Genomic DNA, 144,179 nt, shown 5'->3' with positions numbered 1-144,179 from the left:
TGACCTGGCAACTTGAATGGAATAAAGACAGATTATGTTCATTTCAGTGTGAGAAAGGTAAGTGATAATCTTATTAAAAGCAATTCCAAATCTGTTTATGTTGGAGAGACCAGCAGGGATAACACTTCGTTGTCTGTTCACTTTCTCTTTCATCTGGAATCTTTCACATTTTTCTAAATAAATTATCTGTCTTTGTTCCTCTCGTCCTGCATCGTTAAATCCCTCTTCCACATTTATCTTCTCATCTTCCACTCACACTCCTCTCTACTCTAAGTAAGTGTGTGCGTGTGTGTGTGCGTGTGCGTGTGGCTTATCAGTGTTTTTAATCTCAACCTTTCTCTCACCACCATCAAATAGTCTTATGGGAGTCTCTTTGCATCAGTGACACACAATCTGCAATCAATTCGAACAGCAGACCCCCCCCCCCTCAACACACACACACTTACGGGCCGTCTCCACGGCAGCGTTAAAAAAATCTTGGAGGTGGGCGTATCTGAAGCTTGGGGATTTTTTTGCGATCAACCAATCACATGAATCTCCCGCCCGCGACATACGAAGCCAAAAAGCCCGAAGTAAACTGGATATAAACTCCCAAAACAGGCGAAAACATACCACTGTCTCTGCCACCTCCCTCCATGCCTGGCTCCTCCGGTTTATATCCCGGTAGGTCTGGTCATAAAGCACCGGGTGATTGATTCGCTACCGCTAATTTCTCCTCCATTTTTTGGAATATGAGGAAATGATCTGCGGTATGTCTCTCCCAGCATACACGCCGTTTGATTGGCTAGAGCTTGAACTGTCAGATTTGCGTACACGGGATTTGATTGGCTGACGCTTCCTCCTCAGCTTCAAAAGTTGAACATTGTTCAACTTTGGATCTTGAAAATCCTGAGAATCTCCGCTCGCCTGCCCACAATGCATTTCGGCGAAAGCGAAAAAAAGTGACGTCACCCCATTCAAAGTGAATGGGCAGAAGCGTTTCAAGATTTTTTAACGCTGCCGTGGAGACGGCCCGTTACACACACAATTGCAGTCACAGACAAAGATAAACAGTTGTAGTCTCTTATCACACACACTTTATCTTTATGTACTTTGATGTTTTTTTTACAAATAGTTCACACCTTTGGAAGTATATTTTACTACTTTTCATAATGCAAAATGTTTTCCTGTTTACACATGTTAGAAACAATAAAAACCACAAGTGTCCAATACACTGTACACATGTGTAGTGAACCTATGATTGGACATGTTCTGTTAATGTAAATAGATTTAAAAAAAAAAAAAAATGATGCATGTTCTTATAGATATGTAAAAAGTAAAGGCTCTTTTTGCAAAAGTTCTAATGTGTTGCAGAAACAGAACAATGTTTCTCACAGTGCATAATGCATTTTTCTATTTATTTAATGTCTACAAATGTTAAGTAACTTCTTGTGTGTTGATGTGAGCCTTTTCTATTTTCACCTTTATGTTTCGCCTCCTGCAGAGGAGTCGGGTAGATGAGAGTCAGCTTCAATCATGAGCCTGTAATTTGTTTCAGCATGTCTCCTCCTGAACCTGTGGGAAATATTGTTTAATCTCTCGACTCTAACAGGGCTCCCTCTGGGACGCTGATGCTTCAACATGTAATATAATTACTGGCTTCCCTGCAACAAGTCAGAGCAGCGCCGTGTCATCAATTACTCCGAATCCAACACGTCATCAGTCCGTCCTGACACTGCTTGGATTACACCAGAGACCGACTGCACAAACGGTACAGACGTTACAGAACAATTAACACAGAGCATGTGCAGAGAGTCTTCCTTCATCCCCCCCTCTGTCACGGCTGGTCAAGGCACAGACGAATGAATGGAGCGGAAAAATAACAGATTCAGCTTTTAGCACATTCCACAAGTATTAGACCCTATTTATTTAAAAAAAAAGGGCCATTCAAGTGAAAGTATTATGGGGTTGATTTACTTTTAAAAACTATATACGCTGATCTTCAGACGTCCCTTTCCCAATGTAAGTCAATAGGAAAAAGCCTGTTATTGCACAAATTACGTCACAGACTAGAACTGAAGTATAGTACCGCCGTTTGGTCATGGAAATGTGCTTCAATGCCTGGCACTCTTCCTGGGAGCTTGGGTATGACTGGCACACTCATGCACCTTATGTGGCATTGCCCATTTGTAAAATACAGAATATTTGGTATTACATAGTAATGTGTGTATGTTGCAAATGTATTATCTTTTCAATTTACACACGGCAGCTATTGCACGTCTGTCCGTCCTGGGAGAGGGATCCCTCCTCTGTTGCTCTCCCTGAGGTTTCTCCCATTTTTCCCTTTAAACTGTGGGGTTTTTCATTTTTTTGAAGTTTTTCCTTGTACGATGTGAGGGTCTAAGGACAGAGGGTGTCATATTGTCATACTGATATTCTGTACAAACTGTGAAGTCCACTGAGACAAATGTAACATTTGTGATATTGGGCTACATAAATAAACATTGATTGATTGACATAGTAGACACATTGGCTGCCATTTACAATGCAATAACACTGTAGACATCTCTTTTCTTTCTGGTACTAGTTCTGGTTGTGACCTAACTCTTTCTTTTAAAATGCTTCTTAAAGGGGACATGAAAAGCCCCCATTATTGTCTGCTGCCGTCTGACAGGCAATACCGCAGCATCCGGACTAAAACCACCAGACTCAGGGACAGTTTCATCCCACAGGCAATAAGACTGTTAAACACCTGAACTTTTTAAAGAACATCCATAAACATTCATCTGTTTGCATCTTGTAAATTATTGATCTAATATATTATATTTAATTTACTTGTATATAGACTCTTTTCACTATCTACACCAGGGGTTTCCAACCAGTCTATCGCGATCGGGGAGATTCCCAGTCGACCGCGAGATGTGTCTAAAAATAGAACAACAATATTCAGTTTTATCGTTAATGTCCTATAACATAATCTTCCTGTGCCAGAATAATGCACTTGAACGCATCAAAGCTTTGTGATTGGCGTGACCCCATGTGTCGGGGCGTGGCTGGTGGGCAGTGGGCACTAGTTCGCTGACGTTGTCCGTGGCAACAGGCAGAAGCAAAAAAGCCCAAAATATATAATTTTCACTCCGAGTGGGAGGATGATTATTTTTTTATCAATTCCAATTCAAAGTCCATCTGTCTCATCTGCAATGCGAGTGTGGCTTTATCGAAGAAGGGTAATTTAGGAGCGGCATTTCAAAACAGTGCACAAACGCTACGAGACGGAATTCCCTCCTAATTCTGCCCTACGCTCCCAAAAGGTGAGGGACCTGAAAGGACAGCTAAATGCACAGCAGTCCATTTTCACCAGGCCCAACAACAAGAGCAAGGCTGCTACCATAGCATCTTATCGTGTCAGTCACGTTTTGCGAAACACATGAAGTCTTTCAAAGACGGCGAAGTTGTGAAAGAAGCATTCCTGGAGGCTGCCGACGCGCTTTTTGGGGACAGTAAAAATAAGGCGGACATCATGACTGCTATTAAGGACGTGCAATTGTCCCGGAATACCGTTACACGGCGGTGTGAGTTGATGTCGGAGGACGTTGAGGAGCAACTGAAGAGGGACATTAGCGCCTGTGAGTGTTTTTCTCTCCAGTTTGACGAGTCGACTGATATGATGGATGTGGCACAATTATGTGTTTTTATCAGAATAGTTTTTTCAGACATGAGTGCAAAAGAAGAGCTGCTCACTATTTTGCCATTGAAAGGACAAACAAGAGGCGAAGATATTTTCAATGCGTTCATGGATTTTGTTAAGAAGAGCCAATTGCCCCTCTTTAAACTCATCTCCCAACTGATGGTGCTCCAGCGATGGTGGGCCACACCAAAGGTTTCATAGCACTGTGCAAACAAAGTGAATCTTTCCCGAGCATCCTGAATTATCATTGTATCATTCACCAGCAAGCACTGTGTGGGAAGACTTTAAATATGAAAGAAGTGATGGATGTTGCAATGAAGATTGTATGCTCTGTTCGGGCCAGGAGTCTACAGAGGAGGTTGTTCCGTGCTCACTTGGAGGAGACAGGTGCAGAGCACACAGACCTGCTGCTGCATACAGATGTTAGATGGCTAAGCAGAGGAACATTTTTGGCGAGATTCACTGAGCTGTTGCCTGAAATCAAAGACTTTCTGAAGCTTTCAAAACATGCAGAATATCCAAAACTAGATGACCACCAGTGGCTTTTGGATTTATTGTTCCTTACAGATATCACTGGCCTGCTCAATGAGCTTAATTCAGAGCTGCAGGGTAAGGATAAAAATGTAATGAACATGATTAGTTCAGTGAACACATTTAAAAGCAAGCTAAAACTACTGTTCAGTAGGCTGCAGCGCTGTGACCTGCGCAACTTTCCTCACATGCAGGCAGAACTTCAACGTCAGAGTAAAGACGTCAAGCAGCTTGACAGTACACGGTATGAAGAGCAAGTTCAGAGCATCTTGACAGAATTTGAGAGGCGTTTTACTGACTTTTCATCCATTGAACCCATTGCCAGCTATCTGTGTTTTCCATTTGGTGGAAATATTGATGTGGATGAGATCGTCTCCAAAGTAAATGCACTGTTCGACCTGGATAGCTCTGCTGTTGAGAATGAGATGCTCACACTCTCAAATTATATTGAGATCAAATCCAGCACAACACCTGGCACCAGTGGACAGTTCTGGAACCTGCTCTTGGAACAAAAGTATCCCAACCTCAGAAGATGTAACTTGAACTTGACAGCACTTTTTGGGTCCACCTATTTGTGTCTGTCTGCATTCTCTCACATGAAGATCATCAAATCCAAGTACAGATCTACGATGATTGATGACCACCTTGGTAATTACCATAATATAATTATTGTACAAAATGGTATAAGAATGCAAACATAGAGAGGCGAAGTCCCTCCCCTTCCGGTGGGACTCATGGGACCTTATTTCGGAAAAAGTTTGTATTTAAGTCAATGGAGAGAGAAAGATTATCTTTCGATCCCGTTTGAATTGTGCCACGAATATATGATGTTTGTCAATCTTAAATAATAATTTCCATGTCAAAAAAGTCACAGTTTGTCGTAAAACTGTTGAAATATAAGACTATGAAAAATACGCAACTAGAAAGACTACAAATCCCAGAATCCCGGTCCCGCGTGCTGGCTCTTACGGAACCGACTAACTCCCCTTGTGTGTATGTACAGCTCTCAACATGCCCAGACTTGTAGTGATTTTCACCTCTTTTAATACTTTTCGCCTCATTCTGAAAGAAAGAAGTGAAATGTGCCAACGTGACGGCCGTCTTGGTGTGTGGTGCGAGACGGGAGATGTAGTTCATTGAGCGGTTTCACACAAAAAAAGTGTTACTTCACAGTTTTACGACTATTTTTTTGACTTGTAAAATTATCTTTTAAATTGACAAACATCATATGTGTAATTCGTGGCACAATTCAAACGGGATCAAAAGATAATCTTTCTCTCTCCATTGACTTCAATGCATAACTTTTCCGAAATAAGGTCCCATGGAGGTCCACCGGGAGGGACTTCGCCTCTCTATAGAGATCTGTTCTGTTTAAATTGATTATAGTCTATTATCAATTCAGGTTAAGAAACTAGTGTTCCTTCCATTCTATTTTAAAAGGCATTTCTTTTTATACTCTACTAAAATGCAAAAAAAAAAGGGTTTGATTCCATTAATTTTGTCTTTTTTATTGCACTTTGGCAGCAGATTCCTGTGTAGCTTCAGGTCTGAGTTGTCTTATTATAAGCCTAATTTATACTTTTGTAGCAACACTATTTTTATGTAATGGCAAAGAAAGGGTTCAGTGTCTTTTCTTTTTTTCCTGTGTGGCAGCACTGTTCAATGTTTCTTGAAAACATTACCCACTGTAGTATGTGACGTGTGAATAAACTCCAACTCTGTATCAACAACACTGTTGTGTAACTTCAGTTAAATACTTGTATGTGTGTAGATTAGAAAGAGGTAAGATAAAGGATCTGCAGTATTTCATGAAGTATTAATCGTACAAAGGTCAGTTTTATACAAGTAGAAGTGTGTATTTACCTGGTAGTAGGCTGTCAGTAATGGCTACGCCTCTCTATTTGGACTGGTAGATCTCGGCAGACTGGCAACTTTAAAAGTAGCTCTCGGTTCAAAAAAGGTTGGGCACCCTTGATCTACACTGTAGCTAATGTGCAAATGACAATAAAGCATTGAATCTTGAATGGGCTGTTAACATTTTAAATTAAAACAGCAGCTCTAAAGCTCCATGATTAACATGTAAAAATTACTATCGTCAATCATAGAGTGATTACGTGCCGGACTATCTCATTGTCCGGTAACATTCCTGGAGTTTTCTCCTCACCATGAGATATGACAGGCAACCAGAGAGACCCCAACTAGTCATTGGTATCAATGTTCTTGTCTTTCTATAACAGTTCAGTTTTTAAATGTTTACATCAAACATGAAGTGCTGCTTCTGGAACAATGCATGCTACATTATTGAATATGACAGCAGATTAGCAGCCAGTGTAGCTCCAAGGTTTGTATCTGGTCGACTTTCTCTGAGTTTCACTTGGAATAACTTGGAATAACTGAGGCAGACATACCTGTATATTAGGGATGTTAAGATTCACCGATTTACATTGGTGCACCGGCATAAACGTTCAAAATGGGAGTGTTATTTTTAAGGTAAAAATGCACATCGCATCGGCCTCAGTGATGGAGATGCACATCCCTACTGTATATGTACAATACAATTGAAAACATCTCGATGTGAGACTGGCCTTGATAACCAGGCTATGACTTCATGTCCAGCCAGGTCTGTGTCACTAGGGTTAGGCAGTATTACAGTTACATGACTCACAGAGCCCCTTGGCGATAGGCCTTACCGTAGGCAGAAGGGCTTTCAGACTACTAAATAATTCACTCATCACAAATCATAGTACAGATTTCATACCAAACGCTCCAGTTTCATATTTTGTTTTGTTAAAAACCTGATATAGGTGATATTTGGCCCCTGAGGAACTGCCCCCCACCCCCAGTCTGTAACAAGATGCCCAAAGTACTACACCATGTTTTTCTGTGTATCATGTGTCTGTCGCCCCCACCCCCACCCTGAAACATCTTCTCATTTGCTCAGAGACACTGTGTGAAGGGACAGGAGGGGGTGGTCTTTTTGAGGTCTGTGTGAGTGACTTTGAATCCACAATAAAGGAGTTTTACTGTAGAACCGGAGAGAGTTCTATGATCTGGCCATCATTGAAGACTTTGGATGATGGAGCATATTGCAGTCACTTTAGTTTGAGGACGTTGGTTTGCATCCATAGTGTGACTTTTGCGAGGGCATTGGTTAGTAAAATAGAAAATATAGTTGATTTAATATGAAAATGGAGGATTCAAACTTCAAAATACTTGGTCTGTTCTGAGTCTTGAACCAGTCACCCAACCAGTTCTCAACCGGTAATACAAATGTGACCTGCTCCATCGAAATCAGTCGCATTGCCCCGAAGACACATTTTGAGTTGTATACACTGTTGGAAAGAGGAGATTCCTAGCTTTCTAATGTATCAGGATTGTTTTTGTACTCCAAATATTAAGCAAAATATGTCACATTATATAATGACTGTCACCGAGTCATCATTTTGAGAAAAAGGCCTTTAAAAAGTTTCCTCTTCTGTGGAATCCATCGATCTGATTGATTATTAACGGAGCAAATGATCAAAATACTACGGAGGGAAGATATTTTCGTTTGGATTACTGGTCTGGGGGAAGCTCGCGAGTGTGTGTATACGCAGGGCTGCCAACCTTTGAGTTCAGCTTGGAGTGAGATTTCTTTTTTGGTGAACCGAAAAATGTGTACAGTGTTACAAATGTATTAAACATGTACAAACTAGGGTTTCCCATTAATGTACCGGGCGCTACAGTGGAATACACACATACACAGTATACTGTTACGCCCAGATCTAGGGGAACCTAGGCGCAGCACAAAGTTGCACTCTCCCCACTCCCAAGAACATGGACGCCAAGACAGAGTAAGCGTTTGGTAATTTTAATTACCCCAAATTATACACACACAGGAGTAACAAAACCACAAAACAAACAAACCTTTTAACACAACAACCTTACCTAACGAATGAGACACAAATAAACGTACAGGCTTCTTACCTACTCTAACATTAAACAGGAGAAAACGAATTAACCAAAATATTGCACTCCTGAGTAAAAATAAAGTGTGCCTGCAAAGACAGGTAAAGTAGCCTACTTTCTCAAGCCTCACAGCAAGAAGAGAAGGTCAAGGTATATGGTCTAAGTGTGAACACAGCACAACAGGACAGATATAAAGGCGCAACAGAGTTGGGAGTAGGAGAAGTCGAGTCAGAGAGAGCGGCCAAGGAACTGCACGGCTGCAGCTTAATATGCTCCCGTCTCCTCAGGTGGACCAATCAGCATGCAGAAGGTAGCTAATCAGCTAACGGGCACCACCTGCTTGCTCACTCACACACACACACACACTCACAGACACAGGAGGAGGGAAAAATATACACACAAATGACCTAACGACCCAGGGTCGTAATAATACCCGCGACTCTTACAACGAAGGCTCCATAATCAGCTCACAGCATATAAAATGGCTTATAGGTGTAAGCAGAGGTAAAGTGATATATTATAGGGGGGGGGGGACCTCACCTCCTCTAGGGGGGTCCGGGGGCATGCTCCCCCGGGAAGATTTTTATTAAAATATTGAAGTTAAAACCATGAATCTGGTGCACTTTGAGAGCAAAATTAAGAGATCTATGGATACATCTCTCAACAACTATATGAAACAGAACTGTACACAGATTTTCTTTTTCTTTATGGATATTTTACAAATCACTCCCCTTTTAAACTGTATTCTTGTTTTACTGTCATATAGTATTTCATAACTGTTTTTCATTTATTCTCATAAATGGTGACCAAACCGTTTGAGACCCACTGAGATAACTACACTAAAGTTAACTCTAAACACTCAGAGAGTCCCTTACCTCACTGAGCTGTAGTTATCTCTCTCAGTCTACATTATAAATATTCCCCAAAATTATTCAAAAGCATATTCTTCAAAACTCTCTGCTGCAGTATGACCACCAGGAACCTATTGATGTGTGTGGTGAGTTTGGTAGTAATATACTCTATAACAGTGATTGAATATTATTGTATTCTCTTTTTTCGGAGTTGCACTTTGCAGACGGTCCCTGAGCACTCGTTTCTTCTCGGGCTGCGGATAGAGACCAATGTAATGTGTCCAGCTTGGAGGACGGCGCGTTACGGCGTATTGGCTTTTTTTTATCAAAATGTGATTGTAGTTTGTTGTCAACCTTACCACGGTACTTAGGAGACGTCATTTGGGTCTGAATAACGTTTTGTTCATGAGTTATTGATCCGTGAAATCCGAATCTCCCAATATCGTTCCAACTTTACTGAACTAAGCCAGAAGACTCTCATTTCGTAGACCACTCGTTTTGCTGTTCCTTCACTTCATTTTTATATTTATATACATTTATTTTGGACGAAAACTTAGCGTGAGGAAAGGCATGTGTGGCATGAGTGTGTGAGATATGGGTTAATTGCGTGACTCTCACGCTCAATGCGTGAGGGTTGGCAGCCCTGGTATGTGTGTTTGTGTAATTTTGCGTTTGTGTGTATTGTGTTTGTTTCCCGGGGAAAACACTCACGAGAAACACCGGCTGTTGTTATGCCTGCTATGACGTCAAGTTACTCCGTTCTCCGCTTGTAATTATGCCGTTACAAGCTTCAAAGTTGTATTTATCATCTGAATTTGCCGAAATAAGTTTAATATTCTGAAAGCCAAGACTTTGTTTATTTGAAATCAGATGAAAACAAACTGTAACGGACCCTGCCGTGTTATCTACTATGATTACTATACGCCTTACATTCATAATTTCAGCCGGAGGGAGGGGAAGCTGCGCTACGGAACAGCAGAGTGGCGAGTGAGAGCTGTCATCTTCCCTTTACAAGCTTCAAAAATGTATTTATCGTGTGATTTTGGAAATAAGTTTCATATTCTGAAAGCCAAGACTTTGTTTGTTAAAAATCAAACAAACACCCGAACCCCGAAATTTTTTTTTTTTACACAAATCCACGTTTATTTTTAAATGAGCCGTTGCGACTTCCGACTGATTTCGATAGAGCAGGTCACAAATTGAGCTACTAAGTTTATTAGTAAAATACATTTTAACTGAAAATAAAACATCTAAGTTCTGCCATACTGAGTGACCATGTCATTATCATAATCTAATTAGGTATTTTAAAGTCCCGTGCCGAATGATAAAGCAATGTTAGACTGCTTTAACTGCTTTTAGCAAGGTATGGTAATATGTTGTTGTTCAGATTATTCTTTGCTTTGTGTTTTGTTTTACCCTCTTAAGCTTGTTTTAACTATGCCTTTAAAATATATATGTATAGAATATATGAAAAGCATATACATCGTTTCCAATAATAATTGTACTATATTCATATACTTTTCAACACCTAACCATAAACTTGTGCCATAAAAAACATGATCAGCAAAGGAACAGGATAGTCCATTTATTTCTCTTTAAAGACTCTGGTGTATTGACTGGTGCTGAGCTTGAAAGCTGAGATAATGAAAATATGTTTATGATTATGCTGAAGTCTGCTTGGACATTTCCTTCTTGTTGTTTTTTTAAGACATTTCCTGACTCCTCAAACCATTTTTAATGATGTTGTGAACAAGGGACCAATGTGTGGTTTTCTAATTTGGCCCACAGTAGTGAAGCAGAGTATTTATAGCCTGAAGGTATCCGGCTGTGCAGCCAGTGCATTGTGGGTCCTGCGGTTTTGTGCATATCATTACTCTCTCTCACACATTTGCAAACACACACAACCTGATATAGTAGCTGTGTTGGTGAATGGGCCTGTGGGATTGGACAGTTAAACGACCAATTAACTGCGCCAGTCAATACAGCTCCCTCCTGACCGACCTAATTAACTGCTACTGTAACAAGAGCAGGAACAGCTCTGGGCATGTTTACTGTGCACTAAGTGGACTGCTGGGAGCTCAGGGGTGTTTTAGGAGAGGATACAAGGGTTAAAGCATTGGGTATTTAGAGGTGATGTTCTGTTCTGCTCAATAGGTCCTCAAAGGATTCTCAGAACCATTTACCTAAGAATCTTCTGTACAAGAAAAACCTGGCCCAGCTGGTCTGTACTGTAGTCATCACAGTCCACAGCGAATGTCTGGGCATCTGGGCCTACTTTCGTCGAGCAACAAGCTTGTGCAAAGACGTTGAGTGGAGTCAAGCTTGCTGTACATGCCTTTAGATGTGTCCTCAGTCTGTTGCAACAAAATAAAATATACAAAAAAATGCCAGTATGCATACTCAAAATAATGGAATTTGTTTTGCTTGCTGAGTAAAGTGGCTCTGTGCTGCCGTTTTGTTTCTATGGCGAAGAGAGCTGCAGCCTGACTTGGTGGAAGCTCTAACCTCGGCGTTGAGCACTTCTCGAAACGTGACATATTGGTTGGGAGGAAGGGTTAATTAAAACATACATCTATGGTAGCAGCCCGCTCAGAAAGGTCTGAAAGTCAGAAAGATGCTGAAGAGAAGGTTAACATTTGAAAGTGTATTAAAGGACATCAGAAGAAAGCGTTGGACAATTGTATGAATACAGGCGATTCCATTTCATAGGTCACCATAGGTCACCAATCAACTCTCCTCTATCTGTTGGGATAGTGAAATATGAGACTGAATATGCTTAGGAAAATTGCTGGACCGTTGTCTACTGGCATGTGAAAATGTGAGTAGTAAAAAAAAGTACAATTCTAAAATGTTCAATCAAACGATCACACCCACTGCAAGATTGCATTGATCGACTGCATTGATTGGTTAGATATGTGGCCTATAATACAAACCTGGCAGATTTATGATAAATCAATTAAACAAAGGAATGAATATGCAACTGCTTGGATAACGGATTCATTGTTTAAATCGTTGTGTAGGCATCTGATCTGATTTGCTTCAGTTTCCAAGGTAGTTCAGAGAGTGAAGGATTGAATGTAACCACGGTGGCACCACAGGTAAGGCTAACCCAAACATTAAAGAAACCTCACAATTAATGAATTAATTGCCACCTGGCGAGGGTTAGTGTTGCTCTGGAACACAGTGTTTGAGAAGTGTTCACATCACCACCTACACTTTCCCCAACACAATCCAGTTTATCGCTCATGCACCTGTGTGATCACAGGTAGCAGTGATCCAGCATTTGTTCGGGAAGACAGCAGTAGAACGGCTGCAGTGAACCCTGTAATCAACACCAGTAGAATGGGGAATTAGATGCTGTGTGTCTGTCTAGAAACACAGTCAGAATGCCATCATATTTGCCACACACGGTGAGAGGGATGGATGTGAGAATGGCATACGAGACACGAGCAAATATCTGTCTGGGAAATAGAGACCAAAAAATAACAGAAACACAACAAAATAGATTGAAAGAGACAGGCAGACTGCAGAAAAGCCATCATCTGATACTACTGCTGACCCTTTGAACCTGACAATCTCCTCCCTGATTAGTTCAATCAATTCTACAGAGACCAATCAGATCCAGCACTGACCTTCATATATTTTATGATGGAAGAAGATGTGGCTGATAGGAAACTTCAGAGCTGGCTCTCTGCTGTCGCGTCTTTGCAGTTTGTTACTGTTTTATGGGGAAAATAAAACAGTAACCCCTTTTAAAAGAAAGTCTTAAGCTGATGCTTTCTCATAAATGGCTCTTAGCGCTGAACAAATTGTCTTCTGTGTTGGCTAGTTTTGGTCCATGGATCTATTTACAGAATCAAACATCTCAAGAGAGGCAATATTTGTACCATTGCTGCAAAAATGTATGGGATTAGTTTTCTTTACTTTTGGATCAGAAAGTTCCCTGGGGCTCTCTGTCCGTCAACTATAGACATGGCTGTAGCATTATTTACCTTCTAGCTAGCTAGCTAGCTAGCTAGCTAGCTGGTAAAATGTATTGGATTTGGATCAGTTGTTCATGAATGCTAAGAAAATATACACTTTTTTGTATCTTCAAATTGGAATATATTTTACTGCAGTAGAAACAAATTTGTTTCGGAATATGAAAATTCAATTTAACAAACAATAAAGACTTGACAGGAAGTGATCTCGGGACTCTTAATCTAAACCCAGTACTCAGTATATAATATCAGAAGCAATAATTTAAAGAAAGGCCTGGTTCTAGACTGATTTATGTCATGTGACGAGGAACAACCAACCACAGCCAAGAGATACAGTCTTTATGAAATGATTCATGGGGTTAGTAAATGACTATAAAAAATAAATATTTCTGCATTTTATTCAGGTGACAACTCATCTTAATAACATACATTAGGAAAATACTAAGTCACAGTCCTCGGGGCCCCGACGGATGGTAAAAAAACGCATGTGTATAACCCAACAGACATTTTATATTTGTATCTGAAGCATTTTTTTATTTAAAGGTCCCATGTCATGGCCATTTCTACTGATCATAATTCCATTGTTGAGGTCTACTAGAATAGATTTACATTGTTCAATGTTCCAAAATGACATTAGTTTCTCATACAGCATCTCTGTATAGTATGTGTATTCACTCTCTGTCCTACACGGCTTGTTGGAGCTCCTGCCACCCCCTCCCTATGAGCCAACTGTGTTCTGATTGGTCAGCTCGCCCACTCTGTTCTGATGAGTCCACCACCGTTACAGCGGAACATCAGTGATTATGTGTTACAATGGTGTTAGCAACCAGAAAATGACACCAGTAATGACAAACAGATGAGAATGCTGCGTGGGGTCTGGGTGCCGTGTTGGCGGGACGTTGCGGGGATCGCTGCTGTGAGGAGCGGACAGTGTGAGCTGTATTCCTGGTGTCGTTTCCTGGTTGCTGCGTGGGGTCTGCGAGACAGCGAGACATCGCGAAACTCAGCCTGAACTCAGCCTGAGCACCATGGACGCGGGAAGGGGGGGTGCTGAGGGGGCTGCAGCAGTCTCTCAGCGGCGAGGCTAGTGGAGCCTCGCCATCTGCGAGGCTCCACTACGCGGCGCACCTACAGTGTAACCCCTAGATTCCACCGGGTCCGTCTGCGTCGCATTATGGCCGCGGCGTTCGCAAAGATCGCGGCCACTCTAGTCAATGGGTGCTATTTAGGGCTGCACGATTTGGGGAAATAATCTAATTGCGATTTTTCAGATATTGCGATTCGATTTGTGATTTTGTTTTTAAGCGACCCAACGGAAGTTTATTGTAAAATGCGGCCATATCTCCGGCTAGGAAGGTCGTATCAACGTGCTCCCGTCTCTAACACCCCCGCAGCCCGAGCTACGAGTGAAATAACTAAATTTACATGAAACTTCCGTTGGGTTGCTTTAAAGTCAAGCTTCAGTTTAAGATTCACCCTGTAATAGATGTAAAACATGTGATGGAGCATTACTAACCTGACTCAGATGCTGTGTTTCACCAAACCATCTAGGAAAGCTCCATTAGAAGCCATTTGGAAAAGGGCAGGCACTTTCAAAAATACTTGGCAGGTGATTGGATTAATCTGTCTATCACCTTCTATCATGGGCCACTTCTGATTGGTAAACAATGGCTGGTACATGTGGAGCACAGCACTTCTGATTGGTGTGGATGACTGACACACAAAAAAAAGTTAAACATTTTCTTTTGAGATTTTTTCATTGCATCAGTTCAAATCGCGATTTCGATTCAAAATCGATTATTCGTTCAGCCCTAGTGCTATTCCACCAGACGCGCCGCGTTATGGCTCAGAAGCGTCCCAGAAGCGTCTCGGCACTGGGCTCCGCTCAAAATAGGATGCAAGTCTATTTTCGACGCGACGCGAGACGTTGCATAGCGCCGGGCAGGAAGTGGAACGGTCAGAGCATCTGGCCCATCCCCAAAATAAACACATTTTGCAGACCCTATACCTCCGTAGTCTTTGAAGTAGGAGGAGAAATGTGAAATATTTTCAGCTACAGAAACCATTCAAATATTAAACTATTCAGACTTTTCAGGAATCGATGGGAAACCTTCAACTTTTAAAAAATATTTGATACTTTTTGAAATATTCAGCTTTTTAAACTCTTTTTTTAACATGGAAGTCAATGGGACGACTCTTCTCCTCCTTCCACATACTTTCAGCTAGAGACTTCATTCCAACTTTAAAATGATCACAAGACCTTCAGCTATTCAATTCTTATTCAGATTTTTGATATATTTTACACTTTTTGAGATATTTAACTTAGTTTGGAGCTTGGTAGAGAGGCCTTTTTCAGATTTTAACATTAGTGTGTATTGCGCAGCTCGTTAAGTCTAGAGTGCTTTGATCTCAAAACAGAGTGGAGGAGTGCTTGAAATTCTCCCAAAAAAATGTTTTAAACCTGCCATAATTCCCAAACCCTACACTCCTCAGACATAATTTTTCATGAAAAACGTAGGAAAACCTCTCCTAGGTTGGAACATAAAAAGAAATTAAGAAAAAAATATTAACCTGTTACGCACCGCCCCCCCGGTACCGGGCGGATAAACGCGTCATTTTCAGGAAACAACGTCTAAGGAATCTTAATATTTAATAAACTATGAATGCTTTATATCCATGTAAAGGGAAGAAACTCAGCTAACTGATCTTTTTAAAAAAAAAATTAAAAAAAAACCCACAATGCTAACACTCAGCCTCTGAATTAGCCACGAGCGAAAAAATGCTAACCTATCACTGCACCTAAACTCACTCATAACTCCCTTATTACTTATCCTAGATGCACAGCCAACCCATCGATTAGCATCGCCTGGAGACACAGAATCTGGCGGTGCCCACCTCAACACTCAGTGATAAACATTTGCGACGCTATAAACGAAAACGTACATCAAAACATGTGGCGCTAGGTAGCTACAAACGCTAACATGGCTTACCTTGGTCAAAACTGGTCTTCAATGGCATTAAAACGATAAAATATGATGCTGCAGTTAATCCATAGGTTAATCCAATGTGTCTGTGTCCTCTTTGAAATGATTTCTGATAATCCATAAGCAATAAAACTGCTTTTTCGTTTCCAGATGTTAGAGCGAGAGATCGCTCCACTCTGGTGCAAACCTGCATGCGTGAAGCCCCCACCGTTTGTTTTCACAACGAGTGTGTGTGGAGGCATCCCCCTTCGATTCTATTGGCTCTAACGGTCAGAAAGAGGTGTCAACCATCAAAATCGACCAAGGGGGGCCAGAGATATGGAAAAAAAAACATTTTCACCCAAATCACCTCAGAGGTGGAGTGGTTTTGGCTAAACTCTCTAAAAAGGTCAAATGTCACTTGTTTTGCATCAATCTTGATACAGGGTACTTATTATATGTTGTACTTTGGATTCCTAAAGCTTTTAGTCTACTAACCCATCACCCAAGGGTAGTTTTCACTATAAGTAAAAAATAATTTTTGGACGGACACTATAATTTACAGTTTTTTACTATGTAAAATCTGAATTTTCTTTAAAATAAAAAACTTCTATATTGATTCTGACTTTTCTACATCCAACTCACAGGTTTATCATTACTTTGAGAAAAAAGATTATTAATTTAACCCTTTTAGAAGGGAAGATATGGTCATTTGTTCTGGGAATGTCATTTTCGAGCCTGAGGCCTGAAAAACAGGCTCAGAGCTTAACAGGTTAAACAAAATGCCTCTTGAGGGCATGAAGAGACAAAAAGTCCACCTAGCTCCCATTAGACTCCTATGTAAAAAAAGATCCGGATCTTTCTTCAGAACAGAGAGAAGTACACTTTAGACAAACTGCTCTCATCTTCACATTTACCACACAAAACCCAAAAAACAAACATATTTGGGGTTGGGGTTCCCTGATGCTCACGGTCTGTTAATTTTTTGATAGGAGCCATAGTTTTTGAACAGGTGGCAAAATTGTCAGATATGATCCTCAATGCATTCTTAATGGCACTCAGTGCTGCAGCTGGTAACCATGGTGTTGCTGGGCAGATTGAAACCTTTGATCTCTGGGCTCACACAGGTGTTATGATTATTTGTTTGTTTGTTTGTAGCCTTTATTTAACCAGGTGAAAGCCCCTTGAGATCAAAAGATCTCTTTGTCAAGGGTGACCTGTTATGATTAGGTGGTCAGCACAGAAACAAACACTGACAAACACACTGGACTTTAACAGACTGTCTCAGCCTATTATTTTCTGTCTGATGGAGACTTCATACTGACTTCAACAGGTTCCACATATTTTATACATTATTGGTGATTATTGGTATGGTTTTAGTCGAAAAGTTTGCAGTCAAAATATTCTGCTACTTTCCCAAGCCTTTTTACTTTCTTTTCTCTTCTTAATACACATTCATTCACTACTACTTTTACATCTGATATTTCACTCCTTCAGCCTACTTTCAGCTGCAGAAACCATTCAACTATTACATTATTCAGCTATTTCAGGACATTGAGGCTATACGTGTTGTTGTTTATACCTTTTTTTAAACCTTTTCTTTTAAATATTAAGCGTTTTCTGCATTTTTGTAGCTAAAAGCAGCTACCATTCAGCTAATAACATATTCAGCTTTTTCTGCATTTTCAGCTAAATTCAGCCACAAATGTTCACAGTTTACAGCATTCGCACGCATTTTCTGCAGGAATTTTCTAGTTTATTATTCATTTACACACTCATTCCTTCTCTATTGATATGAGCAAGTATATTGTCTTCAGTGAGATAGTGTCTTGCCATTTATGTGCTTTCTTACGCACTCATGTATGACACAAACACAACAGAAACCACTAAAGCTGATTGTTCTACCTTACAGCTATACTATTACTCATGTACATGCACATCATTCAGACACAGAGAATATACATGTTCAAGTACTGCACACACACACACACACACACACACACACACACACACACACACACACACACACACACACACACACACACACACACACACACACACACACACACACACACACACACACACACACACACACACACACACACACACACACACACACAATCTATAATTCAGAACATTAATAATTAAAATGCTTGTCTGGAGTTATTGATGTCTATGGCTGGCGAGTGGCTCCCTGAACTCACCTCGGTAACACAGTAGTGTATCTGTGGGTTTATTTGTATGCCTGCTTGTGTGTGTGTGTAGATGTGTGTTTCTGGTGCAGGGCTGAATCTCTGTGTGTGACTTTCTCACACAGGAGAAAAGACTTAACCCAAACTACTAGATTTATGTTTTTTATAGAACACGACCTTACATCACCATAATCAGTGCAACGTACCGTGATAAAGGTGGGAAGTGCTAAAGCAGGTTTACACACAAATGCAATAAGACGAATGCGACCAGATACAACTTTAATGATCTAGAGATAAGGTGGGTCTTTGCTGCCTCCAAGTACACAGTACAGAACTCGAAAAACTGCAGGTAGTATGTCTTAGTCTCACTAATACACTGTACTTATTGGATTTACATTTAGATTAAGAGAATCAATCAGGTTGCACCAACAAAGATTACATTTTTTGTGGCATAATTCTCTTTCAGATTTATAAGGGTGACCAGTTACTCCAAGCACCCATATAAGGTAGGCACAGAGTCTTGTTTGGACGTTTCATTAGTCCTATCGCACTCCTTTCATTGTGGTTTGTTTGGGTATTGAGTTGAAACGTGGTCATTGCACTCACTGTGTTTAATGACAGCTGAGTTTCTCATGCTCCTTTACTGAATCCATTCTTTCTTCAAATCTCGCAGTGTAAGCAGAACATTATTTCTTTCCCATCTTTAATGTCGCACCTGTTGTGTTCAAAATTCCAGTAAAGACAAACGACTTCTAAGTTCAACTATTTATTAAAAGAGAGCAAAATATATATATTCACTCCGCCAAGGACTCCGTCACGTCATAGAAATTACAGGCAGCAAAACTGTAATCTGTAACCACTATTTCCGGAAAAGAGCCGCGAACCTTGTGCATCAATACATTTTTATTACACAGGGCGTTGCCCGTACATTTATGATTACTAGCTGAAGAGATACCGTGGTTTAGACTTGGTTCTCTTTGGTAGGTGCGCAGACTCAGACAGAGGCCGTTTCTCAATGTCGAGTATACCTGCTGCAGAGCCACTATTTCAAGTATACTACGTCATTGAGTGGCGCCGAATGCTGGGCATTTAACATGCATTTAAACAGTCCTTCGGCGCCACTCGATGACGTAGTATACTTGAAATAGTGGCTCTGCAGCAGGTTTACTCGACATTGAGAAACGGCCAGAGTCTCTTGGCAACACGACCTTCCAATCAGCATTCGGCCGGCCTGTGGAAGTCCCTCCCTACTCTGTCGCCATCATACGTAATTTGTTTCCGCTAACATTTCTACAGTTATAGTGGAAAACCTTCACAATGCTGCTTCCTAGCTATGCGGGGGCGTTGAGCACACACACACTACCAAGGCCAGAGCCTCAATAACTCATTGTCCCTGCAGTGTGCACCTGGCTTTTTGCAACATTTCTAATGCAAGCTAAAAACTTTCTTGCTGTGACTTTTCCCTTCGTTCCCTTTCCAATCCATCAAACCTTGGGATTGGTGATTTTGTCTATTTATTCCAAAGTCACAGCCACATAAAATGAGCACAATAAGCTTATAATGTAATAATAAGAATCAGTCTTTCTAATGTTATATAAAAATAGACTCCACACACCTCTGCAGGCAAATTTGTCTTGCCATGCCATTCACATTTTAGTTTTTTTTCAAGCTGGGACCAAAGCCTCTGCAGTCTCTGTGACTTCCAAGGTTCAAGGCTGTTGTGACTCAACAGTTATGTTAGGTTAAGTTATGTTTTTTACTCTAGTCTTGTGTTTTGATCTTGTCACTTCCTGTTTTTATTTTGAAAGTAATCCTTCCCTCTCATTCCAGATCCCACATTTCCTGCCTTTGTGTGTTTCCCGCCCTTGGGATTGCTTGGCCCTGCCCTGATAGTTCTATTTCGTATATGGCTTCGCCCTCTAAGGCTATCGCTATTGGGTAATCCCCCTGCGCACCCGCGCAGCACTGAAAACACTTGTAGTCCACGCCCGCCCGCAAGGTGGGCCCCACCCACGGGCTCCCTTCCGGTATAAATAGGAAGGGGACCCGACAACCTGCTCCCTCTTTTTCTTCAGCACCCCGAGTTACTGAAGCACTGAGACGTATATCCGAGAAACCATGAGCAACGGTTGTGTAAGAGATTGTCCCTCATGTGGAAACGGATATATATTTAGTTATGATCGGCACACTGAATGCGAATTCTGTCTGGGGCCAGAGCACGCGTACGCGGCTCTCAGCCAGCAGATCGCATGCCAGCACTGTGCCTATCTCCCCTCGGCCGACAGGAAGCGTGGAGCGGACGCTCTCGCTGCTGCGACCTAGGAGGACGATTCGTCCTCCTGGAGCCGAAACGTGCCCCTGGAGCCGAAACGTGCCCCTGGAGCCGAGTGCCGGGCAGGAGTCGGACGACTCCTACCCCATCTCCCTCCACGGTTCACCGTATGGTTCTCCCCTCCCTCCTCTCCCCCGGACGGGGGAGACAGAGTCGGAGCAGGGTGTCGACTTGGCCGAGCACGCGGTCCCCTTCTCCGCCACCACGGCGCTGCCGGCGATAGGTGGCATCCTGCTGGAACTGCCGGGGATCATCTGCAAGGCGGCCGCCTGCAGAGGTCTCCCCGTTCCCCCAGCTCAGGAGAGGAGTGCTCCGGACGACATGGCCGGAGTTTTTTCGCGGGTGCAGACGGTCAGGAGTGACCCGATCTGGCCACGCTTTCCCGCCATCAGGAGGTACCAGGAGGGGGCGGCGGCGAACCCGAGGACTCTCAAGGCCCCGGTGTCCACGTTTGTTCCCCTCACCAAGGTGGAGGGTTTTACAGACGAGGGATTCCCAGCCACCCCTTCGCTGGAGCCGGGCCTGACGGCGTTTTTTGGGGTAAGGCAGGCCAACATGATCGCCGGACGTTGGCCTCCCCCAGGGACCAGTATGTTGCCCGCCAGGCCGACCGGGTGCACCAGTGTGCCTTTCAGGCGTCGGCGGCGGCAAACAACATCGCGCTGCTGTCCAATTCGGTGGTGACGCTGGTGGAGCGGTCCACCACCTTGGCCGCTGACGAAGCGGAAGAGATCGCCAAGGCTGCCAGCACGGCGCTCACACTGTGTGCGTCTGTTGCTGTCTCCCAGGCCAGAATCGCCGCGTGGGTGACGCAAATCCAGCGCCACCTCTGGCTGCAGCAGGCGTCCGTTACGGAAACGGCCAGAAAAGTGCTGCTGGATGCTCCAATCAGCCCGGACGGGCTGTTCGGACCCCAGTTCCACGCCATGGTGGAATCCATGAAGGCGGCTGCGGAACAGGCAGACGACATCCGCCAGCACGTCAGCTGGCTCCAGCCTGCTGGGCGGCACCAACACCCGCAGCAGCCGCAGCGTCCAACCAGGGAGGGGCGGCCACGGCGGCAGGCGGAGAGATACCAACCGCAACCGCGGCGTCAGCGCCCGTTGGCGGCGGCAGGGGCTCCGCCCCGCGTCTCCGCTCCCCCGCCACCCCAGAGACGGAGGGGTCTCTCGGCGGTGAGCCAACGGGGAGGGGGGCACTCCCGCTCTGTTTCCGCTCCACGTGAGCCTCCAAAAAAACAGAGCCGCCTTTGACGTGTTGGGGGGGATAGTGAGACTAATAAAATGGGGTTCATTTTTCAACTTTTTGTCTGAGTCATCAGTATCATCAAGTGTTTCTCACATATCCTCCACTCTGTGTAAACCAGCTGCCTATAACCTATCGGTTAGTAGCCAGCAGGGTTCGTTGCGAAAACCTGCACTTTTTAATCTATCGATTAATAAACTGCAGAGTTCGCCAACTAAGCCAGCTGCCATCAATCTGTTGATTAGTAGGCAGCAGGGCTCGCTGCAGAAACCTGCTGGTTTTAACCTATCGGTTAATAAACCGCAGAGTTCGCGGCATTCCTCTGTCCGAGATACGTCTCCTACACACGGTCATAATAAACCCATGAGCGCCGTTATAACGCCTCATGTGGTTAACACTGTCTCCATTCATCCCCTGAGCGTGTACACGCCTCATGATGAGAGCCAGAGTGAAACGCAACGTGTGGAGGCTCCCTCACAGCCCTTTTGCTTCAGGCCCACCTTGGGTTGCCTCACAGGCAGCGGCGGCAAGGGCTCTGATGTGGCTCGTCGCCAAGACGACCACAACACATCTCGACCATGTGCGCCCGCTCTCAGAGAATTTCTCAGAGCGACAGCGCGTGTGTCTGATGGACAGATGGATGAGCAGGCTGATCAGCAGAGGGTACACCCTGCAGTTCGCCTCCCCCCCCCTTCCCTCTCAGACATTCATTTATCTGGGTGTGGAATTAAACTCAGCCACCAGAGCGCGCTCTTGCGGCAGCGAGTGGAGGAACTGCAGCGAGATCTCCTCCGGCGTGTCTAAAACCCGCACAGCCCTCTCCGTGACGCAGCTGCTTGGCATTCGCATCAGCTGGTCACGCGGTGATCCCCATGGGTCTCCCCCACAGGAGGAGACTCCAGAGGTGGGTCATTCGCTGCAGAAGCCTGCTGTTTTAACCTATTGGGTTATAAACTGCATAGCTCGCGGCATTCCTCTGTCTCAGATATGCCTCCTACAGAGCACGGTCATGACGACCATTACAGCATATCACAGAGAAGCCTCTCCAACGGGGGAGTGAGACCCATCCTTGATCTATCAGTATTCCCATGCTGACGATCAAACAGGTGCTGGAATGTGTTCACCAGGACGACTGGTTCACCTCCACCTGAAGGATGATGTATATACTTCCATACCCACCATCCCGAAACACAGGAAATTCCTGCGTTTCTCTTTTTAGGAAATATCAGACCAGACAATCGTCTGCTGTTTGGATATTCCCTGGCTCCTCGCATTTTGTGTAGAGAAGGCTGGAGCCACTACACAGAGAGGAGGGATGAGAATGAGGTTTTTTCTCTGGACGACCTGCTGGTTGCTAGGTTCGATCCAGCTTGAGGAAGTCGCTTTACAGACGTTACATCTCGTATCGCATCTGTCAAAGCCTGGGTTTCATAATTAAATTGGAGAAAAGCTGCCTCTTCCCTCTCAGACATTCATTTATCTGGGTGTGGAATTAAACTCAGCCACCAGAGCGCGCTCTTGCGGCAGCGAGTGGAGGAACTGCAGCGAGATCTCCTCCGGCGTGTCTAAAACCCGCACAGCCCTCTCCGTGACGCAGCTGCTTGGCATTCGCATCAGCTGGTCACGCGGTGATCCCCATGGGTCTCCCCCACAGGAGGAGACTCCAGAGGTGGGTCATTCGCTGCAGAAGCCTGCTGTTTTAACCTATTGGGTTATAAACTGCATAGCTCGCGGCATTCCTCTGTCTCAGATATGCCTCCTACAGAGCACGGTCATGACGACCATTACAGCATATCACAGAGAAGCCTCTCCAACGGGGGAGTGAGACCCATCCTTGATCTATCAGTATTCCCATGCTGACGATCAAACAGGTGCTGGAATGTGTTCACCAGGACGACTGGTTCACCTCCACCTGAAGGATGATGTATATACTTCCATACCCACCATCCCGAAACACAGGAAATTCCTGCGTTTCTCTTTTTAGGAAATATCAGACCAGACAATCGTCTGCTGTTTGGATGTTCCCTGGCTCCTCGCATTTTGTGTAGAGTAGGCTGGAGCCACTACACAGAGAGGAGGGATGAGAATGAGGTTTTTTCTCTGGACGACCTGCTGTTTGAGGTTCGATCCAGCATGAGGAAGTCGCTTTACAGACGTTACATCTCGTATCGCATCTGTCAAAGCTCAAAGATCCCCATGGGTCTCCCCCACAGGAGGAGACTCCAGAGGTGGGTCATTCGCTGCAGAAAGCCTGCTGTTTTAACCTATTGGGTTATAAACTGCATAGCTCGCTCGAGTTGTTCTCTTCCCCCCCCAGACATTCATTTATCTGCGAGTGGAATAAAACTCAGCAACAGAGTGCGGCTTTCGCTGCAGCGAGTGGAGGAACTGACAGCTCCCTATCCAGCGTGTCACATCCCACAGCGTGGTGACAGCCCTCTCCGTGATACAGCTGCTCAGCATGACGTCAGCTGATCACGTGGGGATTCCCCGGGGTCTCCCCCACAGGAGGGGTCTCCAGAGGTGGTTCATTCGCCCACGCACCGACCCCGTGCGTCAGGGGTAAATGTGCTGGAGCTGTTCTCCGGGTTGGGAAGTATTCCAACACTTCGCCCCGTTGCTGTACAATCAAACATGTGTTGATTCGCCCAGCCAACAGGCCACGGCAGCCTACCTCAATCGCCAGGGAAGACAGCCGTTTATGCTAAACCGGCTTCACAAGGTCATCACAAACTTTTTTAGGTTAAGAGTGATCACCCTGGCTGGCTTCTTTCCCCCTCCTCAAAGCCAGAGGAATGTTCCTCCTCCACGGCTTGCACGGAGGAATGTCAGTGGAAGACATTTGCACAGTTGCATATTGGTCTTCTCCCTGTTCATTATTCAATTGTATTTGAGGGATGTCCCATTCCGCTCTGACACACCCTGTGCTGAGTGTCCTGTCAGAGTGAGTGACGTCAGGGATCCAGCTGTGCGCCTCTCTCCTGCCTCGGCACACGGAGAGTGGCCTGTATTTCCCTTTTATGAGAGGGACGTCCCCCTTTTTCCCCTGACACATTTCGTACGGAATGTCTTGTCAGAGTGTGTGATGTTGGGGACCCAGCTGTGCGCTCTTCTGCCTGTCTGCACACAGAGAGCTGCTATTCCCCCTCCTTCTGTCACTGGGCAAAGTGTGACTTTCGTCTCTACTTTCTCACAGCGGACGGGTATGTATTATTCCCAGCCTTCGTCCTCTCATGGTAAATATTCATGTTATGATATATTCCAGGGACTGTGATGCGCCATTCGCATGGCGCAATAGGCTTGGGTTATTATCTGAGCAGGTGTGTTTGTGCTTCTTGTACCGGGGCAACCCAGTGGGGCGCAGACTACATCTTGCTTCGCCCTTAACCCAATAGCGATAGCCTTAGAGGGCGAAGCCATATACGAAATAGAACTGAAGTTACCTACTGTAACTCCAGCTTCTATGAGTATTGGCGTAGCCCTCTAAGTTCTGGGCCCCACTGGCTCCACGAATAGCTGAAGAAAAAGTTTTTGTGTGGGAGCAGGTTGTCGGGTCCCTTTCCTATTTATACCGGAAGGGAGCCCGTGGGTGGGGCCCACCTTGCGGGCGGGCGTGGACTACAAGTGTTTTCAGTGCTGCGCAGGTGCGCAGGGGGATTACCCAATAGCGATAGCCTTAGAGGGCTACGCCAATACTCATAGAAGCTGGAGTTACAGTAGGTAACTTCAGTTTTCACCTGTGCCCATCCTCCTCACCTATAAATAGCCCTTGTGTTTCTTTGTCCCATGTCAGTTCGTTATGTTTCATGTTGTGAGAACCTGGGCCTTTTTTACTCCTGAAACTTTACTTTGAGAAATATACCTTTTGTTAAGTGAGTTTTGTTTTGAAGTACGACTTAATTTTTGTTATTGAACTACATTCTATTTTTGGACAACTGTCTCCGAGTCCTGCTTTTGGGTCCTGTGTCTCGGTTCATAACAAAGGCTAGCCGGTCGCCTAGGGCGCCAGATCTGGAGGGGCGCTGCGATGGGAGAAAAAAAATAATAATAAAAAAAATACATTTACATTAATAATTGAATAAAGTAAACACCCTTTGCACCCCGGGCCGGCAACATTTTGCATTTGCCCTGTACGATGTGTGCTGGAAGTGGGGGATGTTGACTTATCAGGCGCCCACAGCTCACAGCCAAAGTGCGAGCGAGCAAAAGAGAGAGAGGGCGCACATCGGTACCGCGACATGGACCTGAGGACCTGACATGGACTCATCACTGAGGACCTGACATGGACTCATCACACAAACACCATCACCAAAACAGCGGCTCTTTAAAAAAAATGTATTAGTCAATTTATTGAACATGTTGGAAACAAAACAAACAATAATAATAATTCAAGGTTCAAGGTATAAAAAAAAAAAAATGTATTCTCAAAGTTTCTATCATGTTCAAAAGCGGCAAGAAGAAGCTTAAAAACGTTTCTGGTCCAACCCCCCCCCCCCCCCTAGCGTACATTGTTCATGAAAATACAAATGTAGGTCATCGTCATCAACATCCATGATATTGGATTCATTCTTTTAAACTAATCATTATTTTGTACAAAACAACCAAAAAGAAATAACTTTTACAACGACAAGAAATAGCAAGCATCACTTCACAGGACCTGCTCAGAACTAGTGGCGGCCGGCCCATAGGGGCCTCTTCCCACATTTTAGATTTTCATTAAAAAATTAAATTAAAAAATATATTTAAAAAAATATATTTCTTTTTTATTTTCATTTTTATTTTTAATAAACAAGGTACATATTATATAGTTGGTATCACAAAAATGTATAATCTACAATAAAATCTCGTTTAAAATTGTGTTACGATGTCTAAAGTTACTGATAAGTCATGTGTTTCCTGCCTGGACGCAGAAATCTTTGCCCGTGTATCATTACCCTCTCTCGTCTGGGCTCTAAGAAAAGAGCCCTAAGTGCAGCAGCAGCCAACCAAGTGCTGACTGTTGCTACCTGAAAAGTACTATGCCGCCGAAACATAATTTCAGCCAATCAGCGTCGTCAGATCTGATGGTCCAAGGGCTACAATTTCAGCGCCCGGCCCAAGGCAGTCTGCGAGTTGTTTTGACTCATATCCAAGGAGACAAAACAGGGAGCTGTCATACACTCTGGAAGCTATCATTAGCAGCTAATATGAAAACTCCGTTTTTGACATAAAAATTGAATTATGGATCATCAATACTTTTTTCAAAGTGACAGACACATTGGATTAACCTATGGATTAACCTTCAGCCGCGTTTTTCTCGTTTTAATGCCATTGAACACAACTTTTGATCAGAATAACAGCAAAAGGTGAGCATATCTCCGTGTTTTGCTACCTACAGATGTAGCAGCTAATTTAGGACAGTTTGAAACGCGAGGGTCGTGGTCGGCCCGTGAACGGCCCGTGATTTGCCCGTGATCAAGAGACTGCCTCCAGTCTGACTTGAGACCGCCCCCGTGATAAATAAATGTAATTATTGTGAAGCCAGCTGCAATGGATCATTGATCCACCAGGGGGTGCAGTGGGGTTCCACACTGGAGCTCATGTGAAATCAACTTCGATACAGTACGCTGGATGTATGTCTGGTACTACTGTATAGCGGATCTTTGTTAAGATCCATATGTCACGGATAGGATCATAGTCTGTGCTAAATAAGAGACATGTAATCATTTACAAAACATCACCATGTTGTTATTTAACAAAATAATGTTGTTTAGTCGAAAAAAACGAACGAGAGGAAATGCAGCCGGCTCTCGATTTTTAATCCTAATTTAATCATCTTCACCACGATCATTTATGTTTATGTTCGCCGAATTGACATGAAATCACTGACAAATATGAATATTCTGTATTCAACTTCATTAAAACGTTATTAACGTGCCTAAACTCAGTAATTCACTAAAAACATTTATATTTTAATGGAGCCGTGTCATGCAGATCAGGATCCCGACGCGCACTCCTTTCCTGTAAATTACAGGTCCAGCCAGGCAGTGCACTTCTCTTTCCCGCACTACTGTGACAGACCATGGGGCTGGGTCAGCCACTAACATATTCATATTGCTCTTCTCAAAAAGAGAAATATGAACGTTAGTTTTTAACTGAAATGATCAAATAAAGTCAAAATGTCACAGTGTTTACAAACATTGACCATACCGTTCACCAGCCCCCACCCCCCTGCCTACTGTAGGCCTATGTTGAGTATACTCTTTGTTTAAAACTAATTGGCCATCGGAATGTGTGTGTCCCAACCCCCCCCTGTGATATCTCTTCTCCAGCAGTCTGTAGGTTTGTGTTCGCATATTTATGCTGTCGCAGTTCCTAAATGACATGTTTACAACTTAAAACTATGTTTAAAACGAAAAGTAAACGTTCAGGGTTTTTATTAATGTTAATTTTCAGACTGTGAGTTGTTTAGTGGTAGCTCATATAGTCTTGATTCTTGTGGTTAAACTTTTCGCTCCGTATTTGATGGTAGTGGTGTCGAAATTCATTCGTCACTTCCTTTTCAGTTTTTTTTTTTTTAATCTTTTTTGTTTGTTATTATTGTTACGTCCTGTCTATATACACGTGCTTTAAAATGTATTGTTTAATTCTAAATATTTGTCATATAATAATCCAAATTTATGTTTACATAGTCTTTGTCAGCATATTTTTGCCACGTTATGCACCCCTTGCTATCTTACATAATAAAAGTGTCACATTCATGAAACTTGCTCCATTCATTGGTACTAGTCCTACAACTATACCCTAAAAAATGCTTGAGGGTGGGATTAATACAAACATCTTTTTGGGTGGGGTGCATTTTATGACAGGCCTGGCTATCACAATATGCCCCCCCCTTGCTATCTTACAAAATAAGTGTCACAGATTGATGTATTTAACTTCAATATAAAGAAAAACATCTTCTGTTGTAACAACAATAACATTATAAATAGTAACATAGCTGAACATGGTATTGCACATTTAGCTTTCAGTGTTACTGACCTGAGATGTTTTCATTACATGAATTAAGGTGACTGAGGCTTTTTAACATAGACTTTTCAGTGTCCAACATTTTGCACAGAACTGTCCCACATTAGGAAATGCAGATTGTCTGAGACAACTTGGCACTAAGAGTACTGATATGTCTACCATTTCTTTTCTGAGTGTAATATCTACATTTTCTCTTTGGAAAAACTAAGTCCTAGTTTGGCAACTCATTTTTAATCACACACGTCTCCCCATCCCATTCAAATTCTTGACTGGAAGGGCAGTGTTGCTTACATGTAAATGAATGGCATTGCCTATATGCATTTGAAAATAAATAGTACCCCCCTCTGAGTGACTATCTGTTGACTTCACATCTTGTCACAAACCAGGGGACTTTACTTCCTGATTTTTGGAATACAAAATAATTTATCTGTGTACGTGTTTTACTGAACGAGCATACTGTACTGTGATCTGCATGCACTTATCAAACATTTAATTAAAGTAGTGAAAACAAATAGTGAGGGGGTCCAAAATCAGCCAACGTGCTTTGTATTTAACCTCTTAAGCACGGCGGTCCCCCCATTGGACCCCTCCCACCGTTTTTTTTTTCGAGATAATGTCTCAGGGCTTCTTAACATTTATGAAACTATTAATGTGTAGCACCAGATTAACGGGAAGAATCTCAGCTAACTGAAGATATTAACCATTTTTACCAAAACAAAACACAAGTCTCATAAGAAGCGTCTAAATGATCCCTGAGCGAAAAAATTCTCACGCACTGCAGCACACAATTCAAGATAAAGATACCCTTATTACTTATCGTAGCTGCACATACAATATAGCCGATTAAAGCTGAGACTCCACTGATTATTTAGGTATAGTATCATCACTGAGCGATCCGAACTTGCGACAGGGGAAGCAAACACAGACATCACAACACGTACCTTTACGGAGCTTTTACGGCAGATTGTCTCACCGTAGCTGTCAATTAGGTAAAAAGACGTGTTCAATGGCATTAAAACGAGAAAAAAAATATGCTACAACTGTTGATCCATAGGTTGATAATGTACCTGTGCCTTTGAAAAAATTATTTATAATCCATAATTCCATTTTTTATGTAAATATCGGAGCGGAAAAGTTAGCTGCTAATGGTAGCCACCGGTATGCAGCTTCCGGTTTTGGTAACGCGTCACTCTCTCTCCTTATTTGTTAACGTTTTGGTGTGTATATAACTTTCCCTTGATTCCATTGGCTCTAGCGGTTATAAAGAGATTTCATTCATCAAAATCGAGCAACGGGGGCCAGAGATAGGTCAAATCCACCCAAATGACCCCAGAAGTGGGTTTTTTTGGCTAAATCTCTCTAAAAAGGTCAAATTTAACTTGTTTTGCGTCAATCTTGATACAGGGTACTTATTATATGTTGTACTTTGGATTCCTAAAGCTTTTAGTCTACTAACCCATCATCCAAGGGTAGTTTTCACTATAAGTAAAAAAGAATTTTTGGACGGACAATATAATTTACAGTTCTTTACTATGTAAAATCTGAATTTTCTTTAAAATAAAAAACATCTATATTGATTCTGACTTTTCTACATCCAACTCACAGGTTTATCATTACTTTGAGAAAAAAGATTATTAATTTAACCCTTTTAGAAGGGAAGATATGGTCATTTGTTCTGGGAATGTCATTTTCGAGCCTGAGACCTGAAAAACAGGCTCAGGGCTTAAGAGGTTAATGTTCATCACTATAATAATAAGTACATTATTCAAAAGTTTACATTAACTTTGGATAATAACACGGGAGAAACGGATCCTCTCTTTTCCTCTCTCCCTCTCTCTCTCTCCTGACAGCCCGTCAGTTTCTCATGCAGCTCGCCAAACAGTGGGAAATAATAATAATATTAATTATTTCACACAAAAAGGTTATGACAATATATGACTATTGACGTACAAATAACACTGTCTGTCAATTGTGTAAAATAAGAGGATTAGATTACAACTTGTATTTAGAAATAATCTGTTATTGATGCATAAATGTGTTCATCCATTCAATGTGGCATCTGCTATAATGGGGTTAATGTATGATATTACTTAATAAAATACACTATATAATATATGATATGATAATTACATTTTAATTTGATTCATTTCTTATTTCATAGTTTCTCATCATTATTATGAAAGCACCCATTGTTTTAAATAATGGTCGGAATGTGACCTGTGAGCCTTCTGAATTACCGTGGGATAGCACATTTGTCACAGTCTGCTTTCTCACTCACCTATTTTCTGCATTAACATTCCTTACGGGCCGTCTCCACGGCAGCGTTAAAAAAATCTTGGAGGTGGGCGTATCTGAAGCTTGGGGATTTTTTTGCGATCAACCAATCACATGAATCTCCCGCCCGCGACATACGAAGCCAAAAAGCCCGAAGTAAACTGGATATAAACTCCCCAAAACAGGCGAAAACATACCACTGTCTCTGCCACCTCCCTCCATGCCTGGCTCCTCCGGTTTATATCCCGGTAGGTCTGGTCATAAAGCACCGGGTGATTGATTCGCTACCGCTAATTTCTCCTCCATTTTTTGGAATATGAGGAAATGATCTGCGGTATGTCTCTCCCAGCATACACGCCGTTTGATTGGCTAGAGCTTGAACTGTCAGATTTGCGTACACGGGATTTGATTGGCTGACGCTTCCTCCTCAGCTTCAAAAGTTGAACATTGTTCAACTTTGGATCTTGAAAATCCTGAGAATCTCCGCTCGCCTGCCCACAATGCATTTCGGCGAAAGCGAAAAAAAGTGACGTCACCCCATTCAAAGTGAATGGGCAGAAGCGTTTCAAGATTTTTTAACGCTGCCGTGGAGACGGCCCGTTAGTCACCTGGTAGCCACACCCTGTCTCTCTCTCACTCTGTTACACCCATCAGCTCCAGTAGTATATAGGCCCACTTCACTCTCACCTCAGTGCCAGATCGTACTTTGCAGCATGCCAGTCTTTCCAGCATTACTTCCCAGATTGCTCTCCCGGTTCCGACCCTGCCTGTCCCTGACCTGCCTGCCTCGCCTGATTCCTGACCCTGCCTGTACCTGCGACTCCCGTCTTGCCTTCTCCTGGAACCCTCGCCTGTCCCCGACCAGCCCTTTGCCTACTACCTGCCTTTTCGTCTCCTACCAGTTATTGCCTTCAATAAAGCTGGTTACTGACTATCCCTGGTTTCCCCGTGTTCTGCATTTTGGTCCTCAGCTCGTTTGTGACAACATTCTAAACTAAAATGTTCAATCAATAAAGTAACATCTTATCTTAATAATATCTTCATAATAATAAATCATACAGTATGTGTCCGAAAGGGAGCAGGAGGAAGCAAACACCAAAATATACAAAAAATGTACTGCATATTAAATCAAACGATTGTAAAGGTAAAAGTATGAGCATCAAATCAAATAAAATCAAGTTTTATTTATATAGCACATTTTTAAACGATCTTTGGTCGAGCCAAAGTGCTGTACATATAATAAAAATACCCAACAGTAAAGACACTTTACAGCAAATACAACAGCACAGTTTGTTCAGAATATCAGTATGAGAAAACGACACCCTGTCCTTAGACCCTCACATCGTACAAGGAACAACTTCCAGAGAAAAACCCACATTTCAAAGGGAAAAATGGGAGAAACCTCGGGGAGAGCAACAGAGGAGGGATCCCTCTCCCAGGATGGACAGAAGTGCAATAGATGCCGTGTGTAAATCGAAGAGATAATGCATTTTACAGCGTAGGTAGACCGCATGACAAATAAAGAAGTGTAATGTAAACATTTACATTATGATTATTTAATATATAAAGACTATATATTATTGAATTACAAGATTAGATATACTTTATTTGATCTAAAATATTGATGTGTTCAAATGCTCTTCTAAACAAAACTGAAAGTCCATGAAAAGTTGTCTTTCTGTATTTGTGAATGAAGCGCCATCTCCTGGTTAAATCCTGAAATTGAAAATCTGGCAACGCCCTCTTGGAAAATAGTGGGAGGGCTTAACATTCCCAGATGCTGGTCTTAGGCAGGTAGCAGGCAGGAAGCTGTAAACTGGAGTCTGAAATAAGCTGCTACATCTGTAAAGCTACGTTGTGTGATGTCTGTATTTGCTTCCCCTGTCGCGAGTTCTAATCGCTCAGTGATGATACTTATATTTCTAGAATCTGTGGAATCTCAGCTTGTTAGCATAAGCTTGTTTGTGCATATCCGATCGAGTATATCGATCGATTTATACCTAGAGTGCGTTAGCATTTTTTCGCTCAGGGCTCATTTAGCAAAAGGTTAGCTTCTTGTGAGACTTGTGTTTTATTTAGGTAAAAATGGTTCATATCATCAGTTAGCTGAGTTTCTTCCCGTTAAATGAGTATGACACATGAATAGTTTATTACATTTTAAGAAGCCCTGAGACCAGCCGCGGCGCTAGGATTTCAATTGTGGGTGGGCCAATGTAATTTCGGCTGGGCCTGTTCAAATGTTTCTCGTTAACAAAAATAAATGCCTGCATATCATTGTAGGCAACTGTGTAATGCATATTTCCTATAGGCTAGTAAAGACAATTTTTCTAAACCCTTCTCTCCTAAACATGTTCACGTATAAGAAGCTTAAATATTATTTAAATGATTAAGCGGCACGCCGCAATGAGTGAAATTAAATGTTATAGCCTACTGCATGTTATTTTGTTTTGGTTCACAATACATTGATACATTTAGAAACAAAGAGCATACAACGGCAGAATATGGAATAATTACCGAGCACCTGATGTGTGTCTGTGTGGTTAGACCGCAGCCTGATGTCCTTTTTAGCGGATCTAGCGAAGTGAGCGGCCGTGCGTAAATGGCACTGGTTCTCTGACGCGGCACTTTTCAGAGGCTGCAGATTTATCATTAGGCTACTTCCTTCTGACACTGCAGAGCTTTCATGAGCTGAAGGTACGTTTCATACTAAAGCAGCTGGGCAGCAGATACTGTTGCTTCACACTCATAAGCTTTGCTGATTTGGGCTGGAGAATGCCTGCCGCGTCAGGGTGTGCTCCGGTAGTTGCAAATGGCATGACATTTTAGCTCTACGTTTCTTAATCATTTTTCTAGATATTTAGTCTCAATATGAAATGTATTTGTGCAGCATGTATAACATTAGAAAACTGCAAGCTGGTAAAAAGCAATCCTTTTCATCTTTCACCTGTGTGTGCTCATAGGCCTACAACATGGCCATTGGTAACTATAATAGGCCTATATTATAAAAACGTTGACGATTAAATAGGAGAACGTATTTTCAGTTTTACGAAAACAAATGTTAAGGCTGTGCAAACGTTTAGTTTAACATTTATAACATTTCTGAACAAAAACATCAACAGTAAACAGCTAATGGAGCAAGGAATACAATAGAAAAACATTGATTACTAACACATGTCTCCAGTCACGAGCAGAGGATGTTAGAGGGGAAGGGGCTTAACTGCATAAAAGGGCACATTGGCCATTTTTGTTAATAATCTAATAAAAATAGGCTATGCCTAGAATGACATTCGTGTTTACTGAGAGCATAGTCGATGTGTTTCCCGTCACTGTAACCATGGCGACTGAATGTATCTTCTCCGCCGGCCCCGCCTCTCTCACTAAAATGCCGGCACATTTTACAAAACACACTGTCCTTGCTAATGCTATACTCCAAGAATGTGTACTTGTCATACCAGTGGGCAGCGGAGCTCCTTTTCCTTTTGTCCGAAAAGTGTCTGAGGGTTGGCTACTTTATGGGCTTTGGCTGTGTAGCCGCCGGGTCTATGGCTGATAGGTCCGGCACTGGGATAGTATTGTAGCGACCCTGCATAGGGTGCTGGGTGTGTCACTCAAGCGTCCCCCGTCTCTCTGCCAATCACGGAGCTGCACAGTAATGCTGGTCGGTGTGCGGGCCTGTGGTTGGGGGAGCAGAGGGGGGAGGGCTGGGGTGTCGTGACGTTGACCCTGCTGTGAGTGTGAGTTAGTAGTGATGGGAATTCCGGCTCTTCTTGGTGAGCCGGATCATTTGGCTCGGCTCACCAAGAAGAGCCGGCTCTTTCGGCTCCCAAACGGCTCTTCAGTTTACTACATATTATACCTTTTATAATTCAATCAAATGTAGCCCTGTTTTGACTCATGATTTATATGTGTACACATATCACTTAAATTATTCAATACATCCTTTGTACTGAAGTATTCAAAAGTAAAAATTACATGTTTAATATCAATTATTTGCTGTGGCCAGTTTTCATTGCATTTACAGACCCTTGTATCTCTCTGATACCACCCAATGAATGCACTGACTTGCTTGAACCACGCTACACAAAGCAGATAGCATCACCTATAACAAAACCCGAGGTGACAGGGCTTTCAGTGTTGCAGCTCCCAGACTGTGGAACAGCCTCCCAGTACATATCCGGACTGCTGAGTCTATTGAACTTTTTAAATCTCAGCTAAAAACTCACCTCTTTGCACTGGCTTTTAATACTAGTTGAACATTACATTTTTACATTTGTATGTGTTTTTTTTAAATATTTTTCTAGTTATTGTGCTTTTTATCATGTTTTTAATTATTGTTTTATTATTGTACTCCCATTGTGTTATTTAATATGTATTGCCTGTACAGCACTTTGGTCAACTGAAGGTTGTTTTAAATGGGCTATATAAATAAATAAAGATTGAGATTGAGATAAAAACTTAAGCATAGACATTTAAATAAAGGGGCTACTGTATCGACATTTTAAAATTATATTTAAAGAAAAGGCCCTGACTAAACAGCAGGGCTCTATTTCAGTATTAACTATAGAAAAAAAGACAGCAACAGCTGACATCAAATCTTTGCTGAGCCCAAGGATAATCATAAATAAATGACATAGTGAAAATAAATATATTGCAATGCTCAGTACAGCAGCATCCAACAGTCTCTAATCCTTGGATATTACATGTCACTGCATGCATGCACGGAGCAGCTGTAGTGCGGAGATCATCATATCATTCTGTCTTGTATTACTTAACAACAAAATAACAAAAAAAAAACGGCTCGTTCGCGGGCGCGAGCCGGCTCCCGTCGTTCTCTTAAAAGAGCCGGCTCTTTGAGCCGGCTCGTTCGCGACCGACACATCACTATGAGTTAGGGAGTGGAGTAGAGAGTAATGACAAACCTGTAACCTGTAACCTGTAACCTGAGCTGGATTCTATAACCGTAAGCGAACAAAGGAGTTATTAAAGACAATCACTGGAAGCCTGTTTCCGACTCCCTTTGTCGAACGCTACAGTATTTTCTGTTATCCTGCAACGGGTGCTACGTCCCGCAGAGGGACTGAGCTCAGCGGGGGCACAACATTAAACACACTCTCGTCTCTCTGAGGCGGCACCTGCTGTGAAGATGATGAGTGTGGTGGTTCCGGCGGCGGCGACTCTGTTCTTACTCTTTAAAAAAAACCTGAACATCGATTGTTGTGACATCGTTAGTGAGCGCGGTATATTTGTTGTGTCTGTCCAGTCCACTGTCCTCCTTCGTCTGCGCGCGGCCGCAAGAAGTTCTACGATGTGTTTGCTCCCGCGCTTCGACTATGAGTTCGGCCTGATTACGTTAATTAATGTTGCTTTTAATTTTATTATTTTTTGAATGGGAAACACATGTTTGCTCTTATTTTATTATTTAATTGTTAATTTTGATCAAAAATGTTGAAAACTATATTTTCACCCAGTCATTTTTGATCAATGAATGGGTGGGCCCAGTGCCAGAGTGGGTGGGCCTAGGCCCAGTAGGCCCACCCATAACGCCGCGGCTGCCTGAGACACAGTTTCATGAGAAAAAAAACTGGGAAAAAGCCCCTTAACAGGTTAAATGGGAATTAAATCATTTGAGTGTTCCCAAAGCCAGAAGTCATAATTTAAGGGGTAATTTCTCAATTTGTTGTACCGGGGGATCATCCCCCCGGACCCCCCTAGTATTGTTTGGTCACCATTTTTCCACAGCCCCACCTAAAATATTTTCCACCAGCCGCCACTGCTCAGAACCATTCAGGATTTGGTTTCTAAATAAGAGTTTTAGTTTAGATAAAGTTGCACAGTATTTCAGCTCATCATTACAGTTATTCCACAGATGAACACCTTCTGTTGTGATGCAATGAAGTTTGGAATTTGTTCGTATGGGTGGTTTCCTGTCAACATGTGTATGTTTTCTCTCCGTGTGAAAAGTCCCTGGACATCCGCAGGCTGAGGAGGTTCAACATGGACTCCAGGATACTCTACAGCTTCTACAGGTGCACCATATAGGTGCGTTCACACCAAGTACTTTTCCCACAGTAGTTCATGAGAACTTTAGTTCATGAGAGGTCTTTTAGTTCTGATGAACTAAAGCAGATCGCGTTCACACCAAAATGAGTTCCTGGGGGTGGATTAGGCAAATGAGCCGCTGACGTCACTTCTTCTTCTTCTGCTTTGGTTTTACTGGCAGGCCGCAAACAACTTCACGGCGAGTACAGTAGGTGGCGGTATGCACCTTAAAGTTGCAATCCGCCAAAAAAACGAGAGAAGAAGAAAAAAAACTTCCGCTTCCGCTGTATGCTTCTGTTTACCTTCCGACCTTATTTTGTCAAAAAATGATTAAGAGCTTTCTCACCGGAAGTCATGTGACCTCTAGCCCCGGATGTTTACGTTTGTGAGAGAGTGAAAAGGGCGCGAAAAGTGTAAACGATGTATGTTCACGGTGTTTCATGATTGTACCAATAAATAAATAAACGTGATTAGTGGACATCAGTTCGATGCGTAACCTTCTTTCAAGGCCAGAGTAGTTACAGTGTGTTTATATGTACCTTTGCGTTTGGTTGTTGGAAAGGGAGATGAGGAGGCGCTACCGTGGATTTCCGGAGGGGAAAGCTCACTGATGTCAAATTCCATGGGAAACACCACAGTAAAGTGCATGTAGTATATTTTACATTCGATTAGTGCCATGAGTTAGTGAAGCAAATGACATACCGGCCGAGAATAGCTAGCTAGCTGTTAGCCAATTCAGCCTAGCATGGCTAGCTCGATCTACCGAGCCAATAAAAGTACATATGTGACAATTATTGTGCAGATTAAAACAGTGCAGTGCATGTAGTATATTTTACCTAATTCGTCGTCGTCCTTGGGCAATTCCACCGCCATTACATCCTCCCACCCCATCGTGCTAGAAGCGATGGTCTTTGCGGTGCCGGAGAATGTGGGTCTGTGGCCAAGCAAAGCATCCAAACGATCGTACCACTTGCTGGTCTTCCGACCGTTACCACTCTTGTTGTTGTGGTCTTTTATGTTTTTGTAGTCCTGCTTCAGTTTCTTTATCTTGTCCCAGCATGATTTAGCGCTGTGGACGATTCCGATGGCCGCTAACTTTTGCGAAATACACTCATACATTTTCGCGTTGGAAACTGCCTTCAGCTGAAGTCCCTGGATCGCGTCGTCCGCATAAATATCCAGAAGTGCCGACACATCATCATCACTCCACCGCTCCACTGATTTCTTTGGTGTTGTCATATTGCCAACTGCTGGTTTGCAAAAAAGTAATCTCTTCGTTGCTACGCTGAGATTTTAATGCGTGCAAGTAAAATGGCTGCTTTATAAAACTTTTTGGGAGTTGTACGGGGCGTGGTTTGCATTCCGCACAGCCAATCAGACGTACGAACTATTTTCTCCCACGAGAGCAGGGACTGAAAAGCGGGTCTGACGAACTAATTTGAGCTACTTTAGTTCCTGGGGCTTTTTGGTGTGAACGCAAATATATCGTAGTTCTGATGAACTATTGTGGGAAAAGTACTCCAAAGTACTCCGGTGTGAACGCACCTATAGAGAGTATCCTGACTGGCTGCATCACGGCCTGGTACGGCAGTGCAATCATATTCCATTTACTTGCATATAGACTCTTCTTGCACTATTTCTATTCTATTAAATTTGTATTTACTTGCACTATTTTATCTGTTTTATTTGTTCTATGTTCTATATATATATGTTGCACTGTTGGAGGAGCCTGTGACTTCAGTTTTTCGTTGACATGTCTACACTGAAGCTAATGTACAAATGACAATAAAGCCTTGAATCTTGAATTTACGGTATTTTTTCAAATAACAACAGTAACCTTCTGTCTTTAAGCTTTTTTTAATCATTTAAAAAAATATTTATACCGTTTTTTTAGGGGTGTATGACTCTATTCTAACAATTAATATATCTTAAAAGAAAAAGATTTAATGGAATTATAAAAACATTTCTTGTAAAATTAGATTCTTTTGGCAAAAAATGTGTTAATGTAAACTAAGGCTTTTGCAAAGTAAAATGACGTTCTTTTCTATGTTTTACTTGTAAATGGTCTTAGATATACGGTACTCTTTTGAAATAATAAAAGTAATAATAATTTTCTGTATTTTAGCTTTTCTATATCATTTTTTAAAGATAATTATTCTATTTTCTAGGTGTATGACTCTATTCTAACAAATAATATATGTTAACAGAAAAATATTTCATGTAAAATTACAGTAATAGAGGCTAATTGTGGTAAGGTAAGTAACTTTTTTTTTTACATGTTATTTCCGTATTTTATTTTACAGTTTTTTTCCTGGACACTTGGAACATCTTTCCTGCCTTGTAAAGTGAGTTATTTTAGCCTGCTTCATGTCCAATTAATGGACTTTAATTTGTATTGAAAAGGTCCCTGTATTGTACAATGTTGTCCAATACAGGGACCTTTAAAGTCCATTAATTGGACATGCTAAAATAATCGTCCCAACATTTACAAACACTTTCCCCGTCATTTGAAGCATTTGAGGTGACGTGCCTTTGTGACGTGCAACAACATTAACATTAACCTTTCTGTTGGTCGCTTGTTAGCAGACCCTTCATGCGATGGCAGAGCGAACAGGTACAGGCAGGGCCCATAGTGACAGCCCTATAGTTTAAATCTACTACCCACAAATTAACATATGGACATGAGTTACTATTTAAAAAAAATTGTAAATGTATTTAGGAACCTGTCCTCAAATCCTCTAGGGGGGTCCGGGGGCATGCTCCCCCGGTAAGATTTTTTAATTTATTTTGGAGTTAAATGCATCAATCTGGTGCATTTTGAGGGGAAAATAAAGAGACTAGATCTATGGGAACACCTATATGAAACAGAACTGTATACATTTCAATAATCATAAAATCATGGCCATAACCAATAACATACCATTTCCAATATGAAAAAACACTGACACCCTCAAATGGAAATATGTGTTTACATAAATGGTGACCAAACCGTTTGAGACCCACTGAGAACTTAGACTAAGTTAACTATCTAAACAAGAGAGTTCTTTACCTCACCTGAGCTGAGGTTATCCCGAGCTTGAATGACACACAGAGACCAATCAACGGCTTTGATTTATGATCTGTATGACAGTGACCATGTCGGCAGGCCACATCATGTAGACAGCCAGTCACCCAAAAAATCCTCAGGCCAGCAGGCCACTTAACAGGCCAGGCTATCGGGAAACCCCCTGGTCCTCCCGATGGCCAGTCCGGGACTGGGTACAGGAGGCATAGAGCGAGGGATCATTGTCCACAAGTTAATCGATCGCAGATAGCGTCGTGGTCGCGGACGAATACAAAAAAAAATAAAAAATGGATCGTGAAATATACTTGGGCGGGCGCTTATATACCTGGGCGGCCCGCCCAAGTATAGTCTAAGTGTGGGAAACCCACCCTGAGAACACGGCCAGGGATGCCATCAGGTCTAGGAGCCTTGTGTGGGTTAACCCTTTTAAAGGATTTGCACACATCTGCCCTGTTTAAAACAAAAGGGCAGGGCTCCTGATCCTTCTGTGCCTCCACAGCCTGGCTGCTCTCAAATCGTCAATGGTCAACTCATCTGGGAGAGATGCGCATGCAGACTGTGTTCGTAATGTTCGTACAGAAACCTTCGGTACCACGTCATCAATGCATTTCCCAATGTAGCAGATGACCGTGTCCGTGTGTGTGTTGATGTTGTTGTCCTCAAACACACTCCACTCCGTAGATGCAAAGCAATCCTGCAAAGCTGAATCTGACTCGTCACTCCATTGTTGTACCGTCTTTGTTATCGGTCTGTCCCGTTTTAGTTTCGGCCTGTAAGCAGGCAGCAGCAGCAATGAGATGTGGTCTGATTTGCCAAAGGGAGGGCGAGGGAGAGCCCTATATCCATGTTGAAAAAGGGAATAAACATGGTCCAGTATGTTTCCCCTGCGCGTCGGGCAGCTGATGTGTTGTTAGTACTTCGGCAGGACCTTCTTCATGTTAGCGGTGTTAAAATCCCCGGCCACAACTAGGGCTGCACGATTTGGGGAAATAATCTAATTGCGATTTTTCTGACAGATATTGCGATTCGATTTGCGATATTTGTTTTTAAGCGACCCAACGGAAGTTTATTGTAAAATGCGACCATATCTCCGTCTAGGAAGGTCGTATCAACGTGCTCCCGTCTCTAGCACCCCCGCAGCCTGAGCTACGAGTGAAATACCTAAACTTACATGAAACTTCCGTTGGGTTGCTTTAAAGTCAAGCTTCAGTTTAAGATTCACCCTGTAATAGATGTAAAACATGTGATGGAGCATTACTAACCTGACTCAGATGGTTTGTTTCACCAAACCATCTAGGAAAGCTCCATTGGAAGCCATTTGGAAAGGGCAGGCACGCAATTGTTTCAAACAGCCAATTAAACAATTGATACGGATGATACAATGACATTTGCAAGTGGCGGCTGCTTCCAACAGCTGTCCCGTTCGCGTGGGGTCAGCCTGGTAGAAGAGAGAGATTTCTCCCCATCTCCACGTGTTATCAATTGTTGTCTTCTCCTATTGGCCGGCGTTGACGGGGGCGTGTCCAATGCAAATCCTGTTGTTAATTTACAATATTCTAATGTCTGTGGTTATTTAAACATTCCCTAATGACAGTATTGCAGCGTCAATAAGTGAGGGTTAAAGACAGTGTGTTTAGTTTGAACAACACATGTCATTTCACCTTAAAGTGGACGTATCATGCTATATTTGAATAATATAGTGTAGGACCATACCTATATAAGGCATATTTATACTTTTTTTTTTTCAAAATACCAAACAGATCATGCATTTTAGCCATGCCTCATTTAGCTCAATTTGACAATTTATAGCTCTGTTTGTGCAAGGGCAGATTCAGTGAGAACAGCACCATCTACTGGCCTGGCATATGTACTACAGCGTCTCCAGCGCTTTCGAACGGCTATAGAGTGGCGAAGTCACGCCCACCTACTTCCGGGTAATGGGACCTTATTTCGGAAAAATTATGCATTGAAGTCAATGGGGAGAGAAAACTTATCTTTCGATCCCGTTTGAATTGTGCCATGAATTACACATCCCAGATAGCAAAAGATATTAATTCAACATTGGATTTTGGTTAAATTGGTTATTTTTGGTTGAGGTTGAAAAATCAATGTTGATTCGATGTGTTATTACAGATACCATTTCAACGTTTGAAAAAATGTTGTTGAATCAATTTAATATAGATGCCGGTTTTTCAACGTTGAAATTCCCTACAATTAATTTACATTGTTTCAACGTGTGACGCTCCCCTCTCGGGCGAGACCATGATGTATGATACAGCGTCGGAGGCGGGGTCTCATTCTTTCCTATGAGAGCTGCTCATGGATGTATAATAAGATCTGCTGTGCATGAAGACAAAATGGCCCAACTTTTGAGAGAGCGAAACGTCACAGATTACCCGTCATGCCTGGCTGTCAGATCAGGAACATCCTCCACCCAAACCTCTGCTTACTACCGTCCTCCAGACGTATGAAATAGTGTAGAACTAGAGATCATCACTGCTGTCACATACTTTTACTTCAAATTAACACATTTCATCTGTGTGCCATATAGAACATCTCATTTTGCATATACTGTATATTATTACATTGCTGTTAACAGTTAATTTATTTGCAATACTGTCTAGATTTAATCAACAATTAAGATTATATTACTTAATCTAAATTGTGTTTGTTTATATTTATCTATATTTTATCTTGCACTTTTGTGTCTTAGTTTCAGAATTTGATTTTCTGTGTCCTTTCTTTTAATATATATTGAATGATTATAGATTGAGTCTGTCTGATTCCCCAAACAGCTGCTTCTATATACTTGCTGCACATATAATACAAATAAACAACTCGATAAACACACTTTGAATATATATACAGTCTAAAGATTGAAACACGGCGAATATTTTCCTCAGAGTCCGGGGGGCTTGGGCGAGACCAACTGTTCCCCTCCCCCTGCGCAGCTTTCGGGCGAGACCAACTGCTCCCATCACACTTGCGCAGCTCTCGATCTCAAGAACTGAACTGAAGCCTGCCTTCCTCCACACCCTGAGCTATACGCTCTTTCACGTGACCAACGTGCTTTCAAGATTAAGTGCAATGTGCAACAGTCACGTTTTGACGTTAGCCAACGGTTTGGAGAAGAGTCCATCGGGCTCGCAGGAGGATGAAAACATATTGCCGCCTGAAGAGAAGAGACAGATATCACAAATCGGTAAGAAGAAATATTTTTACCTCAGTTACACCCATATGTTTTTTTTAAAATAAAGGAGGCTACCCAGAGCGCAAAAGAGGATACTAATTACTTATAATAATATATATAATATATCATAAACGAATTTAACGTCGTTCATCGCATGACGCAGTTGATATTTTCTTGCCCTGACTAGCACCTAGCTAACGCAGCAGATACACTAGCTAACACAATCTGACATTAAACTCTACCATCCTACAGAAATTAGATCAAATGTCCTCTGATACAGTCAAGCTAAAGCATTATTTAGGATATTTGGGTGAAATTGTCCATATTTTTTGTTATAATATAGCCTATATCATAAACGAATTAAACCGTTCATCGCATGACGCAGTTGATATTTTCTTCCCCTGACTAGCACCTAGCTAACGCAGCAGATACACTAGCTAACACAATCTGACATTAAACTCTACCATCCTACAGAAATTACATCAAATTTCCTCTGATGCAGTCAAGCTAAAGCATTATTTAGGATATTTGGATGAAATTGTGCATATTTTTTGTTATAATATATATCATAAACGAATTAAACCATTCATCGCATGACGCAGTTGATATTTTCTTCCCCTGACTAGCACCTAGCTAACGCAGCAGATACACTAGCTAACACAATCTGACATTAAACTCTACCATCCTACAGAAATTACATCAAATTTCCTCTGATGCAGTCAAGCTAAAGCATTATTTAGGATATTTGGATGAAATTGTGCATATTTTTTGTTATAATATATATCATAAACGAATTAAACCATTCATCGCATGACGCAGTTCATATTTTCTTGCCCTGACTAGCACCTAGCTAACGCAGCAGATACGCTAGCTAACACAATCTGACATTAAACTCTACCATCCTACAGAAATTACATCAAATGTCCACTGATACAGTCAAGCTAAAGCATTATTTAGGATATTTGGGTGAAATTGTCCATATTTTTTGTTATAATATAGCCTATATCATAAACGAATTAAACCGTTCATCGCATGACGCAGTTGATATTTTCTTCCCCTGACTAGCACCTAGCTAACGCAGCAGATACACTAGCTAACACAATCTGACATTAAACTCTACCATCCTACATAAATTATATCAAATTTCCTCTGATGCAGTCAAGCTAAAGCATTATTTAGGATATTTGGGTGAAATTGTGCATATTTTTAGTTATAATATATATCATAAACGAATTAAACCGTTCATCGCATGACGCAGTTAATATTTTCTTGCCGTGACTAGCACCTAGCTAACGCAGCAGATACGCTAGCTAACATAATCTGACATTAAACTCTACCATCCCACATAAATTACATCAAATTTCCTCTGATGCAGTCAAGCTAAAGCATTATTTAGGATATTTGGGTGAAATTGTGCATATTTTTAGTTATAATATATATCATAAACAAATTAAACCGTTCATCGCATGACGCAGTTGATATTTTCTTGCCTGGACTAGCACCTAGCTAACGCAGCAGATATGCTAGCTAACACAATCTGACATTAAACTCTACCATCCTACAGAAATTACATCAAAGTTGGTCTGATACAGTCAAGCTAAAGCATCATATTAGGATATTTGGGTAAAATGTATGTCCTAGGGGTCCTGGACTCCTGGTTGAAGACCCATGGAATAAAACATGTCATTCTAGGGAATTTTGTCAGTACAGTTATATTTGCATTGCACCAGGAGGCTGATATATATTTTTACTGTTTATGCATACTTTTTTTTAATCTACTTTGTTTTCCTCCATTTTCAGGATTATACTACAAGACGAGTTGAGGGGATTCACTCCAATACACAAGGCCAAGTAAAGTAATTATAGCAGCACCACCACCTATCTCTACCTAAGATGGCTTGGTCTAAAAGACGTAGAGTCATCAGAACTGTAAGGGACATGGAGAAAGATATCCTTAAGGAATACGAGGAAACTCTTTATAATAACAAGTCAAAAGACCCCTGTGTGAATAGGGAACCACCCTTCAGAATCTCTCACGTTTCCCAACTAGATACACCACCAGCTTCCCATGTACACATGGAAAATGATCATACTGATGGTAGTGTAGCTGGAGATGATGAAGTTGAATCAGATCATGTACAAATGGAAAATGATCATACTGATGGTAGTGTAGCTGGAGATGGTGAAGTTGAATCAGATCATGTACAAATGGAAAATGATCATACTGATGGTAGTGTAGCTGGAGATGGTGAAGTTGAATCAGATCATGTACAAATGGAAAATGACCATACTGATGGTAGTGTAGCTGGGAATGTTGAATCAGATTCTGACTCCGACAGCCATGACGAGCATCAGCCTAGTCAGGATCTGCTATCTGGGATATGATGTTTGTCAATCTTAAAAAATAATTTCCATGTCAAAAAAGTCACAGTTTGTCGTAAAACTGTTGAAATATAAGACTATGAAAAATACGTAACTAGAAAGACTACAAATCCCAGAGTCGCGTAAGTGATGTCACAATTGTTTTCCTCCACCATTCAGATACCTAAGATCAGTGCAATATAGATATAATCTATCTATATGGCGCTGGCTAAGATAAGATAACTTTAACAAGATGCCTGTGTGCTTAGTACCAGGTTGTTATTATACCAGCAATGGGTCTTGCTCGTTCTTTTGCTTCCCGTCTGATGAAAGGACCAGGAGTGGCTTCATCAAGTTAGCTACCTAGCTAGTAGCTAGCACGTTAGTTAGCATTACAGCCTTGTCATTTTTATTAGCCTTAACATGAAGTAACATTAAGTAACCCAAAATGTTAAACAGTAAGAGTAGTAGTCATATTTCGTGAACCCTTTGAATAGTACTGTCACCGGTGTGATCATTCTATAATACACCATTTAAGCCCGGGGGAGAAATGCTAACGCTAACGTTAGCATCGGCGATCTTCTCTACTTCATGCTATCTGCACAAATGGTTGACATTAAACATTAAAACGACCAGGCAGTTCAGAGAGAATCAAAGGAAGGCAGGCAGGCAGCTTTGCATGACATTCTTCAGGACGTGTTTCATTGTGGTGATAGTGAGGATAGTCAATCGTTTTGTTGACAAGACAGTAGTGACGGCCATCTTGGTGACGTGTGTTGTTGACCAGAGATGTAGTTCATTGAGCGTTTCACACAAACAAATGTGTTACTTCACAGTTTTACGACACATTTTTTTTTTTTTGACTTGCAAAATTATCTTTTAAATTGACAAACATCATATGTGTAATTCGTGGCACAATTCAAACGGGATCGAAAGATAATCTTTCTCTCTCCATTGACTTCAATACATAATTTTTCCGAAATAAGGTCCCATGGAGGTCCACCGGAAGGGGAGGGACTTCGCCACTCTATGGCCATGGCGGTCTCCTCCTGATTGGTGGAGTTGGCCCAATAGCCGTAGCGCCACCGTCCTGACGTCAGGATAGTGTTCAAATCTGGATCAGTTTTTATCAGATCCGTTGCAGCCCCTTTTTTAGAGATTTGGGTATGGAGGAAAATAGAGAGGGTTGTGTTTTCTGACACTTGGTGAGTTCCCAGGAACACCGGGGACACATATTCATGTATAAAAGACGTACAAAAGTGCATTTTGCATGATAGGTCCCCTTTAAATTCACTGTTTCAAAATATAGAATTTAGCCACATGCTAATGCTAACCTTACATTGAAGCTAACAATATTTACTCGCAAAACCGGAAGTCGTGTGAACTTCCGGTTTTCAGAATAAAACAGTTTTAAATTAAAACAGTGTATTTAATCTAAATTACGCCATATAAACATTGATTTTATTTCTCACAGAGGAGTCCGGGATAGAGGGGTTGAGCCAATTCTCAGTGAGAATGAACACGTTAGAGTTCTTAATGTCCCGTTGAAAAGCAATCCGACTTCTGAGTTCATCTAGCTTATTTTCAATCGATTGAACATTAGCCAGAAGAATACTCGGAAGAGGGGGTCGGTTTTCTCGTTTCCTCAGTCTGACCAGCAGCCCGGCACGGGACCCCCCCGAATCTCCATTGTCTGTCGGTGGGCTATTGTCCACAAAGTTTCTGATGTGAAGAAGTTCCTCTCTGCTATATTGTATAGCAGAGTTGGTGCGGTCGGCTTGCATGTTGCAAACCATGTTAAAAGCAAACGGCAAAAAGTAGATAAACACTTAAAAAATACGAAAAAAGGCAAAGTTGGAGAGGAGCCAAGAGACAATGCGGCCATCTTCACAGGCGCATCCAGCGCATTCCGACTGGACACTGTAAAAAAGGATTTGTTGAATAAGTAGGAGTGAGTTAATTCAACATGCGCTTGACATTTATAAATGAAATATGTCATTAATTGGGTAGTAATTAAATGCGTATGATAACTGTTGCAATTATGAATATCTTATTCTTTGTCATGTTTTCAGTTCCTGTCATTTCAAGTTCTTCTATATCATGAACTTAACTGTTCTCTAATACAGATGCAGATTTTTCATTCATTTACGGTTTGCTGCAACTGTGGATAAAGTGGACTTGTTTTTTGTTGTTTTGCAAGTCAAATTAGCCACCATTTGTAATGATGTTTATTTAAAAATTATTATAACTCCTTTGAATTTATCTGTAGGCAAAATGTATTAAGTCATGTGTATGGATCAGTGTGTTTAAGGTATTAAAACACACTGCGGTCACAGACGTGCGCGCAGTGATGAGCGGACGGGCCCTCGCGTCTATGCGCCTGTCGGGGAGGGCAGCCGGTCGTCCCGGCGCCAAGTCGACGCACGCGAGTCCTCCGAAATGAGCCGTTTGTCAGTTCTCTAATTTTCGCGTCCTCGGTCCTCCGGCACCGACCCGGAAACGGATGTCGGTGCGCCGTCTCGAAGGAAAACAAATTTCTCTAAAGGCTCATCGAGGATCGATTATCGAGGAGGCTGTCTGGAGGAGCCGTAACCGAGGATACACTGATTTAGAGGCGAGAGGAGTCTCTCTGGAGAAGCTATAACCGAGGGTACACTGATATAGAGGAGAGAGGAGTCTCTCTGGAGGAGCTATAACCGAGGGTACACTGATGTATTCTCCGGAGTCGATTTCAGCCAACAGTGATGTTTCAAAGAGGCGTGGCGCATGGCTGGACTTATGTCAACGAAGCACAGCTCTGCAAAACTGTTGTGATTATAAGTTATTTAAGATGATCAAATATGCATCAGACTTTCTGCCCTTTACAGTTTGTTTACTCACTAATCACATCTCCCCTGGATGTTAGGCTATTTATTTTTTTAATACAACTGCTTTCATTGTGACGCAATGTTTACAGTGAGAACAGCTGCTGAGGTCAGTGCAGAAAGCAGAACAGTGTGTATAATATATATCGCTCAATAATATATGTAACAGGCCTACATTACACACTTTATTTGTATGCTTTAGGACAGGGGTGTCAAACTCAAGGCCCGGGGGCCAAATCCGGCCAGCGACTTCATTTCATGCGGCCCCACAAGAGCTTGCAAAGAATATAATATGTTTATTATACGGTTACATGACGCTTTACAGAAGCATATTGGCCATAAACGACATGCCCCACAATGCATCTCAAATTAGACTTTTTTCTCGGAATTTGACTTTTCTTTTTTTAAATGTTACTTTTTTTTCAAAATGGCACTTATTTTTTTTTGTTTTTCCAGAATTTGGCTTTTCTTTTTAAATAATTTTGTGACATGCGCACTGAAAGAGACTTGCAATTGTTTGCCCTAGACTTCTGCTTTCAGACGTAGTTATTACCCTATCCGATAATAATCCAATGAAGAGGCAATAACATTATTTTATATATAAAATGTATCTATGTATTTTTATTAGGGCCTGAGCACGAAGTGTGCGAAGACCTATTGAAATCGTCAGTATTCTTATTCTTATTTTACCGGGTCTGCGCTTTCGACCTGTTTTTGAGGGGGTTACGACACTATTCATGGAGCGACATTTGGCAACGCCGGCAGGACGGGTGAAAATGTCAACATTCTGGATTCCATGGCTGCAAAAAATCCAACATGCTCGCTAGCGCCACCTGTGAAAATTCAGTTTTTGAAAAATGTACATAGTCGCAGCGTAAGTCGGATGGACCTGACATTTTGCACACTTATCCGGGTGGAGCAGCCCTACATATTATCCTCTCATATCCCTAAGCTCCGCCTACTTTGATTTTTTTTTAATAATTAGCATAATGTGAAAAACAGTGAAATATTAACTACAATTTCAATTTTTTGCTTTTCAACACCAAACTTAGTGTACAGCATCAGTGGAGGGTCAGACACACTACCGTAGAACATGAGCACGACGTGTGGAAAAATGTGCCCGACATCAATCGCAACGTATTAGCAAAAAGGTGTGGCTTAGACATAAATGCTCCTAATTCATCCGCAATGTATCCAAATATCACAGATTTCGGTGGATAGGTTCAATCTGTCTTGGGGAATAGGCACAAAAAAGCATGTTCATTTTGGACAATAGGGGGCGCCAAAAACACAACAAATTCATATCTCAAGAACCGATGGACGAAATAAACATATTTTGTCATACACATACTGGCAGGATGAGTATAAACTGAGATATAAAGGGGCGCAACCAATGACGAAGGTGGGCGTGTCCTATTCAGTTTTTGGTCAAAATCGAAGGGTTAAAAAACGTACCGAGCCATAAGTAGGGGAAAAAATGAGTTACGGCCTTAAAACTTGGAACACACGTCACAACCCACGACCTTCTCCAGACTGTTCAAACAAAACTTACGTTTTTGCAAATACGGCTCAATAGCGCCCCCTATTGTGTGGTAGTCACATACAGATGGAGCATCTTATTTCAGACTCCAGCATACAGCTTCCTGCCTACTACCAGCCAGTTACCTGCCTAAGACCTGCCAAAGACCAGTATCTGGGAATGTTAAGCCCTCCCACTATTTTCCAAGAGGGCGTTGCCAGATTTTCAATTTCAGGATTTAACCAGGAGATGGCGCTATATATTAAATAACTATGGCCAAACTAAGACTTAGTTTTTCACAAGAGAAAATGCAGATATTATATAAAAAACTAAAGTTAAAATCTTGTTTTTAATGCCCCAAGAGCAATAAAAACACTTGTTAAAAAAATCCTGAGTGAGGCTTTCATAAATTGCATTTAGCTGATGCTTTTATCCAAAGCGACTTACTATTTAATAAATGATAAATGATTATTCATAACAAATATGAGTGATGTGTGATTATTATTCATGCTATATACTGATATAGGGCTAAGTAAGCAATCAATCCTGCAAATGAACCCTTAGTTGTTCAATATATTTATTCAGACAATGTGAGTAGAAATACAGAAATTCTGCTCCCACCTAAGGCCAACATTGCAATATTACAACATTTCCCTAAAAACTTACCAAAACGTAAACATTTTTAAAACTCTTTCATTTCTGCTCCAGAGGCCAGGGGTTAAATTGGGATTTTATATGTGGGGGGGCTCTGTTAGAAGGTGCGACGGGGGAGGGGGGAGAGAGTTAGACGCTCGTGAATTGTCAACGGGGGGGGGGCCTCTCTGCACGGAGGAGCCGCGGAGGAAGAGACACACGTTCACTAAGCCGAATCACAGTGATCTGCTATTTTAACACTAGAACCGCCAGAGATTTTTTATACCTAAAACCGCCACCTGGGTCAAATTGACCCGCTATTAGAATGCATTGATTTTCAAGGTAAAATGTTCTTTTATTGAACAGAGAATTTTGATCGCACAGGGATGAAACGTATACCAATATAATCTGTGGACTCTCAGGGCTCGACATTATAAATGGCCCGCTGGGCCGGAAGCATTATTTAGACACCGCGGCCAGCATAACGTACTTTCAACTCGCCCCACAGCTGTTTGCTGCGGAGCGCAGTGCGAGCAGTCTCCCGTGAGCGGGAGCACACTCCTTCACTACAGACTGTCTCTATCTCTCTATATCTATAACTATCTATCAATATATCTATCCATCTATCTCTCTCTCTCTCTCAATCTATCTCTCAATCTATAAAGAGGAACCGCAGTAGACAAAAGGCGTTGCTATAGCAACACGTCATGTTTATATGAAAAGGGGTGGGGTCAATATGACCCGCTTGGCGGAAATAGGTATAAATGGCAATTTTTTGGGCGATTTCTTCAATCTGACTTCATATTGACCATTTTTAACAACATAGGGTGCTACATAACACAATTTCAGGAAAAGTCACGGACTGGAAGACTTTAATATTTTATTGAAAAAAAGTTACACACAATAAAAAACAGCTCTGGGTCAAATTGACCCGATTGGCGGTTCTAGTGTTAAAGTAAATTCAACACATATCGACCCTAAATATAGCATATATTAAGAACGAGAAAGTGTTAACATCGTTTTTTGTAAACATATGACAAATGTGCGAGGGTGATGACATCAGAGCATCGTCCTATGGGCTTAGCCCCTGACAGGTACAACAGGTATTCACTCAGAGGGGGGTAGGTATCCATTTACATGTCAAAAATCAACATACAGTAGGTGGGTGGGGGATGGTGAACGGTATGGTCAATGTAATTCATTCATGTAATAAAAACATCTCAGGTCAGTAACACTGAAAGCTAAATGTGCGTATGTAGCGCTGTAACTTCCTCCACAAAAGCAGCCTTCTGTTTATTCAACGTGGTGGGGGCCGAAGGAACCGGGCAGAGTTTTTCGCCGGTCAACGTGTGTGAAAGTTTAAATCTTCCTTATTGAGCTTTAAAACAAATGAATAACGACTATATATAATAATAAAATAAACACCGACATTAAATAAAAAGTCATGAAAGAGATAAGGAGGAGAAAAGGTTTAAGGAAGTAAGCAAGGAATACAGAATGTCGAAATCCTCTGTTTCACGCGATGTCGAACATTGAAAAGTCCTTATAAAATGATAGAATTTAAAAGAGTCTTGAAAAAGCATGGTGATGGCAATAAATGTATTAATGAATCCCCAAAATCTACAGAATACATTTAATTTAAGGGGAGCAGTTACTGAGAAGTATATAATGAGAACTGCTACCAATGGTGGCCTATTTAGTTTATTAAGAAATACATATTTTTAGCTATTCATTCGCAGAAATGTAAAGTGATCTATCTAAGTTCTATTCATATTCTTGACGGGAAGAGTTAGTATACAATAGGCTTTAAAAGCCTTCTCCAAATCAAACCAAGATATCTTGGGTCAGTCTTTTCTTCCAAAAAGTTTGTGACAAGATGTGAAGGTATTCACTCAGAGGGGGGAAGGTGAACCGGTTTTTCGCCGGTCAACGTGTGTGAAAGTTTAAATCTTCCTTATTGAGCTTTAAAACAAATGAATAACGACTATATATAATAATAAAATAAACACCGGCTGTTGTTATGCCTGCTGTAACGTTAAATTACTCCGCTCTCCGCTTAAGTAATTATGCCGTTACAAGCTTCATAGTTGTATTTATCATCTAAATTTGCCGAAACAAGTTTAATATTCTGAAAGCCAAGACTTTGTTTATTTGAAATCAGATGAAAACAAACTGTAACTGACCCTGCCGTGTTATCTTGATATTTCCGGCACAGAACAGGAACTGCGACAGCATAAATATGCGAACACAAACCTACAGACTGCTGGAGAAGAGATATCACAGGGGGGGGGTTGGGGGACACACATTCCGATGGCCAATTAGTTTTAAACAAAGAGTAGGCTATATTCAACATAGGTGGGGTGGGGGCTGGTGAACGGTATGGTCAATGTTTGTAAACACTGTGACATTTTGACTTTATTTGATCATTTCAGTTAAAAACTAACGTTCATATTTCATATTACTGTTTTGCCTGGCTGGACCTGTAATTTACAGGAAAGGAGTGCACGCTACTAAAGAGACACGCTACCATGGAAACCAAACAATGGTGTTGCTGTATTGAAGTCCGAGTGGAAACAGTCATATTTGGAGCGTTATGTTAGAATGAAACAGCGAGGTTGTGACTCACAAAAAAAAAGTGTTACTTCACTAACTGTAAGCTTGTCACTCAGAGTAACCTACAGTTAACTTAACTGTTGGAAAAGAAAGATCAGGGGGGGGGAGAGAGCTGTGATGGGCCATTAGGTGTGTAAACACACAGCTGAGAGCTGCCGTTTCATTCTGACTGTTTAAAAAACGGTAACAACGGACTATTTTTCTTAGCGGATGCATGTCAATTTAAATCAATACATACAACTATTTTTTAAATCAATAAAAATATTTTCTAAATCCATAAAAGCATTTTAATTAATATTGGGAGTCATGTCGTTACTTTGTTGAGAATGTGGCCATGTAATAAGCGGGATAATTTGCAGCGACTTGGTCATTATGGGGAAACATAACACCCAGGGATCAAGATCCCTCCGCGACGCGGGTCTTGATCTGCCAGACAAGGTTCCATTAAAATATAAATATTTTTAGTGAATTACTGAGTTTAGGCACGTTAATAACATTTTAATGAAGTTGAATACAGTATATTCATATTTGTCAGTGATTTCATGTCAATTCGGCGAACATAAACATAAATGATCGTGGTGAAGATGATGATTCAATTTTGATTAAAAATTGAGAGCCGGCTGCTGTTCGTTTTTTTCGACTAAACAACATTATTTTGTTAAATAACAACATGGTGATGTTTTGTAAATGATTACATGTCTTATTTAGCACAGACTATGATCCTATCCGTGACATATGGAGCTTAACAAAGATCCGCTATACATTAGTACCAGACATACTGTACATCCAGTTTACTGTGTCGAAGTTGATTTCACATGACTCCAGTGTGGAACCCCACTGCACCCCCTGGTGGATCAATGATCCATTGCAGCTGGCTTCACAATAATTAAATTTATTTATCACGGGGGCGGTATCAAGTCAGACTGGGGGCCGGCTCTTCATCACGGGCCGATCACGGGCCGATCACGGACCAATCACGACCCTCGCGTTTCAAACTGTCCAAAATAAGACGCTCCATCTGTATAGTGTTTCCGAGCGACCCGAGTCTTGGCACAGACATGCCTCATGGAATTGCGGACATATTTCAAAAAGGGCTTCCATTAGCCCCTCCCCCCATAAAGTCGGCCATTTTGGAAAATGTGCGTTTTAGGCGCGTTTTTGCGAACTACTCCTAGGGAAATGATCGGAAAAATTCCAATCCAGCACAAGTTCAGCCCATATCCGATGTGATGCTAAATTGCGAAATGCATAGTCGACCGCTCAAACGGGGTGCTCGTAAGCTAACGGAGAATGTGGCATGTTCGACGATTTAAATAGCACAAATTCGCTAAAATGAGCTTCGGACGTGAAACTTGGGACACACGTCACAGCCCAGGACCTTTTCCAGACTGTACAATAAAATCGTACGTTTTGTGAAATCAGCTCAGTAGCGCCCCCTATTGTGCGGTAGTCACATATAGTTTCTCCCAGCGACCCGAGTCTTGGCACAGACATGCCTCATGGAATTGCCGACATTTCAAAATAGCTTCCATTAGCCCCTCCCCCCATAAAGTCGGCCATTTTGGAAAATGTGTGTTTTAAGCGCGTTTTTGCGAACTCCTCCTAGGGAAATGATCGGAAACATTCAAATCCAGCACAAGTTCAGCCCATATCCAATGTGATGCTAAATTGCGAATGAATAGTCGACCGCTAAAACGGGGTGCTCGTAAGCTAACGGAGCATGTGCCATGTTCGACGATTTAAATGGCACAAATTCGCTAAAATGAGCTTCGGACGTGAAACTTGGGACACACGTCACCGCCCACGACCTTTTCCAGACTGTACAATAAAATCGTACGTTTTGTGAAATCAGCTCAGTAGCGCCCCCTATTGTGCGGTATTCACATATAGTTTCTCCCAACTACCCCAATGTTGGCACAGACGTTCCTCATGGAATTGCCGACATATTTCCAAATGGCTTCCATTAGCCCCGCCCCCCAGAAAGTCGGCCATTTTGAGAAGTGGCCGTTATTCATGCATTTTAACCACATTTTTGCTCACACCTCCTAGGGAAATGATGGGGAAAATTCCAGTCCAGGACACGTTCAGCCCATATCCAACATCATGCTAAATGGCGAATCAAATAGTTGCTAGCTCAATCGGGGCGGACGTTAGCTAACGGAGAATGTACCATTTTTGACGATTTACATGTCGCCAATTACTCAAAACTACTCGCATATAGTTTTTCTGATAATCACCACACGCTGTATACACATTGCTCTTATGATTGCACACATATTTCAAATTGCTTTTCATTAGCCCCGCCCCCCAGACAAATGGCAATTTGGAAAGATGGCAGTTTTTCATGCATTTTCAACACATTTTTGCACATTGCTCTTAGGGAAATGATCGTAAAAATTCAAGTCCAGGACACGTTCAGCCCAATTATGCCCAGCCATGCTGAATTGGGAATAAAGACGTTGCTAGCTCAATCGGGGCGGTCGTAAGCTAACAGAGAAGATGAGCTGGGCCGGCTACAATCACTGGTCGTGCTTTGTACAGCGCTACGGCTTCCACAGATCACATTTTCATATGTATGTATAGGCAAAGCACTTCACATATATCTGTTATATATTATAACTACACATCGACACAGGAAATGACATGTATGGGTGAATTACATGACACATGACGCCAAGGTACTTAAAATTCTTTAATAGCCATACTGGTATTTACAGTCACACATTAACGAGTACTTCACTATTAAAAACACTACTACTTCTAACCAATACACTGTCTATATACATGTAGCACAAAGCAGTGAGTATTTCTCATTCACCACATGACGCCAATGTACTTAAAAACTTGTTATGGAAATACTGGTATTTACAGTCACACTATTAAAAAAACTACGACCTGGAACCAAAAAACGGTCTATAAACATGTAACACAAAGCAGTGACTATTTCTCATTGACCACATGATGCCAATGTACTTAAAAACTTGTTATGGAAATACTGGTATTTACAGTCACCCATTAACGACCATGTCACTATTAAAAAAACTACGACCTAGAACCAAAACACGGTCTATATACATATAGCACTAAGCAGTTAGTATTGCTCATTGTCTTCGCTGTCGTTCTGCGTGACCTGCTCATTGTCTTCGCTGTCGTTCTGCGTGACCACTGTTTCGTCGTGGTCCATGTCCTCTGTCTGCGTCTCTTGGTGGATGTCATTCTGCGTGACCACTGTTTCCTCGTGGTCCATGTCCTCTGTCTGCGTCTCTTGGTGGATGAGTTCTGCACACATGTATACAGGGAAAACATATGAATACATCAGTTTTGGCAATAGACTGTTGTGTATGACTATATGATGCTCTCAATACAACAACTAATGTATACAATCTATGTGATCCATGTGTTATACATTCACTGTCATTTAGGTCTGGGATATGATATGATAAGGCACTGTCAGCTATAAGGGCACATTGTATTTACATTACAACACATGTCACATGGTGCAGATACCATACATGCATATATATGCATAGAGACCTGTTAAGGACTGAAACACTTACCGTCAGCGGTAAAGGACGCAGTGGCCAGCTGCACTTCTAATTTCTGCATGGCGGCGTCAGCCTTCTTCTTCAGAAACACAGTTTCCCGTTTCAGGAGTACTATCTTCTTCTCAGCAGCTTTACCGAGCCTCACCTGGCGGCCAAGGAGAGTGAAGCATCGCCACATGATTTGAAGGCTGTGACTATAGAGAGCCGGTCGATCGACAGCGGCATCCAACAGCGAGTACTACAATGGGAAACAACAGCAATGATAATAGTGATTATTGGCACATGGCAGAATATACATCCTGCGTCTGTGCCTGGTTCACAATTGACAATTCACATATGTGCCTTTGGCCTTGGTATGAGGAATTAGAGGACATGGGTAGATCACTCGTCGTGTAGACGTAATCATATGTAGGCTGCTGGTGAAGATATGTCTGTTTCTGCCTTGTTCTTTACAGTGTGTTAAAGAAGTGAATCCACATCCAAACCTTACACCTATGTATTGTCATAACTGCCTTTCATATGATCAATGCTGACTGTATATCCAGTGGCAAATCACAGCCGAGAGTAATGGAAGTACTTATTCCAAACATATGGCAAACATATGTCATATTATCTATTACATAGTATCATGTCTGTCTCAGTAGTGGAAATCAATGGGTGCTGTAAAAACCACATTGCCGACTAGGGCAGAGGGTTTTACAATTCTATGTGCGCGGCATGACAATAATCAGCAGTGCTGGACACCTCCCCAAAAGTCCTCTCATAATGCTGAGAGCTGATTTGTGTACGTGATTACAAATGCACCTGAAGCCTATATAGTCTCACATCTAAGTGGTTCATGGCCTGTAAATTGGCACATATGAAAGCATGACTGTCTGTATATAGATAAATGACAGTGATGAGTCAACAGCTTGCAGTCTGCTGCATGTAACTTCAGTACTTACAGTAAACAATTGGGCCTCAGTCTGCAGGTTCTCGGCTTCAGCATCAGCAATAGGAGGAATATTTGTAGGGCTGTCCATATTGCCACTGTGGAAACAACACATGAAACATAGCATATGGTCAGGGGTGACATTGTACATGTAATGACTCCTTGAATGGTGAATACATGGGTCTGCTAGTCATTTCCATGTGAATGCAGCTGTGTGTGTTTACAAAGTGATGTATTCATTATGTATCAAAAACACACTTTTCCCACACCCAGCCTCCCAGGGCATTCCCTGTTATTTGAGCCATTTGGCCTATTTGTGGTGAAATGATAGTAATTAGGTCGATGTTGGAATATCCTGGGGAAAGAACATGGTTGTTTTCAGGTAGAGGGGTATAAACATTAGAAACCAAGCGTCTAACAAATAAGCATCAGACCTTGAAAATGCTAAATATATGACATCAGGTGGGGGCACCGTACATGGCACCCAATGCTAGGAATGACCCAACTATTGTCAGGGTGGGGAGGCTGAGTCTGTACATGGAAATAGTCCTTGCACCCTCAATACATGGGCTCATTTTAGCAATGCATGAATACTACATAAACGTTCACGTGCACATGCGAACCATCTCCGTTTCTATAGCGCAATATATGTGTACAAACAGCGCTCCCTCTGCGTGTATGAAGCCACTAGATTGTTGTCCCAGGTTGCCAGTTCCCCGGACAAGGTCACCGTGTTGTTGACTGCCCCAACTGGCATTGCTGCTTATTCCATCCAAGCCACCACAATACACAGCACATTCTCTATAGGCATGAATGTCAAACTCCCCTACATGCCCTTAGGCGAGGCCAAACTCAGTACCTTACGTACTGAATTAAACGACCTGCAGATCCTGGTGATCGATGAAATCTCAATGGTCAGTCATAACTTGCTGGCCTACATTCACGGCAGGCTTCGCCAAGTTATGCAATCCGGGGATCACTCGCCATTTGGAAACGTCTGCGTCATAGCTGTTGGAGACTTTTTCCAGCTCAGCCCAGTTCAAGCCAAGGCCTTGTATTTGATAGAACCACTATGTGATTTATGGAATGGCAATTTCTCCATCGCACAGTTGACCACCATTGTACGCCAACAAGACACTGTCTTTACGTACAAGACTAAAAACCACCGCCCTTCATCCAAGTGACATCGCACTGTTGAAAAACTGTGAAACCGGAGTCGCCAGTTCGGCCTTGCATATTTTCCCCACCAACGCACAAGTCAACTCCCACAACATCATCCAGTTAGGCGCCATATGTCCAGACCGCTTGTGTGTGCAGGCACTGGATTATGAGAAAAATCCCAAAACCAGACTCATGCAATTGAGACAGGGACACTTCAAACATGTCTACAAATCCATTCTACCCAAGTCCTTGGACATAGGACATGGAGCGCGTGTCATGCTGATCAAAAACATCGATGTGTCTGACGGATTGGTGAACGGAGTGTGCGGCGAAGTCATGGACATTGTCATGAATGACAACAACACATCACACAACACCAGAGTACTCGAGTGCCGATTTTCGGGACTCGTGACTCGACTCGGACTCGCACACTGATTGACGCGACTCGGACTTGGACTCGTGAATTCTCGCGCACGATGACTTGGACTCGGACTCGTGAATTTTCCCCCCCACGATGACTCGGACTCGACTTGTACATTGACGCTCCGACTTGGACTCGAGCAAATTTTCTCTGGAGTCTGATGTCCTCTATCCTGGCGTGTGCACCTGCGAGGCGAGTTCACGTACTGGGCCCCGCTATTCCAGTCTAAAGATGTCTAGAGACACACCCCGCATCGTGCTGTATGCTTTCACACATTCTGCTTCCACATTGGAAAAGAGCAGCGCAAAATGCTCATTATGTGGAAACAATATTGAAGAGAAGGCTCCATAACACATTACTCTAAGGATCGAGTTCAGACATAAAGGCTGTCTTGAACACTATCGTCAGAGTAACGTGATCTAATCAATAAATAAAGATTCAGCTGATAACACGAAAGCACATGGCTACTTAACATGCAGAATGATGTCATTTTGCATGCTAAGTAGCCATGTGCTTTCTGGGGCTAAATCTTTATCAGTAAACCGATTTAACCGTAAAAGTTCCTTCAAAATAAGAGTCTCGATCTTATTACTATCAAAATAAAAGTGCAAAACAAAAACTTTACCATAGGAAAATATTGGCATACAAATATAATCACTTCTCTAAAAGGTAACTCATTTTAAATATAGTTTATTTATATATAATAATAATAATATTAATATTAGTAATAAGCTTTATATTTGTATAGCACCTATTACAAGAATTGTAGCCAAACTCGCTTCACAGCAGTTCAATAGACAGATTAGTATAACATGACAGGATAAAAGCAATGTAGAGGAGCAGCTACATTTCAACACATATAACCACGAAGATTAATACATGAAGACTTGTGACTCAGACTTGACTTGGACTCTTCTTAAGTGACTCGGACTCGAACACAGGTAATGATGACTCTGACTCGACTCGGACACTCCTTGGGTGACTCGGACTTGGACTCGACTACGACTCTCCCTTGGTGACTCGGACTTGGACTCGAGTGGTGACTCGAGAGTGACTTGGACTCGTGAATTGGTGACTTGACTACAACACTGCACAACACTGTGTTCGTGAAATTTGACTGTGACAAGGTGGGAAGTCACCGTAGGAAGCGTTCCCCTACTGCTGCTGCACACCTTTCGGCTACTCCCATACACATGGAGGAGGAAAGGTTTGGCGGCAAGGGCCAATTGCGCAAACAGTTCCCATTGAAGTTGGCCTGGGCTTGTACTGTCCACAAGGTGCAAGGGCTAACTGTAGACCAAGCCGTCGTTTCGCTTAAAGGCGTGTTTGCACCGGGACAGTCATATGTGGCTTTGAGCCGTGTAAGCAGTTTACTTGGCCTGACACTGCAGGACTTCAAAGACAGCGCCATCTATTGCAAACCCAATATTCAAGACTCCCTTGCAGGCATGCCAGCATTTGTACCCATCAGTACTACACCCACACAGAACACTCTGTCATTCTCAATATTCTCTATGAATGTACAGAGCTTGACCTGTCATTTACCTGATCTAACACTTGCCGTTCAGCCATTGCCCTACAGCTGTGTGGCTGTCACAGAGACATGGTTACCTCACACTGTCACACCTGACAGTACACGCATTCCAAACTACACATTTCACAGTATGCCACGTTGCAAGGCCTACAACACACCGGACCCGGTTTTGGCCACATACAAAGACCAACAAGGTGGAGGCGTTGGGATCTACTGCCTAGACCATCTTCAGTACACCAAACTGGATGTTCCTAACGTGAACATAGAATGTGTTGCCTGTCATTTCACCACTGACAATTTCATTGTAGTGGTTGTCTATCGCCCACCCAACTATCCCATCACACTGTTCAAAACAAACATCACCCAGTTGACCAACTTCCTCCATACCACATCAAACAACATTGTCCTGTTGGGGGACTTCAACCAAGACCTGCTCAAATCACCTTCCCTGTCCACATTCATGACTACCCTTGGATACTCCCAACTGGTCTCTGAACCCACGACAGAAAAGGGAACCTTGATCAATCATGTCTATCTCACTAATACAAATACAAACACATATCACTTCTCACACAACACCAATCATTGTCTTTCACACATATATTACACATCTTCTATTCCATTTCTCATTTTATCCTGCAATACAGTACTCTACAGATTTCAGGACTACTTTTCTAGTCATACCGTACTATTACCCAACACACAGCTTCACGCATTAATTCCATCACATTGACCACATAAGTACTGTATTGCAGGTTTGCTTTTTGATCTATAAACACAGCCACAAAAAGCAAACACCACTGGTATGGCCTCTCGTATGAGACAGGGTTCGAATCCCTGTAGTGCAGGGGTCTCCAACCTTTCTTCATCTGAGAGCTACTTTCAAAAAATGAAAGTGGCCAAGAGCTACTTGCATCACATTGCTTACATTTATTCACATAGCCCTCATCAGTTGAATTAAAGGGCCCATGTCATGGCCATTTCCACTGATCATAATTACATTGTTGAGGTATACTAAAATAGATTTATACTGTGCAATTTTCCAAACTCACATTGGTTTCGTATACAGCATCTCTGTCAAGCATGTGTATTCAGCAGTATTCACTTTCTCCACTAAACGACTCGTTGGAGCTCTTGCCCCCCCCTCCCTGTGAGCCTAGTGTGCTCCGATTGGTCAGCTCGGCCACTCGTTCTGATTAGTCAACCACCAGAGAGGCTGCGCCCATGTCAGTGCTTTTCCCGGCTGCTCTCAGCGTAACATCAGTCTTATCATGGCGTCGGTACAGCGGTATATTTTATATACATATATATTTTTAACTGTTGTTATAGAAGAGTGTGACGGCCTCAGGGCCTTTGTCTTACGGTGGGGTGGAGCTGAAGAGGGTAATCAGCGCGATCACGGACACCTCCGTAGCCGGTGCTATTAATCCCAGCGGCCCGGAGTCTCTCTCCAAATTGGTCAGCTCGGCCACTCGTTCTGATTAGTCAACCACCAGAGAGGCTGCGCCCATGTCAGTGCTTTTCCCGGCTGCTCTCAGCGTAACATCAGTCTTATCATGGCGTCGGTACAGCGGTATATTTTATATACATATATATTTTTAACTGTTGTTATAGAAGAGTGTGACGGCCTCAGGGCCTTTGTCTTACGGTGGGGTGGAGCTGAAGAGGGTAATCAGCGCGATCACGGACACCTCCGTAGCCGGTGCTATTAATCCCAGCGGCCCGGAGTCTCTCTCCAAAGCGGCTGCAGAAGGACGAACTGAGCGACCCTCTCCCCTCGACCACCTGTCTCTGCATTTACTACAATAAATGTGCCGTGGTTTTGTAAACTCGTGTATGTCTCCTTGTCTTTCCGTTGTGGCCTACGAGCGACTCTCATAACAAAGAGTAAGTTATTTTTACCCGTTATAAACTACTACTGTTTGATGAGAAATCAAATCATGGTTTGCTATATATGAATTCATCGAAGAAAGGATAGGCCTACTAAGTATTTCCATTAAACTTTATTTTTAGAAATGTACAAAATGAACATAAATATACATATATACACGGTATATCATCCATTCCTCCTCCTCGCATCTTGCCTGCGCACAGTCGGTGCGGTGCCTTTTAGCACCCTCAGTAGTAGTAGAATCCCTTCCCCGTCATGGATTGTCCGCCAGGATCTGGCTGGACGAAATCAAATGCAAATCACAAAATATTAGAGAAACTTAGTTGTTTTAGATTCGTTAGTAGTAGTTGTGTAATGAACAGCTTGCCTGCTAATATGCTAACCTAGCTTTGTTTACCTTGGTAGCTAACACGATATGAACGTTAGCTTGGAGGAAAGGCAACTATAATGCAGTGTAATAAAACTACTATGAACAAAAGCTAGTGGTTCATATTAGGCTAGCAATAACGTGTTTATAATTGCAATCGTATACGGGTATTCTGCTACGTTCGGTCATACAATGTAACTTGCATGAATACATTGTTTTGCGCTAGCATACAGCTAGCCTCGTTAGCTACATGCAGTATATGTACGGTCACAATGTACGGTAAATCACAGTACAGTATACTGTATGAGTATTCCGTGTGTGTGACTGCAGACATTCTCCTGCCATGACAAACATGTAAGGCCATCTGCTGACATTGTAGTTGATATATTTAAACGCTAGCAACGTAGCATCACAAAAATGTTTTTCTGACCGAAACTAGCTCTAGCTCCGTGTGTTAGATCGCTACGCCAGCTATAATGTAATTACGTTTCGACTGACCGGCAAATCACCCGGAGTATACTGTCAATAGGTATTTTGTGTGTGAATGCAGACATTCTCCTGCTATGAGATACATGTATGCAAGGCCATCTGCTGATATTAGAGTTGATATATGGAAACTCTAGCAACTTAGTTAGCACAGTTAGCACTGTGTCAATGGCTTAGCAGTCCAACACAGTTTACACATTTAAACAGTCTTGTTTGTTAAATACACAAATAACAATGCAAACTTACAGGTTGTATACCCAGATCTTCCCCTGCTCCAAACGGTCCAAACAAGCTGTGCATATCCGGCCTCAAACTGGGCAATGTTTTGGAAGCTTTCGTCTGTGAAATGCCGGTTCTTCGAACCTCTGGAGGAGGAACACGCCGCTGCTGGTGTGGCCATAGCTCTTCGGGATTGGTCCATTTCGTTCCGGGTACCGCATGACATCAGGCGGTACCCGGAAGAATCAAATGGGCAGTGACGTATCTCCAACGAGGCGTTTTGGGGAGGTATTTTCTGTGTTAGAGTTTTACTCGCTACAGGGTGTACTTTGAGGGTTTTGACTCTGCACACCGTTTACATGCATAAAAACCTTCATAACACACAAGGGGACGGGTAATAACCGGAAAAGCATGACATGGGAGCTTTAAGCTATACTTTTGTACACGTGTGAAATTGCAATACCTAAAGCTTATCAAAAATAAGGTCCAAGAAAACGAAGATTTCTCACATATTATTATGGCCCACATAATAAGTACATCACTGAACATTCACATAAGTGTCCTTAATCACCACCTTACAAGCATTTCACTCTTTTGTTAGTAAGATGAATGGCACTGCATGCAGTCCACCATAGAGGTGTATGCTGGACCCACTTAGGTTCACTTAATAGAGTCATTTAAATGTTCATCAGTCGGTCTTGTTCTGTATTTAGATTTCATTCATGTCAGAAAAAGCTGCTTCACAAAGGTATGTAGAACAGAACCAAATAAAGCAGACATTTTCAGTGCTGCTTGGTGAATGTTCTTATATAATAATGTTCTATATGTTCTGGGTCTACAAGGCTCCAGAAATGTTGTGAGTTTTGCTGAGACTTAAGCTGAACATTATTTTGGAGATCTCCACAGGATTGACACTGAACAGTTGTTCAGCCATCTTTTTCTTCTTCTTCTTCGTCTTGACATTAAATTATAAACCATAATAAATCAATTGTATAGGTCTAGCCTCCCTATATCTGTGTGTGAAAATGGTTCCATCCTCAAAAACAAAAAACTAATACTTCTGCAGTCTAGCTGCAGCTTCTAGCTACGGTCTTCTGTTAAAAAAAAGACACTGAATGTCTTGAATGTGGCATCACACACATGACTTGAATCTGAAAACAGCAGGAGTATTTACAATAGCATTATAAAAACAAAAATAGTGCATGTGGGTGCACACTTACATTCTCTGTCTTACTGTTACATAAATCCCATGAATGTATGAGATTAAGTTAGCTTCATCATATCTCAATCAGTGAATAAGTGAATAATAAAGTTTCTATCGGGTCACTATCAGCCTGTCACTCATTATTTTCAGGGAGGGGGCGGGGTTTTGGAGGAACGGAGAGGAGACGGTGATCGCGGAAGCTTTCCTCCTGCCTTCACAAACTTTACACAAGTATTTATCAACTGAAAATAGCAAGAGGACATTCATACTCTGCAATCCAAGACTTGATTAAATCCACCAAAAACCTGACATGACGATAACGAGTGTTTTTCAAAAAACACAAATCCCTCCCTGTGTGTCTCTGAGGCGCAGCGACAGGGCCTGATTCAGAGCGGGTCATTCTGCTGTTAGTTCTGGACTGGTGTTGGTGGAGAAAGCAGACTGCTCCGTGTGTGTTGTCGCTGTGCTGCTGTCACGTCTGTTCCTTGATCTCTGCATCACCGACCATTTGATATTCGTGTGACAGAAAAAATTCTAAAATAAAAAAACGTTATTGTCCAGCCGCGGCCGAAAAATCAATAAGCAACCTTACTACGCTATAATCGATAATCGAGCGGCGAGCTACTGAAAAGCTGCCCGCGAGCTACCGGTAGCTCGCGATCGACGTGTTGGAGAGCCCTGCTGTAGTGGCTTGCACTATTGTTGGACTGTACATATTCCTTCTACACGCCATATCGATCACTACGCAACTCCTATAACCAATGACTCCTACCTATACCTCTTTTCCACTACCACAACTTCACCCAAAAATCACACCCTGCTTAACACAGCCAGAGCCATGTCACTCCACTAACACACAACCCTAATACCTCCTGCTCAGATCACACAAGGCTCATTTCCCAGGCCTCGCGCGCGCCGCCGGGACGACCGGCCACCCTCCCCTACAGGCGCTCGGACGCGAAGGCCCGCCCACAACTGCGTGCACGTCTGTGACCGCAGTTTTAATATAGTCTTAAAGTTACATCCGGCCCTTTGAGTGCAACCATGATGCTAATGTGGCCCGTGATGAAATTGAGTTTGACACCCCTGCTTTAGGAGATATCTACAAATAAACAGTAGATATTTTTCATGAAACCATATAGTGCTTCACATAATAAAATATACAAGGGCTGTAGCCTGATATTTATTATATGCTTTAGGAGCTGTTTGTGTGTGTTGTACATTGTGTAGGTGTGTGTGTGAGAGTTCCCCGTTCGAGCGAACGACTATTCCTTCGCAATGTAGCATCACATTGGATATGCGCTTAACTTGTCCTGGATTGGAATTTTTCCGATCATTTCCCTAGGAGGAGTTTGCAAAAGTGTGCTTAAAATGCATGAAAAACGTACATTTTTCAAAATGGCCGACTTCCTGGGGGGCGGGGCTAATGGAAGGCAATTTGAAATATGTGTGCAATCATAATAGAAATGTGTATACAGTATTTCGTGAATATCGGAAAAACTATATGCGAGTAGTTTGGAGTAATTTGTGACATGTAAATCGTAGAAAATTGTAAATTCTCCGCTAGCTTACGAGCTCCCCGTTTGAGCGATCAATTATTCCTTCGCAATTTAGCATCACATTGGATATGGGCTGAACGTGTCCCGGATTGGAATTTTTCCGATCATTTCCCTAGGAGCAGTTTGCAAAAATGTGCTTAAAATGCATGAAAAACGCACATTCTTCAATATCGCCAACTTCCAGGGGGGCGGGGCTAATGGAAGCCAATTTTAAATATGTCCGCAATCATAAGAGCAATGTGTATATAGCATTTCGTGAATATTGGAAAAACTGTATGCGAGTAGTTTGGAGTAATTTGGAGTAATTTGTGACATGTAAATCGTCAAAAATTGTACATTCTCCGTTAGCTTACTAGCTCCTCGTTTGAGAGATTGACTATTCCTTCGCAATTTAACATCACATTGGATATGGGCTGAACTTGTCCTGGATTGGAATCTTTTCGATCATTTCCCTAGGAGGAGTTCGCAACAATGTGCTTAAAATGAATGAAAAAGAAAACAAGGAACAAACTTAACATTACCAAATCAGGGGAGCACGAGTAAGGAATCCAGGACCAAAAACTTCAGGGACAAACGTGACGTGAAAGGAAAGACAATGAACCGACATGGAGCACAGGGGAAGACAAGACAAAATACAAAGAAGGGTAATCACAGGACAAGACACAGCTGGGCAGGTGAGGCAGAAACACAAGGGCAACAGGTGAACACAATCAGACAATCAGACACAGGAGGGAAAACACAGGAAGGAAGACACAGGAAGAACAGAATTGCAAAATAAAACCATGACTAGACAGACGAAACTAAAACCGTGACAGACTTCCATGTTTGGCTCTCGGCCTCCGTAGTGGCAGATCAAAGATTGTCTCTGCTGAGTGCTGACAAAAGTGGATGAGAGGATATTATATGAATGAATCGTTTTTTTACCGATGCAAAAACGCTACAATCGATGCATCGCAAATTCAATTTAACAGTTAAGATTCACCGATATACAACTACCAGACTGTGCTTAAAGGGGACCTATCATGCAAAATGCACTTTTGTACGTCTTTTATACATGAATATGTGTCCCCGGTGTTCCAGGGAACTCACCAAGTGTCAGAAAACACAACCCTCTCTATTTTCCTCCATACCCAAATCTCTAAAAAAGGGGCTGCAACGGATCTGATAAAAACTGATCCAGATATGAACACTTTACTGACGTCAGGAAAGTGGCGCTACGGCTATTGGGCCAACTCTCCACCTATCGGGGGAATGTGGGGTTGGGGCTCGAAAGCGATGGAGACGCTGTAGTACATATGCTAGGCCTGTAAGTGGTGCTGTAGTCTGCCACAAAAGCAGCGAAGAAGACTTCCCGCGCATGGTTACCATTCTGTTTATTCTCCGCTGTGGCTTTCTTTCTCCCTCCCTGAGGCAAGCGTTTGCTCCCGCTGCTTTAATTCAATGCAATCCCTCCCCGTCGAGGCAAGCACTGTAATTCTCTCCGGTTAGTCCACCAGCAGATGACAAACACCCACCTCTCCGCCTCTTCCAAGGAACGAGGGGGCCGTGCGGCAGAGTTTCAGTTTCAGTTTCTTTCGCCGGTCAAGATGTCCGTTAAAGTTTAAATCTTCCGGACAAAATTAGAAAAGTGCCGGTCAAAGGTCTTCTTTGTTATTTATTGAGCTTTAAAACAAATTAATAACGACTCTATATAATAATAGGCTATAATAAAACACGGAAGACGGAGATCTATTTTTCTCCCCCCTCTTCTGACAGCCCAGCAGCTGTTCAGAGCGCGCTCCCCTCTCCTGCAGGGGGGCGTGGTCAGCTGCAGCTCACAGAATCAGCCCCCTGCAAAAACAGTGCTGGAGAACAACAAATAGAGCGAAATGAGGCATGGCTTAAAATCATGATCTGTTTGGTATTTTGAAAACAGAAACGTATAAATATACCTTATATAGGTATGGCCCTACAATATATCATTTAAATATAGCATGATAGGTCCACTTTAACACTCATTCTAACTCACCAGTGAGCAGAAAGCAGTGGTGTGGTTTCTATATGAACAATAAAGAATACAAATAACCTTTCACAAACGGGTATTTCATAACAGCTTACAATTGTAAGGAAGACATTTACACTATTATTGGTATTGGTATGTCACTGACATAACACCTCACTTGCCCCTTTCACACCAATGCAGTTCCAGGGCCGGTTCGGAGCTCGAGCCTGATAAGCACCGTTTTTTCCTGTTCACACCGCAGCGGAGCCGGCTCTTTTCCCCGAAAACCGGATCTTACCAAGCTCGAAAAAATTGTCCGTCTAGAAGCAAGAACCGCATACGTCACGTTTACGTCGGAGGCGGGCAAGATTAACCTGAGCAATAACAGTTTATGGCGAGTACAAGTTGTAACAAGCAGTACCGCTGAGCAAAGTGACTAGAACGCAACCACACACTTGTAAAAAAAAAACACACTTTATAAAGTCAGGCAACACTAACCAGGCTTAGTGACGTGATTATACCACGTGACGTGATTCAAGATGGCGCCTGTGTCGGCTCGCCGCTCCCTCAGCTCTCTACCTTTAGCTATCCTGTTTTTGTTTTATGTTTGTCAGAAGGTTTATGATCGCCAAGCTCTCCTCCACCTCAGACCCTCACTGGAGTTGATATTGCTGCCCAAACCTACATCTGGCAACCATAAATCCCCCCCCCCCGAATATTCCCACCTACCTGCGCCGGTTGCCCTGCATCCTGCCTCGCCGAAAGCGCTTTAGACAACGGGGAAAGCGTGGTGGTGCACTGGTCCATCTTAAGGCATACCTGACGGCTTCTTCTGGGACTTATCCACGCCTCGGATGTCATGGCCCTCCCGCCGCACGCCATGTGAGGGATCGGTGGATTCGCCCTGTTTTTCCGGAGCTGCGGACTCTGCTGTGCCTGCTGGCAGCTCCTCCTGCCCGACTGACTGCTCCCGGCCAGCGCGGCGTTCAACACGCACATCTTCGTCAGCTGAGACGCACTACACCTTCGGCAAGCCCGGAGCGAAAACTTTGCATGGCTTTGCTAAATGCTAGGTCGATAGCAAACAAAACGTTCCTGCTAAACGACTTCTTCACCTCTCGTGAACTGGATTTTATGTTCCTGACGGAGACCTGGGTCCACGCTGGCGAGTATACACCGTTCTCTGAACTTCTTCCTCCTGACTGTACATTCTTCAGCTCCCCCCGTGCCACCGGCCATGGTGGGGGGCATAGCATCAGTGTTTAGAGCTAGCCTCCAATGCCGATTGCTTCACCCTGTAACTAGCTATGCTAGCTTTGAGTTGCAGCTTTTTGAACTGAACCCGGCGTCGTGTATCGTCCGCCAAAGTGCAATAAGGATTTCATAAATGACTTTTCTGACTTTCTGTCCGGGATCATGGTGAAATATGATCGTGTTTTGATCTCCGGAGACTTCAATGTCCATGTGTGTTGCGAGTCCAAACCTCTGGTTAGGGACTTTTTAAATCTCCTTGATTCTTTGGTCTCGTTCAGTCCGTGGCTGGCCCAACACACGAAAAAGGACACACTTTGGACTTAGTATTATCGTTTGGACTGTCTGTATCTGTGGATGAAATATGTGCAGCAACGCGTATCTCAGACCATTTACCGGTTCTGTTTACAACCTCCATCCCTTCCGCAGGAGTCGAATCACGTGCCCCGGCTGCGTTCGATTAACCCCTTGACTGCCTCACAGTTCTCTGATGTTTTTAATGCTTCTCCGATCTGTAAATTAGATGTGAACTGTGCTTTTAATGCTGATGAGCTTATCTCCATGTTTGACTCGACATGCACACTAATACTGGATTATGTTGCTCCTTTTACGCTTAGACGCACCAAAGTTCTATCAGAGCCGTGGCTCAATGACTGTACTCGTGCTCTCAGACGCGCTTGCAGGCGTGCAGAGAGATAATGGAAAAAGGATAAACTCCATGTCTCCCTAGAAATCCTTCGTGCTTGCCTTTCTGACTACCAGACGGCAGTCAAAGCAGCCAAAACAGAGCACATTTCTCTGTTCATCTCCAAAAACAGCCATAAACCTCAGGTTCTTTTTAATGTCCTCAACTCGATCATTAATCCCTGTGATGTTTCTTCTATTGTCCCATTGACTACTCTCTGATAAGTTTCTTACATTTTTTATTGAAAAAGTATCTGCGCTTAGGCTAGCCCACACTAGTGCTACCCCAGATCCTGCTCCTTTTCTGTGCCCTGCTGTCCTCGACCACTTTGAGCCTGTATCCCTCTCTTCTCTCTCGGATGTAGTCAAGCACCTGCACCTCAGACAGCATTCCCTCTCGCCTTCTCAGTGATGTTTTTGATTCAGTTGGAGCAAGTATTTTATTACTTTTAAACACCTCTCTTAGATCAGGATGTGTCCCAGCTGCCTTCAAACATGCCGTGGTTAAGCCACTACTTAAAAAGAAAAATCTCGACCCCTCCATTCTCGCAAATTTTAGGCCCATCTCCCAGCTACCTTTTTTATCAAAAGCCCTGGAGCGAGTAGTCTACGCCCAGCTGCAGTCTTTTTTAACCATCCATGGAATCCATGAAAAGTTTCAGTCTGGCTTCAAACCCATGCACAGCACTGAAACAGCCCTTTTAAGAGTTTTTAATGATCTGCTCCTAGCCGCCGACTCAGGTAGCCCAGCTGTCTTGGTGCTGTTAGACCTGACAGCTGCCTTTGACACTGTGGACCATAGCATCCTGCTGTCACGGCTATGGTTCAGGTCCTACCTGACAGACCGTAGCTTCTCGGTACAGCTAGGTGCCTTCTCCTCTGCCAAAGCCCCTCTTACCTGTGGGGTTCCCCAAGGCTCGATTCTGGGCCCCATCCTTTTTCTACTGTACATACTGCCCCTAGGTTCAATACTCACAAAACATAACATTCCCTTCCACTGCTACGCCGACGATGTACAGATTTATCTGCCTCTCAAAGCAAATGTCACACACTCACTACAGCAGCTGATGGACTGCTTAGCAGAGATAAAATCCTGGCTGAGCAAAAACTTCCTCAACCTCAACGAGAGCAAGACTGAGGTCATCTTTTTTGGACCCCAACCTCCAGCCTCTCCGGTTGATATTCTGGGCTCTCTAAAAAAAAACATCCTCCCCTCGGTCATGAACCTTGGAGTGACCTTCACCAGCACTTTTAAATTCGACAAGCAGGTCAGCACCGTAGTAAAATCCTGCTTTTTTTTAAAATAAGCCTATTGGCCAAAACCAAGTCGTATTTATCTTTTAAAGACTTAGAAAGGGTTATTAACGCCTTTGTAACCTCGAGACTGGACTATTGTAACGCTCTGTATGTGGGTATGGACCAGGCCTCAATCAAACGCTTACAGCTAGTCCAAAACGCTGCTGCACGTTTGCTGACTGGCCACAAAAAGCGCGACCACATCACCCCTATTCTGGCCTCACTACACTGGCTTCCAGTTCGGTTCAGAATTGATTTAAAAATCCTTTTATTTGTTTTTAAAGCACTAAATGGGCTGGCTCCGGCCTATATAGCTGAACTGCTCCAGCGTTACACCCTAGCCAGAGCTTTAAGGTCTGCTGACCAGCTGCTGCTGGTAGTGCCCAAGACCAGGCTAAAAACCCGAGGGCACCGAGCCTTCGCAGCAGCTGGCCCCAGGCTCTGGAACACTCTGCCCCTCCATGTGAGGTCGGCCCAGACCCTAGGGGTTTTTAAATCAAAACTAAAAACACACTTCTTCTCTCTGGCTTTCTAGTTAGAGCGGAGCACGACTCCTGACTTTTCCGTGTGTTTTATTTTTATTTTGTTTTTAAGATATATCTGTTGTAATTTATTGTCGTTTATTGTGATTTGTAGTAATGTGTTTTTATTACATGTACAGCACTTTGGCTCGACCAAAAATCGCTTTTAAATGTGCTATATAAATAAAACCTGATTTGATTTGATTTGAATTGATTACCCTTCTGTTTATTCTCCGCTGTGGCTTTTTTTTCTCCCTCCCCGAGGCAAGCGTTTGCTCCCGCGTTTGCTCCCGCTTTGCTCCCGTTTGCAATCCCTCCCCATCGAGGCAAGCACTGTAATTCTCTCCGGTTAGTCCACCAGCAGATGACAAACCAAAAAGCGTTCAACTCTCAACATTCACATTTTAGCAGGATATTTGTATTTAACTCTTCAATCTTATATATTCTTGCAGATACATTTTTATTGTCAGGCTTGGTTAAAACTGCACCAACAAACCTGTAGACAGGTTTTAATAATGTCGTCACTCTCAAAGGTTTAATGGTTTACTTATTTGTTCCTCTTATGTCTAACTAGGCGCTTTTTGTTCTTCAGTTTGTCTAACTGATCCCATTCACCTCTAAATTGTGTCAATTTGTCCAAGTGAAAAATTGGGGCCACTGGAATCTTCTTCTTCGCCATCGTATTTTACATTTTCCCACGGTTTTACGACACCGCTAACGTAAGTGAGCGGTAAGATTTTACTGCATCACACATAGGGTTGGGTTCTTATTATACATCCATGGTTGGGTATCGTTTGGATTTTAACGATTCCGGTTATGCTAAAAATAAGTCCCATGCCAATTCACTGGGAGAAAAATATATTTATGAAAACATTAAGTCAAATCTGTATTCCTATTTACGAATCACTTCATACCGTTTCATTTTGTTACTGTTATTGAATAAAAATTATATAAAAATGATCTCTGCATTGTATAGTTAGTCCTAAGTGGTGCAGTTTGAGAATGTACAATTGGTCCAGTCTCCTCTGATGTTACACTTGAAGTAAGAAGATATGATTCTACACTGTATTGAAGTAAACATGTATTGTTTGAACTGTTGTATGTATAATCACTTAGAAAAAGAATGTTATTCTCACTTTTAAATTCACTGGCCCAGAGATTCTGTGTTTCATACACCAACATTGATCCTTATCACCACTAAGAGCCAGATGCTGTTTCTAAGTCGTTAAAGACATCGTAAAATAGGAAAAGATCCCCTGGGAAGGAATGTAGCAGTAAGATAAGGTAAAGATAAACATTGACTTTTGACCTAGTGTGGTTTGGGGTCTCACTCTGTTCGAAACTCTGATTGACCTCGGCCAGAAGCGAATCCAGCCAATCAGGACACTTGGGGGAGGTTAGCAGTCTAAACAGCTCCTCCCCAGGCGTTCTCTGGTTCGCTTGGGAGAAAAGTGGGAAGGAAGAATCGACAAATCTCCGCCCCAAAAGTAGATAGAAATACTGTTGTTTGTGTGTGTAAAAATGCTTTTTGGGTTTGGTGAGTTGGTTGACTCCGTTAATCTGTATCCGCATCGCACCATTGACAGAAGGCACTCTCTTCTCGTTCGATGGGTGGTTTGATCCCGATACATTTTCGCCGCATCGCATCACGAATCTAAAAAGTCCGGGGTACTCGAGTACTCTGTATAACTTGTATATGTGTTTGGTTTCCTACTAGAAGTAAACTCAGATAATTTGTTATAACTTTGATTCCGGTGTTTTCAATTCCTTTCTTAATTTAATAGAGATCCAGCCTCATCCAACGAACGGCGCGTAGCAGAGGTATTCTACTCCAACAAGTGGTGACTCCCGACGTTTGTGAGCTGATCTCTAGAAAGGAACACCGATAGCCGGGGGACAGAATCCAGTCCAGGGGGAGGACACAGAGATACTGGTGACAACTAAGACCAATGGCCATATACAAAAGGTGAGCAGACACCTGTTTTGATTATCAAAAATCTGTGATTGATTATACTAAAACTTTAGAGTTGTCAGCAGCGTTCTCAGTGTTTTTAGTCACGGTGGGAAATACAATACATATTCTAGTTAAATTAGATTATTAGTGCTTAGAGAAGGGTATTCAGTCCTGGATCTAGAGCAAAAATAGTGTTTGAGTGTGGCGGGTAGATCCCAGCCCTTCACTCACTAAATTAAAGACTACTTAGGTGTCAAAATAGGGTTAAATTCCCCGTAGGTCAATATAACATTGATGAATACGGTTACCTTACAGTGCTTCCATAAAGACTGTAAGGCTGTAAAAGAAGGGTTACATTCCCCGCGGGTCATGATCAGATTGATTAATGCGGTTACCTTTCGTGGTGCTTTAAATGTATAAAATGTCTGTAATTGTTATATGGTGGGTGATAGAGGAGGAGAGAGACGCGACCTCCAACTAATTATTTGGAACGACCGTATCTCATCACAAAACTGTTGTGGGGATAATCAGGCTCATTAAACGTGACGATAAAGAGATTTTGTTGACTGAGTTTTTAACTCTTGACCTGAAGTCGCAATCACCGTGAGGAGATTGTAGAAGCCTACTTCTGGAAGTCACGCTATCTGTTGAAATAAACATCGCACAATAAAAATTTGCCTGAATGTGATATGATAAGGTATGAGAAGCTCTGTGTGATTTTTTTAAAGTCAAATCTGTGTAATACTTGAGAGACAGAGAGCAACGAGAAGGTGGTATAATGTCTGAGACCCTACCTCCACCCTAAGGAGATAAGGGCTCACAAATGCCACTTATGAGTATCCCATCTAATACTCCTAAAGGAAAACACATTGTTAGACCTGATATTCAGGGATAAGGAATGTTGGAAATAGTAATGGAAGATATTGAAAAATCTTAAACTGGATCAACCAACCATGTTAGTGAACCCTGCTAATATGGAGCTAATACATGTAGAAAGACTAGCAGCAGCTCTGGCAAAGACAATAGGTCCTAGCATGCAAGCACAGAGCGGTAATATGATAAGGGCTATTAAACTGACCCTTTTTGGAAATGGGATTTTCCGTTACATAACGGAAGACTCGATTCAGGCCTTAAAGAACGCTTTACAAACAAGTCAGGGAGTGTTAAATGTGGAGCTATGTTGCTCAAAAGGAAGCTTACACTTTTGGGAAGGGATCTCCCCCTTTCTCTACTCCTGAGGTGCTGCAGAATCAAAGCAGCATACAGGGTCAAAGACAGGCGTGACCTCTGGAGAGGAAGAAAATCTAAATCTGAACAGACCACAGAGCCCATTAAAAGGTTTTATGGCCTCTACAATGAGAGGAAGATCTGGAGATTGTAAGGAACTCTCCCTAAATATCCACCCCCACACCATTGAGGGGAAGAGTGTTCCTTTCACCAATAAACAAATCATCTCTTAACCAAGTCAGATTTCAAAATAGCCATACCTCAAGTTGTTAAGAAAAGAGGGAGATTCAAAAGGTTATCAATAATTGCCCAGTATATTAAATAAATACAAACAGACACGTATCAATATAAGTCAGATAATGTAGACGAGGTCAATCATGGAAGAAGGCTGACATTTAATGCCTGATATATAAGTAATAGTAATAATAAATATATAGCTGATATTAAATAACTGATGTATAAGGCTCGATATTTCTGAAAATGGGAACACCGTTAACGGCGTTCTATTTCAGTAAAAGGGGGAAAAGGATGGGATATACATCAGACAATATGTATGTGAGATTATTACGTTTTTAGGAGAAATTTATCAATTTAAAATACTAGTTATGGTATTTTTTGTTTTGTTTTATTTGTTGCTTTTAAGAGAAATTGATACAGTTAAAATAATCTAGCTTTGGTTATTTTTTGTTTTGTTAGTTTGTTCCTTTTTTGTTTTATTTTTATTTTTGTTCTATTTTTTATTTTTATCTTGATTTTTGATTTTGATTTTTGATTTTTATTTTTTGAGATGATTTCAAAACCATATTTCCAGCAACTTAAGGGCTTGGTATGAGACTTCTCCACACAGGCTGCTGACGTCAAAAGGGGGACCCGAGAAACACAAGGCCAACACAGCAGATTACGTCTGGTTGGAGGGGACCTCCCATGCCGTTCGCCTAGATGGAAAGGGAGACAACTGGTACCACTGGAGCCAGTGTGCGGTCGGGAAAAACACCTGCGAGGACCCTGGACGACATCAGGACAGAGTTGGCCCTCGTCGCGAGGACCCTGGACGACATCAGAACAGATCTGGCTCTCGTCAAGGCAGTCGACCCAGGAGGCGCCATCAGCAGACCGGAGGAGGAGGATCAGGACATCTCTCCAACAGTCGACCCAGGAGGCGCCATCAGCGGGCCGGAGGAGGAGGATCAGGACATCTCTCCAGCATCGACCCGGAAGCCGCCATCAGCGGGCCGGGGGAGGACAATCAGGCCACATCTCTCTAGCAGGCACCCCAGAAGCCGCCGTCAGCGGGCTGGGGGGACGAAGACATGGCAAACCAAGACGGCACAGGGAACTCCATTTCCCGCTGAAACAGGTTGATATAGCCGGTGTGGAACTTTGTCTGAACAATCCATTTTTTTTTGAGGAACTTTCAACTTTATTTTTATATCCCATAATGTAAGGGATTTGTATTTTTTATTCTACAGAACTATGTGTTACCAAAAGAGGGAAAAGTATGATAATGTCTTTTCTGATTTCTGTGGCTACTTTTATTGCCATTTTGGTGACATGTGGTTGTTGTTGTGTGCCTTGTATCTGCTCATTGTGTGTTAGACTCATCAGTTCCACCATTGAGGGAAGAGTAAAGATGACTCAGCTGACAAGGACTTTGCTTTTTAGACATATTTTATTCTCCCTCCACTGTCATAATAAGTTGTTGTTGTGGACTGTTCCTAAAGGTTTAAAGTGCTCTATATCCCAACTTCTGATGGGTTTATATAAATGTTGGAACAGACACAGTAAGAAGAAAATTGACAGTGGTAATGTTTCAAATGCTATATGTTGATCTCGTGAGGTGAGATCAAAAGAGGGATTGAAGTAAGAAGATATGATTCTACACTGTATTGAAGTAAACATGTATTGTTTGAACTGTTGTATGTATAATCACTTAGAAAAAGAATGTTATTCTCACTTTTAAATTCACTGGCCCAGAGATTCTGTGTTTCATACACCAACATTGATCCTTATCACCACTAAGAGCCAGATGCTGTTTCTAAGTCGTTAAAGACATCGTAAAATAGGAAAAGATCCCCTGGGAAGGAATGTAGCAGTAAGATAAGGTAAAGATAAACATTGACTTTTGACCTAGTGTGGTTTGGGGTCTCACTCTGTTCGAAACTCTGATTGACCTCGGCCAGAAGCGAATCCAGCCAATCAGGACACTTGGGGGAGGTTAGCAGTCTAAACAGCTCCTCCCCAGGCGTTCTCTGGTTCGCTTGGGAGAAAAGTGGGAAGGAAGAATCGACAAATCTCCGCCCCAAAAGTAGATAGAAATACTGTTGTTTGTGTGTGTAAAAATGCTTTTTGGGTTTGGTGAGTTGGTTGACTCCGTTAATCTGTATCCGCATCGCACCATTGACAGAAGGCACTCTCTTCTCGTTCGATGGGTGGTTTGATCCCGATACATTTTCGCCGCATCGCATCACGAATCTAAAAAGTCCGGGGTACTCGAGTACTCTGTATAACTTGTATATGTGTTTGGTTTCCTACTAGAAGTAAACTCAGATAATTTGTTATAACTTTGATTCCGGTGTTTTCAATTCCTTTCTTAATTTAATAGAGATCCAGCCTCATCCAACGAACGGCGCGTAGCAGAGGTATTCTACTCCAACACACTGAAACCTGCCTGTGAGACAGAGTCCAACCACACAGTCTGTCCAACACATGTCCTGCAACACATATGCTACAGCTGCCCAGCTGCTCACTGTTTGTAAAAGGAAATAAATAGTATTTTCATTTCAATAATGTACTTTCTATACCCTGCTTCATAAACAATACTGACATCCCTGTGCTCCTCCAAGTCTGGGGGTCCGGGGATGTGAGGACAGCGCGAGGACACAGACAGGGAGGCTGGTTCACTTCATAAAGGAAATGGCGGTCAATATTAACAACATAGGAGCTAAAACGCTTAATAACCTTCATTACGTGTTAGAGAAAGAACATAAGAAAGTTTGACAAAGATGAGGCTGTTAAACGGGCAGCGGATCCGCTGTGTGTAGAGAGAGCGAGAGAGCGAGAGAGAGAGCTGAGCTGCACCGATCAGCTGATCCGGAGCATAGAGAGAGCTGCGGTTCGCGGGGACACGGACAATTTGCGAATGAGTTCTGCCTTTTGTAAGCTGAATTTATCAATAATTTGTCAATAAATATGGGCGAAAAACATCACTTGTCCATCGGCCAAGTCAATGGAAAGATGTACTTGTCCGATATTGTAAATAACACGTCCCGGACGATCGGACGTAACAGGGTCATAGGCCTGGGATTTGATTAAAAGGAGATCCTCGATGGTCGAGGTCTTCAGCCTTAAGCACCAGTCTCCTTGCATACGCTTCTTTGTGGAAAACTGGTGCTCCACTTGAGATGTGGAAACAGGGAATACCAGGACGATCCTGACGAGGTGGAGTAAGTTATGGTACTTGCTCTCCTTTTCAGTCAGCATCCTATGCCAAAGCACAAGGAAAGCCTCCCTCTTGTGGTGCCGCACAATATCATATTTGGCTTTTAACCATTCCCTCTGCCACATTGCAGCCATTACTGGTAAGAAGTGGCTCGAAATGCTCACAGAGCTTACGCAGCTCACTGTCTCCGTACTGCTGAATGGCACTGATGATATCTTCAGCTGGCATGTTGACAGGATCGAAGACTTCAGAAGCCAGGAGCACAGGATCTGTGGAGAATGTGGAGAAACGCTGACCAGAGGCCTGTACTACGAAGCTGGTTCAACCTAACCTGGATATGTTTGAGTTAGCCGGTTGGCCCAATCCAAAACATACGCGCTCTCACTAAGCTGTACTACGACGCTGGTTATCAAGTAGATCGCTCAAGCCAGCCGTGTCCTATCTAGTTAGGTGGGCGTTCACATGAAAGGGGTGGTATTTGGAGCATTCGACCAATCACAAACATGGACAAGCGTACTGACAGCGCAGCGTCATACTTCCTGAATGAAAAGTCAACTTTAATATTAGTCAAATATGAAGAAGTTACACTTTAAACATCCATGACTTAAACACTTTATCCAGGATAAAAGCCACATAGCTGCACCTGCAAGGTGAATACAGCTGGTAAAAGAAAAAGCGTTTGAATGCGTACATTAACAGGTTTATGATATCACTGCCCCGTCCAAGACACGAGTGGATCTGACTTTAATTACATTTGACTCGAGTGTTTCGTCAACTTAATGTGTTGCTTAAAATAATACTTCTGCTTACAGTATGTGACACTGTAAGTGTTGATCCAGTTATTTATGTTGTGGCAGATATTTAAGTAAGCTTTCTTAACGCTAATGTTATAATAGTCAGATTGCTCTGAAGATGGGAGGGGATATTCTATTAATTTTCACGTTCACACAGTCAGTTGATTTTTGCCGGCCGTCTTTCCTGCAACAGCAGTTTTTCTGTATTTCCTCTATCCTGTAATATGACTTGATAGCTTTAAACTCCGCACACGGAGCTCTGATTGGTCAGCAGGCGGTGCTTTCACTGAGTTGATCTCTTAGCCTGCAACCTAACCTCCTCCCGAGGAGGTTAGCCGCTCAGCATAAGTTACCATGGAGATCTAGCCCGCTAAAAAGAGAACCAGCATCGTAGGACCGGAAAGCCCGTGTTTTCCCTGAAGTCAGCCGGCTAAGCGAAAATCCGGCTTCGTAGTACAGGCCTCAATACATGCAGTGATGGTGTTTACTATTTCACTCCTTTTGGCGATGGAAGGCCTCAGCAGATGTTGATAAGGTGCTGATCTCCACTCCCTTGTACATAAAGACACTAGGGCTGTACCCGAATATCCGAATATTCGTTCGTTGGAGTACTATTCGGGTTTCAATTTTGTTATTCGGATATTCGTTTTGTTTGTTTTTTAGTTTTTTTCCCGTTTTTTTTTCAAATTGAATTTATTGAAATCTCCAATATCAACGTAAGAGCTTGTGCCTCTTCGGGGGGTGCTAACACTTAACCATAAACGTTATTGTTTACTTTCTCCGTCTTTATATGTAGATATTACTTTTCTCCATTAATCTCCGTCACGTTGTTTCCAAAGCAACAACAACTTCCTGTCAACTGCGCTAACTCTCCTTCAAAATAAAAGCATGTCCATAAATAGGAACTAGGAAGCCAAGCCAAATTACACTTAAGACATATACAACTGCAACGAAAGTAACAAACACAATGCGATATCCTTTTCAATTTCAAAGAACACAAATTGGGTTACATTAACAAATAACTATAAAACAACAATACTGTAGAACAGGGGTCGGCAACCCCTGGCACGCGTGCCAGGCACCGTAACCAGTGGCACACGTGGAATAAGTGTGCAAAATATTTAAATTTTATTTTCGGATCCTGAACGAGACCGCCGCCAGAGCGCGTCTCCCCGTTACCTGCAGAAGGAAGGCATGCACGCAGCGCAGCCCCGCTCTCTTTAACTCCAGGCGACTTTCTGCCGCTTTCCTCCGTAATGCAGTGCTGATAGTTTCACCACAGAGGAAAGCACTTCACAAATTGCATTACCCATAAGGAGCTGTAAAAATGCTACAGTGTTTGCGTGGCGATCGATATCGGCCGATACTCACTCTCTGCCGATCGATCGGTGCTCTCTAAAAAAGGCCGATTGCGAGACGTGCAAACAAGCTCGCCAAAATGGCTTCACCAGTCTGGCAGTATTTTAAGGTGTCCGAAAATGACAATAAAATAGCGGTATGCAACGTGTGTGAAGCAGAAATCCTGCAGCTCCACCCGCTGTGACGGACCGGTGAGCGGAGCAAAACACACAAGAGTTAGACCTAACACACAGCTATTTTATCTACCTCTGGAACTAGTTATACATATATTTATTCCTCACTGTCACTCATTACTGGATCAGTGAGCTGCATGAGATTCTGACGGGCTGTCAGGAGAGAGAGAGATGGGGAGAGAGGAAAAGAGCGCTTCCGCTCATTTCTCCCGTGTTATTATCCAAAGTTAATGTAAACTTGAATAATGTACTTCATTTGAATGTAACAATTATGTTGGTTGTTGTTTGTGGAAGCGCCAGTGAATGAGCCCCATTAACTGAGTTTTATACATCACTTTTCACGAGCGTTTTCGTCTCTCTTAAAAGCAATCCCAAAGTGCTACAGGAGGCGTAATAGAAACAAACGTCTAATCAAAGGCTTTTTTAAAAAGCAAGGTTTTGAGGCCTTTCTTAACCTGTTAAGTCCCGAGCCTGTTTTTCAGGTCTCAGGCTCGAAAATGACATTCCCAGAACAAATGACCATATCTTCACTTCTAAAAGGGGTAAATTAATAATCTTTTTTCTCAAAGCAATGATAAACCTGTGAGTTGGATGTAGAAGAGTCAGAATCAATATAGATGTTTTTTATTTTAAAGTAAATTCAGATTGAACATAGTAAAACAATTTAAATTATTGTGTCCGTCCAAAGAAAAAACATTACTTATAGTGAAAAGCACCCTTGAATGATGGGATAGTAGACTAAAAGCTTTAGGAATCCAAACTATAACATATAATAAGTACCCTGTATCAAGATTGATGCAAAACAAGTGACATTTGACCTTTTTAGAGAGATTTAGCAAAAGAAAAACACTACTGGGGTCATTTGGGTGGATTTGACCTATCTCTGGCCCCCCTTGGTCGATTTTGATGATTGACATCTCTTTTTAACCGTCAGAGCCAATAGAATCGAGGGGAAGTTCTACATACACACACACGTTACCAAATAAGGAGTGAGAGTGACGCGTAGCCAAAACAGGAAGCTGTCATACACTCTGGAAGCTATCATTAGCAGCTAATATGAAAACTCCGTTTTTTACATAATAATTGAATTATGTATTATCAATAATTTTTTCAAAGTGACAGATACATTGGATTAACCTATGGATTAACCTTCAGCCGCGCTTTTCTCGTTTCAATGCCATTGAATACAACTTTTGATCAGAAACAGCGAAAGGTAAGACATTTCTCCCGTTTTTGCTCCATAAAGCTACGTGTTGTGATGTCTGTGTTTGCTTTCCATGTCGCAAATTCTGATCGCTCAGTGATGATACTAATACCTCTAGAATCTGAGCTTGCTAGCTAATATCTTTTTTAGGGCTGTCAAGTTAATAACGCGTTAACGCAATTTTTTTTTAACGCCACTAATTATTTTAACGCGATTAACGCATGTGTATTTTTTGTCCTCGGCCGCCCCGCCCCGTAGTTTCAGAGCGCATCGAGTTTAAAATACCATCTACAAGCTGATGCTGACAGCCCCGCTCCTGCCGCCCGCTTGTGGCAGACCACACTTCCACGCTCACCGGCAGGCCCGGACTGGCCATCGGGAGGACCGGGAGGGTGTGTGAATGTGTGCAGCGAGCGAGGCACACCTTACGTGTTGTTGTTGTTGTTAGCATCTGGTGCTAGCTAGCTGAGCTAACGGATATAAGGAGCTGTTTCAATGAAAACAGAGGAGCGACATTTCGCCGACAACTGCGCCGAGCACTTTACTTTATGCAGGTAGCCAGACAGTGGGACATTGTACGAAAAGTCAGCACACTCAGCACGGATAGTGCGCGCAACATGATTGCAGCGTCCAGGCAGCTCCCGATCGAGCATATATGCCTTGAGCTGCACATAGCTCCAACGATCCATCACAGTGTCTCCACATTCTCACACACACACACACACACACACACACATACACACACATACACACACACACACACACACACACACACACACACACAGTATTATTGTATGAGAGAGGTTCCAGGTTGAATTGAGGCGAATATTTGTAATGTTCAGATGTTGTTGTGTTTAATATTCATGAGAATATTTGTCATTGTTCAAATGATAATAAACAAACATATAAAGCATGTGTCCACTCATATGTTGATAAGAGTATTAAAAACTTGAAAAATATCCCTCTAAGGTACATTTAGAACAGATAAAAAATGTGCGATTAATCGCGATTAACTATGGACAATCATGCGATTAATCGCGATTCAATATTTTAATCGACTGACAGCCCTAATCTTTTTTGTACAAATCCAATAAGTAATAAAGTATTTATACGCCGGTGGGGGCTATGGGGCTTAACAGGTTAAGTTAATAGTTTGAGGTCACTAGTATGCCGTTGATGACGTCACATCTCCATTTTCTATTGGGATGTCCTTCAAGATGGAGCGCTGGGATCGATTTCCGGGTCACTGCCGGAGGATTGAGGAATCCAAAATTATCAAATGGAAAATGGCTATTGTACGGGATATGACAGGCTAAGCGGCGGAACATTTCCAACACATCTCTAAGTGGTTGCCCAATCACAACAGAGGATAAAAAGAGGTTCTTCACCACTGGCAGTATGAGAACAAAAATAAAGCACTTAAACATAGAAGAGGCACAACATTCAAATATGAACCTGAAAATAATATGTCCTCTTTGATGGTTTTATCAGACTCTCAGTAGCGCAGCTCATACAGTGATGGAACATTGCGACAGTTTTCCATGTTTCCATGTTCTGCTCCACTGTAGCCCCACAGCGTCTGTTCTCCATCTGATCCGCCTCCATGCTAATAATGTAATTTCAAGCTCCGTCTGATTTTGTGTTGTCATGACATACGACTCCGAAAATCACTAAATGTGACATATTACTTTAAATTGGGTTAGGCAGATAGAATTAGCCAGTGGATCAACAATTCAGTGGAGAGACTGACAAAGAGAGTTTTTCTATTCCTCTTTTTCCTCTTGCCTCTTTCCATCCTCTATCTTCTCTCACCAGAACTCTTCCTCCAACATTCTCCATTTCTCCCTCCAACCCACTCTCCTCCACCCTACTCTCCCATCCTGAACCCCTCTCAGCTCCGTTGACTTTGTAACTTATAGAGAAGATAATTCAATTTCATGTTCCATTGGCTCAGGCAACAGACAGTAGGACATAAGCTGTGGCATCCAGCTGCCTCACAAGTTATTCTCTCCTGTTCTTCATTTGCTGGTTCCTCCTCCCTGTTCTCTTCCTCCCTCTGTGCTGCTAGCTCGTGGTTTCATGCGTCTCCTTTTCACACCTAAACTTCAAATTTTCTTCAGTGGTCTTCACTGTCAAGCACTGTCCTCAATAAACCTTAATTTCTCTGCACTGTGCTTTTCAAGAATGTCTTTACCTGTATAACTTAAAATAGATGACATTTTACATCCATTTATCAACTGTTTAAGGGTTTCGTTATGTTTTGCTCTTTTTATCTAAAAATACCATTATAACACCAGAGCCTGTTTTAGATATTTTAACTACGCAAGGAATAAAACTTGAAGTGGTTGCCTGTTACAAATACCTTGGTATCTGGCTTGATGATTGTCTCACTTTTAAACGTCATGTCAATATCCTGCTTAAAAAACTGAGGGTTAGACTAGGTTTCTTCTACAGGAACAAGTCCTGTTTCTCGCTCGAGGCTAGAAAAAGGCTAGTCACTGTGACCTTTTTACCTGTGCTGGACTATGGTGATCTGATTTATATGAATGCACCTGCCAATTGCCTGGTCAAGTTAGATGCTGCGTATCACAGTGCACTGAGATTTGTGACAAACTGTAAAGCATTAACTCATCACTGTACCCTGTATGCAAGGGCTGGTCTGCCTTCACTAACTGTACGGAGGCTCAGTCACTGGTACATTTTTATATATAAAGCCATGTTAGGGAAACTTCCATCCTACATCTGCTCCCTGATCTCACGGCGAATTGTAAGTGGCTACTGCCTGAGATCGCATGCTGTGGTTTTATTAAATGTGCCAACTGCTAGGACTGTCTTAGGGAAAATAGCATTTAGATGCGCAGCTCCACTGTCCTGGAATAGTCTGCAATTAAAATGGAAACTGAGCAATCTGTTGCCACTAAATGTTTTTAAAGCTCGGTTAGATGCTACTGAATCGGAAGCTGTTGGTACCTGTGCATGTGGATAGTATGTAAATTGTAATCCCTGTAATGCTATTGTATGATGTCCTTTTGTTGTTCTGTTTATGTTTTTAATGTTTCATGTGGAACCTACTTGAGCAGGTCTCCCTTGAAAAAGAGGTCAATGATCTCAATGGGATACAACCTGAATATATAAAGGTTTGAAATGAAATGAAATGATAACTTTGGTCAGTGAAGTCAAAAACTATTAACAACCGAGATGAACATTTTGAGAGGTTCCATTTAAATGTCTCTGTTCTGAAATAAGAGGTTTCCGAAAGTGTTTTTATGATAAGATTCTAACTGACGTCTCTGCCGCTGTGTGAAAACATTGTCGATGTAACTGTTAAAAAAAAGTGTAATATTCTACAGTATAAATGTATATTGAGCTTTGTGTCTGCAACGCTGTCCTTACTCCTTGATAGGGGTTCGACTCTATTCTTCTCTGGAGTTGCCCAAGGTTTGGGGTTTTTTGTTGACTATGGCACAGATTATTCAGGCAATAGAAACGTTTTTCTTCTACCTAGAGATAAGCATAAACCATATTTGCTTGAATTCTTCTTTCCTCTCTTCATCTTCTCGAGGTCGCTCATGTGTGAACTGATGTGTCCCTTTTCCCTCACACTTTCTATTTCCCATTTCACTTTGTTGTGTTCCTTTCCAAATGAGGAAAACGAAAATTGATGTAGGTGTGCTTTAATCATAGCCTGGCATTTATACAGGGTTGCCAACTTTGGATACCTGGCTGGAGTGAGATTTTGATACCATGGGTTTAATTACACATATGCGCACTAAATGACTGCTATTGTGTCAGTAGCGGGACCTTAGCATATATATAGGATATATACAAATACACAATATTGGACACAGACTATAAAGAGCACAAAGTTTCATTCACTAATGAAAGTCAAACACATGTTTGTTTCCACTGTTTTATTGTGTGCATAGGCCTGTCGGGATAAGCAATTATTTGACTTATGGTACGATAAATAAAAATGAACTCGATAAATTGCCATTTACATGAGGATGTGACTAGCAGTTTGAAAGGATGTACTTGAATTATTATTATATATTATCATTATGTCAGTGGTCTAAAATGGTCATACAACGGTGCCGACAATATTATCGTTTATCGCAATAATTTCCGGGAAAATGTATCCAACAAAATTAATTATCGTGAGAGGCCTATACATGAAACACACACAAACAAATCTAGACTTACTCCAAACTGCCAAATATATTAATTAACACACTCTCACTCATATACTCTTTGACTCTATTTTGGCCTAGTAGAACAATAAGCAGCAGACTTTTACTTTTTTATAATTTCTACTGGATCTTAGATCTGCGCATGCGCAATACGGGTCAGGGATTGACCAAGTAAGTAAGTAAGTAAAGTTTATTTATAAAGCGCTTTTCACAGACAAAGTCACAAAGTGCTTGACAAAACAATAATACATCCACATAGGAGGCGTACAATGATCAATGAACCCACATGTTAAGAAGTCATAAAAGCACCAGAGCATAATTAAGACACAGTAAAAACACAATAAAACAAAACGTACAAATGAAATTTAAACCAACCGGCTCCCACTGCTCTGCTGTCTGTTAACGTTGTTAAGAGTGGTGGGGTCGGGGAGGGAGCGGATCGACAGCTTGAGCAGCTTTCAACTCAACATTGTAAATAACCAACCAAAAACGATCGCCGGTTCATCTTGTTTTTGGCGTGAGAATAGTTTGGGCAGCGTGAGAGCGTGAGATTGAGAGTGAAAGCGTGTGTCACACGCCAGATGCGTGAGAGTTGGCAACCCTGATTTATATGGGGGGATATTATCTTTAAAACTTTTCATGCACTTTGATATGCCTTTAAATTAATAACCCCTTACACAGTTTACTGTATCACTTCCAGAACTGCAGAAGATAGAAAAATAAAATAAATGTTTATTCTTACGACTTCAAGCATTGGACACGAGGGCATGATTGGACCAAAGCCGTATAATAGAAGAGTTAGGACATCTCCGTTCACTCCAATGGACCATTTTTTTACAGCAATGGCGGATCGTGGAGCCTCTCAATAGTTCCCCGGAAGTTAGCTTGCCGCTAACTTTTTTTAGTTTTTTTATATATATAAAGTGCCAAATCACAACGCTGTTATGAAAGTTTCTCTGGTATAAAATGGGTGATGTTAGCATAGCAACCAAAGCTAAACTGACTATCTTGACTACTTGTTGCTATCCTATTGTGGCATAAGCCGTTGTCTACAGTCCCATTTTACCGGCGTATTTTTCATTATGATTCTACTTGTGATAGTCGGACATGACAACCTGTGCAGCCCATGTATTGATTCCATCCGATAGCTGCTATAATAAAAAATAAAAACGTCTGCCTGCTCTCCACAATGATCAATAACAGCGAACGGATGGTCAAAGTAAGGTACAAATAAACAGAATCACACTAAATCAAATCAAATCAGGTTTTATTTATATAGCACATTTAAAAGCGATTTTTGGTCGAGCCAAAGTGCTGTACATGTAATAAAAACACATAACTACAATCACAATAAATGACAATAAATTACAACAGATATATATAAAAAATTAAAAAAAATTAAAAAAACACAAGGAAAAGTCAGGAGTCGTGCTCCGCTCTAACTAGTAAGCCAGAGAGAAGAAGTGTGTTTTTAGTGTAGATTTAAAAACCCCTAGGGTCTGGGCCGACTTCACATGGAGGGGCAGAGTGTTCCAGAGCCTAGGGCCAGCTGCTGCGAATCAGGCACGCCGGATTCATTTTAGAAGTGGGGGGGCCAAAAAAGTGCGTGTGTATGGCCCAATCCCAAACCACGCCCTACACACTCCCCCTCCGTGACGGAGTGAACTCCGTGGAGTGACACACGAGGCTCCCTCCTGTCAGATGGAGGGAGACAGCGGCAAGCTTTGGGACAAACTCCCCTCTCTCCGGCAGAAACAGGAAATGCCGTAACTGTATGTAACAACGGTTTCAAATCATCATCTCTTTGACAAAACATTTAAATTAATAACTCAAATAAAACTCCAAACATCTTTAATTGTGTTACTTTTTTGTAAAGCTCTTTTAGTTTTAAACCTGATGTTTATAAGCTTCTTAGTTTTTGCAACAGTCTGTAAATATACACAACTTTATAATAAAATGCACACATTTACCTTTTTCTAGACTAAACACAGGTAGCCTATGATCCTAAGTTAAAAACATATGAGGTTATCATGAGGTTGTTAACATCGCAGTTTATCAGTGGGTTATTGATTCTGCGTCAGTCTTAGGACAGTCATACATTCCTATGAAGTCTTCATGGACAACATAATCAGCTGATACCCATCGTACAGTCAGAGACAACTGTTCATGGAGGCTTGGGCACTTTTTCCAGTTATTAACTCCGGTATTAACAAAGCTATCATCTCCACATTTTGAGAAAGTTACAAGCCGTTTGACAGCAGCAAATCTGCATATTTCACAGAAGGGCCGTTTAGTGGTTTTGCAAATAATTAACCACTCTCTGTTTTTGTACCATTCTGCGTTGAAGTACCTTTCTCTTTGCCCAGACGATCTAGCGGTCTCCTTTTTTTCGACAGTTAGCTGTACAGCTTTACCCGCCTCAATGTCCCGACAACAAACCTCCATGCAGTCGGAACCAGCCTGTTTCGGTTCAACGACGGCGGTGGCGGTGGTTTTGACAGTCTCTGCGGCCGCAGAGCTGCTGCTTTTGGGTTTATCTGGCTTCGCTGGTTCTTCTATGATTGATGAAGGTCCAGGCTCCGGAGAAGTGAATGTCAGGGATGTGACCTTCCAGTTGTTAAATGTAAGTTTAGATTGACTGTATTTAGTTTTCTTCTGCGCTGGTTCTTCTGACTTGTTTGCAAGTGTATATATTCTTTCTATCTGGTTAACGGCTGACACACACAGAACAACGTAACAAACAAAGTAAACAACGTAACAAATAAACAAATCTAAGCTTTTTTATTGGTTGTAATTTACATGGATACATTTGAATGGTGTGACAATGTCCTATTTGATTGGGTTAAAATGTACATATTCTTCCTGTTATGTCTGCCTGCTTTATTTTACCTAATGCAAACCTGCTCCATCGAAATCAGTCGCATTGACCCGAAGACACATTTTGAGTTGTATACACTGTTGGAAAGAGGAGATTCCTAGCTTTCTAATGATATCAGGATTGTTTTTGTACTCCAAATATTAAGCAAAATATGTCACATTATATAATGACTGTCACCGAGTCATCATTTTGAGAAAAAGGCCTTCAAAGTTTCCTCTTCTCTGGAAGCGGAGCAAATGATCAAAGTAGTAACGGAGGGAAGATATTTTCGTTTGGATTACTGGTCTGGGGGAAGCCCGCGAGTGTGTGTGTGTGTATACGTGTGTGTGTTTGTGTATTTTTGCGTTTGTGTGTGTATTGTGTTTGTTTCCCGGGGAAAACACTCACGAGAAACACCGGCTGTTGTTATGCCTGCTGTGACGTTACGTTACTCCGTTCTCCGCTTGTAATTATGTCTACAAGCTTCAAAGTTGTATTTCTCATCTGAATTTGCCGAAACAAGTTTAATATTCTGAAAGCCAAGACTTTGTTTATTTGAAATCAGATACAAACAAACTGTAACGGACCCTGCTATGTTATATATGATTACTATACGCCTTACATTCTTAATTTCAGCAGAGGGAGGGGAAGCGGCGCTGTGGAAGAGCAAAGTGGTGAGTGAGAGCTGTCATCTTCCCTTTTACAAGCTTAAAAAATGCCTGTAGCTAATGAGATTGAATATAACAATAACAAATAACAAAATATACACATACTCAGATCGCGTTTTAGATGCGACTTTAGAGTAGAGGGGAATTATTGAAATGGGATTTGTACAGTGTTCCGCGGCATCCGCCACTGCGAAAATGTAGGGCAGGGCTCAAAAGTGGGGGGGCCAATGGCCCCCTGGCCCCCCCGCTTCCGGCGCCCTTGCTGCAAAGGCTCGGTGCCCTCGGGTTTTAAGCCTGGTCTTGGGCACTACCAGCAGCAGCTGGTCAGCAGACCTTAAAGCTCTGGCTGGGGTGTAGAGCTGGAGGAGTTCAGCTATATAGGCCGGAGCCAGCCCATTTAGTGCTTTAAAAACAAATAAAAGGATTTTAAAATCAATTCTGAACCGAACTGGAAGCCAGTGTAGTGAGGCCAGAATAGGGGTGATGTGGTCACGCTTTTTGTGGCCAGTCAGCAAACGTGCAGCTGCGTTTTGGACTAGCTGCAGGCGTTTAATTGAGGCCTGGTCCATACCCACATACAGAGCGTTGCAATAGTCCAGTCTCGAGGTTACAAAGGCGTTAATAACCCTTTCTAAGTCATTAAAAGATAAATACGACTTGGTTTTGGCCAATAGTCTTATTTTAAAAAAGCAGGATTTGACTACGGTGCTGACCTGCTTGTCGAATTTAAAAGTGCTAGTGAAGGTCACTCCAAGGTTAATGACCGAGGGGAGGATGTTTTTTTTGAGAGAGCCCAGAATATCAACCGGAGAGGCTGGAGGTTGGGGTCCAAAAAAGATGACCTCAGTCTTGCTCTCGTTGAGGTTGAGAAAGTTTTTGCTCAGCCAGGATTTTATCTCTGTTAAGCAGTCCATCAACTGCTGTAGTGAGTGTTTGACATTTGCTTTGAGAGGCAGATAGATCTGTACATCGTCGGCGTAGCAGTGGAAGGGAATATTATGTTTTGTGAGAATTTAACCTAGGGGCAGTATGTACAGTAGAAAAAGGATGGGGCCCAGAATCGAGCCTTGGGGAACCCCACAGGTAAGAGGGGCTTTGGCAGAGGAGAAGGCACCTAGCTGTACCGAGAAGCTACGGTCTGTCAGGTAGGACCTGAACCATAGCCGTGACAGCAGGATGCTATGGTCCACAGTGTCAAAGGCAGCTGTCAGGTCTAACAGCACCAAGACAGCTGGGCTACCTGAGTCGGCGGCTAGGAGCAGATCATTAAAAACTCTTAAAAGGGCTGTTTCAGTGCTGTGCATGGGTTTGAAGCCAGACTGAAACTTTTCATGGATTCCATGGATGGTTAAAAAAGACTGCAGCTGGGCGTAGACTACTCGCTCCAGGGCTTTTGATAAAAAAGGTAGCTGGGAGATGGGCCTAAAATTTGCGAGAATGGAGGGATCGAGATTTTTCTTTTTAAGGAGTGGCTTAACCACGGCATGTTTAAAGGCAGCTGGGACACATCCTGAGCTAAGAGAGGTGTTTAAAAGTAATAAAATACTTGCTCCAACTGATTCAAAAACATCTCTGAGAAGGCGAGAGGGAATGCTGTCTGAGGTGCAGTTTGACGGCCGCAGGTGCTTGACTACATCCGAGAGAGAAGAGAGGGATACAGGCTCAAAGTGGTCGAGGACAGCAGGGCACAGAAAAGGAGCAGAATCTGGGGTAGCACTAGTGTGGGCTAGCCTAAGAGCAGATACCTTTTCAATAAAAAAAATGTAAGAAACTTATCACAGAGAGTAGTCGATGGCACAATAGAAGAAACATCACAGGGATTAATGATCGAGTTGAGGACATTAAAAAGAACCTGAGGTTTATGGCTGTTTTTGGAGATGAACAGAGAAATGTGCTCTGTTTTGGCTGCTTTGACTGCCGTCTGGTAGTCAGAAAGGCAAGCACGAAGGATTTCTAGGGAGACATGGAGTTTATCCTTTTTCCATTTTCTCTCTGCACACCTGCAAGCGCGTCTGAGAGCACGAGTACAGTCATTGAGCCACGGTTCTGATAGAACTTTGGTGCGTCTAAGCGTAAAAGGAGCAACAGAATCCAGTATTAGTGTGCATGTCGAATCAAACATGGAGATAAGCTCATCAGCATTAAAGGCACAGTTCACATCTAATTTACAGATCGGAGAAGCATTAAAAACATCAGAGAACTGTGAGGCAGTCAAGGGGTTAATCGAACGCAGACGACGCGCGGGGCACGTGATTCGACTCCTGCGGAAGGGATGGAGGTTGTAAACAGAACCGGTAAATGGTCTGAGATACGCGTTGCTGCACATATTTCATCCACAGATACAGACAGTCCAAACGATAATACTAAGTCCAAAGTGTGTCCTTTTTCGTGTGTTGGGCCAGCCACGGACTGAACGAGACCAAAAGAATCAAGGAGATTTAAAAAGTCCCTAACCAGAGGTTTGGACTCGCAACACACATGGACATTGAAGTCTCCGGAGATCAAAACACGATCATATTTCACCATGATCCCGGACAGAAAGTCAGAAAAGTCATTTATGAAATCCTTATTACACTTTGGCGGACGATACACGACTGCGCAGAGTATAGGCGAGGCCGGGTTTAGTTCAAAAAGCTGCAACTCAAAGCTGGCATAGCTAGATACAGGGTGAAGCAATCGGCATTGGAGGTTAGCTCTAAACACTGATGCTATGCCCCCACCATGGCCAGTGGCACGGGGGGGAGCTGAAGAATGTACAGTCAGGAGGAAGAAGTTCAGAGAACGGTGTATACTCGCCAGCGTGGGCCCAGGTCTCCGTCAAGAACATAAAATCCAGTCCACGAGAGGTGAAGAAGTCGTTTAGCAGGAACGTTTTGTTTGCTATCGACCTAGCATTTAGCAAAGCCATGCAAAGTTTTCGCTCCGGGCTTGCCGAAGGTGTAGTGCGTCTCAGCTGACGAAGATGTGCGTGTTGAACGCCGCGCGGGCCGGGAGCAGTCAGTCGGGCAGGAGGAGCTGCCAGCGGGCCCCTCAGAGTCCGGAGCTCCGGAAAAACGGGGCGAATCCACCGATCCCTCACTTGGCGTGCGGCGGGAGGGCCATGACATCCGAGGCGTGGATAATTCACAGAAGAAGCCGTCAGGTATGCTTTAAGATGGACCAGTGCACCACCACGCTTTCCCCGTCGTCGAAAGCGCTTTCGGCGAGGCAGGTTGCAGTGTGACCGGCGTAGGTAAGTGGGGATATCCGACAGTAGAGGGGGGGGGGGACGATTTATGGTTGACAGATGTAGGTTTGGGCAGCAATATCAACTCCAGTGAGGGTTGTTGGAGCAGAACACCTCTGCTACGCGCCGTTCGTTGGATGAGGCTGGATCTCTATTAAATTAAGAAAGGAATTGAAAACACCGGAATCAAAGTTATAACAAATTATCTGAGTTTACTTCTAGTAGGAAACCAAACACATATACTGTTAGGATTATGTTTTAAACAGGACCCAGGCGCAGGCAATGACTGGAGATGTTTAAAAGGTTTATTGTTCTGAGACTCAGGCGGGTTTGGAGACTATGGAGGTCCGGAGTGGAGGTAGGCAGTTCAGGCTGGACTGAGAACAGGGCAGGCAGGTATGGTGAAGGAAGAAGCAGGCAGGTTGGCTGGAAGCTCTGGTGGCCGATGGCTGAGGGATCGTACTGGAAGTACAAAGAGAAACTAATTACAAAAAGTACAGAATAACACGCAGACAGGATAACTGAAATGAGCAGCCAGGAGGATGCAATACCACTGGTGTAGAAAACAATCTGGCGGTGAGTTGCTGGGAGACTGGAGTAGATATGCTGTGTCTTGATTGGATTGATGAGGGACAGCTGAGCCGGTCGGCCAGGTGAGTGCAATCAGGCTGCTGCCTGCAAGGGAAACCACACCCCCTCCACACACACACAGGGGAACAAACAGGGACACACAGGGACACAGTTTGGGCCGTGACAGTACCCCCCCCTCAACGGGAGCCTCCAGGCGAACCACCAGGCTTGTCTGGGTGGTCTCTGTGAAAGTCCCGAATGAGAGAGGGACCTAGAATGAGCTTGCGGGACACCCAGCTCCTCTCCTCAGGACCATAACCCTCCCAATCGACCAGATACTGGTACCCACGGCGGCGAATGTCCAACAGCCGCCGGACCGTGTAGGCCGGGTGGTCATCAATAACAAGGGTGGGTGGAGGGGAGATGGCTGGAGGGCACAAAGGGCTGGAAAACACTGGTTTCAACTGGGACACATGAAAGGTAGGGTGAATTCTCATGGAGGGAGGCAGCTTGAGTCTAACAGCAGATGGATTGATTATGCGCTCGATCACATAGGGACCAATGAAGCGTGGTTTCAACTTCTTAGACTCAGCTTGTAAAGAAATATTTTTAGATGAAAGCCAAACTTTCTGACCTGGTTGGAACTGGGGAGCTGCGGTCCGGTAGCGGTTTGCAATATGCCGATTGCGTTCAGCGGAGCGGAGAAGGGCAGAGCGGGCATCCTTCCAGATCCTCCGACAACGACGGAGATGGGCTTGGACAGAGGGAACTGCGATCTCGTCCTCTTGGGCTGGGAACAAAGGGGGTTGATATCCAAGAGAACATTCAAATGGGGACATACCGGTGGCAGCACTAGACAGTGAGTTATGAGCGTATTCAATCCAGGGCAGATGTAAACTCCAGGAGGTGGGATTCCGGGAGGTGACACAGCGAAGTGCAGCTCCAAGGTCCTGATTGGCTCTTTCGGCCTGCCCGTTAGTCTGCGGATGATAGCCTGAGGAGAGACTGACAGATGCTCCAAGTGCTCGACAGAATGCTTTCCATACCTGAGATATGAACTGTGGCCCTCGGTCGGAAACAATGTCTGTTGGAATGCCATGAAGCCGGACCACATGATTGACTAGGAGGTCAGCAGTTCCAGAGGCTGTGGGGAGTTTAGGAAGAGGCACAAAATGAACCGCTTTGGAAAAGCGATCGACAATAGTGAGAATGGTTGAGTTACCCTGTGAAACCGGGAGGCCGGTAACAAAGTCTAGGCCGATGTGACTCCAGGAACGACTAGGGACTGGGAGAGGCTGGAGTAGACCGATAGGAGCCTGGTGTGAAGACTTGCTACGGGCGCAGACAGTGCAGGCCAGCACAAAGGCTCGAGAGTCCGCTTCCATGGAAGGCCACCAGAAGTGTCGTCTCAGGAGGGACAGGGTCCGATTCACACCCGGGTGGCAGGCAAAGCGGGAAGCATGGGTCCATAGGAGAACCTGTGAGCGGACAGAGTCAGGTACAAACAAACGGTTATCTGGACCATTTCCTGGATCTGGCTGGTCTCTCTGTGCATTCCTCACTGAGTTCTCAATCTCCCATGTCACAGCGCCCACCACTCTGGTAGCAGGGATTATGGTGTCAGGAACTATGGGGTCCTGATCCACTGCAAACTGCCGGGACAATGCGTCAGGTTTAAGGTTTTTAGAACCAGGTCGGTAGGTAAGGGTGAAGTTGAACCTGCCAAAAAACAATGCCCAGCGTGCCTGACGGGAGTTTAGTCGTTTGGCAGTTTGTATGTAGACCAGGTTCCTGTGGTCTGTCCACACAATGAATGGATGTTCACAGCCTTCCAGCCAGTGCCTCCATTCTTCCAGCGCAAGCTTTACAGCAAGCAGCTCCCTGTTGCCAACATCATAGTTGCGCTCAGAGGTTGTCAGTCGTCGGGAAAAAAAAGCACAAGGGTGAAGCTTTTGATCGGAGACTGAGCGTTGTGATAGAACAGCCCCACACCGGTGTTGGATGCATCAACCTCAACAATAAACTGAAGAGATGGGTCAGGATTCATAAGAATAGGAGCCGAGGTGAAACGTCTCTTCAGCTCAGAGAAGGCAGCCTCAGCCTGAGTAGTCCATGAGAAGGGGATTGCTGGGGAGGTGAGTTGGTTGAGAGGACCGGCAACACGACTGTAGTCTCTGATGAACCGGCGATAGAAATTTGCAAAGCCCAAAAAACGTTGGAGCTGCTTCCTGGTGGAAGGTTTGGGCCATTGTGCCACTGCTTGTACCTTCTCTGGGTCTGTTCTCACCTGACCTTGCTCAATGATGTAGCCCAGGAAGTCCACTGAATCCACGTGAAATTTGCATTTCTCTACTTTGACAAACAGCTTGTTCTCGAGGAGCCTTTGTAGAACCTGCTGCACATGTTGGGTGTGTTCCTCCATGGTCTGTGAGAATATCAGAATATCATCCAGATACACAAATACTGAACGGTTCAGGAAGTCACGGAGGACATCGTTCACAAGAGCCTGGAAGACAGCTGGGGCATTAGTGAGTCCAAAGGGCATCACTAGATACTCGAAATGGCCTAGTGGGGTGTTGAATGCGGTCTTCCACTCGTCTCCTTGACGTATGCGGACCAGGTGGTAAGCATTCCTGAGGTCGAGTTTCGAGAAAATGGTGGCCTTCTGTAGGGGTTCGAAGGCTGAATTGATGAGGGGCAGTGGATACTTGTTCTTGATGGTGATGTTGTTAAGGCCCCGGTAGTCAATGCAGGGGCGCAGGGAGCGGTCTTTCTTGGATACAAAGAAGAAGCCTGCTCCGACGGGGGGAAGAAGAGGGTCTTATGATGCCAGCAGCGAGTGAGTCTTTGATGTATGTCTCCATGGCCTCACGCTCAGTTCGGGACAAGTTAAACAGGCGACTGGATGGGAGAGATGCCCCAGGAAGAAGATCTATTGTGCAGTCGTAAGGGCGATGAGGGGGCAGAAAAAGGGCTCGCTGCTTGCTGAAAACCTCTCCCAGGCTATGATAAACCGGAGGGACAGCGGACAAGTTGAGTGGCTCCTGCTGAACTGGGGGAATACCGACCTCTGCTGGGGGAATTGCAGACCGCAGGCATGAAGAGTGACAAAAGGTACTCCAACTCCTTACTTGATTCTCCGACCAGTCTATGTGGGGGTTATGCAGTCTTAACCATGGCTGGCCCAGAACTAGGGGTGTGTGAGGGGAGGACATGACGTGGAACTGAATCATTTCATGGTGATTACCGGACAGGACGAGATGTAGGGGTTCGGTGACATGGGTAACGTGTGCCAGGAGCTTCCCATTCAGACCTCGAGCATTGAGAGGAGCTGTCAGAGGTTGAGTTGAGATGCCGGCTGAGGCAACCAGTCGGGCATCCAAAAAGCTCTCATCAGCCCCAGAGTCCAGTAGGACAGGCAGAGAGAGAGACTGTTGGTTTAACAACAGTGTGGCTTCAAGTGGCTTGCGGGTCTGGGGGGTTGAGGAAGAAACAGCCTTGCTCACCAGTATCCCCACCTTTACTGGCGAGCACCCTCTTTTGGGCGCTGGGGGCATGTGTCCACGAAATGACCGGAGTGAGCACAGTAGACACAAAGTCCTTCTCTTATTCTCCGGAGACGTTCTTGGGGAGTGAGTCGGGCTCTGCCTAGCTGCATCGGTTCCTCTGAAGACAGGAGAGGAGAAAAGACTTCAGATGGGGCACTGGGACTTGGGAAAGTTTCCGACCCGAATCTTGCGAGAGGAGACGAGACAGGGCGAGAGTGGAGTGACCCAGGAGATCGGCTGGCTCTTTCCCTACGGCGCTCCCTAAGGCGATTATCCAGTCTTATGGCTAGAGAGACCAACTCATCCAAGTTAGCTGATTCGTCCCTCACTGCTAACTCATCCTTAACCGAATCAGTTAGCCCTGTTTGAAAAACCCCTTGAAGCGCTGTGTCATTCCAACCCGCCTCTGCAGCTAAGGTCCTAAATTCCACTGAGTATTCGGCTACACTACGGGAGCCCTGTCACAGTGAGAGGAGGCGTTTAGTAGCGTCCCTACCGCTGACGGGGTGGTGGAATACTTTCTTCATTTCCTCTGCAAACTCTGGATAAGAATTACAAAGGTTGGACTGACTCTCCCATACAGCTGATGCCCAGGCTAGGGCGCTACCTGTAAGTAAACCTATCATATAACAAATCTTAGCTCTGTCGTTAGCATAAGTAGACGGCTGCTGCTCAAACACAAGAGAACACTGCATTATGAAAGACTTACATGTCCCTAAGGCACCTGCGTACCGCTCTGGAGTGGGAATATTAGGCTCACGTGAAGGGAGAGCGGGCTGGGCTGGAACCGGTGCTAACTCTTGTGGGGGAGCTGGATCTTCAGGAGCAGGCGGAGCAAGATGAGTTGAAACCAGGTTGAGGTGATGTCCCATCTGTGCTACGTTGGCAGCTAGTGATGGAAGGTTATCCATAACCTCTCTGAGCATCTGGTCATGCCGGCCCACGAGGACGCCTTGGTTGGAGAGAGCCTCACGAATTGGGTCCGAGCCTGCTGGGTCCATGGTGGCCAGATTGTTCTGTTAGGATTATGTTTTAAACAGGACCCAGGCGCAGGCAATGACTGGAGATGTTTAAAAGGTTTATTGTTCTGAGACTCAGGCGGGTTTGGAGACTATGGAGGTCCGGAGTGGAGGTAGGCAGTTCAGGCTGGACTGAGAACAGGGCAGGCAGGTATGGTGAAGGAAGAAGCAGGCAGGTTGGCTGGAAGCTCTGGTGGCCGATGGCTGAGGGATCGTACTGGAAGTACAAGGAGAAACTAATTACAAAAAGTACAGAATAACACGCAGACAGGATAACTGAAATGAGCAGCCAGGAGGATGCAATACCACTGGTGTAGAAAACAATCTGGCGGTGAGTTGCTGGGAGACTGGAGTAGATATGCTGTGTCTTGATTGGATTGATGAGGGACAGCTGAGCCGGTCGGCCAGGTGAGTGCAATCAGGCTGCTGCCTGCAAGGGAAACCACACCCCCTCCACACACACACAGGGGAACAAACAGGGACACACAGGGACACAGTTTGGGCCGTGACATATACAAGTTATACAGAGTACTCGAGTACTCCGGGCTTCAGGTTTGTGACGCGGTTTACAGGTAGACAGACCAGCCTTCAGGAAACGAGAAGTACAGACTTCAGGTTTGGGATGCGGTTTACACGTCTCTAGACCAGCCTTCAGCAAACCAGAAGCATTTTACACTCAAAAACATCAGTATTTCTATCTATTTTTGGGGCGGAGATGGGTCATCTCTTCCTTCCCACTTTTCTCCCAAGCGAATCAGAGTTCTCTGAGGAGGAGCTGTGTAAGCTGATCACCTCCCCCAAGTGTCTTGACTGGCTGGATTCCCTTCTGGTCTAGTTCAATCACAGTTCAAACCATAAAGTTCCATAAGGTCAAAAGTCAACCTCTATCTGTGATTAGAATCTTAACTTAATTTCTTCCCATGAGTTCTCCACCTATTTAACGATGTATTTTAACGACTTAAAAACAGCATCTGGCTTTTAGAGGTGATAAGAAGCGATGTTGGTGTGTTGGAACACAGAATCTCTGGATCAGTGAGTTTGAAAGTAAGAATAACATTCCTATTCTAAGTGACTTATCAAAACCCGTTTGTGATTACCTAAAACAGTTCAAACAATACATGTTCACTAAAATACAGTGTAGAATCATATCTTTTTACTTCAATCCCTCTTTTGATCTCACCTCACGAGATCAACATATAGCATTTGAAACATTACCACTGTCAATTTTCTTCTTACTGTGTCTGTCCCAACATTTATATAAACCCATCAGAAGTTGGGATATAGAGCACTTTAAACCTTTAGGAACAGTCCACAACAACAACTTATTATGACTGTGGAGGGAGAATAAAATATGTCTAAAAAGCAAAGTCCTTGTCAGCTGAGTCATCTTTACTCTACCCTCAATGGTGGAACTGATGAGTCTTAACACACAATGAGCAGATACAAGGCACACAACAACAACCACATGTCACTAAAATGGCAATAAAAGTAGCCACAGAAATCAGAAAAGACATTATCATACTTTTCCCTCTTTTGGTAACACATAGTTCTGTAGAATAAAAAATACAAATCCCTTAAATTATGGGATATAAAAATAAAGTTGAAAGTTCCTCCAAAAAATGGATTGTTCAGACAAAGTTCCACACGCTATATCAACCTGTTTCAGCGGGAAATGGAGTTCCCTGTGCCGTCTTGGTTTGCCATATCTTCGTCCCCCCAGCCCGCTGACGGCGGCTTCTGGGGTGCTTGCTAGAGAGATGTGGCCTGATTGTCCTCCCCCGGCCCGCTGATGGTGGCCTCCGGGTCGATGCTGGAGAGATGTCCCGATCCTCCTCCTCCGGCCCGCTGATGGCGGCTTCCGGGTCGACTGCTGGAGAGATGTCCCGATCCTCCTCCTCCGGCCCGCTGATGGCGGCTTCCGGTTCGACTGCTGGAGAGATGTCCTCCCGATCCTCGTCCTCTGGTCCGCTGATGGCGCCTCCTGGGTCGACTGCCTTGACGAGGGCCAGATCTCTCCTGATGTCGTCTAGGGTCCTCGCAGGTGGTTTTCCCGACCGCACACTGGCTCCAGTGGTACCAGTTGTCTCCCTTTCCATCTGGGCGGACGGCATGGGAGGTCCCCTCCAACCAGACGTAATCTGCTGTGTTGGCCTTGTGTTTCTCGGGTCCCCCTTTTAGCGTCAGCAGCCTGTGTGGAGAAGTCTCATACCAAGCCCTTAAGTTGCTGGAAATATGGTTTTGAAATCATCTTTTCTACTTCTTTAGTGTTTATTGGCGGCACCAACTAGACTGGAGTGTGGACAAGAGACTATGCAGAAAATAATAAACAAAAAATAAAAAATAAAAAATAAAAATAAAAAATAGAACAAAAATAAAAATAAAACAAAAAAGGAACAAACTAACAAAACAAAAAATAACCAAAGCTAGATTATTTTAAATGTATCAATTTCTCTTAAAAGCAACAAACAAAACAAAAAATACCAAAACTAGTATTTTAAATTGATAAATTTCTCCTAAAAACGTAATAATCTCACATACATATTGTCTGATGTATATCCTATCCTTTTCCCCCTTTTTCTGAAATAGAACGCCGTTAACGGTGTTCTTATTTTCAGAAATATCGAGCCTTATACATCAGTTATTTAATATCAGCTATATATTTATTATTACTATTACTTATATATCAGGCATTAAATGTCAGCCTTCTTCCATTATTGACCTCGTCTATATTATCTGACTTATATTGATACGTGTTCGTTTGTATTTATTTAATATACTGGGCAATTATTGATAACTTTTTGAATCTCCCTCTTTTCTTAACAACTTGAGCTATGGCTATTTTGAAATCTGACTTGGTTAAGAGATGATTTGTTTATTGGTGAGAGGAACACTCTTCCCCTCAATGGTGTGGGGGTGGGTAGTTTGGGAGAGTTCCTTACAATCTCCAGATCTTCCTCTCTGTGTTGAGGCCATAAAACCTTTTAATGGGCTCTGTGGTCTGTTCAGATTTAGATTTTCTTCCTCTCCAGAGGTCATGCCTGTCTTTGACCCTGTATGCTGCTTTGAGGCTGCAGCACCTCAGGAGCAGAGAAAGGGGGAGATCTCTTCCCAAAAGTGTAAGCTCCCACATGAGCAACATAGCAACACATTAAACTCTCCCTGACTTGTTTGTAAAGCGTTCTTTAAGGCCTGAATTGAGTCTTCCGTTGTGTAACGGAAAATCCCATTTCCAAAAAGGGGTCAGTTTAATAGTCCTTATCATATTATCGCTCTGTTTTAGCTCCATATTAGCAGGGTTCACTAACATGGTTGGTTGATCCAGTTTAAGATTTTCAATATCTGCCATTACTATTTCCAACATTCCTTTTCCCTGAATATCAGGTCTATCAATGTGTTTTCTTTTAGGAGTATTAGATGGGATACTCATAAGTGGCATTTGTCATCATCTATCATCTCCGTAGGGTGGAGGTAGGGTCTCAGACATTATACCACCTGCTTGTTGCTCTCTGCCTCTATGTCTTCTGCAATTCTTTACCCACAGTTCTTTTTACTGGATTTGTCTCTCAAGTATTACACAGATTTGACTTAAAAAAAATCACACAGAGCTTTTCATACCTTATCATATTACAGCCAGGCAAATTTTTATAGTGCGATGTTTATTTCAACAGATAGCGTGACTTCCAGAAGCAAGCTTCTACAATCCCCTCACGGCGATTGCGACTTCAGGCCAGGAGTTAAAAACTCAGTCAACAAAATCTCTTTATCGTCACGTTTAATGAGCCTGATTATCCCCACAACAGTTTTGTGATGAGATACGGTCGTTCCAAATAATTAGTTGGAGGTCGCGTCTCTCTCCTCCTCTATCACCCACCATATAACAATTACAGAAATGTTATACATTTAAAGCACCACGAAAGGTAACCGCATTAATCAATCTTATCATGATCTGCGGGGAATTTAACCCTCTTTTTCTAGCCTTGCAGCCTTCGTATTTAGTGAGTGAAGGGCTGGGATCTACCCGCCACACTCAAACACTATTTTTGCTCTAGATCCAGGACTGAATACCCTTCTCTAAGCACTTCCCCAATATCCCCAACCTGTAATATGTATTGTATTTCCCACCGTGACTAAGAACACTGAGAACGCTGCTGACAACTCTAAATTTTTTAGTATAATCAATCACAGATTTTCGATAATCAAAACAGGTGTCTGCTCACCTTTTGTATATGGCCATTGGTTTAGTTGTCACCAGTATCTCTGTGTCCTCCCCCTGGACTGGATTCTGTCCCCTGGCTGTCGGTGTCCCTTTCTAGAGATCAGCTCACAAACGTCGGGGTCACCACTTGTTGGAGTAGAATACCTCTGCTACGCGCCGTTCGTTGGATGAGGCTGGATCTCTATTAAATTAAGAAAGGAATTGAAAACACCGGAATCAAAGTTATAACAAATTATCTGAGTTTACTTCTAGTAGGAAACCAAACACATATACAAGTTATACAGAGTACTCGAGTACTCCGGGCTTCAGGCCTGATGATGCGGTTTTACAGGTAGACAGACCAGCTTTCAGAAAACGAGAAGTATGGACTCCAGGTTTGTGATGCGGTTTACCGTCTTCTAGCACCAGCTTTCAACAGACCAGAAGCATTTTACACTCAAAATCATCAGTATTTCTATCTGTCTTTGGGGCGGAGATTTGTCGATTCTTCCTTCCCACTTTTCTCCCAAGCGAATCAAAGAACCCCTGGGGAGGAGCTGTTTAAACTGACCACCTCCTCCAAGTGTCCTGATTGGCTGGATTCGCTTCTGGCCGAGGTCAATCAGAGTTTCGAACAGAGTGAGACCCCAAACCACACTAGGTCAAAAGTCAATGTTTATCTTTACCTTATCTTACTGCTACATTCCTTCCCAGGGGATCTTTTCCTATTTTACGATGTCTTTAACGACTTAGAAACAGCATCTGGCTCTTAGTGGTGATAAGGATCAATGTTGGTGTGTGAAACACAGAATCTCTAAGTCAGTGAATTTAAAAGTGAGAATAACATTCTTTTTCTAAGTGATTATCAAAACCCGTTCAAACAATATATGTTTACTTCAATACAGTGTAGAATCATATCTTCTTACTTCAGTCCTTGGGCAAGACACTTCACCCGAATTTGCTCCTGTGGGTATTGTCCACAGTACATGTATGATATCAATGTGTACTTGTAAAAGCGCCTCGATGACTTTGAGGTGTGAAGATGGGCGGTGTTGCGCAGTGTGCTGTGCAATGATTATCAGATCAAGGGGGTGAAACCCGCTGCGTCTGTAAAGCCGTTGTGTCCTTGGGCAAGACACTTCACCTGAACTTGCTCCTGTGGGTATTGTCCACAGTAGATGACCATTACATGTATGTGTAATGTGTATTTGTAAAGCGCTTTGAGATTCATTGATAAAGCACTATAATAAATATAAGGAGTATTATTATATTATAATTAGGGCTGTCAAGTTAACGCGTTAACGCAAACATTTTTTAACGCCACTAATTATTTTAACGCGATTAACGCATGTGTATTTTTTGTCCTCGGCCGCCCCGTAGTTTCAGAGCGCATCGAGTTTAAAATACCATCTACATCTATCTGCTGACAGCCCCGCTCCTGCCTCCCGCTTGTGGCAGACCACACTTCCACGCTCACCGGCAGGCCCGGACTGGCCATCGGGAGGACCGGGAGGGTGTGTGTATCATATCATTTCATTTCAAACCTTTATTTAACCAGATTGGTCCCATTGAGATCATAGATCTCTTTTTCAAGGGAGACCTGCAGCATATAGGTTCCACATGAAACATAAAACAATAAAGGACATCATACATTATATTTACAGGATACATTTACATAGTGTTGGAGCAGAACACCTCTGCTACGCGCCGTTCGTTGGATGAGGCTGGATCTCTATTAAATTAAGAAAGGAATTGAAAACACCGGAATCAAAGTTATAACAAATTATCTGAGTTTACTTCTAGTAGGAAACCAAACACATATACAAGTTATACAGAGTACTCGAGCACTCCGGGCTTTCAGGTTTGTGACGCGATGCAGATAAATGCGTCGGGATCAAACCAACTCATCAAACGAGATGAAAGTGACTTCAGGTTTGTGATGCGATGCGGACACAGATATCGGGATCAAACCAACTCACCAAACCAAAAAGCATTTTTACATACAGAAACATCAGTATTCATATCTATTTTTGGGGCGGAGATGTCTCGACTCTTCCTTCCCATTTTCCTCCCAAGCGAATCAGAGTTCCGTGAGGAGGAGCTGTGTAAGCTGATCACCTCCCCCAAGTGTCCTGATTGGCTGGATTCACTTCTGGTCGAGGTCAATCAGAGTTCCGAACAGAGAGTGAGATCCTAAATTTCACCAGGTCAAAAGTCAACGTTTATCTCCACCTTATCTACACCACATTCCCTTCCTATGGGGGTTTTTCACATAAAGTATCCCTTTTCAGACATTTAAACTTTCCTTCACCTATTTAACGATGTCTTTAACGACTTAAAACCAACATCTGGCTTTTAGGGATGATAAGAAGCGATGTAATGTTGTCTTTAACAACCTTAATGACGACATCTGGTTTTTAGGGATGTAACAGGCAAGGTTGGTGTGTAAAACACAGAATCTCTGAGTCAGTGAGTTTAAAAGTAAGAATAACATTCCTATTCTAAGTGATTTATCAAAACCCGTTGTGTTTACCTAAAACAGTTCAAACAATACATGTTTACTTCAATACAGTGTAGAATCATATCTTTTTACTTCAATAGTTATAGACATTTACAAGTACCCATAGTATCAACGAGTATTTCATTTAGCCTAGCTTTAAAAACATGCAGAGGAATGAGATTGCTCAGTTTCAATTCTTGCTGAAGATTGTTCCAAGCAAGTGGAGCTGCGCACATAAAAGCTGTCTTACCTAAGACAGTCCTTGCTCTTGGCACATCTAACAATACTACATCATGCAATCTCAGACAATAGCTGCTTGCAACTCTCTGTGTTAACAGAGAGCAGATATAATACGGGAGTTTACCCAACAAAGCTTTATAAATAAACGTGTACCAATGACTGAGCCTCCGTACAGTAAGTGATGACAAACCTGCCTTGGCATACAGGGTACAGTGATGTGTAAGTGCTTTACAATTTGTGACAAATCTCAGTGCGCTGTGATAGGCGGCATCTAACTTGTTCAGGCAATGGGCAGGTGCATTCCTATACAACAAATCACCATAGTCCAGCACAGGTAAAAGGTCACAGTGACTAGCCTTTTCCTGGCCTCAAGTGAGAAACAGGACTTGTTTCTGAAAAAGAAACCTAGCCTAACCCTCAGCTTTTAAGCAGGTTATTGACATGAAGTTTAAAAGAGAGACAATCATCAAGCCAGATACCTAGGTATTTATAACAGGCAACCACTTCTAGTACTTGTCCTTGCATAGTAACAATATCTAAAACTCTGGTGTCTTTTTAGCTTTTGAAAAAAGCATTACCTTGGTTTTATCAACATTTAAAAGAAGCTTAAGTTCAGAGAGCTGAGTCTGAATAATGTTAAAAACAGCCTGTAATTTAACGCCAGCCTCCATAATGGAGGGACCTGCACAATACATCACGGTATCATCCGCATACAAATGTAAAGTAGCTTCATCCACATTTTCACCTAAACTGTTGATATAGATGGAGAATAGAAGTGGACCTAAAACAGAACCTTGAGGAACACCATTAGCAATGTTCAACCACTCAGAAGACAGCCCATCAAAGTGAACACATTGGGACCTTTCAGAGAGGTAGTTCACAAACCACCCCACTGCATGGCTGGATATGCCAATACTGACTAGCCTCTGCTTTAAGATGCGATGATCGACGGTATCAAACGCTTTGGAAAGGTCAATAAATAGAGCTGCAGAACTCTGCTTATTATCTAAAATACTCGTAATGTCATTCACCACTTTCATTGTCGCAGTGATGGTGCTATGTTGCTTTCTGAAGCCTGACTGATGTTTAGACAGGATATCATTTTTACATAAAAACTCCTTTACCTGTTCACTAATTAGGCTTTCAAGAACCTTGGCCAGAACTGACAATTTAGAGATTGGCCTATAGTTATTTAAAATAGTTGCTTCCCCTCCTTTTAGCAAAGGCAAGACATAAGCTGACTTCCATACTTTTGGAATTGCATTTGTGCTGAGGGAGAGGTTAAAAAGAGTAGTGAGAAGTGGAGCAATAAAATCTGCAGCTATCTTTAAAAAGAAAGGTTCTACGTTGTCCGGGCCAGCCGGTTTCTTAGGATCTAACTTAGATAATGCTTCATGAACAACATTAACAGTAAAAGGAGTAAAACTGAAAGGGTTTTCCAGACCACATTGTTCAGAGTCACAGACTGTGGTGTTCACAGAAGCAGAGTTAGTCACAGAATCAAACAGAGAGCCACAGGACACAAAATGCTTATTAAAGCAATTTAACATGGTGGCCCTGTCCGATATAGAGCCAGATGCTGTGGTAAGGCACGGAGGTAGCTCATTACGGATATCACCGGTGGATATCGATTTTATGGCTTTCCAAAATTTCCTAGGATTATTTAGGTTTTCTGTGGTAACTGACAAATAGTACTTCGACTTAGCACTTTTGACATGTGAAGTGAAGCTATTCCTTAGCTGCCTAAAACGCAGCCATTCTACCTCTAGCCTTTGCCCAGGCCTTGTTTCTCTCATGCAGGAGACTAGACAATTCAGCAGAAAACCAAGGATTGTCTCGTCCCTTTACTCAAAATGTACGCAGGGGTGCATGTCTATCAATGATCTCCATAAAACCAAGATAAAAATAAGACCATGCAGTTTCTACATCAGCACACAGATCGATTTTTCCCCAATCAAACCCAAACAGATCATGAACAAAACCCTGCTCCACAAAATGTTTTATGTCTCTCTTAATGATAATACGAGGTTTAACCTTTTGGACCTTAGTGTCCCTAATTGTGGCTACAGCACAGTGGTCACTCACATCATTCGCAAATACTCCCACAGATGAGTATTTATAGGGAACATTAGTTAGAATGAGATCAATTAGGGAGGATTTATTAGGGGACTTAATGTTAGGGCGAGTAGGACAGTCGACAATCTGAGTAACATTCAGAGAGATACAAAGGTTTTTTAAATCCTCTGATACTCCAGTCCCAGTTAAAATCACCAAGTAGCACTATTTCCTTGTAGTCAAGTTGCAATAAAAGATTTGCTAGCGAAGACAAGGAGTCCTTGACAGCTGAGGGGGGTCTGTAACAGCCCACCACCATGATCTGTTGCCCCTTTGCCACTTCTATATTTAAGGCTAAAAATTCGAATTGCTTACTGATAGATTTGGAAACTAATGTGGTTACACTGAACTTATTCTTAACATAAATGGCAACGCCACCACCTTTATTAGGCCGGTCGGAGCGATACACATTATAACCATTTAAGGATATGTCAGAGGCCAAAATAGTTTTATTTAGCCATGTTTCTGATAAAACAGTGACGTCAGCGTCAGTCGAGCTTGCCCAAATGCGGACAAAATCTAGTTTACCTAATAGACTGCGCACATTCAAGTGGATGAAACCCAACCCAGACCTAGCTTTAAAATCAGCAGGAGTAGCGATCTGACTACTACTACTGGGCGGACCAGGGTTAGGTTGAACATTTCCTGACAGTAATAACAACAAAAAAAACAGGCATCTTTTCCTCTTAAACGACACACATACATTGTCATCTACTTTAGAATCACCGGAAAAGTTTTTTTTCCCATTTTCCCAGACCAGCACACAGTATCCGCGATGTTCCTGCAGCAAATCAGCACAGCAGCAAAGTACAGGCGAAAGCAGCAGCGTGGAAGCGCTCCGGTCCCTCCGTAGTATCCCCGGGGTGAAAGGTGATGGAGTAGAATACCTCTGCTACGCGCCGTTCGTTGGATGAGGCTGGATCTCTATTAAATTAAGAAAGGAATTGAAAACACCGGAATCAAAGTTATAACAAATTATCTGAATTTACTTCTAGTAGGAAACCAAACACATATACAAGTTATACAGAGTACTCGAGTACTCCGGGCTTTTAGGTCTGTGATGCGAAGCGGATAAATGTGTCGGGATCAAACCAACTCATCAAACAAAAAGAAATTGGACTTCAGGTCTGTGATGCGAAGCGGATACAGATATCGGGATCAAACCACTCACCAAACCCAAAAGCATTTTTACACACACAAACATCAGTATTTCTATCTACTTTTGGGGCGGAGATGGGTCATCTCTTCCTTCCCACTTTACTCCCAAGCGAATCAGAGAGCCCCTGGGGAGGAGCTGTTTAAACTGACCACCTCCCCCAAGTGCCCTGACTGGCTGGATTCGCTTCTGGCCGGGTTCAATAGTTCTCACCAGGACTTGAAATTCCAAAGTCCCCTAAGGTCAAAAGTCAATTCTTATCTCCGTCCCGATCTCCCCTCCCTACCTTTTCCAGGGGAGTTATCTCATAAACTTTTCTTTCTCAAACAATTAAACCTTTAGTGCCCCCATAAAAAGAGACCCAAATCTACCTTAAAAAACAACATCTGGTGTGTTGAGGTGAAAGGGACAGGGTGTGTATATGACCCAGGAGTGTGATTACTTAAAACAGTTCAAACATGTTCACTAAAATACAATTCAAAATAATACATCTTTACTTCGATACAGTTTAGAATCATATCTTCTTACTTCAATCCCTCTTTTGATCTCACCTCACGAGATCAACATATAGCATTAGAAACATTACCACTGTCAATTTTCTTCTTACTGTGTCTGTCCCAACATTTATATAAACCCATCAGAAGTTGGGATATAGAGCACTTTAAACCTTTAGGAACAGTCCACAACAACAACTTATTATGACAGTGGAGGGAGAATAAAATATGTCTAAAAAGCAAAGTCCTTGTCAGCTGAGTCATCTTTACTCTTCCCTCAATGGTGGAACTGATGAGTCTTAACACACAATGAGCAGATACAAGGCACACAACAACAACCACATGTCACTAAAATGGCAATAAAAGTAGCCACAGAAATTAGAAAAGACATTATCATACTTTTCCCTCTTTTGGTAACACATAGTTCTGTAGAATAAAAAATACCAATCCCTTATATTGTGGGATATAAAAATAAAGTTGAAAGTTCCTCAAAAAATTGATTGTTCAGAGAAAGTTCCACACCGGCTATATCAACCTGTTTCAGCGGGAAATGGAGTTCCCTGTGCCGTCTTGGTTTGCCATGTCTTCGTCCCCCCAGCCCGCTGACGGCGGCTTCTGGGGTGCCTGCTAGAGAGATGTGGCCTGATTGTCCTCCCCCGGCCCACTGATGGCGGCTTCCGGGTCGACTGTTGGAGAGATGTCCCGATCCTCCTCCTCCGGCCCGCTGATGGCGGCTTCCGGGTCGACTGCTGGAGAGATGTCCTGATCCTCCTCCTCCGGCCCGCTGATGGCGCCTCCTGGGTCGACTGCCTTGACGAGAGCCAGATCTGTTCTGATGTCGTCCAGGGTCCTCGCGACGAGGGCCAACTCTGTCCTGATGTCGTCCAGGGTCCTCGCAGGTGTTTTTCCCGACCGCACACTGGCTCCAGTGGTACCAGTTGTCTCCCTTTCCATCTAGGCGAACGGCATGGGAGGTCCCCTCCAACCAGACGTAATCTGCTGTGTTGGCCTTGTGTTTCTCGGGTCCCCCTTTTGACGTCAGCAGCCTGTGTGGAGAAGTCTCATACCAAGCCCTTAAGTTGCTGGAAATATGGTTTTGAAATCATCTTTTCTACTTCTTTAGTGTTTATTGGCGGCACCAACTAGACTGGAGTGTGGACAAGAGACTATGCAGAAAATAATAAACAAAAATAAAAATAAAAAATTTAAATAAAAAATTTAAATAAAAAATTAAAAATTAAAAATTAAATTAAAAAATAGAACAAAAATAAAAAATAAAACAAAAAGGAACAAACTAACAAAACAAAAAATAACCAAAGCTAGATTATTTTAACTGTATCAATTTCTCTTAAAAGCAACAAATAAAACAAAACAAAAAATACCATAACTAGTATTTTAAATTGATAAATTTCTCCTAAAAACGTAATAATCTCACATACATATTGTCTGATGTATATCCCATCCTTTTCCCCCTTTTACTGAAATAGAACGCCGTTAACGGTGTTCCTATTTTCAGAAATATCGAGCCTTATACATCAGTTATTTAATATCAGCTATATATTTATTATTACTATTACTTATATATCAGGCATTAAATGTCAGCCTTCTTCCATGATTGACCTCGTCTACATTATCTGACTTATATTGATACGTGTCTGTTTGTATTTATTTAATATACTGGGCAATTATTGATAACTTTTTGAATCTCCCTCTTTTCTTAACAACTTGAGGTATGGCTATTTTGAAATCTGACTTGGTTAAGAGATGATTCGTTTATTGGTGAGAGGCACACTCTTGCCCTCGTGATTGGGTGGGGGTGGATATTTAGGGAGAGTTCCTTACAATCTCCAGATCTTCCTCCCAGTGTAGAGGCCATAAAACCTTTTAATGGGCTCTGTGGTCTGTTCAGATTTAGATTTTCTTCCTCTCCAGAGGTCACGCCTGTCTTTGACCCTGTATGCTGCTTGGAGTCTGCAGCACCTCAGGAGCAGAGAAAGTGGAGATCTCTTCCCAAAAGTGTAAGCCCCCACATGAGCAACATAGCAACACATTAAACTCCCTGACTTGTTTGTAAATCGTTCTTTAAGGCCTGAATTGAGTCTTCCGTTGTGTAACGGAAAATCCCATTTCCAAAAAGGGTCAGTTTAATAGCCCTTATCATATTATCGCTCTGTGCTTGCATGCTAGGACCTATTGTCTTTGCCAGAGCTGCTGCTATTCTTTCTACATGTATTAGCTCCATATTAGCAGGGTTCACTAACATGGTTGGTTGATCCAGTTTAAGATTTTCAATATCTTCCATTACTATTTCCAACATTCCTTATCCCTGAATATCAGGTCTAACAATGTGTTTTCCTTTAGGAGTATTAGATGGGATACTCATAAGTGGCATTTGTGAGCCCTTATCTCCGTAGGGTGGAGATAGGGTCTCAGACATTATACCACCTTCTTGTTGCTCTCTGTCTCTCAAGTATTACACAGATTTGACTTTTAAAAAAAAAATCACACAGAGCTTCTCATACCTTATCATATCACATTCAGGCAAATTATTATTGTGCGATGTTTATTTCAACAGATAGCGTGACTTCCAGAAGTAGGCTTCTACAATCTCCTCACGGTGATTGCGACTTCAGGTCAAGAGTTAAAAACTCAGTCAACAAAATCTCTTTATCGTCACGTTTAATGAGCCTGATTATCCCCACAACAGTTTTGTGATGAGATACGGTCGTTCCAAATAATTAGTTGGAGGTCGCGTCTCTCTCCTCCTCTATCACCCACCATATAACAATTACAGACATTTTATACATTTAAAGCACCACGAAAGGTAACCGCATTAATCAATCTGATCATGACCTGCGGGGAATGTAACCCTTCTTTTACAGCCTTACAGTCTTTAATGAAAGCACTGCAAGGTAACCGTATTCATCAATGTTATATTGACCTACGGGGAATTTAACCCTATTTTGACACCTTCGTAGTCTTTAATTAAAGCGCTGCAAGGTAACCGCATTAATCAATCTTATCATGATCTGCGGGGAATTTAACCCTCTTTTTCTAGCCTTGCAGCCTTCGTATTTAGTGAGTGAAGGGCTGGGATCTACCCGCCACACTCAAACACTATTTTTGCTCTAGATCCAGGACTGAATACCCTTCTCTAAGCACTTCCCCAATATCCCCAACCTGTAATATGTATTGTATTTCCCACCGTGACTAAGAACACTGAGAACGCTGCTGACAACTCTAAATTTTTTAGTATAATCAATCACAGATTTTCGATAATCAAAACAGGTGTCTGCTCACCTTTTGTATATGGCCATTGGTTTAGTTGTCACCAGTATCTCTGTGTCCTCCCCCTGGACTGGATTCTGTCCCCTGGCTGTCGGTGTCCCTTTCTAGAGATCAGCTCACAAACGTCGGGGTCACCACTTGTTGGAGTAGAATACCTCTGCTACGCGCCGTTCGTTGGATGAGGCTGGATCTCTATTAAATTAAGAAAGGAATTGAAAACACCGGAATCAAAGTTATAACAAATTATCTGAGTTTACTTCTAGTAGGAAACCAAACACATATACAAGTTATACAGAGTACTCGAGTACTCCGGGCTTTTAGGTCTGTGATGCGAAGCGGATAAATGTGTCGGGATCAAACCAACTCATCAAACAAAAAGAAATTGGACTTCAGGTCTGTGATGCGAAGCGGATACAGATATCGGGATCAAACCACTCACCAAACCCAAAAGCATTTTTACACACACAAACATCAGTATTTCTATCTACTTTTGGGGCGGAGATGGGTCATCTCTTCCTTCCCACTTTACTCCCAAGCGAATCAGAGAGCCCCTGGGGAGGAGCTGTTTAAACTGACCACCTCCCCCAAGTGCCCTGACTGGCTGGATTCGCTTCTGGCCGGGTTCAATAGTTCTCACCAGGACTTGAAATTCCAAAGTCCCCTAAGGTCAAAAGTCAATTCTTATCTCCGTCCCGATCTCCCCTCCCTACCTTTTCCAGGGGAGTTATCTCATAAACTTTTGTTTCTCAAACAATTAAACCTTTAGTGCCGCCATAAAAAGAGACCCAAATCTACCTTAAAAAACAACATCTGGTGTGTTGAGGTGAAAGGGACAGGGTGTGTATATGACCCAGGAGTGTGATTACTTAAAACAGTTCAAACATGTTCACTAAAATACAATTCAAAATAATACATCTTTACTTCGATACAGTTTAGAATCATATCTTCTTACTTCAAAGGTGAAGTAAACAGATATGATTCTAAACTGTATTGAAGTAAACATGTATTATTTTTAATTGTATTTTAGTGAACATGTATTGTTTGAACTGTTTTAAGTAATCCCATATATAGATATTGTATCCTCACTTACAACTCACTGACCCAGAGATCCTGTTACACACACATACACCTCCTTCCACTAAGCACACACACACATATTCTTTTCAAGGTTCTTTCTGGGCATCATTATATCTGTGCACAATGTTTAATTGTCTGAGAAGGAATAGTTTATGTGAAATATTTCATGGGAAAGTAAGGGAGTGGATATCGGTGCAGAGATAAGATTGACTTTGCCCTTGTGGAACTTCAGAATCTCACGTTCTGGTCAGAACTCTGATTCGCTGTATTGGACCCGACCAGAAGTGAATCCAACCAGTAAAAACACCTGGGGGAGTGAGCAGCTCACACAGCTCCTCCCCACGGACTCTTTAATTCGCTTCGGAGTAAAATGGGAAGGAAGAATTCAACACATCTCCGCCCCAAAATATGAATATGAATACTGTTGTTTTTGTATGTAAAATGCTTCTTGTTTGCTGACTCGCTGGTCTCGAGATCTGTATACCGCATCACAAACCTGAAGTCTGTGCTTCTTGTTTGCTGACTCGCTGGTCTGTCTACCTGTATACCGCATCACAAACCTGAAGGCCGGAGTACTCTGTAAAACTTGTATACGTGTTTTGTTTCCTACCAGTAAACTCAGATAATTGTTATAACTTTTAATTCCGGTGTTTTCAATTCCTTTCTTTATTAAATAGAGATCAGCCTCATCTAACGAACGGCGCGTAGCGGAGGGGGGGGCTATCAGCCACCACCATAGGTGTTCTGCTCCAACAAATGGTGACCTGCCCGACGAGATGAGTGCTGGTCTCTAGAAAGGAACACAGACAGCCAGCGGACGGAATCCAGTCCAGGGGGAGGACGCCGAGATACCGTTGACAACTAAATCAAGGCGCCATATACAAAAGGTGAGCAGACACCTGTTTTGACTATCAAAAATCTGTGATTGATTATACTAAAAAATTTAGAGTTGTCAGCGGCGTTCTCTGTGTTCTTAGTCACGGTGGGAAATACAATACATATTCTAGTTGGGAATAGTGGGATAGTGCTTAGAGTCAGGTAGTGCATTCCTGTACCTAAGGCACAAAGTGTTTGTAAGAGGCGGGTAGTTCAGTCCCGTCCTTCACTCACTAAAAACGAAGGCTGCAAGTTTGTAAAAAACAGATGGGTTAAATTCCCCGTAGGTCATGATAAGATTGATTAATACGGTTGGCTTGTAGTGCTTTAATTGAAGGCTGCGGGGGCGTAAAAAACAGAAGGGTTAAATTCCCCGTAAGTCAATTAAAGATTGATGAATACGGTTGCCTTTCATAGTGCTTTAAATGTATAGAATTGCTGTAATTGTTATATTGTGGGTGATACAAGAGGAGAGAGACGCGACCTCCAACTAATTATTTGGAACGACCGAATCTCATCACAACTCTTGCTGTGGGGTTAATCAGGCTCATTAAACGTGACGATAAAGAGATTTTGTTGACTGGGTTCCGACTCCTTGCCTGAAGCCGCAATCGCCGTAAGGGGGTTGTAGAAGCTTGCTTCAGGAAGTCACGCTATCTGTTGAAATACACATCGCACAATAAAAATCTGCCTGACTGTATGGGGATAAAATGTGTGTAAAACTGCAAACATAATTTAAGAACACCACTCTGTACACAGTACATACTTAGAAAATAAGTAGTACACAGAGATAGAATTCAGATAGTACAAAGTCTGTATAAGGGAATAAACTCTGTGATTTTTTAAGTCAAATCTGTGTAAAAATTGAGAGAAAACAGCAGAACTAGAGTTCTGTGGAGGCAAAGTCTGCACCAAACAGAGGCAGCTCATTCGTGGTCAGCTGCTGGCCTCTGGTGGCAAACAGGGTGTGTAACAATATTTGACAAAAAGTGTCCAGTATATTTAAATAAATACAAACTTAACACATATCAACATAGTCAGATAATATAAACGAGGTCAATCATGGAAGGAGATTTTGAAAAAATTATATAAAACGTTCCAATTTCCGGAAGCTTCCGCGAGCAACTGGTCAGGTGCTACCATCTGGTGGCCAATAGGGTGTGGCACAAAACAAACAGACTAATGATAAATTAAGGTTTGGCTCCATCTGCTGGACATATTGTATATTATATTATTTTTAGAATTTCAACGAGAATAACAAATAGGTGTCCCAGTACCAGGGAGTCTACTAGAACAGTGGGGGCAGACAGAGAGATTGATCGTTAGTGGGATCAAATTGGGGGACCGGAAGAAGGCTGACATTTAATGACTGATATATAAGTAATAATAATATATAACTGACATTTAATAACTGATATATAAGGCTCGATATTTCTGAAAATGAGAACACCGTTAACGGCATTCTATTTCAGAAAAAGGGGGGACATAGATCAGTTTTGGTTATTTTTTGTTTTGTTTGTTTGTTCCTTTTTTGTTCGGTTTTGTTTTATTTTTTATTTTTTTGTTTATTGTTTTCTGCATAGTCTCTTGTCCACACTCCAGTCTAGTTGGTGGCGGTAATGCACCTACAAGTTGGTTTGCCAACCGCCAATAAACACTAAAGAAGTAGAAGAGATGAGTTCAAAACCATATTTCCAGCAACTTAAGGGCTTGGTATGAGACTTCTCCACACAGGTTGCTGACGCCAAAGGGGGACCCGAGAAACACGAGGCCAACACAGCAGAGTTCGTCTGGCCCCTACCGAGTGACCCAAAGGACCTCCCATGCCGTCCGCCTAGAAGGAAAGGGAGACAACTGGTACCACTGGAGCCAGTGTGCGGTCGGGAAAAACACCTGCGAGGACCCTAGACGACATCAGGACAGATCTGGCCCTCGTCAAGGCAGTCGACCCAGAAGGCGCCATCAGCGGACCGGGGGAGGAGGATCGGGAGGACATCTCTCCAGCAGTCGACCCAGGAGGCGCCATCAGCGGACCGGAGGAGGAGGATCGGGAGGACATCTCTCCAGCATCGACCCGGAAGCCGCCATCAGCGGGCCGGAGGAGGAGGATCGGGACATCTCTCCAGCATCGACCCGGAAGCCGCCATCAGCGGGCCGGAGGAGGAGAATCCAGAAGACATCTCTCTAGCAGGCAGCCCAGAAGCCGCCGTCAGCGGGCTGGGGGGACAAAGACACGGCAAACCAAGACGGCACAGAGAACTCCACTTCCCGCTGAAACAGGTTGATATAGCCGGTGTGGAACTTTGTTTGAACAATCCATTTTTTGGAGGAACTTTCAACTTTATTTTTATATTCCCATTTGTTTAAGTGATTTGTATTTTTATATTCCCATTTGTTTAAGGGATTTGTATTTTTTATATCCCATTTGTTTAAGGGATTTGTATTTTTATATTCCCCCATTTAAGGGATTTGTTTATTTTTATTCTACAGAACTATGTGTTAAAGGTTCCAGGAAATATTGAAGGGTTCTTTTGGGGCAGACTACTGACATATGTGGGGACCCACATTTACCATTAAAAACCTATCGCTTAAAATCAATCACTAACCAAGTTGGGAGTAACTCCTGTTTTACTTTCCAAATAGGCCCTTTTATCATTACTCAACATCTGGACGAGGGTAGATGTCTATTTAAATACTCCTCGTACTCAAGAGGGTTTTGGCATATCTGGGTCTCAATCTCCCTCAGGGGGCACGTTTTGTATTCTGGGGAACCAAGGTACGATCGCATTGGCCATTGGTAATATACGGTTTAAAGATACCAGAAGAATTGGAGCTAACAGCATAATTATGTACGGGCACTGGAGAATGGTAGCGGGCCTGGGCCTCCTACTTACCATTATGGTAACGATAATTTTCATTGTCTGTAAAACTAATGATGTTCTTTCTCCAACTCTCGCCCCAGAGGAAGAGATAGTAAGGACCAAAAGAGGGACTAGAGTAGCGAGCCTTATGTCTCCAAAAAGAACCTTCACTCTCCAAGAAGGTAGCGACGGAATAGTGGACATAGATTTGTGCGCAATTGCCCCATGTTCCAACTATGACAGATCATACTCAGGTTTCGCTAAATATGTCTGCCTCACCCCAACAGTATGCAATACTCACACCCGAGGATGTAAATGCGAATCCTGGTCTTATGTACTAGTTAACTCTGGTCCGAAAGACTGGGGATATACGCCTAAATTCAAATCAGCAAGGATTGTTGTGTCACTAAAACGTAGAATGAAAGTCATTAGAAAGAACCCTATCTCTCCCTGTGCTATAGGAAGATGCAACCCTGTCTCAATTATCCTAAGAGGGGTTGAGATCGGCGATGCAGGTCTATATATTTTGGCAGCACACGCAGGAAGAAAGTCACCCCAAGGTCTGTTTAAAATAGTTGTCACTCCGAAACCAGCAGTAACTCGCCCAACTAACGCCGTGATACAATATATGTCCAAAATCATCTGTGGAGATAAATGTACTAGCGAAGTTGGCGAAATTGAACCACGAGACATAATTCAAATGGCCACGGGTTTTACTGATGATAATCTATGGTTAAAATGGGTTGCTGGGACTGCTCACGAACAAATGGTAGGTGATTGTTTAGCTTGTGCGACCGCTCGTCCCCATTTGATAACTGACCCCGCTCCTCTCTTCCCTTCAGATATCTGGGGTTACAACTGCATGTTAAAACTTACCCAAATGGCTAGCCCATCAAACTGTACAACCTTAGCCAGCCTTTTCCCACCGATTGATAATGGCACAAAAACAGGACCCTTTACACCAAGAAAAGGCAGAGGGGGATACACTTGTTTCAAATTAACCAGCGCCTCCCCTAAATTTAATCTGGGTAATGTTTCCTCTGACTGGTGCAACAGTACTCTAGCAGGTAATATGGTAGGTCATTGGGCCAGGGGTGGGCTTTACTATTATTGTGGCGGCCGACGGTTGTATACCAGAATTCCGGAAGCATCAATAGGACTTTGTGCAATGACCCGCCTCCATGCCCCTTTGACATTACTAGGTGACAGGTTAATTCCCCTCGATGCGAAACACGTCTCGAACGGTCAGTTAGCTAACCGACGGTGAAGACACGTTTTAAACAAAAGGGACGCAGAGGTCAACTTTGACCTTTCCAGTAACTCCCCTACTTACATTGACTCCATAGGAATCCCTCGGGGGGTCCCTAATGAGTACAAATTAGCTGACCAGATCGCGGCAGGGTTCGAAAATATTCCTATCATTTCAGCATTTCTTCCCATTACTCCTAACAAAAATGTAGACAGGATTAACTTTGTACATTACAATGTCCTACGTTTGGCGAACCTCACTAGGGACGCAGTAGAAGGCCTAGCTAAACAGTTGGAGCCTACCTCCCTTATGGCTATACAGAATAGAATGGCGTTGGATATGCTTCTGGCGGAGAAAGGGGGTGTTTGCGCAATGTTCGGTGATATGTGCTGCACGTTTATTCCCAACAACACGGTGCCTGACGGTTCCGTGACTAAAGCCTTAGAGGGTCTACGTACCCTATCCAAAACCATGCATGAACAATCAGGGATCAACAATCCTATGGAGGAATGGATGACAAACATGTTTGGTAAATGGAAAAGTTTAATAATGTCTCTTCTAATTTCTGTGACTACTTTTATTGCCATTTTAGTGACATGTGGTTGTTGTTGTGTGCCTTGTATCTGCTCATTGTGTGTTAGACTCATCAGTTCCACCATTGAGGGAAAAGTTGCCCCTTCCCCTTTGTACCAAATGCCCTTGTTGGCTTATGCGTCGGAGGGGGAAGAGTACGATGACTCAGCTGACAAGGACGAACTTTTTAGACATATTTTAGTCTCCCTCCACTGTCATAAGAAGTTGTTGTTGTGGACTGTTCCTAAAGGTTTAAAGTGCTCTAAATCCCAGCTTCTGATGGATTTATATAAATGTTGGGACAGACACAGTAGAAAAGAATGACAGTGGTTATGTTTCAAATGTTGATCTCGTGAGGTGAGATCAAAAGAGGGATTGAAGTAAACAGATATGATTCTAAACTGTATTGAAGTAAACATGTATTATTTTGAATTGTATTTTAGTGAACATGTATTGTTTGAACTGTTTTAAGTAATCCCATATATAGATATTGTATCCTCACTTACAACTCACTGACCCAGAGATCCTGTTACACACACATACACCTCCTTCCACTAAGCACACACACATATTCTTTTCAAGGTTCTTTCTGGGCATCATTATATCTGTGCACAATGTTTAATTGTCTGAGAAGGAATAGTTTATGTGAAATATTTCATGGGAAAGTAAGGGAGTGGATATCGGTGCAGAGATAAGATTGACTTTGCCCTTGTGGAACTTCAGAATCTCACGTTCTGGTCAGAACTCTGATTCGCTGTATTGGACCCGACCAGAAGTGAATCCAACCAGTAAAAACACCTGGGGGAGTGAGCAGCTCACACAGCTCCTCCCCACGGACTCTCTAATTCGCTTCGGAGTAAAATGGGAATGAAGAAGTAAACACATCTCCGCCCCAAAATATGAATATGAATACTGTTGTTTTTGTATGTAAAATGCTTCTTGTTTGCTGACTCGCTGGTCTCGAGATCTGTATACCGCATCACAAACCTGAAGTCCGTGCTTCTTGTTTGCTGACTCGCTGGTCTGTCTACCTGTATACCGCATCACAAACCTGAAGGCCGGAGTACTCTGTAAAACTTGTATACGTGTTTTGTTTCCTACCTGTAAACTCAGATAATTGTTATAACTTTTAATTCCGGTGTTTTCAATTCCTTTCTTTATTAAATAGAGATCAGCCTCATCTAACGAATGGCGCGTAGCGGAGGGGGGGGGGGGCTATCAGCCACCACCATAGGTGTTCTGCTCCAACAAAGTTCTCCTCAGCAAGCAGCACACGACACCGCAGCACACGACAGGTGGCAGCAGGCCTCCGCAACAGCAGAACCAGGACAGGTGGAAAGCAGGCCCCAGCCGTGGTAAAATTCTCCTCCGCACAGCAGCACACGCCCGGTGGAAGCAGGCCAAGCCCGAAGCGTGGGGCCACTCCGTCTCTCCGCGACGACTCCGGGGTAAAAAAACCTCCTCAGCACAGCCGTACTCTACAGGTGGGAGCAGGCCTCCGCAGATCGCAGATCGCAGACACCAGATAGGTGGAAAGCAGGCAGCAACAGGTGGACCCGCTCCGTCTCTTGTATGTGTGGCGCGAGCGAGGCACACCTTACGTGTTGTTGTTGTTGTTAGCATCTGGTGCTAGCTAGCTGCGCTAACGGATATAAGGAGCTGTTTCAATGAAAACAGAGGAGCGACATTTCGCCGACAACTGCGCCGAGCACTTGACTTTATGCAGGTAGCCAGACAGTGGGACATTGTACGAAAAGTCAGCACACTCAGCACGGATAGTGCGCGCAACATGATTGCAGCGTCCAGGCAGCTCCCGTTCGAGCATATATGCCTTGAGCTGCACATAGCTCCAACGATCCATCACAGGGTCCACACACACACACACACACACTGTATTGTATTATTGTTAGGGCTGTCAGTCGATTAAAATATTTAATCGCGATTAATCGCATGATTGTCCATAGTTAATCGCGATTAATCGCAAATTAATCGCACATTTTTTATCTGTTCTAAATGTACCTTAGAGGGATATCTTTCAAGTTTTTAATACTCTTATCAACATATGAGTGGACAAATATGCTTTATATGTTTGTTTATTATCATTTGAACAATGACAAATATTCTCATGAATATTAAACACAACAACCTCTGAACATTACAAATATTCGACTCAATTCAACCTGGAACCCCTCTCATACAATAATACTGTGTGTGTGTGTGTGTGTGTGTGTGTGTGTGTGTGTGTGTGTGTGTGTGTGTGTGTGTGTGTGTGTGTGTGTGTGTGTGTGTGTGTGTGTGTGTGTGTGTGTGTGTGTGTGTGTGTGTGTGTGTGTGTGTGTGTGTGTGTGTGTGTGTGTGTGTGTGTAGATACTGTGATGGATCGTTGAGCTATGTGCAGCTCAAGGCATATATGCTCGAATGGGAGCTGCCTGGACGCTGCAATAATGTTGCGCGTACTATCCGTGCTGAGTGTGCTGACTTTTCGTACAATGTCACACTGTCTGGCTACCTGCATAAAGTCAAGTGCTCGGCGCAGTTGTCGGCGAAATGTCATTGAAACAGCTCCTTATATCCGTTAGCGCAGCTAGCTAACACCAGATGCTAACAACAACAACACGTAAGGTGTGCCTCGCTCGCGCGAGTCGCGCCACACATACACACTCCCTCCCGGTCCTCCCGATGGCCAGTCCGGGCCTGCCAGTGAGCGTGGAAGTGTGGTCTGCCACAAGCGGGCGGCAGGAGCGGGGCTGTCAGCATCAGCTTGTCGATGGTATTTTACACTCGATGCGCTCTGAAACTACGGCGGCCGAGGACAAAAAATACACATGCGTTAATCGCGTTAAAATAATTAGTGGCATTAATTTTTTTTTGCGTTAACGCGTTATTAACGCGTTATTAACGCGTTAACTTGACAGCCCTAATTATTGTATGAGAGAGGTTCCAGGTTGAATTGAGGCGAATATTTGTAATGTTCAGAGGTTGTTGTGTTTAATATTCATGAGAATATTTGTCATTGTTCAAATGATAATAAACAAACATATAAAGCATATTTGTTGATAAGAGTATTAAAAACTTGAAAAATATCCCTCTAAGGTACATTTAGAACAGATAAAAAATGTGCGATTAATCGCGATTAACTATGGACAATCATGCGATTAAATATTTTTATCGACTGACAGCCCTAATTATAATAAGAACCGTGTGTGGTGTGTATCGCAATGATGCTCGAAATGTCCCTTATAGGCCTACGACTGTTTCCGGTGACTTTATTTTGAAATTCAGTTCCTGAGGAACGGCTAAAAAGCCCGAGATGATAGAATTAAACGAATAAACAAGGATAATTGTGTGTTATTGTTGAGTAAATAACAGTGTGTTATTTAGAAAAGAATAACAAATTAGAAGGAAAAAAAGATTTAAAAAATACAGATTTCAGTATTTTGAGGCTCTGAGCCCCATTTCTTTTCTTCACAGATGGCAAAAAAAGTCTGACATTATACGATTTAAAATATAAACAATAATCGTGGCTTGATATTGAGTAAGAACATGTTTTTATGAACCACACAGCTTCCGGTCTTCCAAGACCCGACCGGACAAAAAGACGTGTTGCAGGCACGAAACATACTACCAATAGAAATACATTGCTTTTAAAATTGTTCTGTGTGACACGAAAAAAAGGGGAAAATCGTGATGGTGAACACAAATCAATAGATGAAATGTTGTGACTATAACACGAAATGCCGTGAGACTGGGTTGGCCCACCGCCCCGACCAGTGGAGCGGGGCTTTTGGAGGTAGACATAGCCAGGAGGTGTGGCTTGGTTGAGTAGTAGGAAATCCTGCCCAGTTTGCCATGTTTCAGTTAAGCAGAGGAAGTGAAGTTTATGATCAGTGATGATGTCATTGATCAGAGGTGCTTTTTTGTTCAAGAGCGAACATTCTGCAGCATGAATGTTGCATTGTTGTTTGTAGTTGTTGAGGCAGAGGGGGTGAGTGGGCTGATGACGTTGATACAGCTGAGAGGTCTCAGATTACAACTATGCACGTAAGGTTTGCTCTGATGACGTCGGCGAAGTGCGACGGACCGCCTGTCTGTCAGTGTAGTGGGGATGTCATGATCGGAGTTGACAAACTTGCGACGTGCAGCCCTATGCACATAGCGGGGACGGCGAAGGAGTCCAAGTGATTTTATTGTAGTGAGGCAATTGGGAGTGTTGTGGCAGACAAGATTCCAAATTTGCAGAGTGGAGTATTTCCGGAGAGCCATGTCAGCAGCACAGAGGAGCAGCGGCTAGCTACGAGCTGCTAAGCTAGGCGGCAGCTAAATTGAGAAGCTAGCAGCGAAATGCTAACAGGAAACTGGGTAGCAGCTGAGTTGAGAGGACAGACTGGGGATGTGGAGAAGGAAATGGAGCTCCAGAGATCCCAGGTTGAAGAGGATGGCCGGTAGCTACGCAGGAGCTAGCAGCTGATCGGCGGCTAGCAGTGACAGCCGATCGTCAGAGAATGTTTAAGTGCAGTACACAGTAGATAGATCCAGACAGTTATGATAGCTTTAGCAGACTATTTGCAGTGGGTTTTGTGGTTGTTAGAACACAAAATAGCACGGAAAAACAGCACAGCAAACACGATTTTGGCTACGAAGTGAAGCGGCGACAAACACGCCAGCGTCCTCATTCCGCAAAGAAATGTAGTGTCTCTACTTTAAAGAGTCCTCTCCTGCTGATGTTCAGGTGTATATTATATGTATATTTGGCACAATGGCCAGGAGAGTCTGACCTATGAGTGTCAAAAACTGTTTCATTCAGACGTTAAAGCCCAAAAAACAATGCAATGCAGTTATTGTAAGTTGCTTTGGATAAAGCTAAATGAATGTAATTTAAATATTGTTTTGACCTCTTTTCTATATCAATAATACAAGCTGTCTAGGCCCTTTGTTTTGTTTAATGTATACCATGTTTATCTAGGCCCTTTTTGTTTTTTGTTTGATGTATATATGTCACACTGTAGGACTGCGGGAAACGATATGTCGAGATTTCTGGATGTACAACATGTAGAATTCTTGACAATAAAGCTGACTTTGACTTTGAAGTGTTCTACCTGCAGTCACCAGAGAGGATTAGCCCACCCCCCATCTCCTTCAGTTCTCGGATGATCCCAGCCTGCTCATTTTGCCAGGCCTGCACGATAGTAGGGATTGTGTACAGGCGTTGATGGCGGAAGAAGGTGCTGGCACTGATGCACTGAAGCCCAAACAGTTTCAGCATCCTTATTGTCTGGGTAGCCATGCAGCCTGAAAAGTGGATGGCCCCACTCAGTAACAGGTTGCAGGCTGGCATGTTTCTGTGCAGCATTGGCTGGTTCTGCCAAAAACGCTCATACCCACATGTTGCACAGACCTAAAAGATGTGAAAAGCAGAACATTGCAGTACAACTCTTAGTCAGTCAAAAACCCATACACACATATCCTCTTACTTGTTTCATCTTTATATACGTTCCCTCTTGCTGGTCCACATTACCCTGGGTTTCCCCACAACAGGCAGGGCAAATGGTGAACAAGGACCAAGGGCGCCGGAAGCGGGGGGGCCAGGGGGCCATTGGCCCCCCCACTTTTGAGCCCTGTCCTACATTTTCACAGCGGCGGATGCCGCGGAACACTGTACAAATCCCGTTTAAATAATTCCCCTCTACTCTAAAGTCGCATCTAAAACGCGATCTGAGTATGTGTATATTTTGTTATTTGTTATTGTTATATTCAATCTCATTAGCTAAAGGCATTTTTTAAGCTTGTAAAAGGGAAGATGACAGCTCTCACTCGCCACTCTGCTCTTCCACAGCGCCGCTTCCCCTCCCTCTGCTGAAATTAAGAATGTAAGGCGTATAGTAATCATATATAACATAGCAGGTCCGTTACAGTTTGTTTGTATCTGATTTCAAATAAACAAAGTCTTGGCTTTCAGAACATTAAACTTGTTTCGGCAAATTCAGATGAGAAATACAACTTTGAAGCTTGTAGACATAATTACAAGCGGAGAACGGAGTAACGTAACGTCACAGCAGGCATAACAACAGCCGGTGTTTCTCGTGAGTGTTTTCCCCGGGAAACAAACACAATACACACACAAACGCAAAAATACACAAACACACACACGTATACACACACACACACTCGCGGGCTTCCCCCAGACCAGTAATCCAAACGAAAATATCTTCCCTCCGTTACTACTTTGATCATTTGCTCCGCTTCCAGAGAAGAGGAAACTTTAAAGGCCTTTTTCTCAAAATGATGACTCGGTGACAGTCATTATATAATGTGACGTATTTTGCTTAATATTTGGAGTACAAAAACAATCCTGATATCATTAGAAAGCTAGGAATCTCCTCTTTCCAACAGTGTATACAACTCAAATGTGTCTTCGGGTCAATGCGACTGATTTCGATGGAGCAGGTTTGCATTAGGTAAAATAAAGCAGGCAGACATAACAGGAAGAATATGTACATTTTAACCCAATCAAATAGGACATTGTCACACCATTCAAATGTATCCATGTAAATTACAACCAATAAAAAAGCTTAGATTTGTTTATTTGTTACGTTGTTTACTTTGTTTGTTACGTTGTTCTGTGTGTGTCAGCCGTTAACCAGATAGAAAGAATGTATACACTTGCAAACAAGTCAGAAGAACCAGCGCAGAAGAAAACTAAATACAGTCAATCTAAACTTACATTTAACAACTGGAAGGTCACATCCCTGACATTCACTTCTCCGGAGCCTGGACCTTCATCAATCATAGAAGAACCAGCGAAGCCAGATAAACCCAAAAGCAGCAGCTCTGCGGCCGCAGAGACTGTCAAAACCACCGCCACCGCCGTCGTTGAACCGAAACAGGCTGGTTCCGACTGCATGGAGGTTTGTTGTCAGGACATTGAGGCGGGTAAAGCTGTACAGCTAACTGTCGAAAAAAAGGAGACCGCTAGATCGTCTGGGCAAAGAGAAAGGTACTTCAACGCAGAATGGTACAAAAACAGAGAGTGGTTAATTATTTGCAAAACCACTAAACGGCCCTTCTGTGAAATATGCAGATTTGCTGCTGTCAAACGGCTTGTAACTTTCTCAAAATGTGGAGATGATAGCTTTGTTAATACCGGAGTTAATAACTGGAAAAAGTGCCCAAGCCTCCATGAACAGTTGTCTCTGACTGTACGATGGGTATCAGCTGATTATGTTGTCCATGAAGACTTCATAGGAATGTATGACTGTCCTAAGACTGACGCAGAATCAATAACCCACTGATAAACTGCGATGTTAACAACCTCATGATAACCTCATATGTTTTTAACTTAGGATCATAGGCTACCTGTGTTTAGTCTAGAAAAAGGTAAATGTGTGCATTTTATTATAAAGTTGTGTATATTTACAGACTGTTGCAAAAACTAAGAAGCTTATAAACATCAGGTTTAAAACTAAAAGAGCTTTACAAAAAAGTAACACAATTAAAGATGTTTGGAGTTTTATTTGAGTTATTAATTTAAATGTTTTGTCAAAGAGATGATGATTTGAAACCGTTGTTACATACAGTTACGGCATTTCCTGTTTCTGCCGGAGAGAGGGGAGTTTGTCCCAAAGCTTGCCGCTGTCTCCCTCCATCTGACAGGAGGGAGCCTCGTGTGTCACTCCACGGAGTTCACTCCGTCACGGAGGGGGAGTGTGTAGGGCGTGGTTTGGGATTGGGCCATACACACGCACTTTTTTGGCCCCCCCACTTCTAAAATGAATCCGGCGCGCCTGCTTCGCAGCAGCTGGCCCTAGGCTCTGGAACACTCTGCCCCTCCATGTGAGGTCGGCCCAGACCCTAGGGGTTTTTAAATCTACACTAAAAACACACTTCTTCTCTCTGGCTTACTAGTTAGAGCGGAGCACGACTCCTGACTTTTCCTTGTGTTTTTTTTATTTTTTATATATAACTGTTGTAATTTATTGTCGTTTATTGTGATTGTAGTTATGTGTTTTTATTACATGTACAGCACTTTGGCTCGACCAAAAATCGCCTTTAAATGTGCTATATAAATAAAAGCTGATTTGATTTGATTTAGTGTGATTCTGTTTATTTGTACCTTACTTTGACCATCCGTTCGCTGTTATTGATCATTGTGGAGAGCAGGCAGACGTTTTTTTTTTTTATTATAGCAGCTAGGAGTGTGGGAGTGTGTAGGGCGTGGTTTGAGATTGGGCCATACACACGCATTTTTTTGCCCCCCCCCACTTCTAAAATGAATCCGGCGCGCCTGACAAGGACATCATTTGGCTTTGGCACACAATGAACTTGTCAGCAGCACTGAAAAAAAAAGAAAAACACTTGTTATTTCTGACTGACACAATTTGGTAATACACATCATCTAAAATTAAAAGAAGCCTTACTTGAGATCAAAATTAGTTTGCTGCAGTGGCTCTTTTGATGGTTCCTCGTCAGACGACTGACTCATAATTTCCTTCTCTGGGCTCCATGGCATATCCCCAGGGTGGTCCATGGAAACAGAGGATGACTCATCATCACTGTGTGCAAGACTGGGCAGTGGAGTTTCTGTCTGACACCCCACACTGACCGTCCTGGGCTGTACCTGGACAGCTAGGATAAAAAGAGGTTGGCCTTATATCATTGTGAAACATCATACATTCAGTGGCCACTTTATTAGATACACTTGTACAATGTAATGCAATCCAATACAACAGCCCTGCCATAAAATCTACCTTTACAAAGCTTATGTTCAGGTTTTGTTGACATTCGGTCTGAGATGTTTTAATTCATTTATATGTTAATTATGGAGGTCATAGCAAGTGTTGGAGTTGTAACAGCCTGCATCATACTGAGATGTTTTTCTAATATGTTTTTAACATGTACAAAACTATGCCGAGTCTTTACCACGTTTTGGTGTCAAATGGGCGCGCTACTTCTGTGCTACCTTCGTGACATGCAGTACCGTTGTCTCCCAAAATCTTGAAACACACAAACATTACACCAGGGTTGCCAACTTTGGGTACCTGGCTGGAGTGAGATTTTGATATCATGGGTTTAATTACACGTATGCACACTAAATGACTGCTATCGTGTCCGTAGCGGGACTGTAGCATATATATATATATATATATATATATATATATATATATATATATATAGGATATATACAATATATACAAATACACAATATTGGACATAGACTATAAAGGGCACAAAGTTTCATTCACTAATGAAAGTCAAACACATGTTTGTTTCCACTGTTTTATTGTGACTCTATTTTGGCCTAGTAGAACAATAAGCAGCAGACTTTGACTTGTTTATCATTTCTACTGGTGGTTCGTATTTGAAGCAGCATGGTTCAATCTGACTTCCTTTGATGCACATAATGGATGACAGCGTCCCATCGAGTGCAAGTCTGTTTCGACACTCTGTTTTGTTCAGTCCAATTACTGAGAAGACTCGTTCTGCATCCGCATTAGACTAAGGTAGGCATAGGACAAGCTGGGCCACCTTCCCAAGTCTGGGGAACTGTTCTTTACCAGTTACTCGGCTCTTCTGCGTAGTCAAGTGTGCCCACACCATGTCCATACGATGGAATTGTTCTTCCTCTCCAACACTCACCAGGGCACCTTTCCAGACCATCTCCCGTTTCCTCCAGCATTTGGTACTCCAGGAACTCATCCGAAATCCTGTCCTGTTCCCTTGGGTCCTCAAAAGGAAGAAGGTGTTTGTATCTGGGCAAAGACAATTGCAACAACATTATTTAGAATAGAAAAAAAATATTCAGACATTTATTTTGCCATTAGATTATTGAATTCTGTAAATAAATATACATAAAACAATAACCAATTCTCTATCCAGATAGAAATAAATAATCCTTTACAATAACAGAATCTCCCAATGTAATATCTAAGCAAGCTGTATTTTTTTCACCCATCTCAACTGCTTGTAAAGCCTGTCAAAATCACCATTTATCTTTAATTAACTTCTCACGTTGTTTAAATGCAGTAATGGTAAAGTGAAAATAAGGGTTCAGTAATTTACCTTTGGACAAAGTAGAGCACATCATCCACATGGGAGTTTTGTCTCTGCCTGAAGTCCACAAACTCAGCATGTGGCAGCAGGGGGTCATTGAGAGGTAGCTTCTTCAGTGCATATTCTGTAGACCGAAGCAGGAAGCCTCTTGCTGTCTTGTTGAATTTGGTGACATCACCTGAGGGAATCTCACCAGCTTCATGCAGCCTTATCAGCATGGACTTTGTAGTCAGTCCAATGCCAAGCTGGGTGTCAGAAAGGAAAAAAAGACTACCATGCATTATTTTGCCCATACTATATACCTGTAGATTATTTCAGTTTTCATAAAAGGGTCAAATAATATAGGCTATAACAGTCAATTGTATTCACCTGGCAGTTGGTTTTCTTGATCCTGAAGAGCTGCAGGCTTCAAGAATTTGGACATTAGCTTTCGGATGAATGCCCTCACCTGAAATACAGAAAATATACAACCCACCCATCCATGAACATTAAGATAAGAATCAATTATACAATTTGACATTACCATTACACTAACTTAAACAGTAAAATGATGTACCTGCCCATGGAGAAGATAGATGCATGGGTGCTGCCTCTGGAACAACAGATTAAACTGGCAGAATGTAGGCAGAAGTGCCTGGTAGAAGAGGAGATGAACCTCTGTCAATGGATCCTCAAATAAGGCACGGAGCCGCAGACACCTGGCTTGCTTTTCGTCTAAAAGACAAAAATGTTCAAAAATAATAAATAGAAAATTGTAGTTTTGCATTTTTCATTTTACATCAATAATGAATATGGGACTACAAACCAGTGGATGTGAAGTAGCTTGTCAGGGCCTTGTAGACGCGGAGTATGCGGTTGACAGCCAGATCCAAACTGAGCCACCTAATGCTAAAATGCTGAAGTACCTCCATGTACGTGGTGTCACAAAACACACAGAATTCTGAATAGAACAAAATATGTATTTTAGAGTGGCCCTTCAAACTATTTCTGAATCAATGCTTTTGAATAGAATAAATGTGTTATGTGAGGATAACTTGCCATGAAGCATGTTCTTCCTCTTGGTGCTGGATTTAACCTGTTAAGCCCTGAGCCTGTTTTTCAGGTCTCAGGCTCGAAAATGACATTCCCAGAACAAATGACCATATCTTCCCTTCTAAAAGGGTTTAAATTAATAATCTTTTTCTCAAAGTAATGATAAACCTGTGAGTTGGATGTAGAAAAGTCAGAACAATATAGATGTTTTTTATTTTAAAGAAAATTCAGATTTTACATAGTAAAAAACTGTAAATTATAGTGTCCATCCAAAAATTCTTTTTTACTTATAGTGAAAACTACCCTTGGATGATGGTAAGGTAGACTAAAAGCTTTAGGAATCCAGAGTACAACATATAATAAGTACCCTGTATCAAGATTGATGCAAAACAAGTGACATTTGACCTTTTTAGAGAGGTTTAGCCAAAAACACTCCACCTCTGAGGTGATTTGGGTGGAAATGTTTTTTTTTCCATATCTCTGACCCCCCTTTGCCAATTTTGATGGTTGACACCTCTTTCTGACCGTTAGAGCCAATAGAATCGAAGGGGGAGTCCCCCACACACACTCGTTGTAAAACTAAAAGGTGGGGGCTTTGCGCATGTAATTTTGCAATAGAGTGAAACTATCTCTCGCTCTGACATCTAGAAACGGAAAAGCAGTCTCATTGCTCATGGATTATCAGAAATCATTTCAAAGGGACACAGACACATTGGATTAACCTATGGATTAACTTCAGCCGCGTTTTTATCGTGTTAATGCCATTGAAGACCACTTTGGAGAGACTACAGAGCCAAGGTAACCATGTTAGCATTTTTAGCTACCTAGCGCCACATGTTTTGATGTCTGTTTTTGTTTATAATGTCGCGATTTCGTATAATTCAGTGATAATGAGGGTACCCTTCGATTCTGTGTCACCTCACGATGTGAAACGATGTCATGGATGTGGAGAAAAGATAAATAATAAGGTTTTGTGAGTGATTTTCAGTGCAGTAATCTGTTAGCATTTTTCGCTCGTTGCTAATTCAGAGGCTCAGTGTTAGCATTGTGTGTTTTCTTTAAAAAAAAAAAAAAAAAAAGATCAGTTAGATGAGTTTCTTCCCGTTACATGGATATAAAACATTCATAGTTTATTAAATGAACATGCCCTCAGACACTGTTTCCTGCAAGATGTTGCGGCAGTGCCCCGGTACCGGGATCAGGTTAAACCAGTAGGCAAGATCGACGCAGAAATCTTCGACTTCAAAGCCCGACATCTGGAGGGTTAGCAAAATAAATGTGTTAGTGTTAATACTTTTACAATATGTACAAAGTGGCCATCCCAGTAAAAATGGAAAAAATACAGTTGTGACTGTCAAGTCATTACCTTGGAGTACACCAAGTCACCACCGTGTGCATTATTGTGCACAATGTGGCAGGGACAGCCAAGAACGTAGATGGATGGATTTTGGTCCAGGACCCTGCTCTTAATCGAATTCCTGGCTCCCAGATTGACACTAGCATTGTCAACTGCAAGGGCCATGCAGTTGGCCCATGGGATACTGTGGCCTTCCAGCACCTCATTAATTTTGTTGAATATGGCCTCAGCAGTGCCACAGCTGGTTCCTGATGTCAGACCCATGTCAAGAAATCGTTGAATCACACCTTGTGAACTCCAAATGTTGACAGTCAGTGGATTCAACTTCTCTCTCCCTGTGACGACACAAATGTATCCAACACTTACAAAATGTTCGTAATTCTGTGTGTGACCCATGGTCAACATGAACACACTTACCAGTATCATTGGACCCGTCAGTGGCCAAAGAGAAGGGCTGATTACACAGATTTTTCACGAGCTCATCCATAAAATAGGGGGCTACACACTTGTTTATGATGGCTGATGTTTTTTTCCTGGCTGAGGAATACTTTTGGGCTATCTTGGAATGAGGGAAACACTCCTTGAACAGCGGACTCAGGTGATCTGTTGGAGCAGAACACCTCTGCTACGCGCCGTTCGTTGGATGAGGCTGGATCTCTATTAAATTAAGAAAGGAATTGAAAACACCGGAATCAAAGTTATAACGAATTATCTGAGTTTACTTCTAGTAGGAAACCAAACACATATACAAGTTATACAGAGTACTCGAGCACTCCGGGCTTCAGGTTTGTGACGCGGTTTACAGGTAGACAGACCAGCCTTCAGGAAACGAGAAGTACAGACTTCAGGTTTGGGATGCGGTTTACACGTCTCTAGACCAGCCTTCAGCAAACCAGAAGCATTTTACACTCAAAAACATCAGTATTTCTATCTATTTTTGGGGCGGAGATGGGTCATCTCTTCCTTCCCACATTTCTCCCAAGCGAATCAGAGAGCCCCTGGGGAGGAGCTGTTTAAACTGACCACCTCCCCCAAGTGCCCTGACTGGCTGGATTCGCTTCTGGCCGAGGTCAATCAGAGTTCCGAACAGAGAGTGAGATCCCAAGCCACACCAGGTCAAAAGTCAATGTTTATCTTTACCTTATCTTACTCTACATTCCTTTCCCAGGGGATCTTTTCACCTAAACTATCCTCCTTCAGACATTTAAACTCTTCTCCACCTATTTAACGATGTCTTTAATGACTTAACAACAGCATCTGGCTTTTATGGATGATAAGAAGCGATGTTGGTGTGTTGGAACACAGAATCTCTGGATCAGTGAGTTTGAAAGTAAGAATAACATTCCTATTCTAAGTGACTTATCAAAACCCGTTTGTGATTACCTAAAACAGTTCAAACAATACATGTTCACTAAAATACAGTGTAGAATCATATCTTTTTACTTCAGATCCGAAAAAGCCAATGGGATGTTGTGCTGCACCATTGTCATGGCCACATTCACTTCGGCTCTTCTGGTCTGTGGTTGTGTAATGACATTTAAAATAGTAAACACAATCATATATCTACATAAGTGAGTATGCTGCTGTCAGGTAATTTATATTATTTTGACGTATTTAATCAATCAGTTTATTGATTTACAGGTTAGGCAAAGTTTATGTAACCCCAATCACTGTGGCTTAAACCCCACTAAATAACCATAACAACACTGTACTTAACCAACTTGTATACTAATCACCTGTGTTTCCAGCTGACCCATCTCAGTGCTTTGCGTTCCTTGTATGAACATATCCATTTTTGAAGAGCTCTCAACCATCTTTTGTTTTCTCAAGTGTGATTCCCTATTGATATGGCGAATCACATTAGCTCTGCCCTGGTGTCTGCATTCTAATTCATGCCTGCATATGGAACACAAAAAATGAAAAGGTGTAGTCCCAGGCGCGATGAATGGCCATTCCTTGGTCCACTGGGAATTAAACTTGGAGCCATATGAGGCTGCCCCTGCGTTCTTCCTTTTTTTTTATGCACACAGCGACTCACACTCTCTCTCTACGGTCTATGGGGAAGAGATTTAGATATTGAATTAGCTAATTGAACACAAGTGTAGGCACTGACTTAACATGTTACAAATCATAACAAATAACAAGCATAATGGAATCAAAATGTGTAAACAGCAATCTACAATGTTGTAGTTATTTGCTAGCAAATGTTACAATACATTTAAAAAAACAGCTCGCTAGCAGCCTTGGCTACCTGTGAAACCTTTGGGGTATGGTATTGTGAACTAGCCAAGTTACCTGCACTTGTGTCTCATCTTCATCTTCCCTCATTGTCTCCTCTGAGGATACTCCGCTACTGCTGCGTCTGCCCCTGTTTTCCTTTTTTGAACTGTTGTTGGCTAATGCCAGTCCCTCATCTCTTTCTCTCTCTTTAGTCTTCTTAAAGTATTTCACATAACCTGTAAATGTTACTAGCTATGTAAACTGTAGTCGCTGTAAATATGCTGTATGATGTCCTTTTTGTTTTTCTGTTATGTTTATATGTATTCATGTGGAACCTACTTGCAGCAGGTCACCCTTGAAAAAGAGATCAATGATCTCAATGGGATTCACCTGCATAAATAAAGGTTTGAAATTAAATGAAATGAAGCTCTCCATCTGGAATACCACAGTTTATTTAACAAAGTCTGTCTTGAATACATACATAGTAGTTAGCTAATAATTTGCATAATAAAACCGAGCACCATTATTATTATTGTTATATGTTGCTTTTATTCTTTAAAAGCTAGCTGTTAATATAGCTTAAGCCAGGGGTTTTCAAAGTGTGGGAAGGTGAGCCTCCCCTCAGAGAATATAAGAACAGCCGCGCCCCCCCTCCCAATTATTATTGCTATTATTATTATTATTATTGTTGTTGCTATAATGCAGGGGTATTATTATCCAGTGGAATGCCCTTACCTACTGGCCTAGTTAAATCAAAGTGGTTACTTATTTTTGTCTGGGCAGTGTAGTTTTACACACCATCTTATTTGACTTTCTCAGGGCAGACCCCCCACAAAGAAAAAAATATATGTACACACGTAAGGTCATCATCTTAACAGTTTTTAATGCTCGAGTCATCCGTGAGCAGAGCATCAAGTTGGCATGCCTATTACAGCTGAATGCGGCGATTACCATCTTGTTCAGCAAAACGCCTCACAAACGTATTAACATCCAAAGCTTTAGTGCGTTTTGATTCAATGCTGAGCACAGCCAAACTTGACAGTCTCTTCTCTGTCATTGTAGACCGCAAATACCTTATTCCTTCCGTGTACTTGGGTCCGAATGCTTCTCGTTTTCTGCCGCCCGTTCAAATGAAATCGCCGCCAATCACATTTCCTCGCTCGCGCCAGGGTTACAAGGCTCGCGTCTTGTGCTGCATTCACTTGCACTCGGACATCAGGGATTTTCTCTGATAAATGTCCGATGAGCCACAACTTTTATTTCAAAACAAAGCTGCCAACTGGGGTGGCCAGACGCTGTCTCCTCTCTCACTTTAGGTAACTTCACTAAAAATCGATCCATGTTGCCGCTCGCATAAAGTTAGCTGAAGTTAACGAGCTAGATTCATTGTTTCTCTTTATTTTTTTCTCACGCTGCGCCTCCCCTGAAGCTCTCTGGCGCCCCCCAGGGGAGGCGCGCCTCACACTTTGAAAACCGCTGGCTTAAGCTATTTAGGGGACTGAATTAAAACTTTAGCGCCCTTCAAACCTAGCATAAAAGTCAAGTGACAATCTTTTAATGTGCTATACATTCTAAACAAACGTATCTAAAATGTTAACAAACTTTATAAACAAATATGTGGCCTTTATAGAATAGGTTATCTTACTCTAATCATATTTTCAAACATATTCAACGATATCGATAAGTGCACTGTGCAAACCCACCTTTCCTTCTGTAGAGTTCGCCGTCGACTGATGAAAAGCCTGGCGTTAAGACGGATCTGCGCATGCGCAATACGGGTCGGGGATTGACCAACCGGCTCCCACTGCTCTGCTGTCTGTTAACGTTGTTAAGAGTGGTGGGGGCGGGGAGGGAGCGGATCTACAGCTTGAGCAGCTGTCAACTCAACATTGTAAATAAACAACCAAAAACGATCGCCGGTTCATCTTGTTTTGCTGTGAGAATAGTTTGGGCAGCGTGAGAGCGTGAGATTGAGAGTGAAAGCGTGTGTCACACGCCAGATGCGTGAGAGTTGGCAACCCTGCATTACACATGAAATGAAATAGCAACTGCGCCATTAGCTATGCAAATAAAGTCCCCACGCTAGTTACATAACCACACTTCGGGGATATAACATTAACAAACTGAATTTACCAATTATGCCTAATGGTAGGTTTTACAAAATAGGATGCCAATTCTAGCTAACATTATCCATTATGACTTAGCTAGTGGGTTTAACAAGCTAGCTACATTACCTTACAACAATAAATACTAACCACACGTTGCTTGTCATTATTGAAATCATTATACTGACTAATTTGGAAGTTAGCAAACGTTAGAAAACAATACTTATGGTGCACAGTTCACGTTTTCGTGGAGCTGAATCTCTGACCGATCCTCGACCATCACTCCCGCCGCCACCGACGGCTGCTGCTGCTACCGGAGCTGATAAAGAAGCTGGGTGTATTGACGGAACCGCACTAGCTATCAGCCTCACACGGTCCTGGCTTCGATATCCCATCCTGAACTCCATCAGATCACCTGCCTCATAATCCTCCTATATAAAATGAGCACCACAAACGCGTTTTTCGTCACAGACGCGGCATTGAAGTCCCGTCTCTTCGCCTGCACAAAACCCACCCAGGACCGGAAGCTAGCTCCCGTCCTTTTCCTGTTAGGGAAACTGTGGACTTGATGTCCTGACAGGCTGGAATTTGTGCAACCTGCACAAACACAATACTTTACCATGATTACAAATGGTGAAGTACAATGTAAAACTACCGAAAAAATAACAGCTCACTAAAACACAACCGCTCAAACCAACTACCAACTACTACCGCGAATTGGTCAGAGAAGGAGTCCGAGAAAGTTGCTCCCCCATGTGACGTAATATGACGCGTATGACGTTAAAAAAAGCAGTTTTTAGTAGCAGATCTCAAAACGGCTCCTTTCCCCTCTGAATTCCTGCCCTTATGTCTCGTTAAACATATAAAATCCTGCATTAACTTTTTTAATTGTAATTTTCAGGCAAGGTTAAGCAAAAACCCTGCAAGTTGCTCTTTAAAGGTTTCCTATCATGCTATTTTTAGGCATATATTATGGGTATCAGATATATACACAAATATAAAAAACATGTCTATGATGTTGTGTTTTGCTCAACATACCAAACAGATCACCCATTCTAGCCATGCCTCATACCCCTCTATTTCAGCCCTGTTAGAGAAATGCTGATTTTGGGTCCATTTTAACAGCCTTGACTCAATAAACTGTATTTGGGTGTTCTCGGGGATGTGCATTATGCAGAACTCTTACTGCTTTTTCTGTAGTGTCAATAAAGGTTTTAAATTACTCATATATGTGTTGCCCCACACTTCAACACAATAATGTAATATGGAGAAATCAATGAACAATACAAAATGCGCAAAATGCGTATTGACATTTGGCTCTAGCTTCCGGTCCACTAAGACAAATAAATAAAAAGAAAACGGATAAGAGAAAATAAGGATTTATGTGAAATTGCACTTAAAGAAAGCAGGCCTAAGAGTCATGGAATATAGTCATATCATATTGTGTTAGTGTGTCTAATTAATAATAATATAACACATATACCCACTTGTGTTCCCCTGGCTAACAGCAGCTCCATGCTTGGCAGTGAAGTGCTTAATCATGGATGAAGTATTCCCATGATACTTCAGTCAGTTGAACACACCAAGAACCAGAGCTGTGGAGAATGCCATTTGTAAATGCAAACGCAATTTGAGTCTATAAAGCTATAGGCTAAAGGCTACACTAATCATATACATCATTTTACTTTATTGCTACTTAATACAAACTTGAGATGATGTCCATAACTTTAGTACTGTTCTGACAGTTACTGTTGTATATGTCACTTTACTTTTCCTATGTTAAATATTAAACAGCCAGCACACCTACCTTATCAGGAGCGATCAGATTGAAGTGTTCCCACATGCCAGAAGGACCTCTCTTCCTGGCTGGCTCCATAATGATCCAATACAAGCGCAATACCAACAACTCAACAGCAACAACGCATAATAAGACAACAACCCACACATTGTTCATTGTTTAGAGCAGTTATAAAGTTTTGATGCGATCAAATTCTTCACTGTCTCAACCTGTAACCGAAACGAGGCAGTGCCAGTGAATCACCTGATTGGACTGCGAACCAGTCGGGTGATTAATTCAGTCAATGAAGCAGTTGCTGCTTCGGACAGCATATGTCACGTGATTTGAAGCGAGCTTTGAAGCAGTGGTACTGTGGAATTGTAGTTCAGGGTTTGAAGCACATATCAAAGCTTCAGTGTCGCTCTGCTATCACTAGGTGCACTGCAAACCCAGATGAGTGGGTTAGCCAGGATTGTTGACCCTAAAGCCAGTTTTCTATATTTGGAAGGATGCTCTCTTTTAACCTGGGTGGTTGTTTTCAACTAATCTGCTCCGTACCAGGTTATGTATTTTTATATTGTTTCTCCTTTGTTTGGTTTACCAACTAGAAAATAGCATCACCATTTTATACTTTTTATATTCTTATCAGGCGGAAATAGGCAGCGATTGATCCCTTTTGTGCGGTTTATGAGTCAAATGACGCTCCAAACGACAGTTGACAGTTGATTTTTGTCAAGCCAGCTAAGTCAAAGACCCCCCCCCCCCAGTTCTTTACTCTCCAATAAAACCTGGCAGTATTATTTTTAGCTTTTTTGTGCTTTTGAAATAACATCATTGATAACAAGGTGTAGTGGTAAAGTGATTAAAGAAATGGAGAACGGAGACAAAGAGAGGCTTTGAAATGAAAAGCCAACTCCCTGAAAAACAAGCCGGCCATGTTACCGCCCCCCCTGAGCCATTCTGTTTCCCTGATAAAGCTCAAGCTGGGCTGCTGTCATTAAAGATGCTGGGACACAGCCTTTTAATTATATGGCTTAATGATTAGGCTGCAGCAATTTCATCTAGCTTTTTTTCATACATTCATACAAAAACAAAGAAGTATAATTCATCCACACAAAATGAACAAAATGAGTAGAAACGGGAGGGCTGAAGCATAGCTTATGGGAAGTAGCCCTCCCGTGAATCATCATTGGCATCAATATAATATTGGCATTATTGCGTCAAAAACGTATAGAAATTAAGGAGTACAAAGAAATAAAGAAAACTGGAGAAAAATAAAGAAATAAAAGTTAGGGCAAGAAAAAAATAAATGCATATATATAGGACAAACTAGATATAGGGTCATTTTCTGCACATGTCAATAGCAGTTTCAACTACCATTTTAGAAAATGAAAATACTATGTATGTATAAAAAACAAATGAATAATGATAATAATAATATATGCATATAAACATTATGAACACTTGTTTTTTCACATATCGAGCTGTCCATGGCCAAGCCCCAGCCTACATTAACGACCTTATCCACCCTCACAGCACAACCCGGGCCCTGAGGTCCTCTGAGCAAGGCCTCCTATGGGTGCCCCGTACCAGGCTAAAAACTAAGGGGGACCGTGCCTTTGTGGCGGTGTCCCCAAGGTTTTGGAATAAACTCCCCCAGACACTAATGGCGCGTTTCCATTACAGCGCGGAGCACGGTTTAAGAGGGCTGTGACGTCAGCGGCCCATCTTTGGTTGCGTTTCCACTTGGCCTAGTACCGGCTGGCGGGTCCTAATTCACAGTTTTTCTGGCCTCATAAAATCGCGGGTCTAGGGCCAGAGACAACGAGGCTGAGTCGGGCTGAGTATGCTAAACTAGAGAGAGCATCGCTGGCAAGGGGGCTACAACTACAACAAGATGGACATATTTGACCGTGATTTAATTGTAATACACGTTTCAAAATGATGCCGAAGTAACAACATACTGATACCGGTTAGTAAAAACCATGAATTAATGCTTTGTCAAGTCTGCAGACAGACGGCAGGGGAAAAACCTTTTCAAATGCGTGTTTTCTAAATGGAGATTGGCTAAACTAACGCAGTATATGCTCCGACCGTCCACACTCACAACAACGGTCTATACAGACATAAATAAAGCAGCGACTGTATTCACCATGACACAGGCAGTCTGTGGTTTGTACTTGTTTAACTTTTGTCTAGTTTCTGAACATATATGAGGAGCTGTGAGTTCTGAGTGCTAACAGCTAACGGCTGTGTTGTTTCTCTGGGGTTCTCATTGAAGATCACGTCACGGCTCCGCCTACACTGCGTTACTATAGATACTACCCCAGTTCCTAAACTGTAATGGAAATGCGCCATAAAGTGAGCCAGTCCTAACGAGGCCCAGCCATACCGAGCGGGGCCGTGTAGTGGAAACGCGCCATTAGAGCCTCTGTCTCAGTAGAGATTTTTAAGGGGCAGCTAAAGACTCACCTTTTCCGACAGGCCTTTGGGGCGCCGGAGGAGGTGCGTTTGTAGCTGTTTTTCATTGGTGTTCATTATCGTGTGTTTTACCTGCTGTGTTTTATGCCTTTTATTCTACATGTTATACTTGTACTATGAATTGTGTATTGTGTACTGCAGGGGTGTCAAACTCAAATACACAGTGGGCCAAAATTAAAAATTCGGTACTAGTCGAGGGCCGGACTGGTTCAATGTTTATTGCAAAACGTATTGAAATTAACTTATTGCACATATTAAACCTGGAACTAACAAAGCTTAAATGATTGCCTATAAAAACAACATTAAACATTAAATAATCAGTTGCATTCATTTCTTATGGCTCTATCTGCAGCTTTTCCGGAGTCAGTTCTTATGATTACATTTTTCCACAGGCCAACAACATTTTCAAAAAAACAATTTCCTCAAAGAAAAAACCAAACATGCCCTGTTGTCGCAAGAAAAAAAGTGCAGAAGGAAACATCCATTTAAACTCAGTTTGCTGCTCTGTGATGCTAGTTCAAGCCAGATACTTGGCATCTCATCTTGGGTGCAAGTTCATCAATGTTTGGGGTTAGGCTCTGAGCTGAGGAAATCTTCAGGATTGAGTGAAGGTGTGCGTGCAATATACCGGCGGGCCAGATCTAATAGTTATTACAAATTATCCTGCGGGCCAAAATTAAATCCACCAAGGGCCTGATTTGGCCTTGAGTTTGACACATGTGGTGTACTGTATACTGTAAAGCACTTTGTACATTCATGTTGAGAAGGGTGCTATATAAATAAAATATTACTTACTTAAATAAGTAAAACAATTATTCTGGGAATACCCAATATTTGTTAGCTGGAGTAATCTGCAAATAGAATTTTTTTTAATTTAGTTTGGAATTCTTGATGACAAGTGATACTTGAAAGGCCTGGGTGAAGTCCATTCCACGTTCTAACTCTGATTATGGATAAACTGTGTGATTTGATGGTAGTTCTACAGGGTTTGCTACACAACCAGTTAGGATGCCTAGTTGGGTATTTCCTGACTGTGGTTTGGAACTGCTTTTGAATGTTATTAGGCATTTTGTTATGGAAAATGTTGTGCATAATTAGTACTGTTTTAAGCTTTACTATGTCAACACATTTTAATAGATTGGAAGCTTGCTTGATTTCGCCTCGTCTATATCCACATATTGTAGCCTATTTATCAGATAATTCTTAACCCATTCTTTTGCTTGACCCCTTATGCCATAATGTTCTAATTTGTGTAGCAGTATAGTATGGTTCACGGTATACATAGCCTTTTTAAGGTCAATGAATATACCAGCTGTAATCATTTTTTTCTCAATGTTGTTGGTAATTTCTTCAACCAGTTCAATTACTGCTGAAGAAGTAGTGATTTTTCTGAAATCCATATTGGCTGGGGCATAGTATATTAAATTAGCTGAGGAATGACTCCAGACGGTTGTTGAAGAGTTTTTCCAGGATTTTTAAAAATTGTGGTAGTAAAGAAATGGGTCTATAGTTATTAAGATTTGATTTATCACCAGATTTGAAAACCGGAATCACCTTCGCGATTTTGATTTCATTGGGGAAAATACCTTGTAACGATTTATTGCATATATTTACTAGGGGGGCTACAATGTTTGGTGCAACTTGTTTAACAATATTCATACTAAGTCCTAAATCATCTTTGGACTGTTTACTGTGTTGAGTATTGACAATATCAAGCAGTTCTTTTTCTGTAATTGGGTTCAAGAACATACTATGTTGGTTGCAATTTTTCAGAAAATCATCAACGTTACATGAAGTTGGACTGATTTTACTCGCCAGATTGGGGCCAATTTCAGTAAAGAACTCATTAAAGCTATTTGCAACATCCGTTGGGGTTTTTCCTTCGGTTTGGAATTTCTTAAAGTCATTTCTGTTGTCATTTATTTTCTTCTTAATTATGCTATTTATTACCTTTCAAGTGGTTTTCATATCTCCTATGGCATTTTCAAATTTTTCAGAGAAGGTTCGTTTTTCACAGTTTCTACGTATTGTAGTCAATTTGTTTTTATTAGGGCTGTCAGTCGATTAAAATATTTAATCGCGATTAATCGCATGATTGTCCATAGTTAATCGCAAATTAATCGCACATTTTTTATCTGTTCTAAATGTACCTTAGAGGGATATCTTTCAAGTTTTTAATACTCTTATCAACATATGAGTGGACAAATATGCTTTATATGTTTGTTTATATCATTTGAACAATGACAAATATTCTCATGAATATTAAACACAACAACCTCCTGAACATTACAAATATTCGCCTCAATTCAACCTGGAACCTCTCTCATACAATAATACTGTGTGTGTGTGTGTGTGTGTGTGTGTGTGTGTGTGTGTGTGTGTGTGTGTGTGTGTGTGTGTGTGTGTGTGTGTGTGTGTGTGTGTGTGTGTGTGTGTGTGTGTGTGTGTGTGTGTGTGTGTGGTGTGTGTGTGTGTGTGTGTGGTGTGTGTGTGTGTGTGTGTGGAGATACTGTGATGGATCGTTGAGCTATGTGCAGCTCAAGGCATATATGCTCGAATGGGAGCTGCCTGGACGCTGCAATAATGTTGCGCGTACTATCCGTGCTGAGTGTGCTGACTTTTCGTACAATGTCACACTGTCTGGCTACCTGCATAAAGTCAAGTGCTCGGCGCAGTTGTCGGCGAAATGTCATTGAAACAGCTCCTTATATCCGTTAGCGCAGCTAGCTAGCACCAGATGCTAACAACAACAACACGTAAGGTGTGCCTCGCTCGCGCGAGTCGCGCCACACATACACACACCCTCCCGGTCCTCCCGATGGCCAGTCCGGGCCTGCCAGTGAGCGTGGAAGTGTGGTCTGCCACAAGCGGGCGGCAGGAGCGGGGCTGTCAGCATCAGCTTGTCGATGGTATTTTACACTCGATGCGCTCTGAAACTACGGCGGCCGAGGACAAAACATACACATGCGTTAATCGCGTTAAAATAATTAGTGGCGTTAATTTTTTTTTGCGTTAACGCGTTATTAACGCGTTAACTTGACAGCCCTAGTTTTTATACAATTTATAACGACTTTCATCTTCAGTGCTTTTACTTTTCAAACATGTCCTATAGAGTGCCTTTTTCAGTCCATGAGTGAACCAGGGTTTTGAGTCATTATTCCTGTTGCTAATCTTAATTTGTATATATGGACAACATTCGTTCATGTTTTGCATGAAAATCCTTACAAACTCATTATAGGATTTCTTTACATCTTGAATCTCAAATACTTCTTGCCATTTTTCATTTTTTAAGTTCATATTTAATTTATTTAGAGAACTGTCATTTAATTTCCGCTTAGTTATGTATGTCTTTTGTTCTTTGTTATTTACAGGTTCTTTTCCGCAAATTGTGAATATTGGCAGGTGATCACTGACATCAGTGATGTTCCGTTTCAAGGACGTTAGTGAAAATGTTATCAATTAGTTTCAGTAGTGCTAGTTAACCTGGTTGGTTTGGTTATAAGAGGGAGAAGCCCGAGACAAAAAAAACATATCCATGAAGCGTCTCGTCTGTTGGTGCGAGTTGTATTTTAATAAATAACGTTGAAATCTCCACACACATAAAGGTTTTTATTTCTATGAGGTCTGAGCATTTTTTCTACTTGTTCATTAAGTTCCTCAAGATTACTTCCTGGCTTTCTATACATGCATGACACGAGTATATGTTTTTTCTGTTTTAGCTCAATTTCTACAGTGACAGATTCAAAGAGGTTGTTACAGCAGATGGCTTATTAAGCTGATAAAGGAAGGAACACCTTACCTCCCAGATCAAAACCACACACACACAGACTTAGACTTTTGAAAAAAACACTTTATATGTGGCAGTTGCCATTTCACAGACCAAGTCTATAGTGTCTTGGCTTGGGAACTAGAGGGTTGCTGGTTCAAGTCCTAGAATGAATCAAATATGGAGAGTGGACTGGTACTCTGGGATGTGCCACTTCACC

This window comes from Trematomus bernacchii, unplaced genomic scaffold (assembly GCF_902827165.1).
Source record: "Trematomus bernacchii unplaced genomic scaffold, fTreBer1.1, whole genome shotgun sequence".
NCBI classification, from domain to species: Eukaryota; Metazoa; Chordata; class Actinopteri; order Perciformes; family Nototheniidae; genus Trematomus; species Trematomus bernacchii.
This window is presented reverse-complemented; position numbering follows the sequence as displayed.